A 134,119-nucleotide genomic window follows, 5' to 3' on the forward strand; every position below is an offset into this window, starting at 1 on the left:
TCCATGCTAGCAGCAAGTCAGTTGCTGAAATAAGATGAAAATGAAAAGTCATAAGTGTGCAAATATTGTTTCAGTTTCTAATATAAATGCATTTTTATTACTATATTATTACAGACAAATATTTTTTTCAGTACTGCATTTGGGACAAAAGAACCATCAGAGCTTCATTTAACTTTCCACGGTTTTGTGGCTGTAAACGATTGATTGCAAACTTTCCAGGAATCAGGTTCCTGACAATGACTGCTGACTTGAGCCACCAACTTGCCGAGTAACTCTTTTTAAAAGCTGATTGATTAGCATCACCTGCATTGTCAGAAATGATGTGCAGGGTCTGAAATGTCATGTGCAAAGAGCATTTTTTGGAGTATCTGAGAGTATGGTAGTTTTCTGGCTTCTATAGGATCATCTGACAAAAGTTTGAAGTGGATGCTCTCTGTATTTTTGCCGCTGTCCTGCACTTAACCATCAGATGTTCACAGCCCGATGGTGGATAGGTGAGAGCTGGATGAGCTGCATCATGAAGTTGCCAAACACCCTCTATAATGACCATGAGCTAGCACTGGAGATCATTCCAATTTGAGGGAAGATCTCCAACTACTAGGCCACATACAGTGGTGGCCAAAATGATTAGAACCCTAGTATTTTCAAGTATTTTAAGTCAGTTATTTCTATCGTTTGCTGTAGTTTGTCAGTCGGAAATATCAGTTTCCATTTTCAAACATTAATTTTGCTAGTAATTCTAATACCCCAGTGAGATTTTTGTTTGCACCAGCAGTCTGACAACAGACAGTGCTCCACACAGAGATCTGATCTCATCATCATCCAGTCTGTCTAAAAAGAAACAGAACAAACTGAGACAGACGAAATCCAGAAGAAATGTGGCATAAAACCTTCAAGAAACCTACCTGCAAATCTACCTGAAAAACTATGCGCAGGTGCACCTAGGGCAAAAGCAGCTTTAAACATGAGGATGGTCACAACAAATGTAGATTTAATTAAGTTAATACAGCTTAATTGATAAAGAAAATCTATTTAAAACATTATTGTTGACAACATCCTCATTTTACAGCAGTTTTACACAAGTGCCTAAAACTTTTAACACTACTGTAGCTTTGCAGGTAGGTTTCTTGAAGCCTCTTGGAGATGTTGCCACAGTTCTTCTGGATTTAGTCCATTTGTTTTGTTTCTTCATGTCATTCCAGACAGACTGGATGATAATGAGATCAGATCTCTGTGTGGAGCACTGGCTGTTGTCAGACTCCTTGTGCAAACAAAAATCTCACTGGATTATTATAATTAATGGGAAAATAAATGTGTGGAAATGTAAACTGATATTTCCTACTGACACACAACAGCAAAAGATAGAAATAACAGACTTAAAACCATTTTTAGAGTAGAGTCGAATGATGTCTTGGTATGAGGAAATTACTCAAATTGTTATAATTATAATACAATTTGTGATTACAATACATCAGCGTGATACCCTTTAATTTGACACTTTGAAGTGTGATTTTGGCCTACAAATAGATTTGTGTCTCACAAACACACAGTTTTTCACTTCACAAGCCATTAATGGATTATTGTGATGTTTTATCAGCTGTTCGGACTTTTATTCTGATGGCACCTATTGGTGAACAAGTGATGTAATCCTAATAAACTTTAATTTTTGGTTATAGTATTCTTTAATCTGCCACACTAATCCAACTGACTGAATCATAAACTCACTAGTAAATACTACAGTGGTATAACCTCACCCAGCCACGCTGGCAACTGTGTCATGATGCATATCGTTAGGAATTCATTCAAAAGAAGCGAGACTGTATGCATCATGCATACAGTGGAAACCCTTATCCAGTTAAATAATGGAACAGCGCTGCAACCTAAACCCGATCAGCCTGGCTGCACACACGTGGTTAAAAACAGATAGAACTCATCCAAATCTTCACAGGCTGCTGTTTCCCTGATACTCGGAGAGATGGACTATCTGGCCATCTAGTTCTAGACTTGACAAGAGATAAAAGTGGTGTGGATAGGTAAACTTTTTAAAGGTTAGATGAACAAAAGTGTAACAAAGGATGCTGTGTGAGGGTAAAACACCTACCATGGATGAGCATGCAAACATTTTGGAAAATCTAAATAAATATATACAAAACACATTTAAATAATTTCTGGTAAAAGAGCACAATGCATACAATAGACAGGAGAAATGTCAACATTGGTACCTAGTAACTTGGTTTAAAGCTTGGGCTTGGGTGTTATTTCTTCAGACAGACACATGTCTGACCCTTATTTTAACCTTCGCCATTTAACTGTGTGACTATATAAATTCCCCTGTGCGACATCTAACAGCAATAGCACTGGCCAGCATTATTTATAAATGCATCAACGATGGACACTTAAAATGTATTTACTACTGACATTTCGTTTCTGTTTAATTAAGGCCACTTGTAAACTAGTTATATATTATTATTATTATTCACAAATGTAGCCTATGCCATTTGGAAAGTGTAATGTCAAAATGGGACCAAAGGTTATCACAATAGAGGGTTTTCACAATCAATCGGCCATGTAGGCCGCACTGACTATAAACAATGCCACTGAACCAAATTAAACTTGCATATTTTGCTGATTATTGCTGCTGAAAATGGTCAACTATTCTCATGTTTTGAGCTGTACTAATCGGGGAAAACATTTGGAGTACTATAGACTGCCAAAAGTTATTATAAATCAAAGAGTGCAAAAACTGTATGAGGAACAAAAGGCTTTGTGGTTGGCCAAACTGAAACAAGATTTCCATAGCAAGAATCTTGCTAACAACACTGGTGTTTGTTCTTTCCAGTCAGGTAGGTGAAATATTAGGCTAATATCTTAATACTGCTTGTATGTGTCTTCATCACCTAACTTTAGTTTATTAAAATATTGCATCCTTTCCTGCTTACTTCTATATAAACTTAATATATGTAATCTTATCTAAATTTATTATAAAAGCTGAGGTTTGTTATTTACTGAAAATTAATATTTTTGCTGGTGTCAATGATCTAATGTTGCATCTGGTCAGACTTAGCCCACTGCTTTACTTAAATGTATTATATTTTCTTTTTACAGCTGCAGATTGAGGAAGATCATGAAACACCCCAGCAAACTCTAAAACAGACAACAGTACAGATGTTTTTAGAAGCAGCAGAAACAAACTTTTGGATGAAGCTTGTGTACATTTTTTGAATGCCTGTAATTTATTTAGTTGTTATTTAATTATTAAAATGTTTACAATCCTTGAAATACTTTTATTACTTGGAAAAACCTGAAACTAAATTTAGACAAGTATAACAAATGACAGTGGTTTTTGCACATTTTATTTTTCTTTTAACTTTATTAATAAAAAATAGTGTGTTGTTCAATTAATGTTATTGTGCTTTACTTTGGTACCGAAATTGGTACCGAGAACTGTGGATTTTCACTGGTATTGGTACCGAATACTGAAATTTTGGTACCGTCACAACACTATGCTGGTCCTTTGCTGGTTCATGCAGGCCCTTTGCTGGTTTATGCTGGTATTTATTCTGGTTTATACTGGTCCTTGACCAGCAACATGACCAGAATAAACCAGCAAAGGACCAGCATTAACCAGCTAAGGACCAGCATTAACCAGCTAAGGACCAGCATTAACCAGCTAAGGACCAGCATTAACCAGCAAAGGACCAGCATAAACCAGCTAAAACCAGCATCCCAGCACCAAAACATACCTAACCAGCATATGCTGTTTTTGTCAGCAGGGCTATTTGATTTAGCAGCTTCCACACGTTGTTTTCCGTGGTTTAGACAGCATAAATTAGCAGAACAACATATTTAGTAGTACATTGACCGTGCAATCCATGCCATTGTTTACATCTGAGTATCTCCAATATGGCTGCGCATCCAGGGTAACTGGCCAATTCATGACATAAGTGCAAACTCTCTATCAAACAGAGATCAATTTTGATGCAAAAATAAACAAAACATCTATTATAAAATATATTATGTAAAATATACCTTTTGTTTCTTATATTATATAGTAAGTATTTCATTCAAAAATGAAAATTCAGTCATTGTTTAATCCCCCTCAGTCATGTTGTATGACTTTCTTCTTTGGAACACGAAAGGAGATGTAAGGTAGAATTTTAGAGAATAAACTGCTTTCACTATTCACTTTCAAATCAGTAAATAATGACAGAATTCTCATTTTTATGTGAACTATCCCTTTAAGATTCTCAAGCTGACATCTAAACGCCCTTGACTAAAATATGATGTTGTAAGTAAAGGGTTTTTAGGCACGACATCCTACCAAAACATCACCAGAGGTTTGCACTGACACGCATGTCATGTACGCGCCGCTGCTTTGAAAGTAGGGCAATGAAAACACCACAACTGGGCATCTTTCAGACAGCAGCTTCGCTCGACAAATATGAAACTGACATTGCCATTTCTTTAACGTCTATATAACTGGACAATGATTTTACAAAACAAACTTCTACTAAAAGGAGCACAAATCACTAATTTTATCTCAGATTTAGAGCAGCGTATCGTGTCCGTCAGCTATTATGCGTGAGAAATGGCAACAATGTAGACAGTGGAAACGGAACCCCTGAAACATGTCATGTACTCTGTATAAGAAAGTGATGGAGTTACAATGTAAGCATTACCCGGTCTCACGGCCAAAGATCCATCCTTCCTGCTGCACCACAGCGCGTTATCTCCGCTCTGGAGAATATAGTGGTCTTTAGCTTGAAACAGCTCCATGTTCACCAACCAAAACACCAAATCATACGAGCTTCCCGACACCAAACCGCTGGATTTGTTCCCGATCCGAGAAACGAGGAAATGAAGCAGCTCGCTTTTCGTCCACTGGTAGTCCCAATAGACGCCAGCTAACCTGCTAGCTGTGTACTTGTGTAAACGTTTATAATAATCTGATAAAGCATCGTGTCTCTATATCAGCTACTGGCCGGTCATCGAAAATCAATCGTCGGCGGCGGCGCATTTAACGTCAGTTTAATAAGGGCGATACTGTGGTTCGGAAATGTGCCGGTCGGTCTAATATTTTCCACTGAGGGGAGCAGCAGCGACTGAAACAATTTCCTCCAGTTATACACACACGTGACCTCCTCCGTCACACCGAACATCACAGTTCATCTGTGACTGAGATGCCCCACCTGCAGAACTTGTTTTGATGTATTATGTGGGATGAGATCGTTACCTTGCAATTCTATTTCGGAGACAATTACATAACTGATAACCTGATTCAATAATAAAATATTAGACTACTTATTAAATGGTTGTAAATGTTATCATTATTCTAAATTAATCTGTAGTTCTTTGGGTCTAAATGTGACCCTGGACCACAAAACCAGTCATAATAGGGTCAGTTTTTCGAAATTGAGATTTATACATCATCTGAAAGCTATAAATAAATAAGTTTTCCATTGATATATGGTTTGTTAGGATATGACAATATTTGGCCGAGATACAACTATTCAAAAATCTGTAATCTGAGGGTGCAAAAAAATCAAAATATTAAGAAAAATTCCTTCAAAGTTGTCCAAATTAAGTTCTTAGCAATGCATATTACTAATCAAAAATGAAGTTTTGATTTATTTACGGTAGGAAATGTACAAAATGTCTTCATGGAACATGACCTTTACTTAATAGATTTTTGGCATAAAAGAAAAATAGATAATTTTCACCCATACAATTTGGCTATTGCTACAAATATAACCGTGTTACTTAAGATTGGTTTTGTGGTCCAGGGTCACAAATAAGTTAAATTAATGAATCAGTATGTTGAGCAGTGCAAAAAGAATTATATAGGTTCTTTAAAATTATGTTTGAATGAAGGAAATTTCCCATTTAAACAGTAAATCTTGAGGGCTTTGAAGCACAGTCTTTAATTGTTCTCTTTTTAAGACAATTGGAAGATTATTGCTTAAGTGGAATTTTTTTTAATTAAATTATAGTTTTAAATTATTTTAAGTTTAGTTTATTGTTAGTATACATAATTTTATAGAAAATTAAAATTAAAGCCATGCATCTGAAATTGTGTTCCAAACTTGAGGTTGATATCACAAGGAGCATCCAATTAGATTTTGTTTGAGTGCAATATCAAACATTTCCACTAGATGAAATTTCATTATACATATATGTATGTCATTTTTGTTATTTGTCATTTCGTTTTGATGATTTTCGTGATATTTTACATAGCAAGTGCCAAAACCTTTGTCAAGTTTTGTGGCATTCTGATGAAATTAAAAAAAGAGTAAAAAATAAAATACAATGAAAAAAAAAAAATAATAATACCGCCTCTTACATTTTTAAATCAAACAAGTTTTGTGTGTATGGTCCCTAAAAATACAGGCCCTAACTAACTTAGACTAAACATTGGGGGAAAACCTGCCAACACGCTCCAGTTCGGCAATTGTATAATCTCTTCCATATGTTTTTTTATACTTTCGTCTCACTCACTTCACATTAAAAACTATAATATAATAGGAAAATTTCATTTGAAACAAATAATTTGAAATAAAAATACACATTTAATGCATATAGGCATTAAAAGCATTAAAAGTTTAAATATATTTACACAGGAATTACAATCACAGGAAACAGTAAATGTTTTTTGTTTGTTTTTGCAGTTTATTCTTCATAAAATGTTTTCTTTAAATAACCTGAATGCTTTCGAAGTTTAAGAATGAAATTGTAGTGTTAAAGTGAGTTTATTTTAAGTTTTGTTTTGAAAAATGCACAAAAATACTATTTTCACATTTTATATGAAGTATTAAATATATGTATTTGTGTACATGTATATGTACACAGGAATTACAATCACAGGAAACAGTACATTTTTTTTGTTTATTCTACATGAAATATTTTCTTTGGGTAACCTGAATGCTTTATGTGAGTACATTAAAATGAAATGCTTTAATGCAAATCAAATATTCCAATTAATCTGACTATATAAACCTGACAAATGAGACAGTCAGAAGTCATGTTTATGAATTAGATCAAGTACAAATGCAGTTAAACTCAAATGTTTACATACACCTGGCGGCATCTACAAAATGTTAATTATTTTAGCAAAATAAGTGGGATCATACAAAATGCATGTTATTTTTTATTTGAGTACAGACCTGAAGAAGATATAAAATTTACATATAGCCCACAAGAGAAAATAATAGTTGAATTTATATATATATATGACCCTGTTCAAAAGTTTACATACGCTTAATACTGTGTTGTTATACCTGAATGATGATGATTTTTTTTTTGTGATAGTTGTTCATGTGTTCCTCATTTGTCCTGAACAGTTAAAATGCCAGCTGTTCTTCAAAAAAATCTTTCAGGTCCCACAAATTCTTTGGTTTTTCAGCATTTGTGTATTTGAACCCTTTACAACAATAACTATATAATTTTGAGATCCATTTTTTCACACTGAGGACAACTGAGGAATATGTTCATATCACTTGTTCATATGCAACTATTACAGAACTCGTAAATGCTCCAGAAGGAAAAACAATGCATTAACAGCTGGGACGTGAAATCTTTTTGAAAATTTGTAAATGTAACTTATTTTGTCTTCTGGGGAACATGTAAGTATCTTCTGTAGCTTCTGAAAGGCAGTACTAAATGAAAAAAAAATCGATATTTAGGCAAAATAAGAAAAATGTACACATCCTCATTCCATTCACTCCAAGTTTACACCCCTGGCTCTTAACATTTTGCAGATTCTGCAAGGTGGACTTCAACTGTGCTTAATATAACTACTGCGGGTTACAGGTTAACAATTGTTTTTTTAAAGTGTATGTTTTAATGTAAAAACCTTAGATTTTTTTGTGTGTGTCCCTCTGTCCACCCAATTAAAAAATTCCTGGAGGTGCCCTTGCCCCATTGACAGTTAGGTTTAGAGTAAGATGGACCTTAAAACATATTTTTACAAGACCACCAACCTTTTTGTTTGTACTTTATATTATTAGTAATATAACATAGACTATATTAATGTATAATTTGAATCAATCCTGACCACTGACTGCTGGAAAGACGGTGGTCAGTAAAGCATTGTTCGCTGTCTGGCTGGTAAAGCTGTAGCTGGCAGTAGGCGTCTCTCCGCAACGCCTTTGTACATTACAGCCTTTGAAGCCAATGCTAAAAGGAATTAAATGCGATCTTGATGTAATATTATCCCCAATTGGTTACATAATGCCATGGTCTCATTTCAGTTTTCTAGAAAGTTTTCTTTTGCAAATATGCCTAATAGGACTCAATTCTTTAAGGCTGACTCATTTCTTGACTTTTGTAAGATGAATAGCTCACCTTTTTAATCACTGTGATTCAGGCTGACCTACATGTATAGCTCTTTCCTAAAACTGGGAATTCATAAGGTTTATGATGTAATTCTTAAAAAAAAAACTATTATATTACATTATTCTTAGTAGGTAATCCTGGTTGTTACTGTAAATAGTATACATTTTAAAAAATGGTTGTAAATTAAACACCATGCAGCTTTTTGTAAGCAAAGTGCTTTATTATATTGTATTTGCAGTCATGCTTATGTCACCATATCATGTCGACATTTTAACAAACTGCAAATAACCAAGCTGTGAACACTGAACATTGCATACTATTTCACAAAACAGACTTTGAAACCAATTTTGTTCGCAGTATTAGTACTATACCAGAGTCAGTAACAGGTCACTGAGATAAAAAAAGGTCTCACAACAGTCATGTGAGACATACAGCATTTTGTTTTCAACTGAATTGAGCGGACACATTATACAAAGTCATTTTTGGTACACTGATTTCTAGTCCCTTAGAGCAAGTGTTCAAGTTGCCTTCCTCAAGGGCACAAGGTTGATAAAATGGGATCATTTCAGTGCCTTTCGAGTTCACAGATCAGCATAACTTTGGACTGACCCTGGCTGCTTTAACAAACCCGGCCCTTAATCATAAGACGTCCATATGTTCAGTGAGAATTTTATAATTTTTTCTAGAATCAACTTTTGAACATTCTTAATACTGGAAATGTTCATTTTGGCACAGAAAAATAGAATAAAAATATATCATCATTTGTATCACTGTCATTCAACAAATAATAATACTGACAAGTATTCAAACCATCATAGGGAATTCTGTCAGCAAAGCTCACTTTCAACAATTAATTATTCTCCTGCATGATGTTAAAATGATTAAAGGCATGAATTTATATTTATGTCAAAACCAAAATGAATGCCTTTATATATATTTTTTTTTTCGCAGCCCACACATAAAACTTTTTAAAAATCAAATAAACGTTTTCACTATGACAGTCCACTACTTCATTAACAACTTCTTAAGGAATATTCAAAACCATTTTATCATTCATTCACTCAACATGGTACAAAAGATACTTTTTGAACGTTAAAATACTTTCTTCTGGTTCAAGGCCTCGTTTTCATGTGTTTTTGAATATAACTTGTCACCACTATGTCTTTTGCTACAAGACACTGGCATGGTGAGATTCGACAACAGCAGCATCACATAACAGCACACATGATTGCACTCGGTAAACAAATCACGTTAGATCATTTCCAACAGAAAACTTCAATTATTCGTGCATGCAACTAATAATAATTGCGCAAGTAAAAACAAGAATGGAGATCCGATAAGTGTTCTTGTCAAATTTGTGCCACCTTTGTGCAATTATGAAATCTCCTTGAACTTCTCTGTGTTTGCGTGGTCAATCATACTCGGCTCTCCTTTCGCCTCAGGGTACATGTCACCAGCCAGCCCTTCCGTCGGCTCTCCGAACATCTCCAGTGCATCTAGAATGGTTTGAACTCTTCGGACGCCATCCCTCCGAGCCTGACGTACATCTGGGCGACCTTCGGGGTCTACCGAGTCCAGAGCCAGAAGTTCTTTGGTCAGCATCTCCTCCAGAATCAAGTATCTTTTATCATTCTTCTTCCCATCGAAACTTTTCACATTTTGTGCCAGTTTCTCCACACGTTCCAATATCTGCTGCACTTTGATCAGTCCTGGGTGACTCAGATCTGGTTCTGGAGTCTCCTCAGGCTGGAATTGTGGGGGTGGGATCTCTTGAGGTGTTTGAGGGGCGGCAGTTTCCTGGGGTTCTGGTGCTGGAGGAAATTGTATGGTAATATTGGATGTCTCTGATACCTGCGGTGACAGCGGTACGGGTTGTTGTGCTTTTGGCTGAGGTGCTTGTGTAGGTTGTTGATGTTGTGGTTGTACTGGCTGATGATGTATTTGCTGTGGAATTTCACTCACTCTTTGAATGGGAACCTCAAATGTAGGCGATCTGACAATTTCTTCAACTGGTTGTTCAGTTTTAGGTGATATTGCTGCGTGTCCAATGTGTTGCTGGACCTGGCAATGGTAACACATTCACTTTAGTTTCATTTCATACAATCATTCTGAACACTTTAGTAATGCTAACACTTAAATGTTAACATTAGGCTGCGTTCACACTTGGCGTCTTTTTTGACAAGAAAAAGTTGACTAGGGCGTTTTTTTAGTAAAAAAAAAAAGCTGGCAGCGTTCTGTTACAAAAAGCAGCCGAGTGCGTCTTTAGTTGCTATAACAACAGCTGCAACAGTAGCGTAGTGCTGTGTGGTGAAGGAATGTCGAGAAAGAGCCTCTTTGTGATGTATATTATGATAGAGTTGTTTACTCATATCATACAACTCCTTGTGCTCCGAAACTAGTACGATAAGTTTATTTACCGGCAACTTCTCCAGTTTTTTTTTCTTGTTGTTTTTGTTGTTATGGAAACGATAGGTCCCGCTACTCGCTTGTCATTGGTCAGCTGTCAAAAAAGATCTTGACGTAGGGCGTTTTCTTCAAAAAAGTTCAACTTTTTTCAACTTAAAAAGACGCTCTGAGCTGCAGAAAAAGACGCCGGCGGTGGCGTTTAAAAAAGCGCTCAGGGCTTTTTTGAAAAGACGGTTTACTCCATAGGATTAGAATGTAAAACAGACGCTGGCAGTTTGGAAAAGGACGCCAAGTGTGAACACGGCCTTAATGTGCTTAAAGGGTTAGTTCACCCAAAAATGAAAACTCACCCTCATGTTGTTTCAAACCCATATGACCTTTGTTCGTCTTTTCTTTGAGCACAAGAATTATCGTAGCTTCGTAAAATTAAGGTTAAACCACTGATGTCACATGGACTACTTTAACAATGTCCTTACTACCTTTCTGGTCCCTGAAAATGTCAGTTGCGTCAGACGCGCTTGAATTTCATCAAAAATATCTTCATTTGTGTTCCCAAGATGAATAAAGGTCTTACGGGTTTGGAATGACATGAGGGTGAGTAATTGATGACAGAATTGTCATTTTTGGGTGAACAAGCTCTTTAAGTAAATCAGTACCTATTAATAAATACTAATAAACAACGCACATACCTGAGGTCTCTCTCCCATGATCTGAGACATGACTGGTGACTGGGCCCTTAAAGGGACCAGGATGGGACTGGCAGCTCGATTCTGCTGAATCTGAATGGGCACTTGTTCACGGTAGATTGGAATTTTTTCTCGTGTTGGTTGAGAACTTTGGCTAGGCTGGGATTGCAAGTTGCTCCCTAAACCCTCATGGATCACCGGAATGGGGATGTAGCCCGCCCGGAGACCTGTATTGCTGGGTCGGGGGTGTTGATGAAGGCCACTCATTTGTTGGTGTGCGCCCTGTGGTTGATGAACCTGATGCAAATAAATATACAGTTTGATTTTGGAAATAGTCAGAAATGTACACACTATTATAGGTCGACCAATTATCGGCCTGGTTGATTATAGGGTATAGTTCAAACAAAAATGAAAATTCAGTCATTAATTACTCACCCTCATGTTCTTCCAAACCCTTAAGACCTTTGTTCATCTTTGGAACACAAATTAAGAGCTTTTTGATAAGATCCGAGAGCTCTCTGACCCTGCATAGACAGCACTGGGGTTCAACAGTAATTTTATGAAACTACAAGTATACTTTTTGTTATGCAAAAAAGCTAAAAAATAAAGCACAAAAGCTCCAAAATGGAGCTAGAGTGATGCAGAGGAGAAGAACTGTTGAATAAAGTTATTTAAATTTTTTGGGGGCACAAAAAGTATTCTCGTAGCTTCAGTTGAACCACTGATGTCACATGGACTATTCTGTTGATGTTCTTGATACCCGTCTGGACCTTGAATGTGGTAGGAACCTTGCTGCCTATGCAGGGTCAGAAAGCTCTTGGATTTCATCAAAAATAGCTTCAATTGTGTTCCGAAGATGAACAAAGGTCTTACAGGTTTGAAACGACATGCGGGTGAATGATTAATGACAGAATTTTTCATTTTTTAGTGAACTATCCCTTTAAGAATTTTTATAATTATTGGTATTGGTCATTTTCAAAACCAATTTGCTGATAAAATCATTTAAAAGCAATTTTAAGAAGTTTTTGTCAGAGCCCTTGTTACTTTTAATTTCGACATTCTTCTGGCAACTTTAATTTTTAAACCAGACATATATTGGTTTAAAATATCGGATATCAGTCTACTTGATATGTAATAATCTGTATCGGCCCTAAAAAACACATATCGGTCGACCCCTACACTCTAGCATTCAAAGTTTGGTAAGATTTTTTGAAGGAAACAAAAACTTTTATTCAGAATGGAAGCAATACATTTTCAGCAACCTATAAAACTCAATTTTTCCAATTATGAAAATACAGGGCACAAGGAAAAGTTCTAAATGAAACCTCCGAAAGCAAACTACTTGAATCAATGCAAATCTTTTCACAATGACAGAGACTGCCATGTCTAATAATATCTGATTCTTAACGGTCTTACCTCAGGTCCGTGTGAAGCAGGTGAGCAAGACAGACATGCTTCTGATGGGGCCTGCACTGGAGATCTAGGCCGACAGTGTGCTGTTGGGGTCGGGGAAGGCGTACGTCCATCCGATCTAAAATTTTGCTGCACTGCTGGATGGATGTAGGAGAAACTCGGGTACTGCTGCAGCCTGGGTTCAGTGTTTTCATGGGAGACTGGGATGGGGATGTAGCCCTGGCGTAGCATTGGTTGCCTCATCTCTTGAAGAAAGGATTTGTGCATGTCCTGAGGAGACTCGGGGGACATAGATGGGCCATTTGAAAAAATCTGGAAAAAGAAATAAAAAGGTTGGTTGAAAGGTCAAAATGATCTCATTATTTGCATAATAGTTGTATCCTCATGTAATGATGAGACAAAATATTCAGCATCATTATCCCAGTAGTGATTATATACCCTGGTCAACACAAATCAACGTCACTTCTGATGATGCTTTTCAGCCTGGCTCTGCTGAAGTATGTAGTAGCTATATGCCAAATTGTTTTGCAGAGAAGGCAAATATCTAAAGCATGTGGTTGACTGGGTTATTGAAAAAGCTCCAATTATCAACAACGGCATTACAGACAGCATGACAAAATATTTTGACTTGCACCAATGACTTGGCTATGGCCAAAAATATTAAAAACAAGCCAGAGATAATGGTATGCATGTTTTTTTTAATCAATCAGTAGCTAGATCATCATTCTTATGCTTTGAACTGTAAAAGGAAATAATGGTATTGGTAAACAGAATACGTCACATTGGGACAAACTTTCGAAAGTTAAACTTCAAAACAGAGGGTTACTAACAAGCACAACGTCTAATATTCAAACTCCTGTATTATCATAGTACTATCATTTATGATGATACACATTTTATGAACTAAGTCACTCTTGTATTAGACATAGATACTTCATATGACACATTATGTGATGATTAACTGTATTTTACACCTGCTACATTTTTCCTATTAGCGTCACATCACTGTCAAGTTGTAGGCATTTACGACTAGTCATACGCAGTCATATGCGAATTCCACCCGTTGTAAATCTGTCTAATGTAAAATAATATTATACGTTATTGCAAGGAACCAAACAACATGCTAGTAGGTTCAGTCACTGCTCCAATCCAGTACATAAATGTATAGCTCCACTTGAATGTTTCTCGCGTCTTCTCTCCTCATCTGTTTGACACGCAAAGGTCAGTCCGCCCTCTCTCAATGACGAGGCAGTCCAGGAACAAATATGAAACATGAGTGGGTAAAAACTCACTGTGCACAGCAACTGTTAAGCGACAGCATTGGCTTACAGGATATACCCTGTATGCTGTCGATTCTAATGCCATGACTCACTCTATGTAGCATTTTTCAATGGGTTCCTGTGCTGTTGACACGGTGTCTTAAAATACTCTTTGTGAGGGGGAGGGCCTCCCTTACTCATCAATGTAAATCAGAGTTGCACAGACACAACAAACATCAAACAAGATAAATTCCTTAACAAATCATCGCAAAACACCTATTCTGATGTTGAAACAGCAGAGCTGCTACATCATTTAAGATGGAGTTTTCAACAGGGAGGCAATTATTCCTGAATGAAGGTACAGTCACATCTAATGTTGGCTCCAAATCCAATCATTTCAACAAGCTCGTGTTCAATTTGATCACGATTCATTGTGTTGACCAACAGGTAGCTGCTTGGTTTGAAAGCAACTGCTTCATTCATTTCTACTATGGAGTGTTTTCTAGGGAACTTCATCAATCTGCCATATTGGCGGCACTGAATGTAAACAACGCCACTGACTGAACTGAATGAAACTCGCATAGTTTGCTAATTATTGCTGTTGAAAATGATTAGTTACTGTCTGTACTAATCGGTCAGACCGGGAAAAACATTTGGGGTAAAACATTTGGGGTACTATAGCCTGCCAAAAGTTATAACAAATCAAGAATAAGACTGCAAAAAACTGTCTGAGGAACAAAAGGCGTTTGTGGTTGGCCAAACTGAACCAGGATTTCCAGGGGAAAAAAACATTTGTGTTTGTTCTTATTTCCTGTCAGGTAGGTGAAATATTAGGCTAATATCTTAATTATGTATTTTTGTATGCATCTTTACCACCTATTAACTTTAGTTTGTCAAAATATTGTATTCAGTAGTGAATTAACAAAGCAGTCGATGCTGTTGTTTAAATCTGAGTATCACCAGTATGGTCGCGCATCCAGGTACCTGACCAAATCAATGTATTATGACAAAATGTAACCTAAACTTTAACTAAAAGCTAAAGTTAAGAAGCTTGTTCAGTTACGTTTCATCAAATATACAAACACATTAATATAGCAGTATATGCTATTATAAGCCAAGGTTAAAATGAGAAGTCCTGTGCCTGAAAATACAAAAGATGGATAATTTAAGGTTAATAATGTTATAAATTGATGACAGTTACTTGGTTTTACAAAACTGATTAAAACCAAGATGCTAAACAGAGAGAATAACGGCTGGTTAGCGTATATGACCTCATGCCCTCTGCTTTTTTTTTGACACAGACGCCAAGAGTAGCGCTCAGTTTATCTCCTGGCAGCTGTGTCTTTCCAGCAGATTCTTGGTGACACTAACTTCGGACAAGTGTTGATCTATCTAATGAAAGATGCCAACTGGCAAGCCCAGTGTTCCCCCAACATTTTTTTGACTCCCAGAACCTGATGTGTTTGACACTTCCAGTTTGTAACTTTCAAGCCCATTCATTGGGAATGACAGAATCGGTGAGTGGGTGGATCTTTCTGAAATCCCTTGTAAGGAAAACTTTGAGGGACGTGTTAGTGCTGTGCGGTTCCAGGGGATGTGGAGAACAAGCGCAGTGTGCGTAGTTCTCGAGGCTTTAAATAAACATTGTGGAGTCGTTCTAACACTCTCACATATGACTGCAGTGCGTCACACACTAATCACTTCAGCTGAGATCATCACACTAATATATTTCGCCCGTGAATATGCCGTCAGGCCGTTCAAAATACACGCGAACCGCTATTTCCACAGAGGTGACTGCGATTCACGGGCGAGCTAAAGCGAATATCAAGTGCGTGGCTCCTCTACCCTAGACAGTCAGTGTCTGATCAAGTATGGTTTGGATGTACTGAGTGGGATCGTAGCCTACGCATTCAACAAAACTGTCTTTTTCGATGAGACACCCTCTGAAATGCCATTATGCCCAAAGTAATCTCTAAAAGACGTCATGTGTTGATCTGCATTTTTAAAATCGGCTGAAAAACGCGCAGGTTTGACAGCGCAACTTCCAAAAGCAAAATCAAGATCTTACCTTTTTCGTGTCATGCCGCGGATCGTTCCACGTCGTTGTACGATTGTTGTGATCCACAAAAAACGGCCAACCTGTCTGCGGGTCAATTTTGATCTCCCACCCAGGTGGTAGAGGATCGTTCGTTGCCATCGTTTCGACTGGAGACAGTGTTTTCATACTCTGATATTGCTTCGCTCCCGTATATTGTGCCATTACAGCCGCTACAGACGCTTTAAAGGGTCCGTTTGATGACGTACTGTAAACGGGGATGGGTTTCTCGAAGCACCAAGGTCCCTCTGAAGACTACCGAGAAAGTTCTAGCTGAGGGCTCACTGTGAAGCCCACGTGTGTGACCAAAAATTACCCCTTGACCGTGCATACACAGATCCTCTCTGACACTTTAATCGCCTCCCCTCCGGTTTATTAGACCGAGCACACTTGTTGCTCTTTTAACGTAAAGACAAAGTATTGATAGATTTCAAAGAAAACCTGTCTGGTCTCTGTCATTCTACTCTTTTCTCCATTTTGCTTCTATAGTCAGTAGAAGTTGTAGTGTTAAGAGGAGACAGTCTAGTCTCTGGATTATTTCTAAAAATAAAATACAATAATCATTAGTCACATAGTCATTTTTCCAAACATTAAAATAATGTAAATATTAGAATAATACAAAAACAATTTCTGGGACTGAAACTAGCTAATCCTGGGAAGTCAACTTCCTGAATATTTACATATGTGAAAAATAATCATTTATAAAATGTAATATGAAAAATAAAACAATTTACGGACATACTTTTAAAGGATAAATTCACTTCTAGAATACAAAAAAATCCTGATAATTTACTCACTCCCATATTATCCAAGATGTTTATGTCTTTCTGTCTTCAGTCACAAAGAAATTAAGTTTTTTGATGAAAACATTCCAGGATTTTTGTCTACAGTCGTGGCCAAAAGTTTTGAGAATTACATAAATATTGGAAATTGGAAAAGTTGCTGCTTAAGTTTTTATAATAGCAATTTGCACATACTCCAGAATGTTACGAAGAGTGATCAGATGAATTGCATCCTTCTTTGCCATGAAAATTAACTTAATCCCGAAAAAAACTTTCCACTGCACTGTTAAGAAGGCTTCAGGGTGTCCAAGAAAGTCCAGCAAGCGCCAGGATCGTCTCCTAAAGAGGATTCAGCTGCGGGATCGGAGTGCCACCAGTGCAGAGCTTGCTCAGGAATGGCAGCAGGCAGGTGTGAGCGCATCTGCACGCACAGTGAGGCCAAGACTTTTGGAAGATGGCCTGGTGTCAAGAAGGGCAGCAAAGAAGCCACTTCTCTCCAAAAAAAAAAAAAAAGAAACATCAGGGACAGAATGATCTTCAGCAAAAAGTATGGCGAATGGACTGCTGAGGACTGGGGCAAAGTCATATTCTCCGATGATGCCTCTTTCCAATTGTTTGGGGCATCTGGAAAAAGGCTTGTCCGGAGAAGAAAAGGTGAGCGCTACCATCAGTCCTGTGTCATGCCAACAGTAAAGCATCCTGAGACCATTCATGTGTGGGGTTGCTTCTCATCCGGATGAGAAGCAACCCCACACATGAATGGTCTCAGGATGCTTTACTGTTTACTAATTTATATACTTTTTAAACACAAATGCTTGTGTTGCACCAGCCCGACTTCACATATGAGGTAGGCAGAATACTGACCCAGTGTTTACAAAGCGCATGTGCATAGAAAGTCAAATGCCCTTTACAAAAAAAAAAAAAAAAGGTAAAGCAACTATGTCGAACAATTTTGAAGTTAGGGGAGAAAATTAGATGAAGATTTTAGTCCTACACTATCTTTTTAAACCAAAGAACTAACCGTGTGTGACTTTTCCAACATGATTACGTAATGTGCAAAGATGGGCATTGCAGTGCTAGTGCAAGACGAGCATTTGTGGTTAAAAAGTATAACATTTTTATTTTTTTTAGAACATTATTGATCGTTATGCTAGATAAGACCTTTTTTCCTTGGCTGTGATCATGTACAGCCCTTATAGAGCTGCATTGGAACTGCAATTTGGACGTTCAACCCATTGGCTCCCATTCAAGCCCACCATATGGAGAAAAATCCTGGACTGCTTTCCACAAAAACCTAATTTCTTTGCGAATGAAGACAGAAATACATGAACATCTTGGATGACATGGGGGTGAGTAAATTATGAGGAAATTTTTATTCCCTTTGTTTTAAATATGAACAATACATTGCAACCGTTTTAATTTTCTATCACAATACACATGGAAAAAAAATATTCCTGAACATTTCTACAGTGTTACCTGGGTTCAGTGCGTCTCTGTATCTGCGTAACCTGATACATTGTTACTTTTTGCCAAAGACTTCAGGCATTCATTGTTGCCCTAACTAACAAGTGGTCACTGAAAACAAATAAAAAGCCCTAAAAGATTAGGCTGAATGAAAGCATAGTACAAATACATAACCTGCAAGGTCACAATTATCAAGTAAAATACATGAGATACATGATATATTCACACCTGCATTTACCCAAACACGGTGATTTTGTCACACTCCCCTTTCCTGTCAGATCCATCGCCCTCCAAAACCCGGCTGTTTCTGCGCATGCGCATTGACTGTCTTCCTGACTAGCCGGGTTCCGCCATTTTCTACTCAAGATTGAAAGTAACACCAGTCCAGTATTATTCATCCTAAAAATAAACCACATCTGAGATACTGAAAACAAGTTGTGTTAGCACTCCTTCCGGCATCCAAGAATGGAAGACGAGAGCCACCCAAAAACCCTGTAAGTAGCTGAAAACACAAACCCTGTCAGTGCTCAGTGAATAACCGCTCAATTTAACAGCACTACTGACACACTTCTAACAGCTAGCTGCAAAACGACGTCCTGCCAATGTTTTGACATCATATGCTGTTAGTAATCACTGTTTATACTATGTAGAGTTTCGGTCAGTCATTATCTCACCTTACGTACAGCAGAATCATCGAAACGCTTTCGTTTTTTCCCGGCGGTTGTGGGAAACATATGTGGCCGTAGCATGCTTAAGCTAAGCTAGCGGCTAATTAGTCAAACCGGCTATTCATCAAAACAATCAAATGCAAGGCAAACATAATTAGCTTAGCTAAATATGAATAGTATTTCTTCTAAGTTATGGTATACGGTTTTAATATGTACATCAATAAACATATTTAGTGTTTATGTATATGAACGAGTATGTCATTGTCTACTGTTTTAGTGAAGGCCTGTTATCTAATCTCAGGCCTGCTGTCTTTTCTAGAAGTATGAATTTTGTGTATGGACATACAATGTAGATTACAACTCCTATCTTGATCTTGACTCGATGTTTAACAGTCACACATAGTTTTATTTGTTTAGTATTGAGGGTAATGTGTATCCCTGTCCTGAGGTCATTTGGGCATAAAGGGGCTGTCAGATCTGTGCCTGGCTGATATACATGCACCTATTTTTAGGTAAACACCTAGAGTAGATGATCTGATTAAATGCAAAATAATCTTATGTAATATTATGTGCTTAATTTAAACCAACCTGTAATTATTGTTTACATCTTTTTAATATATGTTTTGTCTGCGTTTTCAGCTACGTGGGGAATCTTTCAAGAGATGTAACAGAGAACTTGATTCTTCAGTTATTTACTCAGATTGGGCCATGTAAAAGTTGTAAAATGATAACAGAGGTAAACATCCATCACAATTTACACTTTTTCAAATCTAACCTGAAATGTGACCCTCGACCACAAAACTAGTCTTAAGTAGCACAGGTATATTTGTAGCAATAGCCAAAAATACATTGTATCGGTCAAAATGATCAATTTTTACTTTATGCGAAAAGTCATTAGGATATTAAGTAAAAATCATATTCCGTGCAGATATTTTGTACATTTCCTACTGTAAATATATCAACTTAATTTTTGATTAGTAATATGCATTGCTAAGAACTTCATTTGGACAACTTTAAAGGCAATTTTTTCAATATTTAGATTTTTTTTGCACCCTCAGATTCGAGATTTTCTAATAGTTGTATCTCGGCTAATTATTGCCATATCATGACAAACCATACATCAATAGAAAGCTTATTTATTCAGCTTCAATTTAAAAAAAAAATCACCTGTATGACTGGTTTTGTGGTCCGGGGGTCACAAATGTTATTTAGTTTTTCAGTGTAAATGGGTTTGTGTGGAAATTCCTGCCAAACTCTGCATTAGCATTAATATTTGGAATGAATTTGCTTTTAAAATGATCCTAGAATATTAAATCATAATTTTATACATTTTCTGAAATTCACCAAAATGGCGACAGAAAATATTATTAAACAGTCTTCCACACAATACCCATGACTTTGCAATAATATATTTTCCTGGCTTTTCTTCTCAGCAATCCGATAGCACCAGGAAGGTGAACTCTATTGGATTTTCTGTTTTGCAGCATACGAGCAATGACCCGTATTGCTTTGTGGAGTTCTTTGAACACAGAGACGCCGCAGCTGCTTTGGCCGCCATGAACGGAAGGAAGATTTTGGGAAAGGTACATTTTGTGGCATTGTTTCATTAGACAAGTATAACAAGATTATGGTGGGTTAAAGAGATAGCGCTCCCAAAAATTAAAGTTCTGTCATTAATTACTCACTTTTGTGTCGTTTCAAATCTGTAAGATCTTCGGAACAAAAATTAAGATATTTTTGCTTTGTAAAATTATAGTTGAACCACTGATGTCCCATGGACCATTTTAACAAAGTCCTTAGTGCGTTTCCGTGCCTGACCGTGGTATGACCCTTGCTGTCTATGTAGGGTCAGAAAGCTCTCAGATTTCATCAAAAATATCTTAATTTGTGTTCTGAAGATCAAAGAACAAAGGTCTTACGGTTTTGGAACGACATGATGGTGAGTAATTAATGACAGAATTTTTATTTTGGGGTGAACTGTCCCTTTAATGTTTCATTGAGAAGTAAGGCACTATGAATGTTATATTACCAAAGACAATGCTTTCAAGAAGTGTATTTTATTAACAGGAAGTCAAGGTAAATTGGGCAACCACTCCTAGCAGTCAGAAGAAAGACACATCCAGTAAGTTTGTTTGTATTATGTCAATAGTGTTGTTGTTTTATAAGTTAGATTTTTTACAAATGTGTTAAATGTCATTCTTCTGCAGATCACTTTCATGTTTTTGTGGGAGATTTGAGCCCTGAGATCACAACCGATGACATCAGAGCTGCGTTTGCACCCTTTGGGAAAATCTCGTAAGTTCCCAGAAGTCACACCCTTTTGTGGAATATATTTTTCTTTTGTCTGAATAATGTCAAGTGCTGTCTGGTTCCTTTGAGCCGGAAGATCTCTAAGTATTATTTTTAAGCCCTAAAACCATGGTACTTAATATTTACTTATTTTGGTAATAAGTTGATGCAAAGATAAACATTTGCATTTGTCATTTGTGCTGGCATTATATAAAACACTTTTATGTCTACAGGTTTTAAACCTGTACACATGGGCGTAAATCCCGGGGGGGACGGAGGGGACATGCCCCCCCTAAAAAAATTATTTAGAAAAAAAAAATCACACTCTCTACTGTGAAAAATATATGTATGTACACCTAACATACTCGTGTAAGTAGAAAACCCCCCCGCAAAAAATGCATTTAGAAACAGTTGAGTTCCCCCTCCCCTTCCTCACAGTGGTTTGGCCCACTGCCTGCTCTACACACACGAGTCAGGTGTGTGGCTGCGGCTCAATTAATGCTGAACTCCAGTAAATAGGGTATTTTATTAACTTTAAATAAAGCGATTCTCTTTAACGTAGTTGATGGAGACTCATTCATAAATTAGTTGCGGCAAAAATGCTGATTACCGATGTAATTTTCCATGAACCTGCTATATTAGCGATTAAAATATTACTTATCTAGTTAACCTTAGCTTGTTTACCATAGCTTGTTGCATAATGCACTGCAAGATGCCAAAGCCGTTTCCCATGCATTGTTTTATTTGTGACGACTTGGCATAATGTTAACGTAACATTACATTAACAGCCGCGATTAGAATATTGTTTAACAGAGGCCAGCTAGTAGGTGCTGTGCAGGTAAACCTCACTCCCTGATCTCAAGAGATAAACTAGCGAGCGATATTAGTAGGTGCAGCCTTTAGTCTTTTTGTTAGTGCGTCCGCCTCCCGTGCCGGAGACCCGGATTCAAGACCCGCTCGTTGCGAGTGTGAGGAGTTTCATTTAGCTGCGCATTTACTAAATGAGCACTGTTACGTCCGAACAGACCTCACTTTAAATAAAATTTTAAACCTTTTTTTAATTACTTGTTTTTATTGTTGTGTATCTTTATAAGTACAATTTGACTGTATTATTTTGCGTCCCCTTCAAAAATTGCTCATGAGAAATTTTATATTTATTGTCCCCCCCTACTGTTAAATGAAATTTACGCCCATGCCTGTACAGTTGTTTGTCTTACCCCCGGTTTCACAGACAAGGCTTAAGCCTAGTCCTAGACTAAAATGTAAGCCTGAGCTGTTTCAACTGAAACAAAATTGCACTGATTGATCTTAAATTATATCAGTGCCTTTGTTTTGTCTCAAGATGCACGCCTTTAATGTTTTTTTTCCAAGCATGTTTATAAAAATGACTTAAATGTCCTAATTGAACTATGGCCTAATCCTGGTTTAGTCTAAGCCCTGTCTGTGAAACCGGGCCATAGTGTTTTAGATTAAATTTTAAGATTTAATTTCAGTGATGATTTTAATAGTCCTATAATCGGTATTATCAGCAAGCTCAGAGCAGTATAGTCAATATTGTGTCCCCGGATCGATCTGTTGTAAAGTGCACCTTAAATTTTTTCATCACTAATCTCCATCGCTTTTCCAAAATTGGTAAGTAGTTTTGATTTTACCTAAGAAGTAAAATTTTTAGTTGTCAAAACAAAGAACATGATACACTGCTACTCTGCCAAATTCTCAGAGTCTCCTTTAGCTCTGAGTGTCAGTTAATAGAGCTCTGGTTATTTTACAGAAATGCTCATAGGATTGGACAGGAGCTTGAAGGCTAACAGCAAGGAACTGTGCACTCTGGGAACTCAGATGTAGACTTTTTTTCTATTTACTCTTTGCTTTTCATATTTGTATACTGCAGTATTTTCCTATTAACGCTGACGTAGTGTAGACTTTTAACAAACCTCAGATTATTCATGAATATTTGCTTGTAAACATTGTTTTATGATGGTTTTCCTAGTTGTGTTGATAGTTTGATTCTCCTAAAATTCTGAAAATGTTAATCTCTCGAAATTTGCAGCTTCCCAAACTCCATATTGGTGGTAAAGAATTGACCAGGAAAAATAAAGAAATCTGTTAACAGGCCATGTATGCCGTTTAATTCCTTTTTCTCTTTTGATATTTCTATGTACTCTTGAGTAGAATTAGAGACAGCTGTTCAAATTAGGAATGCATGGTAATTGATGATATGAGAGATTTAAGTACTAGTGATTAAGATGAAGATTGGATCATTATGTTGTGTCACAGGAAAAGTTGAAATCTTTGCAGGAGCTTTTAAATATACATGCAGTAGTGTAGGTTGCATGACTCTGTACTTGTTTTTTTATTTCATATATTTTTTTTAAAGTACCAGTAATGAAGCGCATATGCTGTTAGTGTAAAGATTTGTTATAGTAATTTAGGATATTATAACAGTGTCTCACAGTACAGTACAGTGTGTGTGTGTGTGGTTCCTTTCTTTTTTAAGATTCAATAGCAAGCCGTCAGTGGACTGACTTTTCCGTTGTTACGTTTTTCTTGCAGGGATGCACGAGTGGTGAAGGATATGACAACAGGGAAATCAAAGGGGTATGGATTTGTGTCCTTCTATAACAAACTGGTAAGGCTCCAGTACAGGAACACAGAGTGAAGGTTATTCTATTTCTGTTTACTACGATTCATATTATAGCTGTAGTATTACAGATATTCAACCTACTGGAATGAGTCAGACTGTTAAAGTTGTTTTCTGTTTAAGTGATTTAGATTTTAGTCAGTTTAGTAATAGTAATTAAAAGCAAATTAGGACATTTATGTGGGTAGTTCCTAATTATACCGATGAACTAATGAAAGACTAGAAGTGTTGCTGAAAGATTATATTTTTGTTTTGCTTCGAGTTTGTTTGTTTGTTAAGTCTGTTGTTTCTTCTTTTCTAGGATGCCGAGAATGCCATAGTGCACATGGGGGGTCAGTGGCTTGGTGGACGGCAAATCCGGACTAACTGGGCAACTCGGAAACCTCCAGCCCCCAAGAGCGTGCAAGACAGTAAGCCAGATCTTGATCCTTGTTTGCATTTGTTTGCTGTCTTTAGAGTTGAACTGAATTAACATGACTTAATTGGGGCAACTTTCAGACAGCTCCAAGCAGCTAAGATTTGATGAGGTGGTGAACCAGTCGAGTCCTCAGAACTGCACAGTGTACTGCGGTGGCATTCAGTCAGGTCTCACAGGTATGTCTGTACTTGCTCTTTTACTCTCTCGTTCTGAGTATTAGCATGCATGCTTGATCTTAGTGCTTCGTCATGTGCCTTACATTGTTCTCTTCAAACAGAACACCTTATGCGACAGACGTTTTCTCCATTTGGACAAATAATGGAGATCAGAGTTTTTCCAGAGAAGGGTTATTCTTTTGTCAGGTATCATTCAACTATTCCTCTGTTTTAGTTTTGTTATATTTAAACAGTTTGTCCACAGTCTGTGTCATTTAAAATGGTGTAGAAGCACCTGTAATTCTATTGCAGCACATCAAAGGGATAGTTCACCCAAAAATGTTAATTCTGTCATTATTAACTCACCCTCATGTTGTTTCAAACCCGTAAGACCTTCGTTCATTTTTGGAACACAAATTAAGAGATTTTTGATGAGTCCAAGAGCTTTTTGACCCTGCAATGCAACTGACACGTTCAAGTCCCAGAAATGTAGTAAGGACATCATTGAAATAGTCCATGTGACATCAGTGGTTCAGCTCTAATGTTATGAAGCTACTGTTTTATGGCTATCTATGCAGGATCAGAAAGCTCTCGGATTTCATCAAAATATCTTTCATTTGTGTTCCAAATATGAACGAATGTCTAACGGGTTTGAAATGACATAAGAGTGAGTAATTAATGACAGAATTTTCTTTCTTTTTTTTTGTGTGTGTGAACTATCCCTTGTAGAGAGTAGAGTGGCTGGTGACTCATAACATTTGTACATAATAATTTAATGAAAAAGGCTAAATGTCAGCCTAATATTTCGCTGTCTTCCCTATAGGGGGCAGCATTATATTGTACAAAAAAAGAATTGGTCAACCTCTTGGTGCGTTCACACTGGATGCGAATGAAGCATGTTTAATGATTGAATGTTTAAGAATGATTTACATGTTTAAGTCAATGCAAAGACGCGAATAGCCATCCTGCGGCACGAATGAAGCGGCACGCATTGAGCGTTTCAAGCGATTGAAAAATCTGTTCAAATCGAGTTCAAAAATCTGAACTTTGGCGAAAATCCGCGCCGCGTTAACCAATCAGGAGCTTGCTCTAGTAGTGACGGAGGCAGAAATCCGAAACAACAATGGTGGACAATCACCGTTGCTGTCTGTGGTTACTCGGAGCTGTACAATACATCTTTGGACTTTTGTAGAAACAGGAATAAAAAGGATCTTGCTAGGAAGAAAGTGAGTGAATAGGTCGGACAATCTGGTAAGTTTTAAAAAACGCTCTTTACTCAATTTGACCTACATATACATACATATTGAGACTACAAGCAAGCTAAAGCTGGCAAATTGAGCTCATTCACCTATTTTACAACTACTTTCCCGCTGACGAGTGGCAGAAGCCCCTCCCATGACGCGAATTCGCGTCTGTTGTGAAGAAAATGTCACGCGCGAATGACGCGAGTAAACTCAAATGTTCAAGCGTTCAACTACGCGCGAATAGCGCGTTTTTTCTGCGCAAGTCGCGTCCGTTGTGAACGCAACTTTGTCTGGTTATACCTCTAAGGTTTAATAAAATAAAATGTTTAAATGTTTGTGGTCAGTGGTTTTTTTTTTTTTTTTTTTTTTTTTTTTTATAAAGAGGTGAATACTTTTATTCAGCAAAGATTTTTCATTAAATTGATCAGTAGTTACAATAAAGACATTTATAATGTTACACAACATTTAAGTTTTAAATAAATGCTGTTCTTTTAAACTTTTTCTATTCATCGGTTTCTGCAAAAATTTTAAGCTGCACAACTGTTTTTATATATACCAAGATGTTCATGTCTGTCTTTTTTTCTTCAGTCGCACAGAAATAATTTTTTTATTTGAGGAAAACATTACAGGATTTTTCTCTATATAGTAGACTGCAATGGGAGCCAACAGTTTGAGGGCCCAAACTGCAGTTTGAATGCAGATTTAAAGGGCTCTACACAATCCCAACTGAGGAATAAGGGTCTTGTCTAGGGATGGCTTGATACCATAATTTTGGCTTCTGTACGATACCGGAATGTAATACCTTGGTATCGATACCATAGGTGACAAATAACCAGCCTCAAAAGATACAGCAGCATATAAAATACCTAATTGATCAAAATGATAGTATCGAACTGTTTTAAATAAAATATATACCGGCATTTTTCCAGTACCGGTATACCGCGCATCCCTAGTCTTGTCTATTAAAACTGTTGTTTTCTTAAAAAAATACAATAAAATTAATGGAAATTAATTAAAAAAAATATATATATATACTTTGTAACCACAAAATGCGCGTCTTGCACTAGCTCTGTAACTGTGTCCTCGTCTTCACGCCATACGTAATCACATTGGAAAAATCTTGCATTAGTTCTTTGTGTACTCCGGTTCCCATTTTCTCCTCCAACTTCAAAATCATATGACATTGTTGACTTTCTTTGCACATTCACTTTGTAGACACTGAGTCGGTACTTCTATGTCACGTATGTCTGATTACATAATATGTGAGGTTGACTTGACACAAGTGCAAGATGAGCATTTGTGCTTAAAAAGCACATCAATTTGTATTTAGAAAATGACCTCCCTCTCCTGGGATCGTGTAGAGTCCTTTGAAGCTGCATTGAAACTGCAATTTGGACCTTCAACCCATTGCGTGCTATTGAAGTCCACTATATGGAGAAAAATCCTGGCATGTTTTCATCATAAACCTTAATTTCTTGTTGACTGAAGAAAGGAAAACATGAACAACTTGAATGACATTGAAGAGACTATTATCATAAATATTTAGTTAGCCCCATTGTGACAAAGACAGTCTTTCTGATTTTTTTTGTAAACAATAGGATTGCTGTGTTCTTCACATTCCTTAATACACCAGCATCATTTTCTCTCAGGTTCTCCTCTCATGAAAGTGCCGCTCATGCCATCGTCTCGGTGAATGGTACCTCCATCGAAGGTCATGTTGTGAAGTGCTACTGGGGCAAAGAGTCACCTGACATGACCAAAAATGTCCAGCCGGTAATTCTCACGAATTTGCTTTATTGTTATCATTTTAATGTTGTATTAAACCCTTCCCTTACTGACATCGTTTGAATCAGGGCAACATGTGGTTCACAGTTAAGCCTGAATTCCTGATTCTGCATTCACAGATGGAGTACGGTCAGTGGGGACACTGGAATCAAATGTACAGCAATCCTCAACAATACGGTCAGTACATGACAAATGGCTGGCAAGTGCCTACATCTTACGGCATGTACGGACAAACATGGAATCAGCAAGGATTTGGTGTAGAGTACGTTTTTTTTTTTTTCTATAGATTTTATGTGTGTTATGTGTGTTATGTATGATGATTTGTAAATGTTTACATCCGCTCTTTTTGTTGTTCTAGACAATCACAGTCCCCAGCCTGGGTGGGAGGTTTTGGGACGCAACCCTCTCAGGCTCAGCCTGGCCAAGTGATGAACCAGGCTAACTTTAGCATGGCTGGGTACCAGACACAGTGATCTAACCTTGGTTCTTCATAACACATGCCTCTCTCACTTCTTTAGATCCTGATCTCAGAGGGAGGGTTTGCTAAAGACTAATAGATGCACATCATCTTTTTCCCTACAAGGTTTGGATCTGAAGCAGGAATCGCTTTATTGTAAAAATTCAAATTAAGATTAAAGAGGCAATTGAGTTGAGCACCTTCAAAGGAATTCTGAAATCATACACAAGAATTGTTCCTGTTTTAGTGGAATTGAAGATGTATTGTATGTCTTGGCCCCCCATCCTTTTTTACTGCATATCTTGAGGAAAACTGATTTTCCCTTAAATCCCAGCTTCAGGAAATTCACAGGTACATTGCAGAAAGCCCATGGTGTAAATGGTTTTTTTGAACTAAGTATTTTCTTTTCTTGTTTTTTTTTTTGCTTAGTTTTTTTTTTCTCTTCCTAAATAGCCGATCATGCATTTGCTTGTTCATTACAGTATGGACTTTGAATTTTGTACAAAAACACAACAAACTGCAACAAAAAATACTTTCATTCTGCATTCTGACTTGGCAAACAAATGTAAGTAAAGGCACTTTTTGGGGGTTCGTTGGACCTGTGTCTTGTAAATGTTGACGTGTAAATGAATTTCTATGTGCAGTGGTGTATATTTAATCCACATTAGCTCCCTGTTCTCCTCCGATTCTAGAGCTCTTTGATACTGTGTGTAAAATGTATCTTTTTACTCCAATTTACAGACAGTTAAATCTCTCCCGTTCACTATGGAGAAAGGGTCATAATGGCCATACCTGTAAATATCTTTTGATATCTTGGCCTGGAATAAGGGTTTCAAAGCATGCGCTCTACTCGACAAGACTTTTGCAGAACTAAGCAGCGTATGTTAGACAAACGTTACATGTGGGACTGATATTTACAAGCAAGCCTTAATTTTTGCTCAATCATACACATATATTTCAGTTGAACACTTTGAGACCCTCGTAGAGAGCTGTATGATTTCTTTTAGAGCCTACTGTAAATTTGTCCCTTTGCTGTTTTAATAAATATGCGTGCCATTTTTTTTTTTGAGTAGCCAGAGAAAAGGTTTGGATTTTTTTTTTCCCCTGGGGATGTTAAGGAATTGCATGTTTCAAACCATAATATTGAGGTTGCTCAAAGCATTGAATGTAAAAGGTAGAAATGTTTGAATACAACTTAGCATTTCGAGTTTTCTTTTTAGTCTAAATGAGTCAATAAATGAACCATTGGACAAGAAACTGTTTTCTTCTTTTGTTTCTTAAAAAAAAAGACTAGTTTCAACATAGGAAATAATAACCATTTGTTTTGCAGTTTCATTTATTTATTTGCTTATAATGTCAATTAGGGAAGAAAGAAAGATAAATATTACATAAATATAAATATCTTTTTAAAATATACAAGCGATGTTCCAAGATTAATGAATAAACTAGTAGTTTGTGTGTACACCGATATGCTTCACACTATAAAATACATTTACAAGAGGTATATTTGAAATAAAGAGATTAAGAAAATATCTCTAAATAGATATTTACTTTCCAAAGAATGTAATACACATTGCACTGATCACTTTTAATAATATGTCAAATGTAACAGTGACTCTATTCTCACTAAATAGCTCTCTGTGACGTTTCCGTACTACCTGACTAAAAAGAATCTGATAGCCGTAGTCATAAGAACTAATAGTAGTCATGAAAATTTATTCTTCAATAGGAAGGAAGTGTTGAAGAATAGTTACCATTAGCCTGATATAGTTGAATAGAATGTATTTTACACACCACAATACATCAATTACACTGCTTAACATTAATCAAGTTTTGAAGTGGAAGATAATCAGACTGTCAATCATATGGCCTCTTATTCCCCACAGTTACTGCACATGTTAAACAGATACATTTCTGTGCCGCTGGTAACAGAGTACTATGTCTATTCTACAGAAATACCTTCCTCTCTACTGTCACATTCTGAGTCTATCCACAGACCAGGCTTAGATGAAGCCTATTGTTAGTCAGCTTTAAACTTTTTATCTTTAAACTTTAAAGGTTTTGATGAATCAGTGACGTGCAGAACTACTGTTCTCAGTGACGACTGGCCATCCGACATCTGGGTACAAACGATTCCTCAAATTGCCCATCGGAGCAGCTAATGACCAGGACGGTGGTCCCTGAGCCAAGGCTCTTTCCAGGTTTACCTGAATATTCCCTCCTGAAGCTGGTCTTGATTCCTGTCACAATATAGCATTACTTGCATATGTTCTATAATATATGCATGATTCATGAATTTAGTACTCTAAAAACACTTTTTTTTAATTGTACACTACCAGTCAAAAGTTTTTGAACGGTAAAAATGTAATGTTTTTAAAGAATTCTGTTCTGCTCACCAAGCCTGCATTTATTTGATCCAAAATAGATCAAAAGCAGTGATATTGTGAAATATTTTCACTATTTAAAAGAACTATTTTCTTTTTTAATATATTTTAAAATGTAATTTATTCTTGTGATCAAAGCTAAATTTTCAGCATCATTACTCCAGTCTTCAGTGTCACATGATCCAAAAGAAATTATAGAAATTAATACTTTTATTTAGCAAGGATGCTTTAAATTGAACAAAAGTGATGATAAAGACAATATAATGTTACAAAAGATTTCTATTTCAGATAAATGCTAAAAATTTTACTCAGCTGTTTTCAACATAATAATAATGATAATAATAAATGTTTTGAGCGCCAAATCAGAATTATTAGAAGGTTTCTTCAGGAGCATGTGATTTAAAAAATGAGCTTTTAAATCACAGGAATAAATTACATTTTAAAATGTATTCAAATACAAAACTGTTATTTTAAATAGTAAAAACATAAACGTTTTACTGTTTTTGCTGTCCTTTGGATCAAATAAATGCAGGCTTGGTGAGCAGAAGAGATGTCTTTAAAAACATTACAAATTTTACTGTTCAAAAACTTTTGACTGGTAGTGTATATAACTTCTACAGATCTAAAAACTCACATCATCTCTAGTCGTCTGTCTATCCATGTCTTTGTTGTCTGTGTTGAATGTGTGAAATTTCATTTTCTCCATGATAACATCCAGTTTGGACAATATCGTGGTCACAGCATTTTCAAGCTGAGCAACTTTGTGAACAAGCCTGGAATGAAAAGGCAAAAATAATAAGAATCCACTATGGAAATCCACTACAGCATTAGACTGAAATCTAAATCTTAAAACAATGCAAATTAAACATGAGCAGTGGTTACTGTTAACTTAAACTAAAAACTTTCAAATCTGGATTCTGAGGGTGCAATAAAACTAAATACTGAGAAAATCACATTTAAAGTTGTTCAAATGAAGTTTTTAGCAAGGCATATTACTAATCAAAAATTAAGTTTTGATATATTTATGGTAGTAAATTTACAAAATATCTTCATGGAACATGATCTTTACTTAATATCCTAATGATTTTTGGCATAAAAGAAAAATCAATAATTAAGACCCATACAATGTATTTTTGGCTATTGCTACAAATATGCCTGTGCTACTTAGGACTGGTTTTATGGTCCAGGGTCACAAATGATTGAAGCAAATGATTAAAATGTGTAAAACCTATTATCAATTAAAGCATGATAACTGAAAATATAAAAATAAAAGTTAATTTAAAATAATAATAACTATAATAGTATATAAGTAATACTAAAACAATCAGAACAATGACAAACCTCTGAAAGACCTCTGGAGGAACTGTCTTCTCTCTGTGGTCCTCTGCTGATTCAACACTGTTTTCAAGATTACGAAGCTCTTCGTTGAGTGCGTCCTAAATGAAGATTAGAAAAATTAATATTAAAAATTTTGACTCCATATTAGATTAATGTCACTATAAAAAATTAACTTGCCAAACCAGCTAATGTGAAAAATAAATCAAACATACCCTTTTTTCCTCCAGCTCTTGTTTCATTCTCTCCTGCTCCAGCTTGTCCAAAGTCTGGTTCCCATCTTGGTCAAATCTGGAGAAAGCGGCTGAGATCTCATGGTCAGCATGACCCATCCTGAAAAGTGGGACACACAACCAGAATACATGAGTTCTGCATCACTGCTGCCACACTCTTTAAAATAAAGGTGCTTCACGATGCCATAGAAGAAACTTTTTGTCTAAATGGTTCCATAAAGAACCTTTAACATCTGAAGAACCTTTCTGTTTCACAAAAGGTTCTTTGTGGCAAATAAGGTTCTTCAGATTATAAAAAGGTAAGCAAGAAATGGTTCTTTGACTGAATGGTTCTTTGTGAAACCAAAAATGGTTCTTCTACGGCATCGCTTGAAGCACCTTAATTTTTAAGAGTGTAAGGTGTGTGAATATGTTATTGTTTTAACAGAGACTTACTCTTTCAAAGCATCCCTGAAATCTTTAAACTGCAGCTCACTTGAACCTGAATCCAGGGCTTTCTGAACATCAGAGATCTTTTCCTTTTTAAGTTTCAGCTTCATGAAGGTTTTCTCATAACTCTGAAATTAAAGCACAGTTTTCCACATGCAAATTACAGCAGTTTTGGTTTTTGTGGTGGTTACACAGCTTTCCAAACAGAAATGTAATCGATTTATTGATGTATCTACCTGTTTGATGAGATCTGAAATCTGGAACTCATCTTTCTGAGAAGCGAGTTCTGACTTCACCTCAGAGTATGTGTCATTGATGATGGCCAGAAACATGTTCTGTTAAATTCAATTCATCAGGTTAATTGATAAACAGACACTTATGATTTAGAACAAATCATTATTTAGTCATATGCATCTGAAGAACTTACCAGTAACACAAAGAAGACAAAGAACACATAGGAGAAAAAGTATATTGGTCCGAGTACTCTGTTTGCCCTGTCAATGGCATCATAATTGAAATCTCCAAGGATGATTCGGAATTGTGTGAAACTGCAGAGAGGAGAAGATAAAGAATTAACATAAATTTTCTTAATGCTTCTGACTGACCCAATAAACACAAAAAATAATGCTAATAAAAACACCCTTACATGCACTTGTTAAATGTGCTGAATGTTTCAACTTCCATTCCAAAGAGCAGGTAACCCAGCTGAGCATATGCAAAGAACACAATGAAGAACATAATGGCAAATCCGAAGATGTCCAATGCGCAGCGAGCCAGTGTGGACGTAAGCTGGGTCATTGTTTTATTGAAACTGATGTACTTGAAGATCTGCAAAGTTTGAAGACATCATAATATCAGAATAGGTCACTCTATAAACGGTCAAGCCCGAAAGTATTAAAACCCTTGGCAAATTCTGACTAAAAGTTAATTTTATTCAACCAGCAAGTTTGAATAAAAGAAATGACACAGGCTACTCTCAAAAGATAAGACGATGTACAAGAGGCATCATTGTGGAAAGAAAATATTTCTCAGCTTTTATTTATATTTGAACAAAAAGTGGCACAACCAAAATTATTCATACCCTTTGCAAACTGTCACAGTCTATGGGAAAATCCAAAGTTCTATACCATTCCAAATAGTCCAAGCTGTTCTAAAGCATCCTAATTACCCTGATTCATTGGGAACAGCTGTTTTAATCAACTCAACAGGTGAAAAACAGAAGCTCTCTGCTGTTGGTTTGTGGACAGTCATGGCTAAGGCAAAGGAGCTCACTGAGGACCTGCGGCTGCACATTGTGGCTGCTCACAAGTCAGGAAAGGGCTATAAGACCATATCTAAATGTTTTGATGTTCCAGTGGCTACAGTGCAAAGTATTATTAAAAAATACAAGACGTTCCGCTCTGTGAAAAATCTCAGAGGACATGGTCGGAAGCCAAAAGTGGTCCAAGGATCACCACCAAGGCCATCCTGATGAATCTGGGCTCTGCTGGTGGCAACATCTCAAGGCAGACAGTCCAACGGACACTGCACACCGCTGGGTTCCATGGACGCAGACCAAGGAAGACACCACTTCTCCAGATAAGGCACACAAAAGCCCACTTGGCCTTTGCAAATGCTCATCTGGACAAAGAAGACTTCTGGTCTTCTGTTTTATGGTCAGATGAAACAAAAATTGAATTGTTTGACCACAATGATGTAGCCTTCATTTGGCATAAAAAAAGAAGAAAAAAGGAGCTTTCATCCCTAAGAACACCATCCCCACTGTCAAACATGGTGGAGGGAACCTAATGTTTTGGGGGTGTTTTTCAGCCGGTAGACCAGGGAACCTAATCACAGTAAACGGCACCATGAAAAAGGAGCAATACATCAAAATTCTCAGCAACAACATCAGGCAGTCTGCAGAGAAACTTGGCTTCGGGCACCAGTGGACATTTCAGCATGACAACAACCCAAAACACACAGCAAAAGTGGTTTAGAAATGGTTAGCAGACAAAAACATTAACATTTTGCAGTGGCCCAGCCACTTAAATCCAATTGAGAATCTGCGGAGGGAGCTAAAGATCAGGGTGATGGCAAGGAGACCTTCCAAACTGAAAGAGTTAGAGCTCATCGCTAAAGATGAATGGGCAAAAATACCAGTGGAGACATGCAAAAAGCTGGTCAGCAATTATAGGTTTGATTGCTATAATAGCCAATAAAGGCTTTTCTATTGATTATTGAGAAGGGTATGAATAATTTTGGACATACCACTTTTTGTTCAAATGTAAATAAAGGATGAGTAATAATTTTTTCCACAATGATGCCTCTTGTACATCGTCTTATTATCTTCTGGGAGACGTCTGTGTCATTTCTAGTAAAAAAAAAAAACTTGCTGGTTGAATAAAAGTAACTTTAAGTCTCCCTGCTGAAAAAACCAGCATATGCTGGTTAGGTATGTTTTGGTGCTGGGATGCTGGTTTTAGCTGGTATATGCTGGTCCTTTGCTGGTTTATGCTGGTCCCTTGCTGGTTTATGCTGGTCCTTAGCTGGTTAATGCTGGTCCTTTGCTGGTTTATGCTGGTCATGTTGCTGGTCAAGGACCAGCATAAACCAGCAAAGGACCAGCATTAACCAGCAACATGACCAGCATAAACCAGCAAAAACCAGCAAGGAACCAGCATAAACCAGCAAAGGACCAGCATATACCAGCTAAAACCAGCATCCCAGCACCAAAACATACCTAACCAGCATATGCTGGTTTTTTCAGCAGGGTTGTAATTTAAGTCTAATAATTTCAGGCTTGACTGTATGTAAAACTTCACCTTACTGTTTTCATTTTGTAAAAAATTACCTTAATCCAAGCAAAAAACAAATTGACTGCATTCATGTTGTTGTACTGAGTTTGCCAAAATGCAAGAAACTCAAAATCTGCATAGATGTCAGGTTGTTCTAGAAGGTTTCCGAGTATCTCATCCACTTTGATGGTCCGAAATGCACTGAAGACTATGGCCACCACAGCAAGCTGTTAAAAAGCACACAGTTACTTAGAGCCTGCACTTGTCAAGTAATGTTTATCAAATGATATTGGTTTTCCACTTACCAGTATCACCACTATATCCAGTATGTTCCAGATGCTGTTGAAATGGGAGAGTTTGTGGATTCGGAATTCCAGAATCTCCTCCACAATGTAATAGAGTATAAAGACACAGAAGAAGATCTCGCAGCCGATGATGAAGTAATCCCACGTGGTGACATAACGAATCAGCTTTACAGTACGGATCTGATAGGATGGAATTGCTCCACCGGTAGCTGGAAACTCAACCACTAATCTGAAGGAAGAAGAAAACAATTGTTTATTGTTTTATGAAAGAAAAAAAAACTATTTTATAATATTTTATATTTTATTTGATTCTATTGGATTATTTAAATTCTAATAAATATACATACACTACCAGTCAAAATATTTGTATTGTTTTTTTAAAGGAGTCTCTTCTGCTCAGCAAGCCTACATTTATTTAATTCAAAGTACAGCAAAAACAGTAAAATGTTGAACTATTTTTTACTATTTAAAATAACTGCTTTCGATTGGAATGTATTTTGAAAATGTAATTTATTCTTGTGATTTCAAAACTGAATTTTAAAATCTTACTGTTCATAAACTTTTGACTGGTAGTGTACAAGAACTAATTAAATTAAATTAAATAATCCTAGGTAATCAGAAATAAAGTATTTTGGTCTGCCTTGTAAACTGAAAGGACGTTTATGATAGATAACTTACTTTAGTATACATTTTAATATTAATATTAATTTAGGACTGGGTAAAAAATATTCTCGATTTTTATATTTCTCGATTTTAATCGAATCTTAAATCCCAAGGATCGATTAGTCCAGCCTGTTTTCGCAACATTGTAGGGCGTCTCCAGTTCAGTAAATCGCAATAAATTTTTGTTGCTTTTGAAATGTGAAATCAAATTCTGTCAGTTTTATTATTATATTCAAACAATAAATACAGTTTTGGCGCTGTTTATTGTGGAGTAACAGATTGCTGTAGCGACTCACTTCAACTCAAAGACTGCTGCAAGTTCAGGTGAACTGATCATCTCCTCTGCTTTTTCAGCACGAAAAAAATGAATGAACATACGAAGGTATGTTAAAAGAAAGTACAATTTACCGAAATCCGTATCTTGTCTCATGTAATCGTTCTATCAGCGTTTCAGCGCGCAACAATAACGTCAATATAACAGCTTGTAAACAATGTCACGTAACCTACATTTACCTCAGGAAAGCGCATTTAGTGACCAAATACTTGTTAATTAGCTAGAAAAATTAACTCTAATGAACTAAATATATGCACCATATAACATACTGATACTGTTCTCCAATGTTTAATTTATGTTTGAATAAATCCATTTAAATGTTTTTGTTTTTCAAAAAAACGTAGGCTAATATGATTTTGTAATTGTAACTTTATTGTTATAAAAACTTCACTGAGTGTAATTTAAGCGTTTGTTTACAAATCAGTTAATTTGAACCCTAGTATGTATATTTTACAGCATTAGTTGAGAGATTTTTTTCCTTGAGAAAATTTGGCATGTAGGCCTATATCCCAAATAATCCATATTGGATCGAATCGCAATTTTGTGAATCAGAATCAAATCAAATTGTAAAATTTGTGTCAAAACCCAGCCCTAATTAATATTATTGATTAACCCATCCAAAAATACCAAAGCAAATATATCATTTTAGAAATAAATAAATGCTTTTGTGATGTTGATTCAGGTCAAGAACCTTATAACGCAGAAGAGGTTGATGTTGGCGTTGTATGCAGTGAAGTCAATGAAAAGAGCCCGAGTTCCACGATCGAGCCACAGGTTGTCTTTTAGGTCCGCCAGGATAGCAGCGCTCTCTTCTTTGGTTTTTGCCAGGTCTTGATAATATCCTGCTCCGCTGTATGTGGTCAGTAACCCCCAGTGACTCGACCCTTTGATCTCTTTCTCTGAGTGGTACTGCCAGCTGAGAAATAATGAGATTATACTTAATAAATAAATACATTTAACCCCTGAAGAGAGAAATATAACTGTTGCTAATCATAAATGTCACTCACGCTGTTCCGTTGATCAGTCCAAACATGCTGTCCTCCTCCTTCTTGTCACTGTATACATCGAAACACTCCATGATCTCCTGCTGGAAGTCTTTGTGCACCTTGCAGGAGTTGTCCTTTACTTTGAGCTGTCGAACGCGAGGGACTCCTAACAACATGTTCTCGTAGTAAATGAAGGATTGATTTCCATTTGGAAGAGGCTCGTCGTTGTACCACTTTGTCCAGTATAGGCTGTCAAGTAATGGCCCTTCCATGTACTGCAAAGATTAGAGACAAAAATGATAGTTAGAGGGAAGGTGATACTGTTTTGGATCTGTCCCATTAATAGGAAAACATTTATAATTATGTGTTATGTTTTTTAATACCAAAGAAGACTACAGAAAACAATATAAAACAGCTAATTTAAAACATCAGAACAATATAAATATTACATGCATTACACAAAATACATGTACTACTAAAATCGGCTACAAAATACAATAAGAAATGCAACTAGCTAAATTTAAAAGTTTATTTCATGCAACAAATAAGGGATTTGTAAAAAATAGTTTTAATTTCTGTTTTAGTTTTAGTTAACTATAATAACCATAACTATTAGCCAATATGTCTAGGTAATGACAAACATTTATTATAAAATTTATTTCATTTTATGTTTTTAATACTAAATAAACATACTTAAAACTACATAAATATTATATAAAGAATATAAAACAAATTTAAAACATTAAAACACTTATATAAATATTACATTAATTACATAAAATTATTAATATTAAACATACTGCTACATAATAATATATATAAATATATATACAAATATATAACATTAAACTACTAAATTTCAATCAGAAATGCAACTAGCTGAATTAAATTAACGAATAATTAATGAATTTATAACCATTAATATTAGCCAATATGTCCAGGCAAAGGCAAACATTTGTTATTAAATTTATTTGATATTTAAAGTAAGTATATTAATATGTTTTATGTTTTTTTAATACTAAATAAAAACACATATGTGACCCTGGACCACAAAACCAGTCATAAGGTTAAATTTGACAAAACTGAGATTTATACATCACATGAAAGCTCAATAAATAAGCTTTCTATTGATGTATGGTTTGTTAGGATAGGACAATATTTGGCTGAGATACATCTATTTGAAATTGGAAATCTGAGGATGCAAAAAAATCAAAAAGACTGAGAAAATCACCTTTAAAGTTGTCCAAATTAGGTTCTTAACAATGCATATTACAAATCAAAAATTACATTTTGATATGTTTACAGTAGGAATTTTACAAAAAATCTTCATGGAACATGAACTTTACTTAATTTCTTAATGATTTTTGGCATAAATGAAAAATCAAAAATTTTGACCCATGCAATGTATTTTTGGCTATTGCTACAAATATACCCCAGCGACTTAAGACTGGTTTTGTGGTCCAGGGTCACATATATAAAACAACAAATTAAAAAATTAAAACGCTAATATAAATGTTACATGATTTACATAAAATGACTAATATACACACTACTATACATTATTATATATTATATATACAAATATAGAATAAAATTAGACTATTATATTACATTCAGAAATGCAACTAGCTGGATTTAAAAATATATATTTTAAGTTTTTTATGGTTTTAATTTCTATTTTAGTGTTAGTTAACTATAATAACTATAACTATTGGCCAATATGTCCAGGCAAACATTTATTATTAAATGTATTTGATATTTAAAGTAAGTATTTTGAATATGTTTTATGTTTTTAACACTAAATAAACATACTTAAAACTATAGAAATATTATGCAAACAATATCCACAACAATTGTAAAGCATTAATACAATCATAAATATTACACAAAATGCATAAAATTGATTTAAAAAGTTTATTTATATATTATTTCACATAACAAAGGGATTTTTTTATGGTTATGTTATGTTTCTAATACTAAATAAACATACTTAAAACTACATAACTATTATGTAAACAATATAAAAAACTTTTTAATACATTAAAACACTAATATAAATATTACATGAATTATATAAAAATACAAATATTATATGTACTACTATATAATTTTGTTGTGCATTTTTGTCCTTTTTATTAATTTTTTAAAGCGTATACATATATGTTATATCTACAGTCAGAAATACAACTACATATATATATATATATATATATATATATATATATATATATATATATATATATATATATATTTGACTTCTAAATTACAATCAGAAATGCAACTAGCTGATTTAAAAAGTTTATTTATATATTATTTCACATAACAAAGGGATTTTTTTAATGGTTTAATTTAATTTCTGTTTTAGTTAACTATAATGACCACAAACATAGCCAATATGTCCAGGCAATGACAAACATTTCATATTTTATATGTTATGATTATGTTTCTAATACTAAATAAACATACTTAAAACTACATAACTATTATGTAAACAATATAAAAAAAAAACCTTTTAATACATTAAAACACTAATATAAATATTACATGAATTATATAAAAATACAAATATTAAATGTACTACTATATGATTTTGTTGTGCATTTTTGTCCTTTTTATTAGTTTTTAGAGCATATACATATATGTTATATCTACATATCTATAACTAGCTGAATATATTTATTTTACATAAAAAATGTTGTATTTTGATACTTAAAATAAGTATATGTAAAACATTAAAACTATCTTTTTGGACTTCTGTATGTACGCATTGTATATATATATATATATGTCTGGCGACTGGGGAGTTGGGATGTTTGACTTTAGTTTGGTAACTTTGTATTTTTGTGTTTGTTTCTGTACTTTTATGCTTGGATTTCTATGTATGTGTTATACACTGCGGAAACTAATAAAAAAAAAACTTTGATCAAAAAAAACATTAAAACTATGAATTATTAATGAATTATATAAAAATATCATCAACAACATTAACAACATCCAAAATGTGGAATTTGTGTTGGCAGAAATTGTACTTAAAAAAATGACCAGGAAAAGACAAACATTCATTATTAAAATGATTTAATACATATAATATACTATACTTTATATATATATATATATATATATATATATATATATATATATATATATATATATAATATATACTTTAAAATTCACATCTGAATAAGGAAAGCAGTTAAACTCACTGTCCAGACATCATTCATGGAGCCAATGGATGAAAAGCTGACTCCGCTGTCGCCCGGTAAATTCACAAAGAGATCTGTCATAGCTTTTGTGTAATAGTAGGTGGCGCTGCTGGTCATGCCATAGGTCACTGCATGAGAACAGGATTACAATCAGTCAACAATCACATCACTTATTGAACTTTGCACAGACGTGCTACACCATTCACCGTCGCACAGATAAAGGACATCAATTCATTCAAGTTTCATCCATTAGCGGTGCTCACGTCATGAAAGCAGCAGAGGGTTATTTGTTTGAGCACACAAATAGCCCCCTTGAACAATGTGAGTCCAGCACAGACAAAGCCGCAATTGCCTGACCTGAGCTCTTATCAGCAGGGCCCCGCTTGTGTTCCTTTCAGGCCTAATTTTCCCCTAAACAAAGCCGTGTTTTAACACAGGGGAGCAGAGGACATTTTATAACATACATCTCAGATCATAATAGAGCACGATGTAATGGAAAGCCATGGGATTACATGCAGTACAATAAAAAAGACAAAAGAGCAAGGTAAAGACACTATATTTTTACATTTATACATGCTAATGTTTTTAATGGATATAATGGATATAATGGATTCATCTGATCTTAATATTCACAGTCCTATATTTATCCATTATCAGTGCAGTTTTAAACTCCAAACAGGTGTTGTGCAACAGGTAAACATTCATTTACATCATTCAGACAGGGGGATTAGGTCTATATATAGCATGCAAGCAACATAATACTTACACAGGCACAAATCCAATAGGAAAACAATGTAGATGAGCAGTTCTTTGAGATTTGCTTTGACATTAAGCTCGGGATTCTCCTTTGTGTCCTTTCTTAGCGCAGTCCCCCACAGTCCTACCAAAACAAAACACAAAACAAAAACACTTTTATAATATATTTATTTACTTATATTAATTTAATTGTCATTAACCTTAGAAAATAATAGAGAAATGCATTTAAATGTTAAAATATTACAACTTAACATACAAAATAGTTCACTCGCAAAATTAATATAATATTAGGAAACACTCAGACGCTTATTTGTGTTGGAAAAAATGTAATAACATTGAAATAATAATAATAAAATATCAAAACATAAATTTTAAAGCGTAAATCTAGAAACATCATATCGTGGAAAACCCTTCCCTTACCTTTGACGGCTTTCAAAAGAAAGGAGCAGCCTCCAGACTTCTTCTCCTCTGTAGGGTTGGTACGCACTTTATCCCCAGTCAGATAGGGGTTAGGTAGATTCATGTGGTTCATGTTCTCCAGAGAGCTGTGGAACATGGGCTGAGGGTTGTAGACAGTGCTGATTGGGTGTCTGATGGGTGCAGGAGAGCCACTGTAGGCCTGATTCACCCAGCCTCCTTTCCCAAAGTTTTCCATCTCGCATGCCACTGTGCTGCTCTGCTGATTCTCTGCACGGTTATTGAGGTGATGCATTGGTCAGTTTGACAGGAATTGCTCCAGTGCAGCTTTTGGCTTGGGGATAGTCTCCACCTGTATTTATACCTTTCTCGCTGAATCCTCTAGAATAGAGCAGAGCAGTGCTTCTGTGGAAGGAGGGGCTCGTCTTTTGTTTACGCATCCATTAAAAACACAATCCTGCCATTAAGGAAACTGAGACACAAGCTAGAGATTCTAGAATATCATTATAGACAATACAAAGCTAATCTCGTTTTGCGTCACATTGATATAGATGTGCTGAAACAGAGTTGAATACTTTCGTGATAAAGATGGGAATTATTACCAGAATTAAATTATTCGCTTTTTTTGTCATCTTGCTAGATCGAAATCAAATGATTGAAGGTTTACTTTGCATTTAGAAAACAGTGGCTGTTTATTAATGGTAGACTGTTTCCACCACTAAATAAACTCTCACAATTCGGACTTTTTTTTTTCTCAATTGCGAGTGTACATCTCACAATTCAGTAGTTTGCAGTTGTGAGTTAATAAAGTCAGAACTGTAAGATATAAACTGTCAATTCTGATAAATGAAGCCAGAATTGCGTGATATAAACTCGCTATTGCAGGTTATAAAGTCATTCTAAAAAAATAGTCACAATTCTGAAAAATAGTCAGATTTGCATCAGAATTGCATGTCAGTTGTGACTTTTTTTCTCGGAATTGCGCACAGTTGTGAGTTATTACATTTGTGAGATACGTACAATTTAGCAATTCTGAAAACATATCAGTCTTTTTCTCCCTCAAAATTGGTCTTTATACCTTGCAATTGCAATATCACAATTCTGATCAATTGCAAGATACAAACTTGAATTTGTGAGAAAAAATTAAAAATTGTGAGTTTTAATCTTTTAATTCTGACTTTTTCACAATTGTGAGTTTGTCACGCAATTCTGAAAAAAGTCAGAATTGTGAGTGTATATCTCGCAGTTCTGACTTTATAACTCGCAGTTGCGCGTTTATATCTCACAATTTGAGAAAAAAAGTCAGAATTGCGAGACATAAACTAGCATTTGTGAGAAAAAAAGCCAGAATTGCGAGAAAAAAGCCAGAATTGTGAGATAAGTACAAATGAGCAATTCTAAGAACATCAGTCTTTTTCCTCCCTCAAAATTTTCTTTATACCTCACAGTTGCGAGATTATATCTCCCAATTCTGAGAATAAAACTCAGAAAAGTCAGAATTGCGAGATATAAACTTGCATTTGCGAGAAAAAAAGCCAGAATTGTGAGAAAAAGTCAGAACTGCGAGATACAACCTTGCATTTGCCAGAAAAAAAAGTCTGAATTGCGTGATACAAACTCGCATTTGCTGGGAAAAAGTCTGAATTGTAAGTTTATATCTTGCAATTCTGAATTTGTTTCTCGCTATTGTGAGTTTAAGTCACTCAATTCTGAAAAACTCAAGAATTGTGAGTGTATAACTCGCAGTTTGAGGAAAAATGTCGAAGTTGTGAGAAAAAAGAGTTGCAAGATACAAACCGAAAAAAAAATTCAAAATCGCGAGTTTTAATCTCTCAATTTTGACATTATTTCTCACAGTTGTGAGTTTAAGTCATGCAATTCTGAAAAAAAGTCAGAACTCGCAGTTCTGAGGACAAAAAGTCAAAACTGTGAGAAAAAAAGAGTTGCAAGATACAAAAGAGTTGCAACATACAAACTCGCACAATTCTGACTTTTTTTTCTTGCAATTCTGGCTCTTTTTCTCACAAATGCAACTTTATCTCGCATTTCTGACTTTCACAATTTCTACTTTTTTTCTCAGATATAAACTCGCAGTTGCGAGTAATAAAGTCAGAACTGCGAGATATAAACTCACAATTCTAACTTATTTTCAGTATTGTGACTTAAACTTACAATTGCAAGAAAAAAGTCAAAATCACGAGTTTTAATCTCTCAATTCTGACTTGATTTCTCGCAACTGTGAGTTTAAGTCACGCAATTCTGAAAAAAAAGTCAGAATTGTGAGTTTGTATCTTGCAGTTCTGACTTTATTACTCGCAATTGAGAGTTTATATCTGAGACAAAAAAAGAAGAAATTGTGAGGGAAAAAAGTTGCATTTGCGAGACAAAAAGAATTGCAAGTTTGTATCTCACAGTTCTGACTTTGTAAGTTACAATTGTGAGTTTACATCTCACAGTTCTGAGAAAAAAATGTCAAAATAAGTGAGAAAAAAAAGTCTGAATTGTGAGATAAAAAGTTGCAATGACCATTTTTATTTTTTATTCAGTGGCGGAAACGGGCCATATAATAAGATAAATTTTACATTGTAATTAAAGTATAATTTATGTGTAAAGCATTTTCCATTAAAAATATCTGCATATAAATGTCAAGAACTACTATTTAAAATGCATTCAATGCAAGTATAAATTATATCATATTTTCACCACAAAACTGCATATTTGCTAAAGTACATATAAAAATAACTGTGCATTGGTAAAGAGAAAAAGAGAGGGTTTTTGTTGTTATTGTTGTTTTCATTTGAGACTCTAACATATTCCAAGATCCCCTAGCACCCCTCTGTAAGCAACCATGAGACCTGTAGCCTATTCAATCACCATGGGCTTGTTTCATCATTCAGGTGTTAATATTCACAACATTTAATATGATTGCATGATGAAGGATTTTTCTAGAAAGTAAAATAAACAATGTCTTGACCTTAAGCGGAGTATATTAGAAACAAACTACAAGGAAGTGTTTTTGACTGAGATTAGTTCATAGTGATCATGACATGATGATTGGTCGTAATGACAGTTGAAGCTAAACGGATTAAGACGGGTGTATCTAGCTTCATGTACACGCTTTCGGCCGAGCTCTGGCTGTTCACGCCTCATTAGCACTGAAAAGGCACGTTATACACAGTCATTGAACAGCAAAGACTTTAATCTCCTCTCTAAATTAGGAGCGGCTATGAGGATGGCCCTAGTCAAGATTGAGCCATTCTGCCTGAAAATTATTGTCATTGTCTTCTCTACATCTCAAAGCCTAAATACAGGACCTTTTTAGTTTATAATATGAGCCAAGTGAAAATAAAATGATTTTATTTAATTATTTAAAGCTCATTGGACACACAATTCAACCGTGACGTCATTCAGTCTTTTAAACATTATTTATAGGCTACCTTCACTGAACTGACAGCAGAGTCATTTGTTTGGTGTTGTCTTATCTGAGGATACAGAAGCCTCACTGAAATGTGTTTATCTGTCCAGTGTGCGAACCAGAGAGATTTGGGCCTTTAAACATTTTTTAATAGCAAATCTGCTTCAAATAAAATTTCATTTCTGGATGTGTACAAAAGTAATTTTTTTAGGGTATAGGACAGATATATAAATACACTACCAGTCAAAAGTTTTTGAACAGTAAGATTTTTAATGTTATTTAAAGAAGTCTCTTCTGTTCACCAAACCTGCATTTATTTGATCCAAAGTACAGCAAAAACTAAATATGTTTACTATTTAAAATAACTGTTTTCTATTTGATTATATTTTAAAATGTAATTTATTTCTGTGATTTCAAAGCTGATTTTTAGCATCATTACTCCAGTTATTATTATGCTGAAAACAGCTGAGTAGAATTTTTTGAGGTTTCTTTGATGAATAGAAAGTTCAGAAGAAATCTTTTATCTGAAATAGATAATTTTTGTAACATTACAAATGTTTTTATCATAACTTTTGGTCAGCAAGGAATAAATAAAATTATTAATTTCTATAATTTCTTCCCCATCCCAATATATATATATATATATATATATATATATATATATATATATATATATATATATATATATATATATATACTGACTCCACACATTTTCATAATTAAATTAATATTTTATGATTTAACAAAAAGAATGAATAAAATTAATATTGTAGTTTTTTGTTTTTTATTAAATGAAAAATGTTTAAAATTAAGTAAAAAAAAACTGACACAAAAGTTTGATTTCAGTGTTTTTAACATTTAAAAAACCTTGTTTAATCAGAGGATAAACTATAACTCAAAGCACTTCAACTACTATACAAAACAGTGTATAGTTATAAGATAGATATTCATTATTATTATGGTACTATTATAAGCCTTCCATATTCTTTCTTACTCACTGAGTTCAGTACCAAAAAACAATGAAAAAACTAAATAAATAAACAGCAATTTAGGATGCCATTTTGGCAAATGTTTTTGAGCATTGGCTTAGCTGAGCACACACTACACACAAAGATTTGATACAAAGCGATGAAAAATTCAAAGATTCATTGACAAATGTGATTTTATCGAGTCATTTACAGTTGCTCAGAAAAACAACAATTTTTCGCAACAATTAAAGCTACTCCTAGAATGAGTCAGACTCTATTAAAGCTAATCATTTGATTTCCAGAACCAAAAACATCAAATATTACACAGTAATACAAACATATTTACTGACTCCTGTATCTATATTAAGAAAGATACAAGTGAACGCACCATTGCTTATCAGTCAGTGAGAGTTAGAGGCTTTCGTAGTGGTAGGAGAAGGAAGAGTGCATACAGTCATTTTCCACAGGGGAGTTATAGCGCATAAAGCAAGAATAGGTCTCTGGCTGTAGGCTGTCAAACTGTAGATTCAGCCAGTCTTTCTGAGGAGCCGCGTGTCTGCTGGCATCAGTCAGGATTCGGTTGAGGGCCATGATGTAGCTCAGGGCCATCTGCAGCGTCTCATATTTGGAGAGTTTCTTGTCCTGACCCCACTGAGGAACCACTTTGCGGAGGCGGTCGAATGCGGTGTTTAGGCCCTGCATCCTCTTCCTCTCTCGAGCGTTGGCCGCCATCCTCCGCCGCATGGCGCTCTCAAACTTCTCTGGGTCCCTGGAGTCCGACTCCGACCCTGACCCTGAATCCGCACAGCTCGGTCTGCGGGGCTTCATGACTCCTGGGCCAATGGTGGTCTTGAAAACAGATCAGAATCTCCTCAGACGCAATGTTCCTCTTGTTGTCCGTGAAGTAAAGTAAATCCAGATAGCGGTGCAGTCCTTGAGGCTTCTGCTCTGCCATAAGGATGGCTGATGCTTATATAGAGTATTAACAGGTGGCAGCAGGTGGAGCCCCACCCTTATTGCTCCATCCAAACATCCATTATTATTAATGAAACACACATATCCAACAGCAGGACTAGTGCACTCGAACTAGCTCCCCAAGCCCAACCCCCATTAACTCAAACTTTAATGACATTCCAATTAACTTTGGCTGGTCTATCACTGAAACCATGCGTTACAAACATAGATAACTTACCATCTGGCCAGGGCCACTGCATCCACCAGGGGTGGATGGCAAGGACCATTACCTAATTAAAAGTGCATGCATCTTTAAGCAAACATGACATCTTTGCATATCTTCGACAAGAACATTGTTTGCAAGTACTTGCCTGTATGAAATCAATTTGATTTTGCTGTTGGATTCTACCTTTTTAATATACATTATGGAAACTTTTACCTTTTAACATAATCGTTAATATGAATTGATAATGTAATATATATATTTTTTCTGTACATGTATAATGTACTGTGTTAGTTGCATTAAATAGCAATATTAAAATATGATAGATAGATAGATCATATAATAATAATAAATTACAACAAATAATATATTTAAATTAATATATTTAAAAAGTATTATATATAATAGTGCTGTTAAATTGATTAATCGCGATTAATCGCATCCAAAATAAAAATTAGAATTATATGTAATATATACTTATATTCATATATAATATAAATCATATATAAATATGAATATATTTATACATGTAAATATTTCTTAAATATAGCCTACATGTATGTGTGTATATTTATACATATTATGCAAACACAAACTTTTATTTTGGACATGATTAATCACGATTTATCAATTTGACAGCACTAATATATAAACTTTCATATACGTTATAAAACATACACATGTATATATTTAAGAAATATATGTAATATATATTTACATTTATATATAACTCATATATAAATGTGAATATATATAAATATAAATATACACACACACATACATGTAAATATTTCTTTACTATATACATGTATGTGTGTATATTTTTATACACACACACACACACACACACACAGTACATACACATATATTATGTAAACAAAAACTTTTAATTTGGATGTGATTAATCACGATTAATTGATAATATATAAACGTTTATATATAAACTTGTAAAAATTAAGTTTCTATGTTTAGTAGACCGGATTATAAATATTTAGATTATTATAATAAAAAAGTATTATATATAATAGTGCTGTCAAATTAATTAATTGTGATTAATCGCAACCAAAATAAAAGTTTGTTTATATAATATATTTATATGTATATATAAATATATAAATACACATATACATGTATATATTTAAGAAATATATGTATATGTATATATATATATATATTATGTAAACACAAACTTTTATTTTGGATGTGATTAATCACGATTAATCGATTTGAGACTAATATATAAACGTTTATATATACACTTGTAAAAATGATGTTTAGTAGACTGGATTATAAACTACTGAAGTAAACTGATGACAACACCATATGAAAAGCATTTCTAGGACAATAAATAATTGATTTAAGTGTCTCAGTGGGACTGAGACAGACAGAAGTCTTCGACAAGCTGTCTATCTCAATCTGTTCAAGGCAAATCAAATAAAATGGGTAGATTCAGTCACAGTTTCACTCAAAAGCCTGTTGAACAATAAACTAATCTTCATTGCTACCTTCAATGGTTCGGTGAGAAGATTTTCTCTTTATTTGATGTTAAAGATGTATTTTCTTTATCAAGTATAAATAAAAATAAAATTCACCATAGAATATTCAATATAACACAATATTAGTTAAATATGTTAAATAAAATATTTTTTATAAAAAAAGAGTATTTCTTTTTTCTATTTTATGCAAAACACATGCTCTAAATACATATATCAGTACATCAGTTTTGTGTACAAAAGATGTTGTACATAATTCATGTCCCAGCTGACTGTGATTCAAGCAATATAAGCTCATGCTGTCAGGTCATTTTGCATTGGACAAGTAACCTTGCTGTTCAATTGGGCATATAAGCCCTATCCACCGGTTTGATTTCATTGATTGCAGATTGGTATGGCTGGCCAGCTGCTGCTTGTCTTGTTTAAAGGGCTTGGTCCAGACATGTAGAACAGCCTTGTTTTTCACTCATTCACATGATGGGCTTGTCTGGAGTCGGAGGCTGCCCTATGCAAAAAGGCCATATGTTACAAGCTAGTCCAGTAACTTTAAAACAGCGTTGAACAGATTAAAGATTTACTCAGTCCTGATGAGGGGAAAGTGAGAAGGTCTATTATCAGTTTAACAGCTTAAGCCAGGATTTAGTAAATCTGATTTTCATTTAAAGCGTGAAGCAGTTACCATTGATTCTGGAGGAGAAAATGTTCTTAAAAATCGAATGTGTAATCCTTTAAACACAAGGAAAAGTGACAATTAAACTGCTACTTAACATGTCACCCTGACAGCCAAACCATAGGCCTCATAAAACAGAGAATAAGTGTGCATCAATACTGCTGATGAAAACTACTATTATTAATTTTATCAGTATTTGCTTTCAAAAATCATCTGTATGACATTATGACCTCTGAGCTATGAGTATAAACTGTTATGTTCATTAGAAGACGACAATTCTAAGCTGAGGTTTACTTCTTTCTGGAGAACAGTTTGAGATTTGCAGACTTTAAACACAAGCATTTAAATATATTTTTGATCAAATTTCTAGAAAAATCATATTGACCAATGAGGTCATTCAGAAAAGTGAGGCATATTGTGTAAACACTGACCCCCACAGATGAGAATTTAACCCCCCACCCCACTAACACCATCAAAACAGGGCATCTGGTGAGATGAGGCTAGTCACTAATTAGGTCAAGCAAGGTGCTTGGAATTTCATGCTTATTTGAACCTTTTTTCCCTTCTGGTTATGTTTAATCTTAACTGGTCAATGAAGCAACGTCTTCATTGTAGCTAGTCAGTTAGACAAAAGAATCAATTTATATGAAATTATTATTATTTATGCAAACATATGTACATGTTTTCTTTTTTTTTATAGCAAGTTTTATAGCCAGTCAGAATTTTTGAACAGTAAGACTTGTAATTTTTTAAAGAAGTCTCTTTTGCTCATCAAGCCTGCATTTATTTGATCCAAAGTACAGTAAAAACAGCAGAATTCTGAAATATTTTTACTATTTAAAAATACAGTATTCTATTTGAATATATTTTAAATCGTAATTTATTCCTGTGATTTCAAAGCTGAATTTTAGCATAATATATCTAGTCACATGAACCTTCAGAAATCATTTTAATATTCTGATTTGCTGCTCAATAGAAATCTTTTGTAACATTCTAATAGTCTTTATCATCACTTCTAATCAATTTAAAGCATCCTTGCTTAAAAAAACAACAACAAAAAAACCCAAAATATTAGTTTCTATTATTTATAATATAGTATAGTGTATAATGTTACAAAAGCTTTTTGTTTCAGATAAATGCTGATCTTTGATTCTCACTATTCATCAAAGAATCCTGAAAGAATTTACTTAACTGTTTTAGATATTGATGATGATAATAATAATAATAAATAAAAAATGTAGCTTTGATTACAGGAATAAATTACATTTTAAAATATATTTTAATAGAAAACAGAAACAGTAAAAATATTTTTAAATTGTACTGTGCTTGTTGTACTTTGGATCAAATAAATGAAGGCTTGGTGAGCAGAAAAAAACATTAAAAAGCTTTTGACTGGTAGTATACAAATTACACATTCTTGGCAAACCAGTATATAAAAAGGCAAAAACAGTTGCTTTAGCAGCACTGTTTAATTATAACAGTTTTACAGACTTCTGGTTGTTGCTGCTTTTACTTTGTTTAACATTTAGACATTAAGGCCCGGTTTCACAGACAGGGCTTAGACTAAGCCAGGATTAGCAGATAGTTCAATTAGGATATTTAAGTAATTTTTATAAACATGCTTAGAAAAAAACATTACTGGTGTGCATCTTGAGACAAAACAAAGACACCGATATATTTTAAGATCAGTCAGTGCAAGTTTCTTTCAGTTCAAACAGCTCAGACTTACATTTTAGTCTAGGACTAGGCTTAAGCCTTGTCTGTGAAACCAGGCCTAAATCATTTTTTTTTTTTTTTACTTGGACAATTAAAGATATGAACTGCCTAATAACAGCAGAGAACCTGCAGAGAAACAAGCAAAAAATAAGTTAGTGTCACTTTTGTCATTAAACAAAAAAGTCACAATTAATTAAAAATGTATCATTATCATCATAAATAATCAAAAAAGCAAGCTGTAGTTGTGCTTAGTTACAAAAATGTGAATATATATGTATGTATATATAATTTATAATTGTGTGTGTGCATGTGTACATTCTGTACCATATTTGGGGGGAAAATATTTATCCAAAAGTGAGCAAAACCTGACAAAATATCTAAAAACCTCCCTTTGGGGACATCCTCGTTTGTGAAACTGGTATAAAAATAAAGTAAAAAAGTTTTTTAAACAAAGGGGTAGGGGTAGGTTTAGGTTACAAAATGTATAAATGCACTTTAAAAAATAAAGGTTCTTTATTGGCATCGATGGTTCCATATAGAACCTTGAACACCCATGGAACCTTTCAAATGCAGAAATGGTTCTTTATTGTCAAAAAAGGTTCTTTAGATTTGTAAAATGTTCTTCAAAATGGTTCTTTTAAGAACTGTTCACTGAAATGTTCTTTGGGGAACCAAAAATGGTTCTTTTATGGTGGAACCTTTATTTTTAAAAGTGTACCCGTATAGAAAAATAATAGAATAAAAATAATAGACCCGTATAGAAAAATAATAGAAGTCTATGTAATGTCCCCATTTAGAAAGTGATAGCTAGTGTGTGTGTGTGTGTGTGTGTGTGTGTGTGTGTGTGTGTGTGTGTGTGTGTGTGTGTGTGTGTGCCTACTGCCTTCTTTTTCTTCGGTTTCAGTTTGAAGTACAGAAAAATGACAGCAATCCCAGCATAAGTGGCCAGAACGCATTGGAACCAAAATATATTTTAAGTATGCTAGCAGTGATATACAAAGAAACCACCACTACATACAGTAGTTTACAGATCTGTATAAGGAAACTTATTAGTTTTAAAATAATTTCCAGGCCAGAGAAGATTTAGACTGTATGAGGGATAATGTTATAGAACATACAGCTGTATGAATAAACTGCAATGCACTAATTGATAAATACTCACATTCCTTCTGCCTGTAATGGTGTAGGAATTAAAATATTTGGCAATCCCTGTAAACTGGTGTTGGCTCATGGCCCCCCATGGTCCTGCTGTAAGATATAAAACACAATGCATAGGCTATTCTTACATATTAATAATCTTTTAAAGTACATTTAAAAGATTTTATACTGTCGACTAATTATACAATCCCAGTAAGTTTAGATTTTATATAAAAATTTGGATGCAGCAGTCCAGCTGAGAGAGGTTTGTGATTACTGCATCTCATTGGCTCAAGACACTCATCTTAATTCAGCTCATGTTACGACACATCTAAAAATAGCTACAATTTATTTAGATTTAATACATATTCAGTGAAAATACTCGATTAGCAATTAGGTCTCACCTAAAATGTGGATAAGCGATAGTCCTTCTTATTCGTGTTATGCTGCAGTCTTTGTTTATATTACTTTATGATAAATATCGCCATCTATCGTCCATTTAAAAACACCTCAAAGTACCAAAGTCACTACATAAAACATTAGAAATTTAGAATCTTCTTCAAACAGTGGTTGCTTTGTTTTGTTTTGTTTTGTTTTGTTTTGTTTGTTTTGGATGATAGTAAGTAATACAAATTTAACTTATAAGTTTTAACCAAAAACAATAACTCTTCTTTTTTGGAGTACAGTAACTGTTTTCATGTTAAATGTTTGTCACAAGAAAGAGTGAAAGTAGATCTTTTTGTGGTTTTGTAGATTCGGAAAATCGTTTTTGTGGTTATTTTAAAAGCTATTTTTAGAACATTTTTTTTATTCTCATTTATTTTTGTTCGGAAGATAATCCTTCTGAAAACGAACATACAGTTCTAAAACTGAACAAATACTTCATTTTCTGTCTGCTGTTTTCATTTCTACATGTCTTTCTAATAAATGATTTAAAACTGAATGAATGTTCGCTAACTGACCTCCAGGTGGTGCTCAGTTTACTCTTTTCAGCGTTTGTGAAATGTGAATGCATTTCGCTGCTTTTAATTGTAAAACGTCGTAAGCAAGTGAAAACGAATAATGTAAAGAGTAATGTACGCCTAAGAATACACCGTCATACTAAAGGTAATTTGTTTATATTTGGTTTTTAATTCATTTTACTACACAAACAAGATCTAATTTAATTATTTAGTGAAGTACATTCCTTCATTTCCTCCTAGATGAGATAAAAATTTATGCAGAGATAATACGTTTTTTTTTTATTGAATATTTACAGGCATTCAGAGGGCCTTACAGAAGTGTTCAGTTTGAGCACCAGAAAGTAAAGCCTCTGTGTTTTATAGCTGTGTAACTGCGGTAAGCTAACGTTAGTGTAAATCATAGCATTGTAAGTACATGCTAACGTGTGTTGACAGTCCATAAAGCGTCCCTGTGTTCCTCAGCTGCTTTTAGCAAGTTCATAGTGGGTCACAGAGATTATGGACACTCACCAGCCTAGCTTTTAGAATAACAAGAGTTTCATCACTGTTTTGTTGACTTTTATACTAGGATTAATCACAACAAATATGAAATTCAGAGCAAGTCTAACAAGTTAATTAAGTTATCACACAGGTCATGAGTTCCTATTTGTTGCTTTGCACTGAGTCATGGAGAATGTTCTAGGAAGGAAAACGTATACAGTAAAAATGCAGAATCAACCTGACTACATTAGGCTACAATCAACTGGGTTAGAAAAGAAGAAATCTAGTACTGTTCCCTCTGAATTTGACCAGTTGTCATATATGGACCATTTTACATTGGTGCAAATTGCTGTCCTACAACCAAAAACACATTTAAAAAGCATTTCAATATTTAAATCTTAGATGCTTACTACGATCCTTCTATTATTTATTGTAACCTACATTAATATTTTAAATATCAGTAAGCTTTATATATATATATATATATATATATATATATATATATATATATATATATATATATAATCATCATTTATTGGGTACTTTCAGTTGGGAGGTGGCTGTCCTGAACCCTAAACTCTAAACTTCAATTGATGAAATATATTTGGAAATCATTTTTGATTTTTTTCCCATTGTTGTTTTAAAAAAGCATATTTTTGATTATTTTAAAAATTAAAGTTAATTTATATATTTAACTTTACTCAAAAATATACTTTTTATAATTTGTGTAACCTAAAGGATTTTTCTGAAGAACAGCAGACAGTTTAACTGTTCAGGACAAACAAGGGACTCATGAACATCTATCACAAAAACAAAACAAAAAAAACAAAACTATTATTTTCTCTTGTGGACTATATGTAAACGTCTTTTATGTGAAATATCTTATTCAGGTCAGTAGTAAATGATTCCTCTTTTTTTAGTAAAAATAACATTTTACAGATTCTGCAAGGTGCATGTAAACTTTTGACCTCAACTGTATATGGAAATTTGACATTATTTTGCATAGCGAATAAACACAAAAACTGGTTCCATCACAGAAACTTTACATTTTATTGAGAGCAATATATAGTACAAAACATCCACCTTAAATAACTTAAATTAGGCCAAATTTCATCCAGTTTGACTCTGAAGGTTCTGAATTACAGCGTGGGTTCTCTTCAAGACCATAAGCTCCCTTTAGCACTCAGAACACCTTCATAACTCGAACAAACACATTTATGAGTGTCAAATGTCAAAATATTGGCAAGAGTAAAATCCGATAAGCTCACAGATCCTTAAAGGTCAGCACTCTGAGCTGTTCCTCACTTTGGATTCTGTAACTGAGCCTTCCTAAACATGACTCTTAATGGTAAAGTCTCTCTTAGATGGGGACTTCTGTAAATTCACAAATATTGCACAGTGTCAACTCAGACCTCATGTTTTGTGCAACTCTTCTGGTCTGAATATTTGTCTGTTTGGAGTCCACAAGGCATCAATTTATCTTGCTGCAAGCTACATTATGACCAAGAATACGGCACATCAGTTCAGTTCCACTGGGAAAATCCCGCCCCCCCTCCCTCCCCCCATCTATGCAGGAGAAATCTGGTAATTGGTAGACAGGGGCAGTTGTTGTGTATTTGGGACTAGTCCGCTCTCCCCAGAATGTGTTTTTTTTTTAACGCTGTTCTTAGGTGTGTGAGAGCCTGCCTATCTTTGAGCAGTGACGTCCCTTTTCTGTCACACCTCTAGGGGATTCTGGGGTCCCTCGGCCCCCTGCGGAGGGTCTGGCTGGAGCCTGCAGATGGGCTTGTTGCACATAGGACAGACGCTGCGAATTTCCAGCCACTTCACCAGACACCTGAACAGGAGACAAGGTGAAAAGAGGAGAGATGGATTTGTTATGCGTCAGCTATCTATAGACTTAAGCGCTTTTATGCATTATGGCCACGTCACAAGATGACAGGCTGAAACTGCAGGATTGACTGTAACGAAAAGTCTTGACAGGTGTTACTCAAGGCTAATACTCATATTTAAGTTGCGATGCCTTGACAGCTTAATTTGTGGTTCTTGTTTTAGTGCCCCTAACAACATTCTGTGTGTCAGGAATCTACACGCTTAGATGTTTTTGAAGGAATGTGTGCTTTTAGGATGTTTACAGCATTCTCAGAATACAGAAACATAATGAGAAAGGTGTGACAAGATGGTAAAAGATCTTACTTTTTGTGAAAAGCATGAGAACAGGGGCAAACTCCTAGTTCATCCCTGTTCCGAAACTCCTCCAGGCAAACTGCACAGGTCTGCTGCAGAGTGAAAGATGATGGATGAAAAAAACAGAGACAGCCAGAGGCTTTCGATTCATTTATTTATATTTTCAAATCAATTTATATTTTATTCAAGTAATTATTCAATAACATAGATAGTTGGATACAATTACAGTTCATACTCTCTCTGTCATCCCAAACAATTCCCAAACACAAAATAATATAAAAAAAAAATGATGTAGCTTTTTTAGACAAGGAATATGAGAGTTGATGGATATTCCTGTTTTACTTAAAAATCAGCTTGGATATTCAGCCTGAAATATTGTTTTGTGTTATACAGAAGAAAGTAAGTCATATGGGTTTGCAATGACACGAGGGTGAGTAAGTTATAGAAATGTTAGAATGTTATGTTTGGGTAAACTAAAGGTATTGTTTTTGCAGTTACTTACTCCAAGAAGACTTAATTTCTTCCCTGGACCTTTCAGAATGACCTGTAAGAAAAAATTGTTTATTTCTTAATAATATTATTTATAATTAGTATATGCATCTGTGTTTATGTATATACTGCCTGTCAAAAGTTTTACTTCTTTGAAGATTTGTATTATATTTTTCTTAAATCTATTCTGCTCACCAAGCCTGCATTTTTTAATCCAAAGTATAGTAAAAACTGTAACACTTTGAAATATTTTTACTATTTAAAATAACTGTTTTCTATTTGAATACATTTTAAAATGTAATTTATTCCTGTGATCAAATCAAATTTTTCAGCATCATTTCTCCAGTCTTCAGTGTCACATGATCCTTCAGAAATCTTTCTAATATGCTGATTTGCTGTTCAAGTTTTTATTATTATAGAAATCAATGCTTTTTTTGGCAAGGGTGCTTTAAATTGATGATAAAGAGATTTATAATGTTACAAAAGATTTCTATTTCAGATAAATGCTGTTCCTCTGAACTTTCTATTCATCAAAGAAACATGAATATCAGAGCAGAAAATCAGAATATTACAATGATTTTTGAAGGATTGTGTGACTGGAGTAATGATGCTAAAAATTCAGCTTTGAAACCACAGGAATAAATTACATTGTAAAATATATTCAAATAGAAAACAGTTATTTTAAATAGTAAAAATATCAGACCATTTTACTGTTTTTGCTGTACTTTGGATCAAATAAATGCAGACTTGGTGAGCAGAAGATACTTCTATAAAAAACATTGAAAATCTTACAGTTGACTGGTAGTGAATTTATATATAAATTACCTCATTGTATCCATATTGTTCTTGTGTGCCCTGTCGCCTCAATCTGTGAAATATAAAAATGTAGGATTACATACATTCTTACATACAAAAATGATCTATTTGCCTGCACATTCTTTCATTACAGCAGTTAGACTTACTTTACTTTACTGATTGCACAGTGATGCATTTATCTTATTAAATTTTTTCCTTCATTCAAAATTTAATTTTTATCTCTTTGTTTTTTCCCCTTTTTCATAATTTGAAATTTACTTTTATGATATTTTGACTTTCTTTATATGCCTGTAGAAAGGATTATGTTTATCAAATAAAATAAAGGGTGCGGCGATGAATCGATTCGTGAATCGATTTAGCGATTTATGCGAATGCATCTCGATTCTCTCTTGAATCGACTCTGCACTAAGTTTTAACCGCAGATTTTTAGAAATAGCTATATCCAGTTCCTTACACACACTTGAACTTAAAATAATCATTAGAAAGTTTGAAAAAGTCGATGCGAATTACAAAAGTGTTCTCAGTGGGTTGTGTTTACAATCTCGCATCACAGAAGCCAAGGTGCTAGTACATTAACCACTTTACATTACAACCAAACGCACAATCACTGTTCTGCGTAAGTATTTAAGTGTGAGGTTAAAAACTAGCCTAGAGCACCTAGAAAATCGAATCGAAGCATTTTCGCTATAGTAATGGGCCTACCAACTGCTATATAGTTTAATATACCTGAACAGGTAGCAACAGAAGATCATGCTCAACATGAAGATGAAGAGGCCTATCCCAAGAATGATTACGTAGACATTGAGTGGAAGACGACCGGTGATGTCTGTGGTCATTTTGCAGAACTTGTCTGTAATCTGTTAGTCTGCGTCACACAGGCATGCTGCAAAAGAACAAACAAAACCACGATTTTGGTCAAAAATACTTGTTAGTGTTTATGGTGGGAGTCATGGGAGCTCAAGACGGCCTAGGATTTATTTTTGCTCATCCTTTTTTTTATCAGTAAAATAAATACACAATTGAAGTGTAACATTGATTATCACTCATACATCATGAATCTGTTGTCAGACCCTTGAAAGACAACACACATCACTGTGATTCTCATGTGTACGCTTCTCAGTGGCCCCTGCATGCATATTGCATACTGTGAGCCTGCGGACTGTCCTCGTGTTTCTCAACTCGCCGTAACACTGCTCTCATTGTTAGACCTCGCTGAGCAGCATGAACTTTTCACTGTAATACATCTTTTAAAACTGAAAAACAAGAGATGTCACAGTGGTGTCGGGTGATGTGTTCAACAGACAAATCCAACAGCTTTTGCTGTAAAGTTCAGTTTTATAGTTTATTACAGATCGCACATGGGTTCTGTCTCTCATAAAAGTTCATAGGATAAAATTAAACTTAAAATGTCCAAAAACATTAAATACTAAAATACTATGGCTGTTAATGTGCACATACAAAGAAAAGAATTTGATCTCTTTGTCTTTGTTGGAAAAAAATTACGTTTTTATTTATTTCAATAGCTAGTTGATTATTTATTTCATCAAGTGTTGTAGAAGTCCTCCAAAAGTTCTTGTTAAGTGTATAATGTTGACTTTCAGGTTTCATCACACGTAGGAGAATTTCCAGAACAGTTAACATTTATTCAGACAACAATGGTTTAACCTATATCCTAAGGCGATACATGTATATAGCAACACAAACCCAGTCATGATGTTACAAGGCTTTATTAGTACAGTATTTGGGAGTGAAACGGTCACCTTTGAGTCCAAAATGAATCAGCTGCCTATGTAATTTGGTAGAATGAATATAACTCTCTGACAAAATACGAGTGTTTTCTGTAGCATAACAGTCGGTATTTTCAAACTGCCATAGACCTAAACACTGTTTAAAGAATAGACATCCACAGTTCATTGCACTGTGCTTGCAGACGAAACAAAGCAGACAAGAAACGCTCCATTGTGCTGAAGCGCGACGACAGTGAAAAACAGTTCTGTTGTTGTGCTTGGCTACAAAAAAAATGACGTATAAATTCTATCTATCTATTTTTTCTATCTATATACACTACGAGTCAAAAGTTTTTGAACAGTAAGATTTTTAATGTTTTTTTAAGGAAGTATCTTCTGCTCACCAAGCCTGCATTTATTTGATTCAAAGTAGCAAAAACTGTGAAATTGTGAAATATTTTTACTATTTAAAATAACTGTTTTCTATTTGAATATATTTTTGAAATATAATTTATTCCTGTGATTTCAATCTCATGACCCTTCAGTAATCATACTAATATTCTGATTTGCTGCTCAAAAAACATTTATTGTTATTATTATGTTGAAAACAGCCAAGTAGAATTGTTTAAGGTGTCTTTGATGAGTTGGATGTTTAAAAGAACTTATATATATATATATATATATATATATATATATATATATATAAATATATATATAAATTGTATTTTTAGTGCAGTCTGCAGTTACTCATAAAGATATCAGTGTAAAAAGTAGAGTTAAAAAAAGTAAAAAGACCCTGAAATGCTTTCAAATGCTTCAGAAAACTTAAATAACTGCTGCTTGAGGGCCAGTCGTTCCTATATAAACAGGTTAACATTGATTTAAACAGTATTTAGTGTTATAAACACAGAATGTCTTTTAGATGCAAGTAATGGATTTAGTATCTTATTATTCTACCATCAAACTATTCGTTTTCTTACTGTACACAGATTTGCATTTTCAAAAGAGAACATTTGGAAACGAGAGTGAAGCCTGGCCAATTGTCTGTAGAAAGACAAACACTAGTGGTGCACCCTTTCTGCCATAAAGCCACCATCTGGTCTATCTGTGAGGGGTTGAGGGGGAGGCAAGAGATGTGAAGGCCTCACCAACCCAGGCAGGAAGCACCATTTGGGGGAGAAAACAATAATAACTGACCTCAGGGTCGAATGCTGCCAAACAAGCGCACAATAGACACAGACACAAAGTGTGTCTCTCCAGGCAGCGCACAAGTTCAGGTCTCGGAAAAGAGCGTGCCAATTGGGAGAAAGGTAAAAAGGCTTGGGTTTTCAGGTGGTAGTAATATAAGGAGGATTTTAGTTAAACATTGATAGAAAGCCAGTGGGATGGTCGGGGGCTCTGTGAATAACACATGGTTAGGGAGCTGAGGAGGAGGAGGGGGTTATGATTCATACTCACCGTTACACCACTGGATAGGTGGTAGATTGCTCTGCTTTACCGAACGAGTCGGTAACTTGTGTCCAAGGAGACGGTGTTGAAACCGGGCCAAAGGAGTGGGCCGATCCCCTTACTCAAAACCAGATGAATAATACAAGTTTTACACTGCAAAAACTCCTACCACAAAAACACATTACGATCACCCACTGGCGAATGGAGGAAGGCAGAGCAATTTTGTTTTCTTTGTGTTGAAACATTTACAAAGACAAGTCAGTCATTGTTGAAACCTGTGTCAACACGGGAACAAATATCAACAGCTACTTCTTGGTATCTAAAACATTTTGTTCAAGTTAAAAGAACACAAAGCGCTCTTTTTTTTTTCCAGCAACTGAGCGGCGGCACAGATTGTGAAAGATTTGCAGTGTGTCTTCGACATCAACAATGGATCTACCTGCGCTTGACCTGAAGTTGTTGTCACTGGCTGTTTTCATTTTTTGTAACCTCTCTGTAGAGTCACGACAACAAAACACTAAGAGAGAAAAAGCACAGAGAGTCACAGATTTCTGTCACAAGGCTCACCCCTTCTCGCCGTCAGCCACTTTCTTCTAGTCTTCTCGCCTTCACAATCAAGCGTTTTCCCCGGTAACAAAGGAAGAGGAAGAGCGGTGGCATACAGCCGTCAGAGCGTGAGCTGGTGAATGCAGCCCATTCAGAGCTGTGTCTTCCTCACACCATCTGGTCTGCTTTCTCCGCTGCAAAGACACAAAGGATAAAATGCATTTTCCAGACAAAGCGATCAGATTCCTGTGCGTTTCCTGTCGCCGTTTCCAGCAGCCCTGCCTCCACGTAATGGTGCCGATGACTTCTCTCCTGCTCAGTTTGTAAACAGATCTCTGCTCATGTGATTCGCTGTCTGGATAACAGCTCTCCTTTCACCCGCCCCCTCCTCGCTCTCCCCCTCTCCCTTTCTATCCAGTGCTCTCTCTCTATTTTCCTCCTACTTCTCTCCAGCTGAAGGCTATTAGGAGGTGACAGTGGCCAGGCGAGCAGACAGGCAGGCAGAGTCAGACTCTCCCTGATGAGTCTGTGTAAGACAAGGCTGGGAGGGGAATGAGAGTTGATTCACTTTGCTTGACTGGCAGTCACGAAAACAACAAGAGACTACAGAGGGGAAATGGTGAGAGCTTCAAGCAAGAGGAGAAACCAAATTGAATAGAATCGAATCTGAGGGTATTCTGAGAGCAACACCAGCGTAAGGCAAAAAGAGCATGTGACATAAGCAGTGACGCCAGTAATTTCGTCACTGCCAAAATTAATAAATAAATAATTCAACACAAACAAAACAGATAATTACACCGTTTTAGTTAATAGATTTAGTGAGTGTTTTAAACTCATGTACAGACAGGAAATTTTTCAACTGGTGATTCATGTTGCACAGTATCAGTGTTATGTAAAAGCTGCTTTTGCTAAATCTCCCTGCCTAATGTTGACTGACAAAAATGTTTGTCTTTGTTGTCTTTAATTAAAGTGTAAACAAAGAGGGAAAAAAGACACTGAGGCACTTTTAACCATTTTTCCCAGCTTTACTAAATATTTAAATTATTTAAAGAATGAACTTCCTCTTAGAAATTCTTTGAGTATTATTTGTGCTTGAATGTGCTTAAATTATTATAATTGGTTGGGGCCTAAAAAAAGACAAAAGGCATTTTTTCCTTTTTTCACAATTAAAGGATTAGTTTAGTTCCAGAACAAAAATTTACAGATTACTCATCCTCCTTTCATCCAAAATGTTTGTGTCTTTCTTTTTTTAGTTGTAAATAAATGTTTTTTGAAAAAAAAAAAAAAAAAAAACATCTTAGGAATTTTTCCATATAGTGGACTTCTATGGTGCCCACAAGTTTCAACTTCCAAAATGCAGTTTAAATGCAGCTTTAAAGCGCTCTAAACAATCTCAGCATAGGAAGAAGGGTCTTATGTAGCAAAACAATTTGTCATTTTCTTAAATAAATTAATATTTATATACTTTTTAACCACAAATGCTTGTCTTGTCTAGCTCTGTGCTGCCCATGCGTACTCTGTGCGCTCCGGTTCAAGATATGGGATATGCTGAAAAACTCACATCTTATTTCTCCTCCAACATTAAAAACATCCTACATCGCTGGTGAAGTACTTCGACATACCCTAACTGTCTTGAACTGAAGTGCACAGAAGTTATGCTGGAGTACGCAGAGCTCCATGTATGTATATTTTTATTTTTATTTATTTATTTATTTATTTATTTATTTATTTTTATAGAAAAGAACTAATTGTTTCACTAGATAAGTCCCTTTTTTGGCTGGGATCATTTAGAGCCCCATTGAAGCTGCATTTAAACTGCATTTTGGAAGCTTGCAATTTTATGAAACTACTTAAAGGAGTAGTTTACTTCCAGAACAAAAATTTACAGATAATGTACTGACCCCCCTGTCATCCAAGAGGTTCATGTCTTTCTTTTGTCAGTTGAAAAGAAATTTTGTTTTTTGAAGAAAACATTTCTGGATTTCTCCCCCTATAATGGACTTCTATGGTGCCCCCGAGTTTGAACTTCCAAAAGGCAGTGTAAATACAGCTTCAAAGGGCTCTAAAGCCAAGCCAAGGAAGATGGGTCTTATTTAGCGAAACGATCAGTTATTTTCTAAAAAAAAAAAAATTACTATTTGTATACTCTTTAACCTCAAATGCTTGTCTTGTCTAGCTCTGTATGAACTCTGTGTATTCCGGTTCAAGGGAGTTAGAGTATGTCGAAAAACTCCCATCTCATTTTCTCCTCCAACTTCAAAATCATCCAACATCGCTGTTTACAAAGTGAACATGCAAAGGTCAAATGCCCTTTAAAAATAAAGGTAAAACAGCAGTGTACACCGATTTTGAAGTTGGAGGAGAAAATGAGATGGGAGTTTTTCGACATACTCTAACTGTCTTGAACCGGAATACACAGAGTTCACACGGAGCTAGACAAGACATTTTTTTTTAGAAAATAACCAATCATTTTGTTAGATAAGACCATTCTTCCACAGCTGGCATTGTTTAGAGCTCTTCAAAGACAATCTTGATTGAGAAGGGGGTGAGTACCTTATCTGTAAATTTTTGTCCTGGAAGGGAACTAATCCTTTAAATCAATTTTTCTTAGAAATTCTTTGGTTTTGAGTATTGTTTGTTCTTAAATGTGCTTAAATTATTATAATTGTTTAGGGCCTCTGGGTTTATGGCATTGCATTGTCATGCCAACAAAGTTCCAGAAACTGATAGAACACACACAAAAGCAATAAGCAATTTTCCAAAATAAAACAACTCAACTGAGCCTGGAATAAATATAAAGGGAGCCCTGGGTATTAAGACTGTATGGCTGTCTCTTACTGAAATATGTAGAAAACCCATGAAAGATTTACATTATTTAAAAAATCCCCATCATTTTTTACGTTTTGGACTATGGGGGCGACATTATTTCGATGAAGTGAAATGGTTGCACTCTGTGAAATACTGGCGCTACCTGTTGCTATTTTTACTGCATCACAACTTGGAATACACAACTTGAAAAATAAACTACTGATACAATGAGCACAGCTACTGAAAGAGTGGTGATGGAAATTAAGCGTAGGCTTAAACCAAATGCCGTACCATCGATTACATTTTTTGTCTCTGAGCAAATACTGTAGTAAGTAAGCTTTTTAATGCACATTTAAGAATTTAATTGGTAAATTAGCTTCCAATGCACTGGATGTAAACCTGGCAACTGCGACCCACTAAATATTTCTCTCAGCTTCAGTTAACTGGGTCCATGATCAGATATCATGAAAGGATTCACTTCACCTCATCAACAACCCCACTGAGCAAGGATCAGTATTTTCCCTGTACACAAAATCAATTACCATGTGATTACCTCTCATGGCTCCTGTTGTACTGACAATTTTATTTAAACAATACTCTATTGACTCTTTTTTTTCTACCCTTTGACAACCAGGTACCCCTACAAATCACTGCATGCTTGGCAATCATCTCTGCCTGGATGAGCGCCCATCATCTGAAGCTGAAATGATCAAAAACCAAGCTGTTGTTCCTTCAAGCCAAGAAACACCCTTGCCAAGACCTTGTCATTTCAATAGATAACTCCAACCATCTTACCCACACAGAAAGCCAAGGACTTTGGTGTCACACTGGACAATGAGTTGTCAACTGCAACCTACATACTAACAACAGTCATATCATGCAGATTCCTGCTTCAAAACATTTGCCACACTGCGGTATAGGCCTCAGTCTGCTATCGTCTCAGCTACTACAACTGACTCCTGGCCAACCTCCCAGTGTGTGCAATCAAACCTCTGCAGCTCATGCAGAATGCTGCAGGCCGGCTGATATTCAACCTTCCTAAGTACTCCCATGTCACATCTCTGATGCACTCTTCCATGGCTTCCTATCCCTGCTTAAATTCAGAACACTTTCCTAGCATGAAAGGCAGTCAATGTTTATATTCCCACCCACAATTTCAGTGAACAGTTTTTAAAGGGAGCCCCAGTTATTAGAACTTGCATGGCTTAATATAACTTAAATGAGGTCTCTTACTGAAATATGTAGTAGAAAATCCATTAAAGATTTAAGTTATTTAAAAATCCACATTATTTTCTACATATTTTGGACTATGTGGGTTGCCATGACATGAAATGGTTGCATTCGGTGAGCTACACTGGCACTACCTGTTGCTATTTTTGCTATAACACAATTGGGAATACGATGACCACAGCTACTGATAAAGCTTACAGGTGGCGATAGATAAAAACATGAACTTTAAGGATTAGTTGACTTCCAGAACAAAAATTTACAGTGCCCGCAGCGTCATAACAAGCATCGACATGTTTACATCCTGCCAGAATGACATGTAGCGTTTCTTGTTTCTGCCATTTGTAAGCTCTTTTTAGTGGTCTTTAGGGAGTTTTATTCGTCCACAGGCATCTTCCCATTATTTTCTCCTCTTCTTATCGCTAGGAAAAGCAGTGAAGACTTACATCGCATCTCTTGTTGCCCTTCGACTGAAAAATAAAACCAAAACCCGCACAATGTGGCATCATATCAGTATTTTACTTTCCAAGTTGTGTTGCGGTAAAAATAGCAACAGGTAGCGCCAGTTTACCGAGTGGAGACCACTTCACATCGTCAAAATAATAGCGACCCCCACAGTCCAAAATACTCTTTCATGGGTTCTCTTACGAGAGGTCTCTCGTACTGCGTAAGATATGTTACGCTAGGGGAAAATCCTTTTCCGCGAGATATTGAAGCCAAAAATTATCCTTAATTTTGTAATAATGTAAAACGGGTTGCAGCAGCATACAGACATAGGCGAAACAGCTCGCGCGCCTATTGGCTGCTCTGGCCAGATCCAATGAGGGCATTTCGCGCCCACTGCATCACGTCCCGCCAAAAAGGGCGTGGTCTAGGCCTATAAATACCGCTCGCAGGCAGCTATTATCTGATTTTTCATCCTTCAAGCGAAGCACACGCATCGCTGGAGCTGGAGAAGAAGCCGCCGTCGACTGCAAGCATCTCAGCGAGACGAGTCACTGAAGCTGCTGGCCACGCCGCCTTCCTTGCCTTCCTGCTGCGCTTTCCGGCGCCTATATCCTTTACACTCTAAAGTGTTTGTCGCCGCTGCGATACACACTTATCAATAAAAGAGCAAGCGTCTTTATAAAGATGCCTTCTTGCGGCTCGTGCAGAGCCACACTTAGTGACGGGGACCGCCATGTCGTCTGCATTTCCTGCCTGGGTGAGGAGCACGCGGTGATCGCGCTCGCTGAGGGCGGCTGCCCTCATTGCGATCCGTTGCCAAAAGCGACTCTGAGGACTCGCCTGGCCTTGTTCACCGAAACTGCTCCCCCACCCGCCGCGGTGTCGCGCCATAAGAAGCGCCGTGCCCAGCGGGCCCCGGAACCCCCCCCCCCAGCCGACAAAGCGCCACCGAGCGCAAGGCGCGAGAAAACGACGGTGCGCGAGTCCCGCTGTCGCCGGACCCCCACCAAAGTTATTCGCTCGTCCAGTTCCAGAAAATGTGACTGTTCCAGTGTCCTATGCAGCCAACAAACCGGCTCTGTCACCCGTTTGCCTGTACTCAAAAGCCGTTCTCAAAAGCTGGTGTCTCGTGTAGTAAGCATGCCCACTCCCCAGTGCCCATCACTACACACAAGCACAGCCTGTCACACAGGTCCCGCGCACATAAAATCGACTCAGATCGATTGCGCTTCACATGTGGTAAACGTGCCCACTTCAGAGTGCCCACAGACATCACATTATGCACGTCCCAAGGTTTCTGTAAAAACGAAACCAAAGTGCATTCCCTCTATGGAGGCGAACATTGTTTGGAGTGTGTTAAATGTGCCTGTTGCCACACAACCACATCCACACACAGACATAATAGTTCCCGCTATCAGATCTAAGGCAACTGAACAAAGCGCTGGTGAAGCAACAGTTCAGGATGCTCACGACCAGAAAAATCCTCGCGCAAGTTCGCCAAGGACACTGGTTCGTGTCAGTGGATCTGAAAAGACGCGTATTTTCAAATACAGATAGCGTCACGTCACAGGCGGTTTTTGAGATTCGCCTTCGAGGGCCAGGCATATCAGTACACAGTCCTGCAGTTCGGTTTGTCCCTGGCACCCCGTACATTTACGAAGTGCATGGACGCAGCGCTCGTTCCCCTCAGACTGAAAGGCGTGCGAATACTGAACTATTTGGACGATTGGCTGATTCTAGCGTTCCGGCAGGCGAATGGTCTCTACAACCACAGACAGTACAACTACTGTGGAAGAAATTCGGCAGAGCGGAAGTAGACCTGTTCGCGTCTCAGGACAACGCTCACTGTCTGGAATTTTTCTCCAAAAGCAGGGACGCGCTGGCCCACGTATGGCCCCGCCGTCATCTCTATGCTTTTCCCCCCCTCTCTCCTACCTCAGGTGATAGAGAGGGTCAAGGAAAAAGGATGTTCAATACTGCTGGTAGCGCCGTTTTGGGAAAACCAGCCCTGGTTCCCAGCGCTGATGCAGCTGACGAGCACTGCCCTGTGGCCGATACCAGTGAGGAGAGACCTTCTCTCTCAGGCCGGCGGCTCGATTTGGCATCCTCACCCAGAGCTGTGGTCCCTTCATGTCTGGGCCACCAGCGAATATATGATGAACTCCCTAAAGGAGTAATAAACACGATCACGCAGGCTAGAGCCCCGTCTACGAGACGGCTCTATTCCTCAAAATGGTCTGTGTTTTCGGGTTGGTGCACAGCCCGCGGCTCGTCACCCACTGACTGTGGTGTGACGGAGGTGCTTTCCTTTTTACAAGAGCTGCTGGACAAGGGCAGAACCCCGTCCATGCTCAAAGTCTATGTGGCGACCATAGCAGCGTTCTCGAGGACAACGCTAGGTCAGTCAATAGGAAGGAACGATTTAGTCATCCGCTTCCTTAGGGGAGCTAGGAGACTGAATCCCCCCAGACCTCCCTCAGTCCCCGTATGGGACCTTTCTGTGGTACTAGAGGCCATGAAAGGTGGACCATTCGAGCCTCTGCAGACGATTGATCTGAAATACCTGTCTCTTAAGACTGTGTTTCTGCTGGCTCTCGCTTCGGTGAAGCGCATAGGGGACTTGCACACGCTCTCCGTGTGCGCGACGTGCATGGAGTTTGGACCTAATGACTCTAAAGTCATACTCAAACCCAAGCATGGTTAAGTTCCGAAATCCCTCAACACACCGTTTAGGGCACAGGTCCTCGTTCTTTCAGCCCTACCGGTCGCTGACGAGGAAATGGACGCGAGCCTCCTATGCCCAGTCAGGGCATTACGAGCTTACGTGTCTCGCTCGTCTGCTTTTAGGCAGACAGAACAGCTTTTTGTTTCGTTCTATGGGCGTCCCAAGGGACTGGCCGCGTCAAAACAGAGCCTATCCAGATGGATAGTTGATGCTATTGCGCTGGCATATGCTTCCAAGGGCATGCAGTGCCCGCTGGGTGTCAGAGCACATTCCACGAGGGGCGTGGCCTCATCGTGGGCCTGGTCGAGTGGGATTGCCTTGCAAGATATTTGTACAGGCGGCGAGCTGGGCCTCTCCATCTACATTTATAAGGTTTTACAACCTGGAGGTTCCCGCCTTACAGGCCAGGCTGCTGTCAGTCTAGATAATCAGTGTTGTCTGACCTGATGCTATCACCTCGGAATGCTGCGTCTACTGAGCACAGCTCGAGGGTCGACAGTGAAAGTAGTAGCACAAGATGTGCCTGGGCAAACTGTGTAAGACCCACATTTCCACGTCAGTTCAGGCCGTAACCCCGCTCTGTATGTATGATGAACTTAGCGTCTGAGCGTCGCTGCACTATGTGGAAGAGTGCGGCTATGCCCCTCCCTCTTCCACCGGACTACCTGTGAGTTCCCTGGGTGATTGTGAACTATATGAACCCCGGGTTTTCGCCCTTGGGTCTTTGGTGTCAGATCTCAGCATGCACGGCATTTTACACTGGGTCCCCTAGCGTAAGATATCTTACGCAGTACGGGAGACCTCTCGTAAGAGAACGTACTCGGTTACTAACGTAACCTCGGTTCTCTCTAGAGAGGGAACGAGTACTGCGTATCTTGCCGTGCACGCGCACGCTCTGGTTGCTTCGATGATGAAAAACCAGATAATAGCTGCCTGTGAGCGGTATTTATAGGCCTAGACCACGCCCTTTTTGGTGGGACACGACGCAGTGGGCGCGAAATGCCCTCATTGGATCTGGCGTCACGCCAGGCCTCGCTCGATAGGCTGCTGCAGTTGCCGCAGAGCAGCCAATAGGCACGCGAGCTGTTTCGCCTATGTCTGTATGCTGCTGCAACGCGTTTTACATTATTACAAAATTAAGGATAATTTTTGGCTTCAATATCTCGCGGAAAAGGATTTTCCCCTAGCGTAAGATATCTTACGCAGTACTCGTTCCCTCTCTAGAGAGAACCGAGATTACGTTAGTAACCGAGTACGTTTTCTAGTGCATATTTCGGTAAGAGACATCATTTACGTGGTATTAAAGGGATAGTTCAACCAAAAATGAAAATGTTATGTTTATCTGCTTACCCCCAGGGCATCCAAGATGTACACTGTTTCTAAAGTAGAACACAAACAAAGATTTTTAACTCAAACCGTTGCAGTCTGTCAGTAATATTTAGGCAGTCAATGGTTACCAAATATTTAAGAGTAAAAACAACATACACAGACAAAACCAAATTAAACCCTGCGGCTCGTGGCGATACATTGAGGTCTTAAGACACAAATTGGTCTGTGCAAGAAACTGAACAGTATTTATATTATTATTTACCTCTCCACCAGAACGTTCATCAGTATGGAGCGCATTCACGTGACGAGTCAACATGCTCCAGCAAATGAGTTCGCACAAGGAAACGTAATCTTTTAGTTTTTATCGGTTGCCAGAATCAGGAGAGTAGAACGTTACGATGGATCAGAGGTAAATAACAGTATAAATACTGTTAGTTTTTTTTGCAGACCGATCGTTTTGTTTGAAGACCTCAATGTATCATCATGAGCCGCAGGGTTTAATTTGGTTTTGTCTGTGTATGTTTTTTTTTTACTCTTAAAGATTTGGTAACCATTGACTGCCATTATATGACTGACAGACTGCAATGGTTTGAGTTAAAAATCTTAGTTTTTGTTCTAATTTTAATTTTTGGGTGAACTATCCCTTTAAGTCACACAAGTCTTAATACTCGAGGTTTAAAAGAACCACTACAGAATGACAATGAGAATGAGCTTTATTTGCCAAGTGTGCACAACACACAAGGAATATGTGGAGGTTTGCAGGAGCTCTGGGTACATTACATACACTTATAACATGAGAGAAAGAAGAACATAGGACATTTAAATGAGTAAAAATGAATAGAAATAAAAGATAATACATAACAGAGGACCTAATATGCAATTAAAAGTTAATGGTTCTTCATGGAACCATAGATGACAATAAAGAAACTTTATTTTTAAAGGAAAAGTTTTCCCAAAAATTATAATTCTGTCATCAATTACTCACCTTCATGTCGTTTCAAATTTGTAAGTCCTTTGTTCATTTTCGGAACACAAATTAAGATATTTTTTATTAAATCCGAGAGCTATCTGACCCTGGATAGACAGCAATGCAACTGACAAGTTCAAGGCCCAGAAAGGTGATAAGGACTTCCTTAAAATAGTCCATGTGACATCAGTAGTTTAAAACTAATGTTATGAGAATAACTTTTGTGCGCAAAGAAAACAAAAATAACTTTGAAACATTTCTTCTCCTTGGTGTCAGTCTCGGGTCAAAAAAGTTCTCTCCAAAGATGAACGAAGGTCTTATGCGTTTGGAACAACATGAGGGTGAGAAATGATATCCCTTTAAGAGTGTAGGCTGTATCTGCTTTGAGTTGAACAGTTTACTAGTAGCACTTGTTTGTATTTGTGCAGCATTTCTTTTATTCTACATAGCATTACAGTTTGTGTGCCCGCAATCTGTTGATCACAACGGTTTCCTATGTATTGCTAATGCACTTTTGTAGGTCATTCTGCATAATAAAAGCATCTGCTAACTCTCCCAAATGACATAAATTTCATGTCAGTGTTAGTTAATAACGTCATTTGAACAATTCTTTCCATCTTTATAGAAAAGAGCATACTTTTCATTGTTTTGTAAACACCATTATTATTAATTCATTAGACACTAATTTGTCAGATGCACTTTATTGCTTAGCAAAGTATAACAAAATGTCATCTGAACCTGAGAGTACATCATGTCTTATAAAACAGATGCTAAATAGTTCATTGTGTGTTTGTTACAATACAACAATTTAAGCTGCCAATCGCCTCTCTAAAAAGCGATTTTTATCCTTGAAAAAAAAACTGGAAAATCTGAATTACAGCCTTCAGTGACATTATACTCAAGCAATGATTACCATGAAGGAGCAAAAAAAACAATAAAAAAAAAAACAATTAACTGGTATTGAAATAAGAACCCACAAAATGTTTTTCATTCGCCTAACAGTCGTTCTCCTTTGTATACATGTCCCATTTGTTTAAGCGGCTGTAAACTGGAGTTTCATCAATTTCTCTGTACATGTAAACCCCAGTGATGCGGTTCCATTCCAGTCTGGGAATGATGCTCTTGATTTCCTTGCAGTCTTCTAGATCCTGCTTCTCCTGATTTTCCAAGGCCACAAATCCAAAGAAGTTCCTGACGCATTCAGCAGCATGGTATTTAGCATGCACTTCAGCTGTACGCTGGAAAAGAGCTTGCTCGTTGGAACGATACTGGGTCCAGTACGCCTCCTGCTGATAGCCAAGTGTAGAGCAGCAGTGTTTCATACAGAGGAGCAGAAAGGCAGCAAGGGAAACTGTTCCCACCACCAACCAGCCCAACAGCTAGATGAAAAAAAAAGAAAAAAAGAAAAGAAAAAAAAGGGGGGGGGGGTTATACATTTCATAAACGTGAGTGAATGCCCAATTAGAAATTGGATTAAAGGATTAAAACGAGACTTATTAAAGTGATAATTACCTGTGATTCATACTTTAACTGGCGTTCAATCACTTTGGAGTAGTTCATAAATGGAGCAGGTACATCCTTACACGGAAACTTGGCCATGACCTCCGGAATATTTGTAGTTGGAGGGAAATGATCCAAAGAAGAGGGGTCTACAAACTCACTTACAGCACAGACATACGCCTCCCCTCTCAGAAGGGAAATAACTGACCAAGTAATGGGGGCAACAATTGCTCTCCCCAAAATTGAGCCCAACAGAGCAAAAGCAGCAGACAGCGATAATTTCCGACATTTTCTGGTGCGGCATTCCGACACAACGTCCCAGGTATTTCGATTCAACATCACCCCAATGACAAAGAAAGCCAGTGCTGGTACACCAATGGCTGCCAGGCCGTACAGGTAATTCTTCTGTGGTGCACACGGACAGTTGAATGCAAAAATATTGTATGCTGTCTGACTGGCTACTGTCCCTAAACCTATCAGGCCATTGAAGATCATGACATCTTTACTCTTGAAGAAGAGTGCAACAAATTTAAAGTTTTCTGAGATGAGTGCAGCCATCTTGTCCTTATTTTCTTAACGTTAATTATTGCACATTAAACAGTCTTTCGGAAAGTCTATGTAATCTTAAAACGACAAAAACAGAGTAAAGAGTCCGTTTTTGTTATCCAACACCATCATACAGAAAAGCAGAAACAGAGTCTAAAATCTAGAGAAACACACACACACGGAAAAGTAAATATGCATGTGTATGAATCAGAATATTATGAGATACACATTCATTCCAAAGACTGTTTTCATGCAGAAAAGCTCTTTGTTGAACAAAGACCCCTTGGGCAAGTCTCAGCACGACACTAACCCGAACTGGCAACTAAAAACCATTAGAAATGGAAAGACTTACATTCCTTTGCAATGAGGTACAAATGGTCTCGCTGAACAGCCATAAAGTTTTACAAATATGTACAGCCAAGTGCAGACAGCAAAAGAAGTTTTTAAAACAAATCAGTTTTCTGTGGGTAGATCATGTTGTGTTGAAGCTGTGAGATCTTTCCCTCGCTCTGTCCATTACGTGTATGCAGCTCTGAATCATCAGCAGGAACAGCATCTGGGTACAGCCCCAGTGGAAAGTATGAGCATTTAACTAAAACAGGCTGGGCAACATCAAACCACCTCCCCACAGCAAGCAAAAAAATCTTGTAAATCAGACTTGAAAAGATTAAACAAAGATTAAAAGAGAATATCATTACTGGTAGTATACTGGCAACAAACATTTGTTACACAAAAAGGTTATTTAAAATGAAGACTTTTTTCTCATCCTTAAATGTTAAATAGACATTTAAAAAATATTAAATACAATTTACTCTAACTGTGGGGTCACCTCTACCTCTAATGACAGAAGTGTTATGTTGACATACTTAGCCTTTTTGTATTATTTTGTTTTTGCTACAGTATGGTGTATATCTCGGAGATAGATATTGGCCAAATTTGTTCATACTTCCCAACAAATATTTTCCTTCTAAGTCATAAAAACAATATCTGACTTGCACATGACATCATGCCAGCATTGCTGTGGCGCGAAATCTATGGAGGGCAGGAAGTGATTTTCTACATATCAAACTCAAAATGCATATGTTTTGCGTCTTTATACATTTTATACATCTTTATACATCAAACCAAGAAACCACAAGGAGCTTTTATCGTCCAAATGTTTTTGTTCATAAGGGGGGGAAAGCAAGTAACTGACTGAAAAATGCAGGAAGTAGTGGCTTGTAAACCTGTCTGCGGTTGGAAGGAGCAGAGTTAGATAACGTAGGCTGACCATATTTTAGTTTTCAAGAAAGAGGACGGGGCAGGCAGGGGTGGGGGATAACCATATCCCATATCAAAACTGAAAATATGTCATTTCCATACCTAAACTACATATTTTACAGTCACCGTTATGCAGATTGATCATAAACACAGCTAAAAGTCCTCTATATGGAGAGAAATCCTGAAATGTTCTCTACAAAAAAACTATTTCTTTACGACTGAAGAAAGAAAGAATTGAACATCTTGGACGACAAGGGAGTAAATTATCTATAATTTTTGTTATACAAGTGAACTTTAATACCCAGGGTTCTCTTTAAATTTGATTTAAAAAATCCTGTAAATATGGTCTAGACCAGGGGTGCCCAAGGTGTTCTGCAAGGTTTAGCTCCAACTTGCCTCAACACACCTGCCGAGAAGTTCTTGGTATGCCTAGTAAGACCTTGATTAGCTGGCTCAGGTGTGTCTAATTGGGGTGGGGTTGGAGCTTAACCAGGACCGAGTTTAGGCACCCCTGGTCTAGACGATGTAGTGGTTTTGAGCACCACTAATGGGAATTTTTCAATAAGCCCTTCTGCTATTTTTGTTCAGAAACATATTTTCATGCAGAAAACATAAATTCACTTCTTGCACAGCTTCCTTGTTTCTCATTAGAGCAACAACTTAGTTTAGCACATAGCAACACTGTAGCAAACTGGCTTATTTATTTGTCTTAGAGAGAACCTTTTTTCCTGAAAAGTAAGGATTTGAAAATTGGGTGCCTTTCAGATCCAGCGTTTTGATTAGTTGATACCGCCAGAGGTGTCAGACAGTGTTTTCGCTGCACACCGTTAGCTCTAGTCAGATGCTGTCAGTTGTTTTTCAACCAACTCTGCATGCCAAATCGGCAGTGGAGCTCATTGGTGGGAAAAAGAACACAGATAGGCTTTTCAGCTTAGCAAATAAGCAAGAGAAACCAATGACGAATTATCCATTATCCATTACTTTCTTTCTTTACCCACAAGAACAAGACCAAGGGCTGACAATGCCACAATGAGGGGGGTATAAGGTAAGTGAAGGTGTCTTTATTTAACAGGTAAACTGAAAGCAGAGAAACAACAGGTGAGCAGGAAAATCTCAGGTAAGATCAGCCTTTCTTTCCACGGGGATGAGCTTGACAGAATAGGCGTTGGGTGAGTCCGGTAAGTCCTTGGTTGCAACTTTAAGACCTGACAAAGGTAGTGTGGAGTGAAGGTGGCTTTATACTGGTCTTTATTGCGGAGTGAGAGATTCTGGGAATTAGAACACAGGTAACTGTAATTGTGCAGGTGTGAGCCAGGGAGAATTCTGGGAAATGTAGTGCGTAGAGGTGATTGGTCTTGTGACAGGCTTGATGACAGAAGCTGGTGGACTTGTGACAGCAGTGTACATGCTAGTTGGCCATCAGCTGTAGTCTATCCGGTGTGTTCTAGTGCAGTTTTTTTTTTTTTTGCCCTGATGCAGGTGATTTAAACCAACACAAGGTGAAGCCACGGTCAGCTTTCCTCAGCGCTACTTGTTTGGAATTGGTTTTGCCAAAGAACCAATGAAAATGGGGGTTGCCATCTAGACTGCTGTCCATTAACACTAAAAGGGTCACAAATGGACAAAATTGACAGCTGAATGTTGTTAATTTGACCAACCAATACATTTATGCTTTATATTTTAAAGGAGAAGTTCGCTTCAAAATCATCCTACATTGCTGCAGAAGTACAGTGTTTACAAAGTGAACGTGCAAAGAAGATCAAACGCAATGTACAACATGTATATATCTGTAAGCAACTCCAAAAATGTGTTTTAGGGTTTTGTGACCCTTTAACAATAAAAGATAAAACAGCAATATAAGGTGATTTTGAAGTTGGAAGTTTTTTGACATACCCTAAATGTCATGAACAGGAATACACAGAGTACATGCAGAGCTAGACAAGATGAGCATTTGAGGTTCAAAAGTATATAAATTGTACAAAAGGTTTAGAAAATAACCAAGCGTTTGGCTAAATAAGACCCTTCTTCCTCGGCTGGGATCGTTTAGAGCCCTTTGGAAGTTCAAACTCGTGGGCACCATAGAAGTCCACAATATAGAGAGAAATCCTGAAATGTTTTTCTCAAAGAACATAATTTCTTTACGACTGAAGAAATAAAGACATCTCGCATGAAAAAGGGGGGGGGGGGGTAAATTATCTGGAAGTTAACTTCTCCTTTAATACCCAAGGTTCTCTTTAAATTTGATTTTGTAGATATGGTCTTGACCAGGGTTGCCCAAACTCTGTCCTTTGGGTTACAAGTCCGTCTCTCTAACCATTAGGCCACAACTTTAAGACCAGACAAAGGTGGTGTGGAGTGACTTTGGTGGAGTGGACTTTGGCTTTATACTGGTCTTGACTAGTCTTGAGTGACAGATGCGGGGAATTAGAACACAGGTAACTGTGATTGTGCAGGCTGAGCAGGTGTGAGCCAGTGAGGATTCTGGGAAATGTAGTGCGCTGAGGTGGCTGGTCTTGTGACAGGCTTGATGACAGAAACTGGTGGACTTGTGACAGCAGTGTACATGCTAGCTGGCCATCAGGGGTAGTCTATCCCGTGTGTTCTAGTGCCAATTTTTTTTTTCATTTGCCCTGATGCAAGTGATTTAAAGCAACACAAGGCAATGCCACAGTTGGCTTTCCTCAGCGCCAATTCTTTGGCATCGGTTTGGTGTGTCCCTAACCTAACAAAAGTGGGTTGTGTGAAAACCCTACGAAAAAGGGGGTTGCCATCTTGACTGCTGTCCACTAAAACTAAAAGGGTCGCAAATTGACAAATTTGACAGCTGAACATTGTTAATTTAACTACCAATAAGTTTATACTTTATATTTTAAATAAGTTCATTTCCAGAGCACAAAAATACAGATAATTGACTCACCCCCTTGTCCTCCAAGATGTTCATGTCTTTTTTTCTTCAGTCGTAAAGACATTGTGTTTTCTGAGAAAAACATTTAAGGATTGCTCTCCATATATGGAGACTTCTATGGTGCCCCTGAGTTTGAACTTCCAAAATGCAGTTTAAATGCAGCTTCAAAGGGCCTTTAATGATCCCAGCCTAAGAAGAAGGGTCTTATCTAACGAAAGGATTGGTTATTTTCCAAAAAAAAGGCGTCATTGTGTGCAAAACTAACTTTTACATGTTGTTTGAACATTAATGTGTGTTGTACTGGCTATCACAAAGTTTTCTGAGTTTACATGTGTTTCCACTAGATGGCGCTTGTGCGCTTAGAAACTCACTTATTTCGGTAACTTTTATTAGCTTAATTTGTATAATTTTATATTTTGGTTATTTTTATAATGTTTATTGTGATTTCTATATTCAATTTTTTGTTTGCTCAACTAAGTCTGATTCTTTCTAAGAGTTTTTGGTTATGTGTTATTTTATTCCCATTCTGCCTTTGTTTGGCACTTCCTGTTTGTGTCATCTGCATGGAGAGATGGAAGGATGCTATCCTCGAAAGGTTTAAAGTGCTTTTCTTTACAATCATAAGTCATCCAATCAAGAATCCCAAAGATATATCCCCTCTCTTAGTTTACAAGCAGGCAAAAGTGGTATGTGGATGTATTTTTGTTCATTTATGAGTTTAAAATCATATGCATGTTTTATGTCTAATTGAATGTGTGACTGATGTTTGTTATATAATCGTCCTGTTTATTTAGTTCTACGGTGTTGGTGTTGATGTCCGTGTCGATGAGTGCATTAAACATCTGTAAAGGAACCTCAGCCTTCGCGTTGTGACTAAGGGCGGCATAGTAGAACACTTCACTGCGTCGGTGAAGGCTAAGATCATCAGATGGTAAAGCTGCAGGCAGAAGTCGGCCAGCAAGAGGCAACAGATGTTGGATAAGGGAAGTACAACGTTTAAAACGACCGCTATTGAATGACTGAAGCAGCAGTGGGCAAGTAAAGGCTGAACAAAGCAAGCACTTTTAAGTTAGTGACTTGGAAGCAGCGCAAGGGTTTGTGAACTGTTGCTTAAGTCTCAATTGCGCTGGTATTTCCATCCTCCTCATTCCTCAAGATAAAAATGGACATTGTCTAATAATTGTTGGCTTATTAAGAAACTACAAGGACTAAATAGACAAACAAATGTGTTGTATTATTGAGAAAGACTTAAGTTGAAATTTTCTGTTGAAGTTTTGTATACTTTATAATTCTGAGTATTAACATTTCACAAGTTGAATTTATGCTTCTGCTACTTCAAAGATCTATAGTTTAGAATTTACATGGTTGAATCACACAAGTCTAAATGAGAGAGTTCCTGCACTAAAACCTTTAACTGTTTTTTAAATATCACATTATAGTGCAATACAAAATTGACATGTCCGATTCAAGTGAAAAAACAAAACTTTCAACTAAAGAAGCTATCTGTGCAGATTCTACAGACCAAGATGCAGAGCAGGTTATCCCACCACAGCAGGCTGATATAGCTGAGCATGTTGAAGTGGCTGCACAGGTACAACAACCTCAGGTGGGCGCAGATAACACACGATTCCCAGATGTTAGAAGAAGTCAGCGTGTACGCATGCTCACTGAAAAGGGTAAAACATTGCAAGATGCTAGACTGAACAACCTGAAAGGAAGCTTTGAACAGAAGTATAGAAGGTGGAAGTTTCACATCAATGGTTTGAAAAGAGCCATGAAGAACAAAGATGATGCAGATTTGATTACTGAAGTTGTGAGCACCATTAATGCCATTCAGTCTGAGATCGACCATATTTATGGTGACATAAGAAGTCTCGCGAGCCCTGAACCAGAAATTCGGAGAAAAAATGACACTTGTCTTGCCATTTCAAGCACTGCAAATAAAAAGGCTCAACTCTTTCTCAATGGAGATCCTGAGAATATACCCTGGCCTGATTCAGATTCTGTGTTTGAAGCCACTGTGTCCAGCATTATCTCAGCAACCTCCAGTAAGTCGAAGTCTGTTTCTAAGATGTCCAGTCAAACTTCCCATGATTCTTTACAGAAAAGACAAGAAGCAGCGGCCGAAGTAGCAGCTACACAGGAGGTGATTAAAATAATGAAGACACAACATCAATATGAAGAAGAAATCAGGAAACTTGAGGCAGAGGATAAAAGGTTAACGGCTGAGAGAGAAGCTCAAGAAAGGGAAATTGACGCAGAGAATGCAAGAAAAAGAGCCCAATTTATCTCAGAAAGTAATGTCAGGAAAATAAGGTTGGAAGAGAAGAAAAAGGAAGTAGAACGATTGGAAGAACTAAAAAGATATAATGCAGCTCAAGCAAGGCTACAAGTGTATGCTGAAAACATAGATGATGATGAGGGAAAAACGCATTCTGCTCCAACTCTACAACTAAAACAAGAAGACTACCTCCCTCAACCAAGCATTCCTATTTCTCTCTCGCAGCCAGTCATGCTTACTCAAGTCACTGCTCCTTTAAATCAACCTTCTTATTGTCATCAAAGGGTACCACTAACTCAAGCTTACGTATCTCAGTCAGATGCATTAACTTCTTCCAATGATGCCTCTAATGATCTTGTGAGGGCACTCGCTGAAGCCATTACAGCCAATAGGATTCCAATTCCAGAACCTGTTGTTTTCTCAGGAGAACCTCTAAAGTATAATGATTGGAAACTCTCCTTTCAGACTTTAATTGATCGCAAGAACTTGCCAGCCCAAGAAAAGCTCTTCTTTCTACGCAAGTATGTGAGTGGCCCAGCCAAGAAAGCTATTGAAGGGCACTTTCTTGTTGGAACTGAAGCGGCTTACATGGCTGCCTGGAACATACTTGAAGACCGGTTTGGTAATCCATTTGTAGTTGGCAAGTCGTACCGCGACAAAATACAATCATGGCACAAGATTGCTACCAAAGATACCAAGGATCTCCGGGAATTTGTAGATTTCCTGAGCAGCGTTGAATCAGCCATGCCTTATGTTCAAGGTTTACAAGCTCTGAATGACTGTGTTGAAAATCAAAGGATATCAGCCAAATTGCCAGAGTGGTTGAGTTCACGTTGGAATAGAGCAGTCACTAAGTTCCAAGATGAATACAAAAGATTTCCTGATTTCAAATACTTTGTCGAATTTCTCAATAAGGAAGCCAGAATTGCATGCAATCCTATCACCTCACTGCAAGCAATAAAACCAGTTGAACAAGAGAGATTCAAGCAAACTGATCAGGATCATTCTAAGTTTCAACGGAATCGCAACTCAAGTGCTAAGACATTTACCACTAGTTCCAGTGAAAGGACTAGCTTCATGTGCGTCTTTTGTAAGAGACATGGCCACACTCTTCATAAGTGTCGCAAGATTATTGAAAGACCAGTTGAAGAAAGATTGAAGTTTGTACAGTCTGAGAAATTGTGCTTTGGCTGTCTTAAGGCTGGTCATAACTCTAAAGGCTGCACCTCTAGGAGTGTGTGTGAAAAATGCGACAAGTATCATCCAACGTGCTTACACCAGGATAGAGTAAATAAAGGTCCAAGACAAAGAGATAGAGTCAATCAAGATCAGTCAAGGACTAATCAAGACTCTGCAGACAGAACAACTGAATCACAGAGGATACAAGAGCCTATGCCTGCGACTTCAAACAGAGTGATTCGAGAGAGGAATGGCACTTACACTTCATCTATCGTTCCAGTATATGTTTCAACCATAGCGGAACCAGGGAAGGAGATTTTAGTGTACGCCTTACTCGATACCCAAAGTGACACAACTTTCATTTTGAAGGACACAGCTGAGACACTGGATGCTGAAAAGGAGCCAGTCAAACTCAAGATTTCTACAATAACTTCCAAGACGAAGGTCGTGTCCAGTCACAAATTGAATGGTCTACAAGTAAGAGGCATTAAGTCCAAAGTGAAAATTCAACTTCCAACGACCTATACTAGAGACTATATACCTGCAAATAGATCTCATATACCCACCTGTGAAACTGCTAAGAACTGGCCTCACTTAGAACATCTGGTAGATGAAATGGCTCCTGCACTTGATTGTGAAATAGGATTGTTAATAGGCTATAACTGTCCTCAAGCCTTACTCCCCAGAGATGTAATCAGAGGTAGCGAAGATCAGCCTTTCGCACAAAGATCTCTATTAGGCTGGAGTATCATTGGATGTAACCACTCTGGTGGTGACTATGAAGATGAAATAGGCGTGAGTCATAGGATTATTATGAAGCAAGTTTTACCAGCTGGCGAACCTTCTCACAAGTTCAAGTCTAAAGTCTGCTTCATACACAGGAACAGGGTTAAGGAGATGATCACTCCAGCAGAGATATTGAAGGTTTTTGAGTCAGACTTTGCAGAGAGGAATAATGAAGAAGTTTCTACATCACAAGAAGACCTACGGTTTCTGGCAAAGTTAAATAAGGGCATTACGCAACTGCAAGATGGGCACTATGAGATGCCATTGCCTTTTAAGGGTGAAAGACCGGACTTGCCGAACAATAAAGTGTGTGCAGAGCGTCGACTCAAGTCCTTGGAGAAGCGTTTGAAGAGAGATGAACAATACTTCAAGGATTACCTAGCTTTCATGAAGGACGTAATATCAAGAGGTGATGCTGAAAAGGTCCCCGAGATAGAGTTAAGCAATCAACCAGCATGGTATATCCCTCACCATGGGGTTTATAACCCACAAAAGCCAGGCAAAATCCGCATTGTCTTTGATTGTTCTGCAAGGTTTCAGAATACTTCTTTGAATGAGAATCTGTTGACTGGGCCCGATCTCACAAATAACCTTGTTGGAGTCTTGTGTCGCTTCCGGAAAGGGAAGGTGGCCATCATGTGTGATGTGGAGCGTATGTTCCATCAGTTTTCTGTTGCCCCAAAGGATCGTGACTACCTCAGGTTCTTGTGGTGGGAAGAGGGCAACATGGAAGCTCCACCATCAGTTTTTCGCATGAAGGTCCACTTGTTTGGAGCTGCCTCCTCGCCTGGATGTGCAAACTTTGGGCTTAAGTACCTTGCCGCAAAAGGTGAAGGCAAATTTAATCAAGACACAGTGAGGTTTATTCAGCGTAATTTTTATGTTGATGATGGTTTGGCCAGTGTGGACACGGAAGCAGAAGCCATCCAGCTGGTGAAGGAAGCCAGGGATCTCTGCAATACTGGGAAGCTCCGCTTGCACAAATTCATCACCAACAGCAAGAGGGTAATTACCACAATCCCAAAGGAGGAATGCACTGAAGGTGCAACTGACTTTGATTTGGCCCTAGGAGAACCTAAAATAGAAAGGGCATTAGGAGTCCATTGGTGCGTAGCTTCCGACGAGTTCCATTTCAGAGTGCTAGTAAAGGAAAACCCTTTCACTAGAAGAGGAGTGCTGTCTACAGTTGCTTCCATTTTTGATCCTCTTGGATTCGTTGCTCCCTTCATTTTGGTTGGGAAGAGGATCTTACAAAGTATGTGTACTGACAAAATAGGCTGGGACGAACCACTTCCTGATGACCTCAAACCGCATTGGGAAGCCTGGCTACAAGACCTCCATAACTTGGCCTTGGTAAAGATACCTCGTTGTTATGTGCCATCAACATTTAAAGATGTCCAGCAATATGAGTTACACCATTTTGCTGATGCCAGCATGTCAGGATATGGGGCATGTTCATACCTCAGAACTGTGACCAAGTCTGATGAAGTCCACTGCACTCTCGTTATGGCTAAATCAAGAGTTGCCCCAACGAAGGTAACGACAATTCCAAGATTGGAGCTCTCAGCTGCAGTTGTAGCCACAAGAATTGGTGATCTGCTCAAAAGAGAGCTAGAATTACATGGTGTCTGTGAATACTACTGGACCGATTCCAAGGTTGTTCTTGGTTATATTAATAACGATGCAAGACGGTTCCACGTGTTTGTAGCCAACCGAATTCAGCAGATCAGGACGAGTACCGAGTCTAGTCAGTGGAGACATGTTGTTTCAGACAAAAACCCAGCGGACCATGCTTCTCGTGGGCTCACTGTAAAGGAACTCATGGAATCTAACTGGTTTACTGGTCCAAGTTTCCTATGGCAAAGAGAACTCCCTAAGGAAGACATTAAGGTGGGAGAGGTTGATGAAGGAGACCCAGAACTCAAAAGGGCACAGGTTCTTACAACCAAGGCAAAGGAAGAGACTCCTCTGTTGGATCGCCTGCAAAGGTTTTCGGATTGGAAGAGGGCAGTAAAAGCCATAGCCAGACTCAAACGTTGTGCAAGGAGAGTGAAGGGTTTAGTGGAAAATTCCAACAAAGCCACAACACTTGAAGAAAGAAAGGATGCTGAGCAATTTATAATTCGTATAGTTCAAGAAGAAGTGTTCAGTGAGGAAATGAAAACTCTAAGACAAGGGAAGGAAGTTAATTCAAGTCAGACCAATAAGTTGTACAAGTTAAGTCCGTTTATTGATCGTCATGACATCTTACGGGTAGGAGGAAGACTGACACAGGCTGAGCTTCACCCTCATGTCAAACATCCAGCCATTCTTCCTAAATGTCATCATGTATCTCATCTACTCATAAAACACTTCCATGAGAAAGTGCAACATCAAGGTCGAGGTATGACCTTAAATGAAATTCGCTCCAATGGTATTTGGATTTTGGGATGCAGTAGTGAAGTGTCATCTCTTATCTACAAATGCGTAAAGTGTAGGAAGTTACGGAAATGTAATCAGGAGCAAAAGATGGCTGATTTGCCACCGGAAAGGATGGAAACTACCCCTCCTTTTACCTATAGTGGCATGGACTGCTTCGGACCATTTTATGTAAAAGAGGGAAGGAGAGATTTGAAGAGATACGGACTCCTGTTTACCTGCATGTGTTCACGAGCCGTTCACCTTGAGGTACTAGATGATCTTAGCACTGATGCTTTTCTTAACGCACTGCGTTGTTTCATTGCAATACGTGGCAATGTAAGTCAGCTGTATAGTGATCAAGGTACTAATTTTATCGGTGCAAGGGGAGAGTTCCTGGATTTGATGAAGGGAATGGATCAAGAACGTGTGAAGGAGTTAGGCTGTACCTTCGTCATGAACCCGCCTGCTTCCAGTCACATGGGTGGTGTCTGGGAGAGGCAGATCCGGACTGTAAGGTCTGTACTGACATCCATCCTAGACCAAGCTGCAGCGAGACTGGACACTTCTTCCTTAAGAACATTCATGTATGAAGTGATGGCGATTATCAATAGTCGACCTTTGTCCTCAGAACACATCAATGATCCTGTGGGACCAGAACCATTAACGCCGAATCATATACTAACAATGAAGTCAACTATCATTGCACCACCTCCAGGAGAGTTTGTAAAGGAGGATCTCTATCTTCAGAAGAGATGGAAGAGAGTTCAGTTTCTGGCGAATGAGTTTTGGACCAGGTGGAGAAAAGAATATCTGTTGAGTTTGCAGCAGAGAAAAAAGTGGAATAAGAGCAGGAGAAATGCTAAGATAAATGATATTGTTCTGCTCCAAGATGACATGGCACCACGGAATCAGTGGAAGCTAGCCAAAGTAGTAGAAGTCTTCCCAGGCACTGATGGAAGGGTTAGAAGACTTAAACTTCTTGTTAGTGATGCAACACTGGATAGCAAGGGTACACGCATTAGCAAGTCAGTCTATCTAGAAAGACCCATACACAAAACAGTGTTATTACTTGAAGCTGAGTAAAGGGTTACGTCTTATGAGAGTGATCCAACCGAGTACGCTTAATGTGTACTAAATTTCTTATGAATGTTAAGTTCATGATGAGTTACTTGAATATTCATAATTTCTATTAAGAATCACACAATGTGATGGTGGGAGTGTACTGGCTATCACAAAGTTTTCTGAGTTTACATGTGTTTCCACTAGATGGCGCTTGTGCGCTTAGAAACTCACTTATTTCGGTAACTTTTATTAGCTTAATTTGTATAATTTTATATTTTGGTTATTTTTTATAATGTTTATTGTGATTTCTATATTCAATTTTTTGTTTGCTCAACTAAGTCTGATTCTTTCTAAGAGTTTTTGGTTATGTGTTATTTTATTCCCATTCTGCCTTTGTTTGGCACTTCCTGTTTGTGTCATCTGCATGGAGAGATGGAAGGATGCTATCCTCGAAAGGTTTAAAGTGCTTTTCTTTACAATCATAAGTCATCCAATCAAGAATCCCAAAGATATATCCCCTCTCTTAGTTTACAAGCAGGCAAAAGTGGTATGTGGATGTATTTTTGTTCATTTATGAGTTTAAAATCATATGCATGTTTTATGTCTAATTGAATGTGTGACTGATGTTTGTTATATAATCGTCCTGTTTATTTAGTTCTACGGTGTTGGTGTTGATGTCCGTGTCGATGAGTGCATTAAACATCTGTAAAGGAACCTCAGCCTTCGCGTTGTGACTAAGGGCGGCATATGTGTTGGTAGTTTGTGTACACAACCACCCTACAATAATAAAAATCCATCAGTGGTATTTTTTTTTAATCTTTAAAAGTAATATCTCCTTTTAAAAAATCAGGTCATTCTCAGCTTCTTGTCGTTGTGACGAAACACATTTGATTGACATTAGCATCTTACCTTAGCCCTGCCCTCACCGAGCTGAAACAGTCGGAATACAATTGCCATTGTGTCGACTCAGGTGCAGTGGAAGACTCTAATTGAGCGACTGAGGTTTCCTGTTGTTGGATGTAATAATGAACATAGCAGTAGTCATTTACTACTGATATCTGAGGCGCTGAAGATGCAGAGCTGTAACGTTTTGTTTTGAAATGGAAAGCGCCACCCCTGATCTACATATGCATCTATCTTTGTGCGAATCGTTCCTGATGCAGCTTCACCCACAGCAGAAGTGAGTATAAGGGTTTTTATGCGTCTTTGCAAATGGCCTTTCTTAATAATGTGCTTGTTGGCAAGTTTCACCAATAAACGTGGTTAAATGCAGCTAAACGTGGCTAAATGCGGCTAAAGTAAACATAATCCCAGAGAGGGGCGGGGTGAGCAGAGTTCGGTGGCATTTAAAGGGGCCATGTCTTAAAATAAGCTGAAATTTTGCAGAGCTGTTTTTGACATGGTAAAAGAGTGTTTTTTTACACTACTATTGAGAATTTTTAACCAAAGTATATTAGAGACTTTTCATTAAGACCCTAAAGCAGCGGTTGTCATTTCCAGTCCTCGCGCCCCACCGCTCTGCACAGGGGCGGACTGGCATCGGGAGAACCGCGACAATTCCCGGTGGCCTGACAGCCAATTTGGCCCGCTGCCATTTTTTTAATTTATATTTTATTTTCATATATATTGTTGTTGTTGTTTCTGTTGCCTGCCGAATGTACTAAAGTGATTATTTCCAAATTCGCCATTCAATAATAATAATAATAAATCGTAATACGGTTCGTCTTGACTGACAAGGCAATTCGCCACGCGCACGCTCCGCCCATCCGCGCGTCCGCTAAAAGAATGCAAGACTCGAGAATGGAGCGCTCAGGTGGAGCAGAGAGTCGAAACTGTCCTGTTCAGTACTTCATTTACAGGTCAGATACATCTGTAAATAGACTATTGTAGTTTTGTTTTCTTGGTTAAGCATTAAACTGCTTGCAAATATTATCAATAGCAGCCAGTTTGCTGCAAAATTAACAAAATGGCATAATTTGTAAAGAGTAGGAACTTAGCAGACAAATATTCACATTGTTTTATAACACGTTTAGAGGGAGCTAAGGCTAACAACAACACAACCCTTACAAAAATTAACCATGTTTTCACTAAAAACCAAAAAACATTGTTACTATAGTTAAACTATGGTAACCACAAATTAACAAAGGTTTTGCTACACTTGGTATTTGTAGTAAATGTAGTAGACTTCCCCTCGTGGAAGTCCCGCCCTCTTCTTCCTTCTAAGCCTTGAAGGACCACTTCCGCTTTAATTGGTAAGTCCTACATGGCAGCGGGACAGGCAGGTGCAGCTCTTCACACCATGGCCATTCTTCAGGCCTACCAGGCGGAGGTTTTGAAGGAAATGGACGAAGGAGATGGTGTGACCCCCGAAGCAGTCAAGGAGCTTCGCAGAGCTACCGACCTAGCCCTTCGTGCTACTAAGCACTCAGCTTGTGCGGTTGGACGCAATATGGCAGGCTTAGTGGCGGCTGAGCGCCACCTATGGCTAAATCTCACGGAGATTAGGGAGAAAGAGAAGGTTTTCCTTCTCGATGCCCCTATTTCTAGCTCTGGCTTATTTGGCGACGCAGTTTCCAACGTCGTGGATTAGTTCAGCGCTGCTAAGACGCAGTCAGCTGCGTTTAAGCAGTTTATGGCACGGCGTGCGCGCGAGTCTGTTAGCGCTTCATCCTCCAGGGAACATCCTGCCCCTAGGAAGGAGCCAGTCGGTAGAGTTAGTGACACGGCGCATCCCCCCTCCGTACACAGTCTGGGGAGCCCGTGGTCGCTCTGCTACTCGCCAGCGCCACCGTAAATGGGCAGATTTAAGGAAGGGGACTGGTTTATCACTGTAGACTTGAAGGATGCCTACTTCCACATTCAGGTTGTTCAGAGGCACAGGAAGTTCCTAAGGTTTGCTTTTGGGGGAAAGGCTTACCAATACAAAGTTCTTCCTTTCGGTCTAGCTCTAGCCCCGAGGACATTCACCAAGTGTTTGGATGCCGCTCTGGCCCCGCTGAGGCTCCGGGGGATTCGAATTCTCAATTATTTGGATGACTGGCTCATTCTAGCCAACTCCAGAGAGCAGGTAATTTGTCACAGGGACTATCTTCTTCTCCACCTTCGCCGCCACGTGTCAGTGGGCCTATGTCGCAGGGTCCTAGGCCTATTAGCAGCGGCCTCCCCAGTTCTTCCCTTGGGGCTGCTCCACATGAAGCCATTTCTATGGTGGATGAAGTCAGTGGGAGTGCACCCATCAAGGCCGTCTCTCCGCCCACTGCCAGTTTCAGGTGTTTGTCTCCATGCCCTCTCAGTGTGGCGAGACCCCGTCTTTCTCCAGACAGGGGTGAGAAAGGGAGTAGTCTGCCGTCGCCAGATGATCTCGACGGATGCCTCCCTTTCGGGTTGGGGCGCGGTCTTCGAGGGCAGACCGGCTTGTGGTCTGTGGACGGGCAAGTTCCTCACTTGGCACATAAACAGTCTGGAACTGAGAGCAGTCTTTCTGGCTCTTGTTCACTTTCTTCCGTTCCTGTCGCACTCTCATGTAATCGTCAGGACGGACAATATGTGACCCTGGACCACAAAACCAGTCTTAAGTCGCTGGGGTATATTTGTAGCAATAGCCAAAAATACATTGCATGGGTCAAAATTTTTGATTTTTCTTTTATGCCAAAAATCATTAAGAAATTAAGTAAAGTTCATGTTCCATGAAGATTTTTTTGTAAAATTCCTACTGTAAACATATCAAAATGTAATTTTTGATTTGTAATATGCATTGTTAAGAACCTAATTTGGAGAACTTTAAAGGTGATTTTCTCAGTCTTTTAGATTTTTTTGCATTCTCAGATTTCTGATTTCAAATAGATGTATCTCAGCCAAATATTGTCCTATCCTAACAAACCATATATCAATAGAAAGCTTATTTATTGAGCTTTCATATGATGTATAAATCTCAGTTTTGTCAAATTTAACCTTATGACTGGTTTTGTGATCCAGGGTCACATATGGCAGTGGTGTCACACATCAACCGCCAGGTGGGTTCTTGGTCGCGCACCCTGGACAGGCATGCACATCATCTCCTCCTTTGGGCTCAGGACAAATTCCTGTCCCTGAGAGCAGTTCATGTTCCAGGGGTCTTGAACCTTGCGGCGGATTTTCTGTCGAGACAGAAACTCAGGTCAGGGGAATGGATGCTGAACCGCCAGACAGTGGCTCAGATTTGGGAACGCTTCGGCGCGGCAGAGGTAGACCTCTTTGCATCTCAGGAGTCGTCCCAGTGCTCCCTTTGGTTCTCCCTTTCTCATCCTGCCCCCCTGGGGATCGATGCGCTGGCGCATCCCTGGCCGGACAGGCAGCTTTATGTCTTCCCTCCGGTCAAGCTCATTCCAGCGGTCTTAGGCAGGGTGAGGTCGGCTCAGTGCTGGAGTTTCTACAAGATAAGTTTTCAGCTGGAGCGGCCGCTACCACCCTGAGAGTTTATGTTGCAGCTATTGCTGCCCTGAGGGGTTCCGACGGTGTCCCTTTAGGTAGACACCGTTTGGTCTCCTATTTTATGCGTGGGGTTAAGCGCTTGAGGCCAGTTCGTCCTCCTAGTTTCCCCTCTTGGGACTTTCTGTTGTCCTGAAGGGGTTAGTTGAGCCCCCATTTGAACCTTTAGAGTCAGGGGGATTCTGAGAGGATTCTGACGTTAAAAGTCACTTTGCTATTGGCGTTGTCCTCTTTGAAGCGCGTCGGGGATTTACAGGCCCTTTGCGTAGACGGGTCCTGCATCGAGTTTGCACCTGGCCTGGTCAAAGCATTTTTGAGGCCGCTCTAGTCAGTGGCGTAAGTCTCAGTAGCTGCTGCGGTGTTTTGGTGCAGGCCGCAGAGGGCTAGCCACCTCAAAGCACACAATATCCCATTGGGTTAGGGATGCTATTTCTATGGCCTATGAGGTGCGCGGGTTGCCTTCACCTTTGGACATTAGAGCTCATTCTACCAGGGGAGTGGGCTCCTCCCTGGCTTTGTTTAGAGGGGTTCCCCTGGAGGATATTTGTATGGCGGCAGGCTGGTCCTCTCCCCATACTTTCGTTAGGTTTTATAATCTGGATGCAAACACAGCTCCTGGCTCCCGGGTTCTTTCCGCTTGAGCCGGCTGTGTTGATGTTCTGGTCTTATTGGGCCAGTCCTGGCAGCGCGTTAGCTTGGCGTGTTTGGTATACCGTGAAAGGGGCTTTACTAAAGCAACAGTTATGTAGCTTACTGCATTCGATGTTTGAAAAAGAAAAAAACATTAATGATCATTCTGAAATATGTTGTTGAGTATCAGCAGGCTAGGCTCTCTCTATGGCTCTGGGTTCGGCTACAACGATACATGACCGTAGTTACCTGTGATTGGCCTGGCTGTGCGTCACTCAAAAAACAACAGGCCAATCAGAAGAGAGGCTCATGAATATTAATTAGATGGGCCAAAATCGACCTGTTTTTGACAGAGCTCCTTAAAAATGAGCTGTAAAAATATATTGGGATGGATTTTGGCACTTATACCGCATATATATATTCTTAAGGACATCAACAACTAAAATAAACCTCCAGAAATGTGTACAATATGGGACCTTTAAACTCTTAACATTTTTCCTTTTTGCTTTTGGAGTTTATTTATGTATTTTTATTTGCTATTTTGCATGGTTTGTCATGGTCAATATTTCTCACTTTTTATGACAACAAACTTTTAGCTACACCACTCTTTAGATATGACTTCGGCTTTGACCAAAAAAGGTTACATAGTGTAGCTATGAATAATCTCAGCTCTAGTTTACTTCTACCATGGTCAGTTCAAGGCAAAAAAAAAAACATTTTGTAAGCTTTAGTTTTAATTATAAGTGACATATTTAGTGCCACCCAAATTGACCCTTCGCAAAGACCCCCCCCCCCCCTTTGTTTCTGTTGCCATGTCTGACAAGCCAAGGCGCTCTCACGTCACACATCATGTTCTCATGCAGTGAACAATACATTGCGGAGCAAAGAGGAAACTGACAATATGCTGACAGAGCAGGTTACTAAGTATGAAACAAAGAAATTCCAACAATAAATACCATTTTGTGGCCCTTTAATGTGTTTTTACAGATCAGTAGCACCTCAGTTAAAGTGGCACATCAATCAATCAATCTATCATTTCTTTCCTCTTTAGACATTAGTACACACCATTTGTCACCGGTGTTACTCTTCTATCTGGTTTGTTTTTCAGACAAAAATGGCAGATTAGGCATTATGATAGAGCAGATCACCTGTCAATCATACTCCTTGCGAAGGGTCAGTTGCATGGGTTTTGAAATCAACTAAAGGCTGAAAAATATAAATATGTAAAGGCTGAAAAATATAAATACATAAAGGTTAATTATTTGATAGTATTGAGACAGTGGGTCTCAAGGCACAGTAAGCAAAACAGATTGTACACTATACTGTAAAACTGATACATAGAATTTCAATAATAATCCTCCTGCAAATATTTGAAGGAGTCATCGGATGCCCATTTTCCACAAGTCTTAATGAAAAGTCTATAACATGCTTTGGTTAAAATTTCTTAATGGTAGTTTAAAAAACACCCTTTTACCTTGCCAAAAAAAAAAAAAAAAAAAAAAAAAATCAGCCTATTCTGGTGGATGTAGCTTTAAATGCTAATGAGCTCTGCTCGCCCCACCCCTCTCCTCTCTCTGTGGAGTGACCAGCCTTTTTTTTACTTTAGATTCTGATAATGGCTTGATTTGAAAAAGGGTAAAATATTTTTACAGATTAAATTAAAACCGCTGGGTGGATTTTTATCTTTAAAGTTCACACACTTCAAACACATTTATGTTCACCCTACATGTAAAAGTAAACATCTGATGAACCCTTTAACAAAAATGTAAATATGCCTCACTAAAATGTAAAATGTAAAATAGCTTGCATTTAACAGCAACAGTAGCCATTTTAGGAATGCACAGACTATGTTTTGACATTCAGCTTTCAAGAAAAGATTTTGAAAGACTACGGTATAGCATTGAAATAAAAATAATCACAAGCTTTTTCTATTTAATTAACACAACAATTATTTGTTATGCAAGATTTCTTTCATTATTATTTTATTGTCTGTGTGGCACACATTTCTTGGGTGTTTCTGCAAACCAAAGCTATTAGTTTTTGGGTGTGTAGTATTATTCATTAATTAGGCACTAATTTGTCACACTGAAAAGATAGAAAGTCCACTTCTTTGTCAGTTACTTAACAGTCGTGTTCGTTTGTGTACATGGCCCATTTGTTCAAGCGGCTGTAGATGGGAGTATCAACAGTCTCTCTGTACATGTAAACCCCAGTGACGCGGTTCCATTCCAATCTGGGAATGTTGCTCTTGATTTCCTTGCAGCCTTCTAGAAGCTGCTTCTCCTGATTTTCCAAAGCCACAAAGCCAAAGAAACTCTTGACATTTTCAGCAGCATGGTATTTAGCATGCACTTCAGCTGTACGCTGAAAAAGAGCTTGCTCACTTAAGCAGTACTGGGACCAGTACGCCTCCTGCTGATAGCCAAGAGGAGAGACGCAATTTTTCAGACAGAGGAGCACAAAGACAGCGAGGGAGATGATTCCCACCAGCAACCAGCCCAACAGCTAGATGATGAAAAAAAAAAAAAGAGGATAGAGTTGTACATCAGAAGTGTTCATGCAATTAGGAAGTTTAAAGGGTTAGTTTACCCAAAAATGAAAATTACCCCATGATTTACTCACCCTCAAGCCATCCTTGGTGTATAAGACTTTCTTCTTTCAGACAAATACAGTTGGAGTTATATTTAAAAATGTCCTGGCTCTTCCAAGCTTTATAATAGCAGTGAATGGCTGTTGAAATTTTGAAGTTCAATAAAGTGCATCCATCAAAAAAAAAAAAGTGCTCCACACCTCGGGTGGTTAAAAAAAGGCCTTCGGAACTGAATTACACAGTTGTGTAAGAAAATGAACCCTAATTAAAATGCTATAAACCATAATCCTAGCTTCCGCTGTCACACGCACATTCACAAGAGTGGCATTCCAGCAAATGATGAAGGCGAATGCAGTGACAAACGTGGAAGCAAAGTGGAGAAAGCAAAACAAAACACCAGCCATGAATTAGAAGTACAAAATAAAGATTTGTAAAAAAAATGTTGATATAAGCAAAGAGGAGACTGGTTTTGTACTTTAAACAGCATATTCTGACCGGAGCTTACACTACACCTACATCCTACGTCATTCACTGGAACAGCACTCTCTCGAACATGGGTACGACAGTTAGCAAAAGCTAGTGATTACGGTTTATGAAGTTTAAAAAGTTTCTGTTTTTCTTAGGCCTTTATTAACCCCCTGGAGCTGTGTGGAGTACATTTTATGTTGAATGGATGCACTTTTATTGAACTTCAAAATCTGAAACCCCATTCACTGCCATTATAAAGATTGGAAGAGTCAGGACTCTTTTTTAAGTATAACTCTGATTGTATTTTTCTGAAAGAAAGAAGTCATATACACCTAGGATGCCTTGAGGGTGAGTAAATAATGGGGTAATTTTCATTTTTGTTTGAACGATCCCTTCAACAACACTATAAAAAGTGATAAGTACCTGGGATTCGTACTTTAACTGGCGTTCAACCACTTGTGTGTAGTTTATAAATTGATCAGGTACATCTTTACACGGAAACCTGGCCATGATATCTGGACCGGGTGTAGTTGAAAAGAAGACATTCAAAGATGAGGGGTTTGTGAACTCGCTGAAAGCACAGACATACGCCTCCCCTCTCAGGAGGGAAATTACAGCCCAGGTGACAGGGGCAACGACCGCTCTGCCCACAATGGAGCCCAGCAGAGCAAAAGCAGCAGTCAGTGATAATTTCCTGCATCGTCTGCTTCGGCACTCTGACACAATGTCCCAGGTATTTTGATTCAGCATCACACCTATGATAAATAAAGCCAGGGCTGGTACACCAATGGCAGTCAGGCCATACAGGTAATTCTTCTTTGGTAAACATGGACAGTTGAAAGCTAAGATGTTGTATGCGGTCTGACCAACCATTGTTCCCAAACCGACGAGGCTATTGAAGAGCACGACATCCTTACTCTTGAAGTAAAGTGCAATGAATTTGATGTATTCTGAGATGAAAACAGACATCTTTTTTTGATACAGGTATGTTTCTCTTTCTGTTTCTTTTCACTGTTGATGATTATTGTCTCTTAAACCTTACAAAGACGGATGTGTAAGTAAATCCTTTAAATGAAAAGAGGGGCAAAACAGAAACAGCTTCATTACACCATTTCTAAATCAATAAATGTAATCATACATTCAATTTATAAAAAAGCAATTTGTTGGGCAAATGTGCCGCTCAAAACCAAAAATCAGCTGAAAACTCAAATTATTTCTGAAATGAAGACTTACATTTCTTTGCCAGAGAGTACAAATGGTCTTGCTGAACATCCAAAACGTTTTAAAATTATGTACAACCAGACGCAGATTGTAAAAACAAAACAAAAACTGCGTGTATGTAGCTGTATTTGTTGTGGTCAAGAAGTGATTTCATTCCATCGCTCTGTCTGATATGTACATGCAGCAGTGAATCACCAACAGCAATTACAATCTGGTTTCAACCCCAGTGGAACTAATAAGCATTTAACTAAAACAGGTTGGGTTTATGTAATTAAGAAAGATGAGACAAAAAAAACTTTCATTCTTTCTCTATCTTTCTCTGTCTTTTTCTCTCTCTACATATATATGTCATCCAACATATTGTTCAAAATTAATTACCTCCTGAGACCCAGTAAAAAGGGTAATACAGTGGTTTCTATGTTCCAGGTATTTTTTGTTGGTTTGTTTGTTTGTTTGTTTGTTTGTTTGTTTGTTTGTTTGTTTGTGTTTTTTAATTATCTGACACTCCTTTTGCAGGTCTTGGAATTAAACTAGGTGTATTTAATTAGGGAGGCATACAAAATGGGAGCATTGAAGATCACAGAACATTTCGTAATGAAGAGATCATCTCAAAAACTACGTCATAAAACGGATCCCCCGTGATTAGTAAGTGAGTTCTGAAGTAAGTTTCTAACGTTTTTTTTTTTTTTTTTTTATTAGGATAGCATCCATACATTAAAATAAGTAACTAACTATACTTATAAATTAATATAATTGCATTTTATAATTCCCCAAATTTAAGGGTGAATAAAATATGAAATGTCTTCATTTTTTGTTTGTTTACCTTTTCTAGTTATTTCTGTCTTTATTTAATTCATTTTGAGGCCCCCTTGTAAGTTTGCTGAGGCTCACACTCTTAAAAATAAAGGTGCTTTAAAGGATTCTTCGAGTGTTGCCATAGAAGAACCATTTTTGGTTCCACAAATGGTTCCATAAAGAACATTAAACATCTGAAGAGCCTTTCTGTTTCACAAAAGGGTCTTTGTGGTGAAAAAAGGTTCTTCAGATTACAAAAAGGTAAGAAAGAGATGGTTCATTAAAGAACCTTTGACTGATGGTAAATTAACCATCTCTTTCTTACCTTTTTATAATCTGAAGAACCTTCTTTCGCCACAAAGACCCTTTTGTGAAACAGAAAGGCTCTTCAGATGTTTAAGGTTCTTTATGGAACCATTTAGACAAAAAAAACGTTCTTCTATGGCATCGTGAAGCACCTTTGATTTTAAGAGTGTATGGAGCCCTGGACCCCTAAAACCATATTCACCTTATTCTTCAATGCGGAAGTAAGACTACACTGTAAAAAGTTTTCACCAGTTTCAACTTAAAAACTTAAGTTTAGCAGCTGCCTAAAAATTTTAGGTTAAATCAACTTTAAAAGTTAATATGTGAGTCATTTCAACTCACAAGTTAAATCAACTATTTTTTATTGTAATAAGTTCAAATGACTTTTGAGTTTTAAGCTGATTTAACTTAAAATTTTAAGGCAGCTGCTGAACTTAGGTTTTTAAGTTGAAACTGGTAAAAACTTTTTACAGTGTATGGATGAAGCTTCTGGTCAATTAGCCTTTATAAAATAATATGAAAAATGATGTGCAGTATAATGTAAAACTGTTTGCACTGCAAACCAGCGTGTTCATAATTAAAATAATACATTAAAGAATATGGTAAGACACATCAATTTCTAATATCAAGCAGCAAAACGAGCTGTTTTTACAGCTAAAAATAGCTGGACGCAGATGAGAGCGGAAGTCAGACCCATAAAAATTACAAAAGTGACCCTGGACCACAAAATCATAAGTGACCAAAAGTCATAAGGGTCAATTTTATTAAATTGAGATTTTTTTACATCATCTGAAAGCTGAATAAATAAGCTTTTTATTGATGTATGGTTTGTTAGAATATTTGAAAATCTGGAATCTGAGGGTGTAAAAAAATTAAAACATTGAGAAAATCGCCTTTAAAGTTGTCCAAATTAAGTTCTGTTATATTTACGGTAGGAAATGGACAAAATATCTTCACGGAACATGATCTTTACTTATCCTAATGATTTTTGGCATACAAGAAAAATCAATAATTTTCACCCGTACAATGTTTTGTTGGCTATTTCTACGAGTATATCCGTGCTACTTATGACTCGTTTCGTGTTCCAAGGTCACAAATTGTCGCGCTTACTCTTACGGGAAAAATAAGGTGGGTACATTATCATTTATGTAACTGACTTAATAAACACTGCTGCTTTAAACTGGAGAGCATAACTAAATATTTTTTGAGAGTGAAACGTTACTTAAGACCACCAGGTGGTGTAAACTCAACAGTTGGGCTACTAAGCAAGTCTTACAATCACAAACTCTTGCGGCAGGTTTTGTTGGAAAATAACATTGTTGTGACTGTGAGAAACATCATTTCGGATGTGGTAAACTAGCAACTTGCCATAGGTGAGGCTAAATTACCGTAAGAATTATCCCCGGAGTGACGCCAGCAGCTGCTGACATGTCATTGATATGAATTAAAATGTACCTATCATTTAATTTTAGTGAAACTTATTTGTTGCATAAGAAGAAGAGAAAAGAGTGACATTCATTCTTAACATCGTCATCATCATTTGTCATGTCACACCTGTGTTGCTTGACGTTATCACAGAAAAGCGCATGATATCCTATTATTGAAGGTAACAAACAACATATGTGACCCTGGACCACAAAACTAGTCATAAGGGTAAACGTTTGGCCGAGATACACCTATTTGAAAATCTGGAATCTGATTTAAAAAAAATCAAAATATTGAGAAAATCGCCTATGACGTTTTAATATATTTATGGTAGGAAATTTACAAAATATCTTCATGCAACATGATCTTTTCTTAATATCCCAATAATTTTTGGCATAAAAGAAAAATCGATCATTTTGACCAAAACAATGTATTTTTGGGCTATTGCTACAAATACCCGTGTTACTTAATACTGGTTTTGTGGTCCAGGGTCACATATGTTTACAATAGTGGATCCATTGATTGACTGAGTCTCAGGAGGATATAGGCTAGCCTAAAATGGAAATGAGATCTTGACAGTGCTATACCACCTTCATTCAATTCATAAAAAGATTAAACGTTAAATCAAACTTTGGAGTAGTATGCCGCCGCTGTTGTTTTCATAGGAATGTAGCGCTCATCTGAGAGGCTGAGTGTATCCAAGTGCGCATGTCCATTCATATCTTCAGCGCGTTTATGCAGCTTCAGTGCGGGTTTACATGTATGCCAGTTCCACAGCACTTTATTCATGTCGTCTTCTTTTCGGACCCCAAGAAGCTTCTCCTCGTCACTCTTCTGTTTTTCCCCATCCTCATCTTTATTGCCTTTCCCTTTCTTCGTGGGTAGCTCGAGTTGTGGAACAATTTCACCACTGATGCTCTCGAAGTACTGCTGTATACAGACCTTAGCGAAGCTCTTGGCGTGCTCTTTGCACGTTTCGTCGAATAGTTTGCGCTCTGTATCAATGTAGTGCGACCAATATTTGGTTTTAAGAAAAGCGGCTTGGGTAAAACAAGGTCTTATCGCTCTTATCAAAAAGGCTGCTACAGTTATTACCATTAAAAAGCTCCATCCACAAGCCTAAAAAAGAGAAGTAAAACATTAGAAAAGATTAATTTAAAATAAAACAATAGGCATATGTGGTTTTATATAGCTATATTTGTGATCCAGGACCACAAAACCAGTTTTTGAAAGTGAGATTTATACATCATCTGAAAGCTGAATAAATGTAAAAAAATAAAAGCTTTCCATCGATGTATGGTTTGTTAAGATAGGACAATATTTGGCCGAGATACAACTATTTGAACATCTGCTCAAAATATTGAGCAAATCGCCTTAAAAGTTGTCCAAATGAAGCTATTAGCAATGCAAACTACTAATCAAAAATTAAGTTTTGACATAAAATATCAAATAACGAAACAAAATATCTTAATGGAACATGATCTTTAGCTAGTAGCCTAATATGATTTTTGGCATAAAAGAAAAATCTATAATTTTTACCCATACAATGTATTGTTGGCTATTGTAATATACCCGTGCTACTTATGACTGGTTTTGTGGTACAGGGTCACATTTTTATATTACGCATAGTTTTATATAGACAATATAGTTTCCACATTATCTTACTGAATCATACATAATTTCTCTTATAATACTTTAAATAAATTCATTGTGATCAGATATACCCTCTTGTATAAGTTTGTATTTAATTCGTATGAAATATACAAAAACAACAATAGGTTCTAGTAATCTCATCTCTCCACGTAGTACGTTTAAAGTTTCTACAAGCCTATGAATATTTAATGAGGCAAGCACTGAAACAGCTTATGATTGGTTGTTTGCAAACGTAAGTTCATCTGCAATAAGATAGCCTATCAGTTTTACATACATTCTAAATTATAAACATCCTAAATGCGTTTTCTAAACGTCTATTTGACATCTAATAGGAAACGTCCTATAGACTTGCAGATAAGCAAATACCAAAAAGTATGTCTTGCAGATGTAAATACAGACATCAAATAGACATCTCTGTGATGCGCTACCAGGGAGGCTAAATGTTACAAAATTACAAATATTAGGCTTCTTTAACCAGCGTTATTAGTAGGCTAGCAAACCTATTTTCATTTTGAAGCTGTGAAATAATATCATTACCTGTGACAAACAGCGAATATACCTAGTGGCTGCTTCTCTGGAAATAATCTCATGTCCATCAAATACGTCTTTGCACGGAATCCTTGCTTGTAATTTTAGAAGCTCCTTTTTGGGCATGCTTTGATAGCTCTCGTTGAGGAACTCGGATAAATCCGTTGTGGCGCTGAAAGCACACAAAAAGCTCTTGCCATCCATTAAAGTCACAGCTACCCATACAGCCGGAGCGATTAAAGCGCGCTGCGTCATGGAGCTAAACATGTAACGCAAAACGGCCGGATCTTTCCTGCGTTTTCCAACCGGCCTCTTCCATTCTTCGGTTAATATTGATATGTTGTTGTTCAGTACGTATCCAAGTAAAAAGAACCATATTGGCGGAACGATTAGAATGCCAATTCCATACGCGTAATTGTAGTCTGGAAGACAAGGACAAGTGAACTCAAAAGAGGAATACATCTGAGCACTTGCCAGAGCCATGATCCCACAGATGCCATTCATGAAGGACTCTTGGTTGGCTTGCAAAAACTGGACCATAATCCGAAACTTATCCATTTTCAAAAAGTCAGTTCACCTTTTAGAGCAAAACAGCAGATTGAATTAGTACAGTTAAGCAAAAATAAATGATTCATCTTGTTATAATAATCAAAGACTTACTCTATCTTGTCAGAGAGAAAAAAGAGCAAGACTGCTGGACTCCAAAGTGAGGAAAGGTTCACCAGGTCGCCTCAATGCACGGATACACATGAGTGACAGGCCCCTCCTTTGGAGGCTCCAACACATCCTCAACTAAAGAGTTGGGTGTGATTTTTGTCCTGGCATTGTCCAGTGCTTAAATTGTTTACTTTCAAACATAATACATTACTACAAGACAAACTATCTTTTACACAAAAGGTGTGGCAGAAGTACATTTCAAAACATGGACAACATAACAAACACAAAACACAGTGGCCGAACCGCCATGCGACTAAAATGATAAACATATTTTTATTAGTTAGTATTATTAATAAATACAGAATATACAGACAAATACATACACAATACATGCATATTTGTTCAGGTGTTGCCAAGGTTTGTAGTAATTTGCATTGAAGCTCTATCCATGAGGTCTTTGTGTAATGCGTGTGGAAAGAGACATGCAAAAATACACAAACTAAATCCCAGCATATTCAAATGTGCCAGAATGCAAGCGTTTGAGGAAGGTTAAAACAAGGCTTTCTGAATTGACAATAATCTGATAGTTTTGATTCATACTAAATATGCAGGCATATTTGCATTAGAATCCTAAGGGGGCCTGAAGGCCCATTGCAACTTTGATGAAAACAGAAATTATATATAATTATTATAAACCTAATGCACCAGCATGAAAGCTTTTTAAGCTTTCTGAATTAACATTAGTTAGTCATATAGTTCTCAAATTATTACAATTCTAGCATCAACATTTTTCATTATCTTTATGAATATTTCATGAACATGTCACTTATTGACATTCATTCTTATTTAAGAGATTTTACACTTCAGAGAACAATGCTTTTCCATTGTGATCTTCCCAGGTGATACATACTTTGGGCTTATAGGCCATCTTGGTCACATCCAGCTCTGGTTTGCACTCATACCAGGTTTGCAGCAAATGATCCACTTGATCATGTCTGGTTATGCCATGTAGACGCTCCTCTTCTTCCTCTTCATATTCATTAGGGATTGTGCTACGTCTGAGTGCACTTGAGAGGGGCATTCTCAGAGTTGCATCTTCTCGCATACTCTCAAAAAACTGCACCACGCATTTTCTGGCAAAATCTCTGGCATGAAGGACACAGGTCTCGTCGAAGAGCTTCTGCTCAATGTCCAGATAATTGCTCCAGTAGCGAGTCTGCAGAAAAGTGGCGTGATTGAAGCAAGGCTTGAGGACACGACCCACAGCGCCCAGAAAAATGAAGAAGAGGAGGATTGACCAGCCTATTGCCTTAGAGAAGATAAATTGTACAAGAAGAATAGATGAATCATCTGGTTATGCAAAGCATGAAAGGATTTTAACCACCTACAGATTTGCTAAAGGTCTGCTCCTTTCAACTTTGTACAGCTCAATCTTACTTAGAAGCTATCAAGTCAAGATGACATTGACATCAGGGTTCTTTGACTAAAGACAATGTAAGCTTTGAAAAAATGTGCAAAAATGTGTGGAAACCCATTCACCTGAGAGTAACAACGCACGTAGCGCGAGACGGCTTTCCGAAAACTGGTGTTTTTGAAGATGACATCTTCTTTGCAAGGCACCTTAGCCATGATCTTAATCAGTTCTAGCCCAGTGCTGTTTGGTATTCCTGTAAAATATTTAGGGTCTACATTCATACTAAATGCACAGATGAAACATTTTCCATCCAAGAGTGTCATCAGAATCCAGACCATGGGGGCTAGAAGTGCTCGTTGCAACATTGAAGACAGCAAAAATCTGGAAGAAGCATAATATAAGAACTTTTATATAATTAATAGGCTAATAATAATAAATGAGTAGTATTAAGCTTCAAGCTTACTTTACCACTGCTGGATTTTTTGTTCTCTTGCCCAGGGGTCTGACCCACTCTTCCATCAGCACCCCTGTATGACGATTAACTAACACTCCCAAACAGAACAATATAATCGGAGGGACGAACATGACTCCCAGTGCATACATCTTGTTGTATTGCGGTAAACAGGGGCAGTTGAAATCAAAACTTGTATACAGCTTGACGCTTATCAGTGACAATATTATACAGATACCATTGGAGATAGACTCAGAATTTGACTGGAAATATTGCAGAACTAACTTTAAACGATCCATTAATTAGTTTACGTTATAGCTATCAGAGGCTGCGGATGTGTCAAACGTAGGCTACTTATCTGATAGGTTGTTGTGCAATCTGCGCCGTTCAAGTCTGCGAAAAAGACAAACGAAAAAAAACCTTGATAAATGGTTAATTTAATTTGAAAGTAATTATACTGATCGTGGAAACGAATGTTTCACAAATATTAACGCATCTTAAGCTCTGCGTGCTGAAGTGTGATGGGTTCACTTGGAGGACGCGCGCACCTGCTTCCTCTGGCCACACCCAAATGTGTGTGCAAATACCTGAGTTTAAAAGTTCTTAAAACGAGTTTGCTTTTTTCCCTTTCAATCAGATGGTGTAAAATATTTAATATTTTCGTTTTTAATGTTTTTAAAAACGAACTATTCATTGCGTTACGCTTTGGACTCTGGAGATCGGTTTCTATTTTAACGTGTTGTAACGGGTGAAAAATGTTGTGGCTCCTTTAAGAGCAGAGTTCCGTTCTGGGCACAGTCTGCAGATATATGCCAAGAGTACCGCATGTGTGCGGGTGCGATGGTTTTTACTTTTAATTTCTGTTGCTCATATAAGTTGTCTTCTTTTAATAAGTAACGCTGTTGCCAGGAGAATAAAGCTCAAGTTGTGGAATGCGACCCATGTGCGGTTTGTTTAATTCTTCTGCTGCAACGTGAGTTAGGCGAGCTATCCCTAACCCTGACTCAGCGCATTACAGTGTGTTGAGCAATGTAGCCAATCACAGACATATCTGCTGATTTCTTGAACCTAACAGCCAATCAGAGGCGTTTAGGTTAACATCCACTCACCGCTCAAATTGCTGCTACAAAGTATAGACGCGATGTAAATAAGATATTCAGCTTATATTATAAGTAACTTTGTGAGCTCGCGATGAACTAAGATGAGTGACAGCTTTATTAGTGATTATAAGCGAAGAGCTCTTTGGCACAAAAACCTTTGTATATGGGCCATTCTACAGAATTGGTTAAAAGTCAGCGTTGAAAGCGTCTTTTCCCGAAAATTTTGAATGTATGCAAATTGTATAATATCCAAGGTAGCCTACAGATTTCTAATTGTGCAGTTAATTCTCATATTGTATTTTCAGAAAGTATTGGAAAATTTGTCCTCTCCCCAGATTTGTCACTACCGAAACACAGAAACATATAGCCTAACTTAATAAGATGGGTTATATTTACCTAATAAGATTTTGCTTACATCTTCCAATAGTTAAATCAATAACAATTATAATTTGAACAATATTTCAAGTGTGATTTATGAGATTTATTGTATTTTGAATACAAATTTTATTTGTAAAAGGCAAAAAAAAAAAAAAAGATCATACTTATATTAAACTTAAAGATTCATTAGTTTGAATATACATTGAACCAAACACTATCATAACATCTTAGTTGATAATTCAGTATACTTTATTTTTGACAAAACATCACATGTTTTGGTGCACATTTTCAATAGTGACTGTAATGTTTTGGTAGCGACCAGAATTTTAACTTACATGCTAAAAACTACTAAAACATACTAAATACAAACATTTTTCAAAACTGTACTAAAATTTTGTTTATTTCCCCCAAATAAAGAATTATGTGTTCCCTTTTGTCACTACCGAAACAATGATGACGAAAATGTTATGGGATAACACCCAAAAAACAAAGATGTCACTATCGAAACTTCACCAAATGTTTTGTCAGTGACTGTTTTGGTATTGACAATTTAAGACACTTTTGAAGCAAGCTCAAAGATGCTAATCAGCACATGGTTAGCTAGCATAGTTCTGAACAGTTTTACACATATAACAACTAAATATTATGGAATAACTTGCAAAAAAGTGTTTAATTATAGAAAATGGTGATCAGTAGTGACATTCTTTACACATAGATTTTGATACTTTTGAACACATTTACAAATATGAGAGAGTAATACATAAACATACATTGTTTCAGTAGTGATATGAAAATGCGGGAACCATTTCATACTTGAAGTTTCATAATTTACCAAAAAATATTTTAAATATATATATATATATATTTTAAGTTCATGTAAAAAACAACAACAACATATTTTTCAAAACAATGGAATAAAGTGCAAAAAAATATTTCAATATCATTTTCATAAGTACCCACTAGATGATGATTTTATATTAAGCTTACTGATACTGAAATATCATTGATCCACATCTAAGATTTGAATAATTTTTAAATGTTTTTTTTTTTTTTTTTTGTGGTTGTGGGACAGCATGGTTCAATGCTGTAGAATGGCCCATATATTAAGATGAGCCCCCTCAGGGATTTGATTCTGGAGCCTTCCCACACCCCGAAGAGGATAATCGGTTTGGGGAATGCATATTTTTCTTAATAATTAGCCTCAGGCACATAACGTAAAAAAGATCAAAATAATCCCACAAACGAGTGATTGCAATGGGGGTTATTTGACAAACTCTCTAATATCAAAAATAAACTTTGATGCGGTAGCGACCTCGTGTGGGTAGTCTAGTCATCCGCTTTTAGTAGTCACTGCGCAGCTGCACAAAGAGCAGAATAATAATAAAAATAATTTGTGGGAAAATCCCATTTGAATGCCGCCGTTTGTAGATCCTCTCATTGTAATAGATCGTGTAACAACATTTTGATTCTTCAACAGTTAAGTCTTTTATTTTTGTAACACATTCACAATTAACACTATAATGTTCACTGAAAGTATAATTGTAACTTTTTTCCTCACGTCGAGATAAAGAGTTAAGTTTCCACTACCCCGGAGTGTAGGTGTGCGCGCGCGCGCGTGACCTATGATGTTGACTCAAGAGCGGGACTGACCCACGTGCTTTTTATAGAAGAGCGAAAACGGCCCCATTGGTCACTTCCTGGATGTGAGAGCAGCTTCATGTCGAGTATCGAGCAGATGAGGAAACAGAGGAGTAACGGTACTGAAGCGCTTTCTCTTTTGTCGCTTCAGTATCGTTCTGAAACAATGAACGGCGCTGGACTTTAACTCTTGGATTACAGTGTAAGTTACTATTCTGTTCTTCTTCGTCTAAGAAAACAAAGACTCTGCGAGTAGTGGTCGTCTGCTGTTTCATGTATTATTCAAGACACCGTAACAGCTGTGATTAAAATGGTAAAAATTTGAGTTTTGAAAATCACAAGAGTTTTGTAAAACACCTCAAAACGTCAAAAAAGAAAATACGCAGTGGTTTTAAAAAAGAGAAGTTGTTAGATGCTCTGCCTCGTTAGTTTATTGCGTCACCGCCCTCTGCACCACACGTTTCAGTCGCCCTGTTGCTGAACTTGCCACTGACTTCAATCATTTCATTTACGCGTTAACAAGTATTTCCTCTGTAATAGTGTTCAACTATTTGTAGATTTCTCTCTGTTTAATGGGTAAATTGTTGTTGTTGTTGTTGTTGTTTTAGAAACTCCGCCTTTTAGTGTTTGTAGATTGGGAATCTTTGCAGCGCCACACAAATTTACCAATTACAGTCTTTACTGGAACTCAAGCATTATTAGTCAACTACTTATCATTATGTAACGTAGACCCTATTTTAAAACATTTTTTTTCTAATGTTGTGCTCTTTAATGATATGACGCAGTTTCACATACACAACCAGTCACAGTAATATTTTTAATGTTTTTAAAAGTCTCTTCTAATCACCAGGCCTTTATTTATTTGATCCAAAGTAAAGCAAAGAACAGTACAATTCTGAAATGTTTTTACTATTTAAAATAACTGCTTTCTATTTGAATATATTTTAAAATGTAATTTATTCTTGTGATTTCAAAGCTAATTTTTTAGCATCATTACTCCAGTCACACCATCCTTCAAGAATCATTCTAATATTCTAATGTGCTGCTCAAAAACATTTATTATTATTGTTATATTGAAAACTGCTGAGTAGAATTGTTTCAGCATTCTTTGATGAATCTGAAAAAGCTCAGAAGAACAGCATTTATTTGAAATATAAATCTTTTTTGACATTATAAATCACTTTTGATCAATTTAAAGCATCCTTGCTAAATTAAAGTAAATTTCTATAATTTCTTATTTTAAAACAAATATTTTGACTCCATCTTTCTATTCATCAAAGAATCCTTAACAAATGTACTCAACTGTTTTAAATATTGATAATAGTAATAGTGTTTCTTGAACAGCAAATCAGCCGAAGACTGGAGTAATGATGCTGAAAATTAAAGTTTGATCACAGGAATAAATTACACTTTAATATATATTGAAATAGAAAGCAGTTATTTTAAATAGTAAAACTATTTCACAATATTACAGCTTTTGTTGCATTTTTGATCAAATAAATGCAGGCTTGGTGAGCAGATGAGACTTCTTTAAGAAACATCAAAAACTTTTGACTGATAGTGTATATGTTTATTTGTTTTTATGCACACTAACAAAATACGGCCTAAACTGGGGAAAAAGCAGCAGAAACATTAAAACACCTCCTTTCAGATGCAAAAGGGAGAGGTGCTTAACCTTCAGAAAACTTTGTGAGATTGAAGTAGAATTGAACCATTTAATTATTTTCTATTGATTCTCTATGTGGTTTGCATTACAAAAAATGTGTAACTGAAATGTGTTAAAACTACCACAAAGGCCACACATGTCAAATGTATTGAAGATCTGTTTTTGTTCAGATTTTTTTTTATAATAACTTGAGTAATATGGTTAAGCTTGACGAATTCTGTCAATCAATTCAACAGACCGACAAAATTTGTGTCTCTAATGCTTTAAAAAATCATGGAACACCAGAGTGTACCATATTGATGGAATGTGCCAGTAGCTTGCAGATTGTATAAATATGGAAATTTATCTGCCTCATTCCAAGAATCACTCAGACTTCAAGTACCACACTATAAATAAACCAATTACATAACGTCCTCCTCAGTGTATATATATGAAGTTCCTTCCTAAGCTTCGGTCAAGTTTTTTTTTTTTTTTTTTTCCAAATCTCAAGTTAAGAGAGCCATTAAACAGATTTTTACCCAGATATTGATTGAAAAACCCACACTACTGTTTTCAGTTTATTCTTTTATATTGATACTATCTTGCTGCTTTAATTTAGGACATTTAACAGGGGTTATCTGACTTCCTTCCCCAGTGCAGGGCAGACCTTTGTATTACAGTTCACAAACAACTGCTCTAAAGAATGACATGTTTTCCCAAAAGTTAAAAGATGTGTTTCCTTTCAAGAGCCTCACATTAATCCAGAAATGTGTGTTTTCCCAGACGCACAGAGAAGGATGCAAGGTGCTATAGCACGGGTTTGCATGGTGGTAGTAGCCGCTATCCTCAACCACCCGTCGCTCTTCCCTAATGAGAACACCACCATCCCAGAGCAAGATAATGAACTCCTGTCCCGTATGAAGGAGCACCAGGAGAAGCTGGAGGCTGAACAGAAGCGCCTGGAACAGGAGATCTCACAAACCGAAACAGCTCTGATCAGTGATCAAGACAGTTACAGCTGGTACTTTTGGAGCACCCTCTGCCTAGTCATATTCTTCACAATTGAGGTGTGCAGGCAGGATATCATCCCTACTGAAGTTCCAGATTCTGTAGAAGATGAAGATGGAGATTTCAATGCCGACTATATCAGTGCTAAAACTGTTGCCCTAGATAAAGGTGTCTTAAGTAATTTCTGCAAGACTCGCTTCCATCCTTTCATCCATGAAAGCGTAAGAGTGCGAGAGTTTATCGAGGGCTTTGCGGATGATTTGCTCGAGGCTTTGAGAAGTGTTTGCAATCGAGAATCTGATCTGGAAGTCGAGGACTTTGTTGGCATAGGCAGTATGTTTGAGTCGTGGAGGGTGTCTAAACCTCCTACATGTGATCTCATCGTGCCTTTCGCTCCTCCACGGCCATTCAGGTTTCAGTTTCAGCTCTGGTGCGACCCCTCTACTGAAATCCCGCTGGACTTGCAAGGATGTGGAAGGATTAAACTGCTAAAGCCAGGTGAGAACGGCACAGACTGTCTTTGTGGCTCAGCCAATCTTGGTGATGATATGCTTTGTCTGCTTCACAATAGAAATGAGCATGAAAAGCTTGAGGAACAACCTTTAATGGAGCACCTCTGTGAGAAGAACACCTCGTATTTGTCAAAAGATCAGATCATGAGATGGTTCCAGATCTCAGTGAGCAAAGCATGGGGCCAGATCTCTCATAAATATGATTTTGAGCTGGCGATTCGGAACCTGGACTTCCCTGGAGCTCTTAAAATCAGATTTAGGTCTGGAAAGAGTGTCGTTCTCAACATTACCCCTGCCGTTCAGTTTGAGGACACGGATGCTTTCCTCGTTTCTCATTTCCCATCTGACACTAGCGACTCCTCAGACACTCACTGGCAACTCTCTCTAACCGTTTATGAAAAGAATCTGCTGAAACATCTAGGAAAAAAACTTCCTACAAATTCGTGCCATGTTCACTGTCTTCAGATAGTGTCATTCTTGCACAAAAAGCAGACGGCTTTGACTGGGAGAAGTGCCTTTTGTAATTACCATATAAAGACGGCGCTTTTGCATCTGCTGTTGAGTAAACGTCCCACGATGTGGCAGGCGCAGAATCTCGATGACAGATTACGAGATCTGCTCAGCTTCCTTCAGCAAAGCCTGGAGGAAAAGAGACTCTATCATGTTGTAGTGGGGAACCCTCGCATCCCGGTTGAAGTTCTGGTTCCTAAAATAATCCGTACTGCAGAACCGATAAACCTGTTTAGGCCTCTTGTGTTGCAGAGGCATGTCTATGCTAAAATGGAGGAGCATTTTCAAGAGATGGTCAGAAATACCTCTGTGCTTGTTCAAGAATATACCCCACATCTTTCTAACGGTTACATGAGACATGAATTTAGCTCAACAGACCAGACATAGACTTACTCACCGATCTGGCTTTGAGTGCAGGGGATTTCTACAGACTAATTACATGATGATGTTTTGCATCTCAAATGTACAAAATGTTAAGCACTGACTGTTACTGATGCTATTTCGATATTTGGGTGTTTTTTCAACTATGGGCACTTTTTTTGTTGCAGGGGCCAAATTTTAACTTTTACATTTTTGTCAAATGAAGGTCACTTTAAAGCGGTCTTGGAAACTTGGAAATTTTTTTAAATGCTTTTTTGTTTTTGCTACATTTTAAATGCATATTATTGTCCTCTTGTCCTTACGATGGCGTTTTAGTGCCACATTAAAAAAAAATATTTTTTTTAATAATTTTTAATAATAATTTAACTTTATTCTCAATATTTCGACTTTATTCTCGAAACTTTTAGACTTTATTCACAAAATATTTCAACATTGTTCTTGTAATTTCGACTTCATTCTTGAAACATTTAGACTTCATTCTTGTAATTTTGACTTTATTCTTGAAACATTTCAACTTTAAAAAACATTTTGACTTTACTCTCAAAACATTTTGACTTTATTCTCAGAATATTTCGACTTTATTCTCAAAACATTTTGACTTTATTCTCAGAATATTTTGACTTTACTCTCAAAACATTTTGACTTTATTCTCGTAATTTCGACTTTATTCTCAAAACATTTTGACTTTACTCTCAAAATATTTCAACTTTATTCTCAAAACATTTCGACTTTATTGTTGAAACATTTCAACTTTATTCTCAAAACATTTTGACTTTACTCTCAAAATATTTAAAATTTATTCTCAAAACATTTTGACTTTACTCTCAAAACATTTCAACTTTATTCTCAAAACATTTTGACTTTATTCTTGAAACATTTCAACTTCATTTTCAAACATTTAGACTTTAATCTCATAATTTTAGATTTTTTTATTATTTAATGTGGTACTAAAACCCTGTTGTATTTCAAGACTTTCAATCTTAAAATATAAAAACTATCAAAACATTTTAATCTTTACATTTTTAATTATAACAAAGAGTGAATGTTATAAAAACCATTGGAATATTCATTTTAACACAAATGACAACTGCTCGTTTTTTTGGCGTACTTATCGCAACAAACTTTGCCTTTAATAATAATAATAATAATAAGTTTAATAATAATATAAAGGGACAACAGTGTCAGTGAACAGCAAGTTTAGGCTGAAATAATAATGTAATGTCTAAAGAAAACCAAGTAAAATCGAGCAAAATATCACCTGTTAACAGTTACTTTCATCATGCATCATTTCAACCTGTAATTTTGTTAAATTATGGAAAAAGTACAAACGTGTGTTTAGAATATCTGAAACGCTGGCCGTGAAATCCTTAGCGAGACAAAGTAAAGGTTTAAATGTAATTTCCAACACAGAATGTAATCAAACACAAACATAATTTGTGATGTGACTGAAATTTTCTGTTATAAAATAATAGAATTTTAAGGAAGTTTATTTTCCTAAAGTCCACAGGGCCAAAAGTGTCCATGATTAAAGAAACACCCACTCGCTATTCATCATCATTTTGGCAGCTTGTTCAGGATGTTTGAACCAACCATGAGTTTTTGCAAAGGATGTATTATTATGTTCAGAATGTAAATTCTTTAACATTATCAGAGCATTTAGCAGTATTATCAGTTTTGATCTCGTCTGCCAACACATAAAAGATTGTTGAAATTGTTGACAAAAAATAGAGAGCAGCTAGCACATTTAAAGAAATGACGCACAGTGACATGTACAGGCCATAGAAGGAAGTTGGAAAAAGCTTTATCTAACCTGTACAATGCACTGATTTTACTCTTTGTAGTCTTTGTTTTTTTTTAACAAAAATGCACTAAAACGTTTATGCAATATGCAGTCGTGCAGCTTTCTTTCCTAGAAAGTGATGTTGTGCAACCCCACAACATGCACTGAGTGGTTCACTTTCAACTGAAGAGAAAGCTTTGAGGATTTACATTTATGCATTTGGCAGATGCTCATATCCAACTGCATTCAAGGTACAAATATATATTTTATCAGTTCTTGCTTTCCCTGGGAATTAAAACCTATGACCTTGGCATTGCTAGCACCGAGCTATACTGTTTGAGCTACAGGAAAGATAAATAAAGACAAGTCCATAATGTTTATGGTTTGTACATTTGGTTTATTTATATTCATGTATAAATGACAAACATGTTAATATACCCATTGCAGCCTTTTTTACATGGACTTCTAGTCTGAGGTCTAAGGCTTAAAATCTTAATTTGCTGTAAATTCAGTATAAAAATTCTTATACTAAAACACACACAGATGGACGGATATCATCCTGTTTTACTTTATAAACCATGATCATAATTAGGGGTTCCGTCCATGTAGCTGTCGAAAAACACTTTGTGAACCTCTGTGCTGAACATGGTGGCTTTGACCACTGGATCCTCAAACATGCGTTCAATCCACTTGCTCAACTCAGGAGTCTTGGCCAAACAACTGTAATTTAAAAAGAGATACACACCTATTAGATTTACAAGCAAGCATTGGAGAAACACGCATGGTTGACATGGTTGCATTCACAAAAGTATACATGTAAAGACAAGTATGTTTTTCTAGTGTGCACAAAGTTCACTGAAACAAAGTGCTTTTCAATTCAGCTGGAACCAGAGCCCTGCCTTTACTAATCTCATCAGTCATTCATCACTGTTTGCTTATCCTTTTGACGTCACCTTTATAACTCAGCACGCAATTCTTCCTTGCTGTCTAATAAATGTGAGCTTTTTTTCATACATTCATTTTATATTTAATATATGTACTAATAAGAAACAAATAAAACATACTGCTTTATGCCCATAATCTCTGCCCTCTCAAACCAGGGCCAGATCAAGTAGTCAATCATTGTGATGGAATCGCCTCCAAAATATTTGGTCTTCTTTTTTGCCAGAGTCTGAAAAATAAGAAAATCAGTTAGAAATGAATACATCATTACAGCATACTGTACTGTACTGTACTGTACAAGAAGAGGTATTTTAGCCCACCTCATTTAATTTGGAGACTTTTTCCGTAAATTCAGCTTCAGCTGCTGAGACGTCTTCTCCTCTTTTTTTGCCCATAGAGATTGTATAGAAGTATGGAATCACCTGAAATTAGCAAACATTTCCATAAATATTAAATTCAAACCAATACTTTACACCAATGCTTCTAAGGGTTTTGATACTGATAATATAAAGATAATAGCAAAACTTTCAGATTTTTAGAAGATGTATGGATAGAGAGTACAGTTTTCTGATGGAGAAGCTTAATTAAAATCAGCAGATCTACTGGCAGATGCTTTATAAGGTACATGTTTCAAACTGACAAATTGACTACCTTTGAATAATGCTCCAGCAGCATTTTCTGTTGGGCCCTCTCAAATGGGTCGGATGGGAGCAGTTTCTTCTGAGGGTAGGCCTCTTCCAGGTACTCACAGGTGATTGGTGACTCATATATCACCTGACCATTTGAGGTTTCCAATACTGGCACTGTTCCTGAAGGATTCTTCTCCAGAAACCAATCAGGCTTATCCTTCAAATTGATGTTGATAATTTCATGTCTGTGTAAAAAGATCAATATTGGTTGATGGATAGATATTTAACAGTGATTTCCCTCACAACCAAAACAGAACTTACTTAACGCCCTTGGCAGTGAGCACCAGTCTTGCTCTTTCAGCAAATGGACAAAATCTCATGCTGTAGAGCCGAATAACACCATTCGGCACTGGTCCAGGAGCAGGACATGCTGTTACACCAATGAAACACATGGGATGCAAGAATGTAAATATTTACATGAATAGAAAAGTTATTTACATTTACATAATATGCATGGAATTTCATCAGTAAAATAATATGGACCTCTAAACCCAGGTGCTCTTTACAAATTACATTTGAATAGCTTATTTATCTTTTTCATCAGAAAGAAATTCTTGATGATTACGCAAGGTCATGGTCACATCTGGGAGAGTTTTCTCCAACCAGGTTGTTTGTAATAAAACTCTTGTTGATAATGAAAAATTAGCTTAACAGATGTTTTTAAGAACGATTTTCCATTTAAAAGATACAGATCAAACATGAGTCCAATTTCCTTGCTTTTTCTTACCTTTTCCTTGGCATTTTGCAGATGGAGACATTATTGTGATCAGTGTGTTCACTTAAAGAAGACCCTAAAGGTGGAAATAAAAGAATACATGGTGACTATACAAACAAGAGAAAAACATTAGCGTTCTATGGATAAGCATCTAAAGCTGTTACATAACGCGCATGGAAAGACGAAAGAAAAACGATTTTCGATGCTATCATAGATGCTTAACATGTTTTACTAAAAGCAAAGTAAAATTCATTGAAGGTTTGCTTACCTGTTGAACCGGCTGACCTGACTGAAGTACGTTAACGCTAGAATGTTGAGTTTTTATAGAAGAATAGGTGTGGCTGAAGACTATATGACTCCTCCTTTCACATACTTACTACTACATCCATGTTACTTTCAAAATAAAGCTCTTGGTCCAAAAATTTGTTTTTATAAGTTACTTTTCATCGTTTGATAAGTAGGCTATCCCAAATTGATTTTACAGCTATTACACGACTATAAATGATAAAAGCCTAATACTATATGCTTTTCTGTACATTTCTCCGATTTTGCCTTGTCATGTTTCTTGTACAATCAACTATGTACATAGAACCACCCTAGTCAGCGGAGCAATTATTTTCTACACCATTTGTATCCCTGCGCGGCTACTATAACCGGTCATTTTTCGATTGCTTAGACTGCTAGGGACTTTATCTTTTAGCGGAAGGATACAACTAAACGAATCTGCTTAATTAAATAACGATGTAAATAACGACGAAAAATAGCGTGTGTTTTTTTTTTATAATTTTTTTGATATAGGGTGACCAGATGTCACCGTTTTCCGGGAAAAGTCTTCATTTTTGGTGTCTTGTACCTGGAAACGTCCCTGTTTAGCACGTTAAAAACACCAGGCAAATACAAGCCTCCAAAAGCACAAACATTAAATAACATTTGAAAAGTGAATTAAAGTTGTAATTTCTGTTTGTGAAATGAAAATGTTAAATACATTTTGAAACTAAATGTTAATAATGTCATGTAGTTTCATTTTCGTTGTAGCCTATTTTGTAAAATCATTTTGTATATTGTTTTTATCTGTTTGCATGCGTTACTATTTTGAATTGTAACAAAACCAGTTGGGGGCTGTTTGACCTGCAAATATCATAATAATTATTAATTATAATAGTAGTGTATGCATCCGCACAGTCATAAAATGTATTTTCCCCATTTTTCATTAATAACAAGTAATATTCAATATGTAGACTACAGAACTAGAAAATGTCCCCAGTTACAAATTTCTCAAATCTGGTCACTTTATTTTATTAATAATTTATTAATCCTTGTCTAACAGCAATAATATCTATGATGTATTTATATTATAGCTACTTATAGCAGAGGTAAGAGTTGAGATGATAGATCTAGACTGTTTAATGACTTTTTATCTTATCCGTATCTCAAGTATACAACATCTTACTAAATAAAGACAATCTATTTGTTTGTTTCCACATAATACTCACTGTTTATGATACTGTTGTTGTGTGGGAGTCTTGCAAAGTCATGCAAAGGCTTCTTTTGCAGTTCAACAGGTGCAAAATGAAATGAGTCAGCATGTCAATTTGTCGGTGTAGGCCTATAGACTTTTCTAAAAAAAATCCTGACCTTTATCTTTGAATTTGCCCTAACATAAAGATCTTAAAGACTTGACAGGGACATCTCAAAGCTTCTGTTGTGCAAAGTCACGCTTAGCAAGGCATTACATATTTAAGAGGCATTGTTAGTTTTTAGCGTTATTGTTCTGGAAAGGGTGGAGCACTTGAGCAAACACTTGAAGAATTGAAAAATCACCTAACCCCTTTACATTTTAGAAGTTTTGACTAACGAAACCCTCAGATGTTTAGATTCTTTCTTCTTAAACACAAAAGAAAATAATTTGAAGAATGCTACAGTTACCAAACAGTTGACAGTAGCCATTGACTATAAGAGGATATTAATGTTTACCAACATTCTTCAAAATATATCACATCAATATCACAACATAAATGCAGTTGAAGTCAAAAGTTTACATACACCTTGCAGAATCTGCAAAATGTTAATTATTTTACCAAAATAAGAGGGATCATACAAATGCATATTTTTTATTACTGATCTGAATAAGATATTTCACATAAAACATAAATAACGAAAATAAGTTGAATTTATAAAAATGACCCTGTTCAAAAGTTTACATACACTTGATTCTTAATACTGTGTTGTTACCTGAATTAGCCACAGCCGTAGATGTTGTTTTTTTTAGTGATAGGTGTTCATGAGTCTCTTGTTTGTCCTAAACAGTTCAACTTTAGGTCACACATATTCTTTAGTTTTTCAGCATTTTTGTGTATATGAACCAACAATGACTGTATGATTATAAGATCCATATTTTCACGCTGAGGACAACTGAGGGACTCATATGCAATTATTACAGAAGGATCAAACACTCACTGATGCTTCAGAAGGAAACACAAAGTATTAAGAGCCAGGGGTGTAAACTTTTGAACGGAATGAGGACATGTAAATTTTTCTTATTTTGCCTAAATATTATATATATTTTTTATTTAGTACTGGCCTTCAGACACTACAGAAGATATATGTTCAACAATAACATGCATTTTGTATGATCCCTCTTATTTTGGTAAAATAATATCTTTTCTGCAAGGTTTTTGTAAACTTTTGACTTCAGCTGTAGGTTTAGAACAGCTTAAGGGTCAGTTCTATGTGCTTATCATGGTATGTTGGGAATGACAGATTTAGGTGGTTATCTTTCTTGCATGTCTGTTAAATCTCAGTAGCACCTGCTGCTTCTGATAAATTTATGGATTATATAAATTCTGAGAACTTGGTATAAGATGGTGACTCATTAGACAAGTGGTGGACACCTAGTGAATAGAGCTATTAGGGCCAACAATGCAGGTTAAACTCCAGAGAGGTGTGACCCATGAACTAAGATAATGACAACCCTGCAGTTAGCATACTCTACTTTTATTCCTGTATAATAACTACTGCAGTTACACTGGAAAATCTAATATTGGATTAGTCAAAATATTAGCTAATATTAAAGTTTAGAGGATACTTTATCAATTAAAGAATGAATGAACTTCAGAGATGTTTTTGTGTCATTATTATATATTTTATTTCATTGTATTTGCATAAGTTACATAACTCATTGCATGTCATTCATTCTGATCTCTCAGTCATTATAACCTTACCAGTTAAAGAAGATTTTAAGATTAAAGTTTTAGATTTACATTTTTAATATCCACACCACAAGTCAAAAAGAAACCAAGATTGATATACCAGGCATGAAATTCTCTTTTGATATTAATCGGGATCACAGTATAAAAGATGGACGGATATAAACGTACCTTCTACAACAATATCTGTTAAAACAGATAGGCAACAGAGGTGTGTTTTACCAGAGAACAATGATTCATCTTATAAACCATAATCATAATCGGGCTTTCCTTCCATGTAGGACTTGTAAAAAACCTTGTAGGTGTCTGTGCTGAACATTGCAGCTTTTACAGCAGGATCCTCCAACATGTGTTCTGTCCACTTCTTCAGCTGAGGAGTGCCGTCCAAGCAGCTGAAAATGGTAATATGCAAAGAAATCTAATTAAATATGAATTGTAAAATATTTGGATTTGTTTAATTTGCTGTCATGACCATCTTCTATTATCTGCCTTTCTCTATTGCTGGTGCAATTAAAAGAGAAGTACACTTACTGAGAATTTACCCCCATGTCATCCAAGATCTTCATGTCATTCTTTCTTCAGTCTAAAAGAAATTAAGGTTTTTGAGGAAAACATTCCAGGATTTTTCTCCATTTAAAATTTTCTATATGGAGAAATTGGCCATCACAGAATGTTTTTAAATCAAAAAAACTATTTCTTAGTGACTGAAGAAAGAAAAGACACGAACATCTTGGATGACATGTGGGTGAGTAAATAATCAGGAAATTCTGTACGTAAACTTCTCCTTTAATAAATGTGATAAAAACAAGATCAAAACATACTGCTTCAGACCCATCATCTCCAGTCTCTCAAACCACGGCCACATCATGTAGTCAATCATTGTTATTGAATCTCCTCCAAAAAACTTGGTCTTCTTGTTGAGAAGGATCTGACAAACATAGAGAAAGCAGGAGTTTACACAGTCAGTGAAAATGAGATGTACTGAAAATACCTTCTGACATTAGAAATCCAATACTGGATCTTTATTCCAGTTATCAGTATATAATATGATTAGTATTGCAGCAAACCTCATTAAACTGGGTGAACTTCTCTTTAAGTTCTGCTTCAAGTGCAGACACATCTTCTCCTTTTGCCTTGGCGACAGGGATCTTATAGAAGTAGGGTGTTACCTAAAAAGAGCATCCATTTATATAGGTGAAAACATTTGATTCATTCAATCTATGATATCCTTTGGAAGCGAGTTGGGAAACACCTTTGAATAATGCTCCAGCAGCATTCTCTGTTGGGCTCTCTCAAATGGGTCGGATGGTAGTAGTTTCTTCTTCGGATAGACCTCATCCAGGTACTCGCAGGTGATTGGTGACTCGTATATCACCTGACCAGTTGGGGTCTCCAGCGTTGGTACCAAACCAAGAGGATTCTTCTTTAAAAACCAATCAGGCTTATCTTTCAAATTGACATTGATGATTTCATGTCTAGAACAAAATGCAATTATTCATATGGGCTGTTCTTTTCACTCATACTTGAGTGAAAATACTTGACTTCTCTCCAACTAACTCACTAAGGTCTATTAAAGTTTGCACTCACTCAATTCCCTTGGCAATGAGCACCAATCTGGTCCGTTGGGCAAAAGGGCAGAATCTCATGCTGTAAAGCCGTATATGGTCCTTGGGCACAGGGCCAGGAGCCGGACTTCCTGTAGCACAATTTAAACAAAAAACATTAGACCAACGGGAAGTTGCATAAACTTAGCTTCTGTGTTAAGACAATGTCTTAAGAACCAGTCTGACCAACTAGCAATTACCCAAGCGGTAATCAGTGTTTTTTTTTTTTTGGTATAAACAATTACTAATATACGTTTTAATATAAACAAATTTTAAAAATGATACCCAACCTTAAAAAAAATAGATGTCTAACTTGTAAGACTAGTCTAAACCTTTTATGCAACCAGCCACTGATCTACCCGTTTCTGCCATGACATTGATGTATAGTAATGGGAGTCACTTGTATATGTTTATAATGATCCATAATGTCTTTTCAATGTTTTTTTCAAGTATAAGCGGGTTTTTAGTGTTGACAAGAGCGTGGCACATAATATATATAAATATACATATACAGTTAAAGTTACAAGTTTACATACACCTTGCAGTATCTGCAAAATTGTAATTATTATTACCAAAATAAGAGGGATCTTTCAAAATGCACGTTTTTGCTTATTTAGTACTGACCTGAATAAGTTATTTCATTTACCTATAGTCCAAAAGAGAAAATAATAGCTGAATTTATGAAAATGACCCTGTTCAAAAGTTTACATACAACTGATTCTTAATCCTATTTTGTTTAGTTATAGTTGTTAATGAGTCCCTTGTTTTTTTCCTGAAGAGTTAAACTGCCTGCTGTTCTTCAGAAAAGCAGGTCCTACAGATTCTTTGGTTTTTCACCATTTTTGAGTATTTGAACCCTTTCCAACAATGACTGTTTCCACACTGCAACTATTACAGAAGGTTCAAAGGCTCACTGATGCTCCAAAAAGACACATGATGCATTAAGAGTTGGGGGTGAAAACTTGAATTTTGGAAGATCAGGGTAAATTTAACTTATTTTGTCTTCTGGGAAACATGTAAGTATCTTTTGTAGCTTCTGAAGGGCAGTACTAAATGAGAAATTAGGCAAAATAAGAAAAATGTAGGCCTACACATCTTCATTCTGTTCAAAAGTTTACACCCCCAGCTCTTAATGGATTGTGTTTCCTTCTGAAGCATCAGTGAGTGTTTGAACCTTCTGTAAAACTTGCATATGAGTCCCTCAGTTGTCCTCAGTGTGAAAAGATGGATCTCAAAATCATACAGTCATTGAAAAAGGTTTAAACACAAAGATGCTGGAAAACCAAAGAATTTGTGTGACCTGAAGGATTTTTCTGAAAAACAGCAGGCAGTTTAACCGTTAAGGACAAAGGGACCAATTTCACTAAATAAACAAAAAAAGAAAAAGAAAAAAAAAAACAGCTGTGGATGATTCAGGTAACAGCACAGTACTTAAGAGTCAAGGGGATGTGAAATATCTTATTCAGGCCAGTACACTAAATAAAGATAACATGCATTTTGTATAATCCCTCTTATTTTGGTAAAATAATTAACATATTGCAGATTCTGCAAGGTGTATGTAAACTTTTGATTTCAACTATATATATATCAACATATATAACTGAAAGTAAACAGTTTCTTGTAAGCCAACTCTTGTCTACTAAATCTCTTCATAAAAACACTTAATCAAAATCCCAACACAGGCATATTTTAAAAGTTTCCCTTGTTTAAAATCTACAGGATAACTGGAATGACTTCTTTAAGCAATGAGATCTATGACAGAGCTGATTCCATGAGCGTATGGCGCAGCAAATGTACGGAATCCGCTCAGTCATAAATCATCGGCAATAAGCAGTAGTGATTTCATAAAAGTGCAATGTCATGCTGTCGTCAGTAGTAACCAGGGGCCATAACTGTTATATCACTTGTCAAGTTTCCGTGTACAAATGAAATACCTGTGTACAATTCTTAAAATAACTTGTGTACAATGAAATAATCGAAACTTCTCGTTTCCTAACATAACGAAGACACATCTGGACACGTTTAAAGAAGTCACACTACATTTAAGACAATCGAGATGATGTTACATAAATACATTGTAAACAAAGCACAGTCCTGCTTAGTCATGAAATCGAAAATAAACTACTTAAGGAAAGAAAGAAAAATGTACTGCTCTAAAATGCATTTTCTTTTATGTCTAATAATTATTTCTTACCTTTTCCAAGACTTTTCTGTGATGATGCCATTATTTTAATTAGCAATCGAGAAGCGGTGGTGGAAGAATAGACCTGCAAAGGCTGAATTAAAATTTAGAAGTCAAGTCAGCTTCAGTTTAAATACTACTGTTGTATTTGATTAACTAGACGCAACCTAGCAGTTAAGTAGGAAGTTAGGTAACCACTGTCTTTCATAAATTCAATAATTTCATATTAAACAGAATCGAACCTAAAGAAATAAAATAAAGAATACAGAAAGAATAATAACTGAATGGTGCACACATAATGTGAAACCTACCTGTCTGATCGTATGACTTGCCACACAATTTCGATGATACATGGGAAGTTGATTTTATTTATTGGAGAGGAGGCGGAATGTCTAGTGTTCCAATGATTAAACTGCAACCATTTCGTTATTTCAAAATAAAAGTCCCAAAAACGTGCAACCACTACACTTAGTGAAATTAAAAGCTCGGCGAGCACTGTAATAAAATACCTCACACCTCATTTTACCTCGTCTCTCGACTAAACTGTAAACTGTAAACTTTATGATGATCATTTTGGTGTGCAAAGCATTTTAGGTTTTCTTTTGTAATTACAAATTGTATAAATGTTTGCATTTCCCTTTTACAGAGGTGCTAAAAGCATTCGTCAATTGTAACACATCTGTGTGGTGACTTGTCATTCCTATCTGCATGATAAATGGCTTTTTTTTTTATACATGTATTTGCATACCGAGTTGTGGTTGGTCTAATCATAACACTATTTGAGTCTAGCACTTATATTTGCATCAGGATATTAAAATGATGTCACATGCACTACCAGTCAAAAGTTTCTGAACAGTAAGATTTTAATGTTTTTTTTTTAATAAATCTCTTCTGCTCACCAAAATTGCATTTATTTGATTCAAAATACAGCAAAATCAGTAATATTGTGAAATATTTTTACTATTTAAAATACCTGCTTTATTTTTGAATATAGACCATTTCAAGCGCTATTCGGCGGCTTAAGGAAGTGACGTCGTTGGTCCCAGGACGTTTCCGGTTAGTGGTCCAGCGCATTCAAAACAATGGCGAGAAGCGCTTTATGAACAGTGGGATTGCGGTCATATATATACAAACATCCTGCTTAAATGTCTAAATTAAAATTAGATCCTTGTCGTTCGGTGGTTGTGTGCTCCCTCTGGGGCGGTACTAACATTCTGAGACGTGTTTAACGGTAGATTTCCGCGAAACGTACCCGTGTTGCGGCAGTGAAGGAGAAGGCTGGATAACAACAAGCAACTCTAGGATATACAGCGCACATTTCGATTCAGGCAAGTAAATATCGTTTTTAATTAATCAGTTTATTTGTATATCTTTACGTTAACTCTTCAAGTATGATGCCGTATAATTTAAAGTAGCATTTTGTCATTGTTTACATATGCATCTAGCTTTCGTGTGTAACGTTAATGAAAAAAGGCAAGTTTTTTTATTTCTGTTTTATTGCTAAGTGTTATGTGGGTTAAATTCATATTAGTCGTCTAGTTATTTTGCCAGTTGACAAATGCAGTGAGTAACATGAAAGTACGTGAATGTCGTATTGTGTAACAGTTAACGGCAGTAGTTTACAAAACGTAATGTTTATGGTAAATATTATTTTCCATCACATAAGCTTTGGTAATGTTAATTCCAAGATGTACTGACGTATTAAGCAATAATAGCATTATTTTTTTTTATATTGTGCATTATATTAAATAATTGTTTTTCTACTTTTATCCTTATATAATGTAAACAAAATTCATACAGGTGATTTCTAATATCATTTGTTTCTTAGTCAAGGAAGCATTTTGATGTAAGCAGTTGTAAATATGCAGCAGGGTCACTAAATCTGACAATACAGTGTAATACTGAAATTTGTTAGCTCCCTGTAATTCCCATAGAATTGGTTAAATGTTATATACATTTTCATAATGATGGCTAATATCCTTTGTTTTGTTTTCTAGAAAGTATTCTAAACTGATGTAAACCGTTGCAGAAATACAGAAGGGTCACCAAATCTGAGAAGGCAGTGTAAGGAGAGCCATCATCTGTAGACACCCAAGGACAGCTGATCATCCTGCAGTGACAAACCACATCTGACCATATCAACACCCAGATGTGATTGAGAACTTGAGTGTAGTATTCAGTAATTTAGTGTAGTACTTAAAGCGACTGATGACCAGGCCGGATACAGACTGCTGCTTTTGACATTTGTTCCCCCTTTGTACTCCATTTCAGTTCAAATGTTGTTTCAGTTGTTGTTCTTTCATTTGTTGAAGCATTTTATGTTCATACAAATATTTACATATCAATACATGTGCTGGAAATAAAAACAGTTGAAAGTGAGAGAATGCTTTTTGTTTATATACAGTACTGGTCAAAAGTTTGGACAAAGTATTTTTTTTTTATGTTTTTGAAATAAGTATTTTATGTTTATTAACATGATTAATTATTTAAATGATTTCTATTATAAAAAATGTTGTGCAAAGCTGAATTAGCATCAGCCTTTACATTACACCAGTATTCATTTTCACATGAATATATATATATATAAAATTTGTGTGGGTGTGAACAGTAAATACGTGCATAAAAACATATATGAATGCTTTATGTGTGTTTGTGTGTGCATTTATTAATCTGCAGATCTACAGGTTTATGTAAAACACGTTAGCCATCATTGAATTGCGACGATCTTGTTTATTTGTGATCACATGATGACTCGGAGCATTCATACCCTCCACTTGCACTGTTCCACAGCAACAAACTTGACCAAACTAACGTTGAACACATGTTGAAATGAATTCAACACGTAATAATAGCATCGAGCGCTTAGTTTTAATAGCATACATTTAGCGTTGTTTGGAACGATATGTATTGTGAAAAGTAATGTACTAATGAAAACAAATATTTAAACAGAAATACAGACTGACCACGCAATGCAAGTAAATTAATCACGAACAACCTCCGGATATCTTGGGAACAAAACATGAAGTAAGTTGCACTGCTTGCTTCAGACTGATGACATCCATTGTACGAATAAATGTTCACAATATTTCCGTTCATGTGATATGCTTTTAGCAATCTCCCGTGTACACGCACGCAGCATCGATTAGTTAATGAGCAGCTTTTTTTTACCTTAACTAGCTTTTTCGCTAGATTTTAAAAGAATGTGTTCGTATTGACAGATCGGAGAAATAGCGCTACCGGAAATGTTTCAGGACCGGACATGCGCAGTAACGTTCCAACGCGCTTGTTATTGTTTACATCCTTGAAATGGTCTATATTTTACAATGTAATTTATTTCTGTGATCAAAGCTAAATTTTCAGTATCATTACTCCAGTCTTCAGTATCACATGATCCTTCAGAAATCATTCTAATATTCTAATTTGCTGTTCAAGAAACATTATTAATAATGATTATAAATATTTAAAACAGTTGAGTATTTTTTTTTTCAGGATTCTTTGATGAATAGAAAAATCCAAAGATCTGCATTTATCTAAAATCAAAAGCTTTTGTAACTTTTTACACTGTACCATTCAAAAGCTTATTTTTTTGGAGGCAAGAAATTATAGAAATACTTTTATTTAGCAAGGGTGCTCTAAATTGATTAAAAATGATAAAACATTTACAGTGCTACAAAAATATATATATTTCAGATAAATGCTGTTCTTCTGAACTTTCTAGTCATCAAAGAAACCTGAAAAAAATATATACTCAGTTGTTTTTAAAGGATCATGTGACTGGAGTAATGACACTAAACATTTACAGGAACAAATGACATTTTAAATAGTAAAAATATTTAAAAAATGTAGTTTTTGCTGTATTTTGGATCAAATAAATCCAGGCTTGGTGAGCAGTAGAGACTTCTTTAAAATACATGAAAAATCTTACTGTTCAAAAACTTTTGACTGGTAGTGTATTCTGTGCTCTGTAAGATCTTGTGAGAAAATATTATGGTTATAAGAAAGTCTTTTCACACAACAGATAACATAATGGATATCACTTTACTTTATTTGTCATGTATACAGTAAACACGTTTAAACCTAAGTGTTCTTTCATAAGATGTGTTTAAGAACCCATGTCTGAAATATCCTCAAATAATAATAATACAACAAATCAAACAAAATATAATAATATGCGAAATACAACAGTTTGTGATGAAGTCTCCTGTGTGACGCTGATCATCTTTGGACAAAACCATGGTTGAAAATGTGACTTAAAAAGGGAATAACATGACTGTACTGATGAAACTTATAAATTTGCCCACTGATGAATGATCGCATTCATTGCTGCTTATACCTGATTTGAAGCTGTCTTAACACATTTTCACAGGACCTGTGACTGAAGAGTTAGCTTTGATCATCCTTAACATTGTTCTGCCTTTCAATCTGTCTGTTGTAAACCTTTACTACGGACCTCACGGAATTCTTAATTTTTCAAAAAGTGAAGTTGAAGTGCATTAGCTGAACCAATTTCATTGCCGGACCGCACACCTTCCCGAACATTCACAGTGAGCCTTTAAAGTGCAGATGCTGAACTACCATATTCAAAAAAAAAAAAAAAAACACTTGACCACCAAAAATGAAAGTACAATCAGCCCATACAGAGAACTATGAATTACGTAAATAAATACATTTCTGAAGATACATTGCCTGAATTTAGTTTGCATGTTCTTGGTTCTGTGTCAATTAAAAATGCATCCTCAAAATATATAGTTGAGTTGCTACAAGACTGCAAAATGTGATTTTAAATCAATTCAGATACTTACAAAGAAGTTACATTATGATTAACAAATCATACAAGTCAACACAACCCCGATCCAGTGATGATGAGTAAATGTATTTAAAAGAATGACTTGTTACTTCCTGTCACAGAGTTCAGTTTCAGCATGACTCTACAAACGCTGTGATTTAGCAACCAGGGATTCATACTTAGTCCAGCTCCAGTCTTGAGTCTGTTTGAAAGAAAAAGAAAAAGAAAAAAAAAAAAGAAAAAAAACAGTGAGTGTATTGAAATGTAAGTGCAATGAATTTCATCATAAACCTACGAAAAGCCCCTACCATGATGCTCTCTGATTTCTCCTCAGTGGTTTCTTGCAGTAAACTGGTAAGCTGACTCAAATAGCGCTGGTTCTCCTCCAGTAAATGATTGACTGAATCTCTGAAAACAAATAGCAGCATGAAAAACAAACACTCGTGTTCACATATGCTGATCAACTCAGCCACAGAGGTTTGAAACCTAAATGGTGGTGATAGAATCACTAATAGTAGGCCGCTCACTAAGGCTTGAAAGAGAAATTTACCCCTCTTGTGGCACTTGCAAGGACATGGGCAGGCGAGAAGAGCACTGGGCTTGAGTCTGGTTCCATGTTGAGAGTGAGGAGGGCATCTCTCCACTCTGACCCACAGAGCTTCGTGTGGTGTTTTGTGCCTAAACAAACACATTCTATTACAATTGATGATTTAAGTAATTTAAAAAAGCCTCACACACAGAGGGATTTTAGAAATGCTTTGTATTTAGAAATGCTTTGCTTTTTGGGTTTTTCTTTAAGGGAAAGTTCACCTAAAAATGAAAATTCTGTCAATAGTTACTCACCTTCATGTCGCTCCAAACCTGTAAGACCTTTGTTCATTTTTAGGAAAACAAATTAAGATATTTTTTATGAAATCTAAGAGCTTTTTGACCCTCCATAGACCACAAGGATACTACCACGGTCAAAGAACAGAAACGTAGTTAGGACATCGTTAAAATAGTCCATGTGACATCAGTGGTTCAACCGTAATTTTATGAAGCTACGAGGAATACTTTTTGTGCGCAAAGAAAACTAAAATAATGGCTTTATTCAGTGATTTCTTCTCTTCTAGGACAGTTTTCCGCTATTATCAAGAGCACCACGACACATGGACTATTTAACCGATGTCCTTACTACGTTTCTGTGCCTTGATCGTGGTAGTACCCTTGCTGTCTATGAAGAATCAGAAAACTCGGATTTCATAAAAAATATCTTAATTTGTGTCCTGAAGATGAATGGAAGTCTCACGGGTTTGGAAGGACAAGAATTTTTATTTCTGCGTGAACTATTTCTTTACCTGTTACTTAATTTCCAACAGTTTTTGCAGTAATGCCATCAATTTTGCAGTAATTTATTATTTATTTGTTATGAATAATTTTACACTACTGTTCAAAAACTTTTATTATAGCATTTATATGATCAAAAATACAATTAAACAGTAATATTGTGAAATATGTTTACAGTTTAAAATAGCTGTTAAATATTTTATTATAAAATGTAATTTATTCCTGTAATGGCAGAGCTGACCTTTCAGCAACCATTACTCCAGTTTTCAAAATTGTGCTGCATCATATTTTTTTTGAAAACCATGTATTTATTCAGGATTCTGTGATGAATAGACAGGTAAAAGAACAGCATTTATTTTGAGAAAAATCTTTTGTAACAATGTAAAAGTTTTTAATGTCACTTTTGATCAAACTAATGCACCCTTACTGAATAAAAGTATTAATTTTTTTAGGGGGGAAAAAAAATACTGACTTCTTTGAACAGCAGTGCATGTATCTTTGGTTATCTTTGGGTTCATGTCTATCAAGTTCAAAATAGACTTAATGATCATGTAAAGTATCATTTTTGCATTTTATTTAGAGCCAAAATGTTGCTTTACTACTGTTGATATGTAACGGTTAATTAACACAAAAATTATAATTAACCCATGTTTTACTCACCCTGAAGGCACCCCTAGGTGTATATGACTTTCGTCTTTCAGACCAAATCCAATCTGAGTTACATTAAAAATTGTCCTGGCACTTCCAAGCTTTATAATGGCAGTGGGCGGGTGTTTCTGTTCAACAGTCCAATAAAGTGCATCCATAATAAAAAGTGATTCACATGGCTCCAGGGGGTGAATAAAGGCCTTCTGTAGCGAATCAATGCATTTTTGTAAGAAAAATATCTATATTTAAAATGTAGTAATCACTTTTCTCTAGCAAAACAAAACAACGGTCACAAATTAGATGTACAAAAGGAGTATTTGTAAAGAAAAACGTAAATTCGATATAAGCCAAGAGGAGACTGGTTTTCCTTTGCTAAAGTAAGGAAACTTTGCTTCCTTTGCTCCTGTAAACAAAAGTTTGCGTCCTACCTCATCCGGAATGGCTTACATGTATGATAGTTAGCGCAGGCTAGAAAAAAAGTGATTACTACATTTTAAATATGGATATTTTTCTCACAAAAATGCATCGATTCGCTACAGGAAGGCTTTATTCACCCCCTGGAGCAGTGTGGAGCACTTTTTATTATGGATGGATGCACTTTATTGAACTTGATTTGGACTGTCATTATAAAGCTTGGAAGAGACAGGATCATTTTTAATGTAACTCTGATTGGATTCATCTGAAAAAAAAAAAAAAGTCATATAGACCTAGGATGCCTTGAGGGTAAGTAATGGGCTAATTTTCATTTTTGGGTGAACTAACCCTTTAAAAGTACTCATTCCTTGAAACAAGACTGCTCATATCACCTAACCTCTAATACACACTGAACTTTAACGATGGAAAGTCCATGATTATGTGCATATAATGAGCATATCTGGCCTTGAGACATCAGAAGCATGTGACTCACACAGGCAATCTTCAGTAAGTGCCAGAACTCTCTCTGTCTTTTGACCTGCATCTGCATGACAGTGCTGTCTGCCTCCTTAATGCTCTCCAGTGTCCTCTCGATTTTAGGGAAGAGGTCGATAATCTTCTGCTTACTCAGAAGGATTTTACTGCAAATAAGACAACAGCAATGCTAGATTAGATGCATGAAATCCAATGGTAGTATTCATTCAGATTGAACAGTTAAACCTGAATCATTACAATTCTCTTTTGTTGTGAACTGAATGGTTTCAAAAGCTTTTTACCTGAGGTGTGCATATAGATCCCTCAGTACCCGGTCCTGATTCTGGACGGTCTGTACAATGACTTTCACCATCTCAGAGCTATCACTGTAGCCATGCTGTGGGTCTGGCACTAGGGGAAATGAACACTATATCTTGACCCCCATAACTCACATGTATGAATATATAAGGGCATTTTGCCTACACAGTACTTGGAATGGAACATGGGGTGAATTTCATTGACTTATGAGCATCCAAGATGGGATTGTACTTACTTTTACATTTTGCCTTCAATTGTCTGTAGAGTTCAATTGCTCTGTCTTGCCTGTGAAGAGACATGATTTCAATGCAATAGGTTTAGGATGGTATATGCATTTAAGTTGAGAAAGTTCACACAGCACACTAGAATAATGAACTTACAGTTGCTCCATGACATCTCCTTGTCGACGTGCATAAGGGCTTCTCTGAAGTTCAACAATTTCTGAGTGCAAAGCCATTATTTCCTCATCCAGATGGCCGATCTCTGCCACCTTCAAAATCAAACAAAAACTATAAAATGTTGCTAAAACAAATTGTGTCAAAATTGGTGTAAAAACTTTTAATCAGAAAGGACGCGCTTGATTGATCAAAAATGACAAGACATTTTTAGTGTTACAAAAGAATATTCTTTTACATTTATTAAAGAACTTAAATAATAAAGATTATTAAAGAATCCTGAGCATTAAAATCAGCATATTAGAATTATTTCTAAAAAAAATCATGTGATCATGAAGACGTAGTAATGACTGCTGAAAATTTAAATCTGCCATCACAGGAATAAATTACATTTTAAATTATATCAAAAATAGAAAACATTTATTTTTAATTGTAATAATATTTCAAAATATTGCTGTTTGTTTGCTGTATTTTCTTTAAATGAATGCAGCCTTGGTGAGCATAAGAGAGTTTCTTAAAAAACAAAACAAATCATTTATCATTTATGCACAGCACCTGTACAAATGCGGCAGCCTTCTCTTCATTGTCCTGCCAAGCTTTCAGCATCTTTTCAGAGGCTTCAGAAAGAAAAGAGTCATTTTAGATAATCATCACTAAGGCAATAATGAGTATTTGACAATTCAAGGAATTTAATCTCATTAAAACTTACATATGCCGTACTGCATCTGATCACTGTACTTCTCCAAGTCATACTGTATGCTGCTCTTAAAAAAGTCAAGCTTTGCTTTGAGCTGCTGCGAAAAGGAGAACATCATGTTCTTATATCTCGTAAGGTTGGTGTTGTAGCGGAGAAGGCTCAACCTACAGAAACACAGACCAAAAATAAACATTGAAATTTACGCAGGAAAAGTCCCAAAACACAAGATAAATACATTACTAATCATGGTAATATAACACCCGTACATGGCTGCACGTTGACCCTGAAAGAGGCGGCTGTAGTCTTCTCTGAGGCCACAAATGTAGCTTACCGCCTCACCCCAAACTTTTTTGAGGGCACTCAGAGGAAGCTGAGTTTTGGTTTCCCGCACTAAAACAGAAAAATGAAATGGGTGAAGAATATGAAGTTCTCTAGGAAACTGCTTAAAAAACCGGAATACATTTTAAAGGGATAGTTCACGCAAAAATTAAAACTCTGTCATTAATTACTCACCTTCACGTTGTTACAAACCCGTAAGTCCTTCCTTCATCTTCGGGATACAAATGAAAATATTTTTAATTAAGTCTGAGAGCTCTCTGACCTTCTATAGATGGCAAGGGTCCTACCGCGTTCAAGGCCCAGAAAGATACCAGGAACATCAACAAAATAGTCCATGTGACATCAGTGGTTCAAACTTAAGTTTATGAAGCTACTAGAATACTTTTTGTTGCAACGCATACACATACCATGACACATGTGCATGCTTATATCTGAACGTAAACAACATATGCGCGTGGTGCTGCTGATGTAGAAAACACAAGCACTATGCCTGGTTTACGTTCAGACTGAAAGCACGCACATGCACCATGGTAATCTCCAAAATGGCGCTAGGGTGACGTGGAGGAGAAGAATTGTTGAATAAAGTTGTTATTTTAGTATTCTTGAAGTTTCGTAAAATTACAGTTGAACCACTGATGCCACATGGAGTATGGAGGTCCAGAGAGCTCAAAAGTATCTTAATTTGTGTTTTGAAGATGTATAAATGCCTTATTGGTTTGGAGCGACATGAAGGTGAGTAATAAATTACAGAATTTTAATTTATTGGGTAAACTAACCCTTTAAAGGAGAAGTTTACTTCCAGAACAAAAATTTACAGATTATGTACTCACCCCCTTGTCATCCAAGATGTTTTTTTGCAGAAAACATTTCAGGATTTTTCTCCACATAGTGGACTTCTATGGTGCCTCAAATTTGAACGTTCAAAATGCAGCTTCAAACGATCCGAAATGCGGATTACACAACTTACATACTTTTAAAGCTCAAACGCTCGTCTTGTCTAGCTCTGCCTGAACTCTGTTTTTCTGGTTTAAGACAGTTAGGTTATGTCGCATATATAGTTGCATTTTGGGATCGCTTGAAGCTGCATTTAAACTGCATTCGGGGCACCATAGAAGTCCACTATATTGTGAAAATGTTTTCCTCAAAAAAAAACTATTTCTTTACAACCGAAGAAAGAACGATATGAACATCTTGGATGACAAGGGGGTGAGTTTATTATCTGTAAATTTCGAAAGTAAACTTCTTTAAAATCCAACCCTAAGTTTACAAAGTACAACCTCCCACAAGCATATTTAAATTAACAAACTACCCATCGAATTGGCACATAAACCAATGAATTCTTACCAATAAAGTTCACGCTCTCAGGAAGTTTTCTAGCCGTTAGAGGTCCTGAGTACTTGGTCAAACTCTTGTCAAACAGATAAACAATGTAGCTGTCCCATCCTCTCTGATGATTAAAAAAAAAACCAAAGAAGTCATTTAGCAAATAATTTACCAAAATTTGGAGAATGAGAACACATTCAAAAGGCCAAAAATACTTACTACTCCATCTAACACACACTGTGCAGCAGGTTTCCTGGGATCTAACATGACTCCTGTTTCCTGCAGAAGCTCTTGATTCAAAAGTTCAATTCTGGTCTCGGTCTCAATTCTCTGTTGCAGAGAGTGAAGCCCTTCATCCGGGTTAAGCAGAAATGAGTGAACCTGGGTCGTAGTCATGTTTAAAATGTGCACAACCTACAAAACAACTCATGTTTTAGCTCATTCTTCTGCATATTTTGCATCATTACAGAAGCAAACCTAAACTGATTACCTAAAAATGTAACAATGATACAATAATGCCAACATCAAACCTTCATATTCAGTATTTGATCTAGAAGAGCAAAGCATTGGGGCTGTTTTGTTTCTGTATTTAATCCTCCTCCCCTTTGTACTGGGTCCCACTTAAGCATCAGCTGTAGCAGGCCCTCCAAGGGTTCCCGTAGTGTACTGCAATACCAAAAACCACCAGTCAACTCAAACAGCCAGAAAAAAATGTAACAAAAATTATGGTCTGTTTGTCTGTACAAAGGCTACCTGCTCAGATTGTTGGGGTATGGAAGGTGGGTGGAAAAGCGGACCTCGCCATTCATGTCTTCTACAGCCATTATGTCCTTAGGACCTTTGTTTCGCACTTTGCTTGTCCTAGAAAAAGCAAACATGTTGTTATTTGACAATGTATTCCATGAAGCACTGTGGCATTATTAATACAGGTAAAGTCAAAAGTTTACATATATGTTGTAGAATCTGCAAAATGTTAATTACTTACCAAAATAAGAGGGATCATACAAAATGCATGTTGCTTTTTAATTTAGTACTGACCTGAATAAGATATTTTACATTTACATATAGTCCACACGAGAAAACAATAGCTGAATTTATAAAAATGACCCTGTTCAAGTTTACATACACGTGATTCTTAATACTGTGTTGTTACCTGAATGGTCCACAGCTGTGTTTGTTTTGTTTTGTTTTGTTTTGTTTAGTAATAGTTGAACAGTTGAATTGCATGCTGTTCTTCAGAGAAATCCTTGAGGTCCCGCAAATTCTTTGGTGTTTCAACATTTTTGTGTATTTGAACCCTTTCCAACAATGATTGTATAATATGATGATCCATATTTTCATACTGAGGACAACTGAGGGAACTTTTGAACGGAATGAGGATGTGTACATTTTCTTATTTTGCCTAAATATCTTTTTAATTTTTTTCCATTTAGTACTGCCTTTCAGAAGCTTCAGAGGATACTTACATGTTCCCTAGAAGACAAAAAAGTTAAATTTACTCTAATCTTCAAATTCAAAAAGTTTTCACCCCCCAGCTTTTAATGCATCGTTTTTCAGTGAGCGTTTGAACGTTCTGTAATACTTGCAAACGAGTTCCTCAGTTGTCTTCCAGTGTGAAAAGATCTCAAAATCATAGTCATTGAATGAAAGGGTTCAAATACATAAAAATGCTGAAAAACCAAAGGATTTGTGGGACCTGAAGATTTTTCTGAAGAACAACAGGCAGTTTAACTTTTCAGGACAAACAAGGAACTCATGAACAACTATAACTAAACAAACAAACAAACAAACAAACAAAAAAACACAGCTGTGGATCATTCAGGTAACAACACAGCATTAAGAATCAAGTGTATGTAAACTTTTGAACAGGGTCATTTTTATAAGTTATTTTCTCTTGTGGACTATATGTAAATGTCTTCAATGTGAAATATCTTATTCAGGTCAGTACTAAATAAAAAATAACATGCATAGTATGATCCCTCTTATTTTGGTCAAATTAACATTTCGCAGATTCTGCAAGGTGTATGTAAACTTTTGACTTCAACTGTTTGTGGGTTACCAAGACACGTACCACTGCACAGGCTGGAGATTGTGAAGAAAAGGTCGAAATCCACAGCAGCACTCAAAGATCATGGTGCCAAAGCTCCAATAGTCCACAGTAACTGTGTACGACTTGCCTTCAAACAGCTCAGGAGCCTGAAACAATCAAGATGACCTATCAAATATCATTCTAATATGTTGATATGGTGCTTTAGAAACATTTCGTTTCATTATCAATAGTGAAAACAGCTGTGCTGCTTAATGTTTTTGTAGAAACCATAATACATGTTTTCAGGATTCTTTAATGAATAGTAAGTTCAATAGAACAACATGTCTTTACGGTCACTTTCGTTTAATTTAAAGGGATAGTTCACCCAAAAATGAAAATTCTGTCATTATTTACACCCCTCACAGTGTTGACGGTAGCCTCTGACTTCCATAGTACGTCAAAAAAAAAAACATTATGGAAATCAGAGGCTACCGTCAACTAACGTTACTAACATTCAACAGAACAAAGAAACTGATACAGGTTTAGAACAAGTAGAATGTGAGTAAATTATTACAGCATTTTCATTTTTGCATGGACAATCAATAATATTGCATCATTACTAAACTATTAATTTATTACAACAACAGCAAAAAAAACTTCTTACTGACCCCAAACTTTTGAATGCTACTGTATGTCGACTTCTTTTTCTTATCAACTTGCTTTTTCTTGTTGGTGATGAATACAAAGACATACCAGATATTGTAAAGTCCCCACAAATGAAGTACATAGGCTCCCCTGGTCCAGATCTTTGGCGTAGCCAAGGTCGATTATTTTGTGGACGAGCTGCTTAAACATAAAAAAAGTTTGGTTGGAAAAAGTGCCTATATAACTAGACTCAAGACTCAAAATACTGAATAAAAATACCTTTCCATTGATATCCTGTAGCACAATATTCTCTGGTTTGAGATCTCTGTGAATGATCTTATTCTCATGGAGGTACTGGATTCCAGAACCTGTTGAATATAAAACACACGTTTTATTTACCACCCTTAGCGATAAGAAACGACAATGAACGTACTAATAACAGTTTTGAAAAGATACATTACCAACATCATTGAGTAGAGCCAACACCTCACTCTCTTTTAACCCACAACAGTTTTCTGGTTTGCTGAGTAACTACAAGATGCAATACAAAGAACAGACATGAGTTAGTAAAAATGTCAGCAGAGGGCACATGAGATATGATGCCAAGAAAAGGCACCTTTCGAAGGTCTCCCTTGGAACAGTATTCCATGGCTAAAAGCGGTAAATCGTTCAAGGCAATGTGCATCATCTCCTCAGGCACATCCTTTGCGGTCACCACATTAAGGTGCTTCAGCCTGAAAAAAAAGAAAAGAATCAATATTGTTAATAATATACACTACCAGTCAAAAGTTTTTGAACAGTAAGATTTTTTAAGTTTTTTAAAGAAGTCTCTTCTGCTTACCGAGCCTGCATTTATTTGCTTCAATACAGCAAAAGCGGTACTATTGTGAAATATTTTTACTATTTAAAATAACTGCTTTCTATTTGAATATATTTTAAAATGTAATTTATTCCTGTGATCAAAGCATATTTTTCAGCATCCTTACTCCAGTCTTTAGTGTCATATGATCCTTCAGAAATTTGCTGTTCAAAAAACATCTTTATTATTATTAATATTATCAATATTTAAAACAATTGAGTACATTTTTTCAAGATTCTTTGATAAATAAAAAGATCCAAAGATCAGCATTTATCTGAAATAAAAAGCTTTTGTAATATTACACTTTTTATACTATTCAAAAGTTTGGAGTCAGTATAATTTTTTTAGAGACTTTTATTTAGTAAGGATGCTTTAAATTAATCAAAAGTGATGATAAAGACATTT

The 134,119-nt window shown here is 36.6% G+C and overlaps 14 protein-coding genes across 20 annotated transcripts in view; 2 read left to right on the forward strand and 12 right to left on the reverse strand.

Annotated features, from left to right (window-relative positions):
- The window catches only part of inpp5f (inositol polyphosphate-5-phosphatase F), a 26,902-nt gene extending 21,828 nt beyond the window's left edge, over positions 1-5,074 (reverse strand). The window contains exons 1-2 of the mRNA XM_073833934.1: positions 4,680-5,074; positions 1-24 (exon numbers count right to left, since the gene is read on the reverse strand). The exon at positions 1-24 is cut by the window's left edge and continues 57 nt beyond it. Of these exons, the coding sequence (XP_073690035.1) occupies positions 1-24; positions 4,680-4,776 (121 nt within the window). The 5' untranslated portion in view covers positions 4,777-5,074. The remainder of the gene's footprint in view (positions 25-4,679) is intronic.
- A 3,456-nt stretch (positions 5,075-8,530) lies between these two features.
- Positions 8,531-16,415, reverse strand: bag3 (BCL2 associated athanogene 3). The gene is made up of 4 exons (XM_073835022.1): positions 16,164-16,415; positions 12,840-13,148; positions 11,427-11,720; positions 8,531-10,392 (listed from the first exon to the last, which is right to left on the reverse strand). Exons 1-4 carry the CDS (start codon positions 16,353-16,355, stop codon positions 9,706-9,708), a joined length of 1,482 nt encoding a protein of 493 aa, XP_073691123.1. The 5' UTR covers positions 16,356-16,415; the 3' UTR covers positions 8,531-9,705.
- Positions 16,416-18,781: 2,366 nt separating this feature from the next.
- tial1 (TIA1 cytotoxic granule-associated RNA binding protein-like 1) lies at positions 18,782-29,350 on the forward strand. 5 transcript variants are annotated; one of them, XM_073833935.1, is made up of 12 exons: positions 18,782-18,930; positions 19,744-19,840; positions 20,538-20,687; positions 21,172-21,226; positions 21,312-21,399; positions 23,947-24,022; positions 24,336-24,444; positions 24,533-24,628; positions 24,730-24,814; positions 27,501-27,624; positions 27,756-27,898; positions 27,995-29,350. In XM_073833935.1, exons 1-12 carry the CDS (start codon positions 18,902-18,904, stop codon positions 28,107-28,109), a joined length of 1,167 nt encoding a protein of 388 aa, XP_073690036.1. In that variant the 5' UTR covers positions 18,782-18,901; the 3' UTR covers positions 28,110-29,350. The 5 variants fall into 5 exon arrangements, with proteins under 5 accessions (XP_073690036.1, XP_073690037.1, XP_073690041.1 ...); XM_073833936.1 differs by having other exon boundaries at positions 20,589-20,687; XM_073833940.1 differs by lacking the exons at positions 18,782-18,930; positions 19,744-19,840; positions 20,538-20,687; positions 21,172-21,226 and adding an exon at positions 23,444-23,511 and having other exon boundaries at positions 21,358-21,399.
- Positions 29,351-30,162: 812 nt separating this feature from the next.
- On the reverse strand, positions 30,163-42,207 carry pkd2l1 (polycystic kidney disease 2-like 1). Its single transcript, XM_073834629.1, has 15 exons — positions 41,916-42,207; positions 41,506-41,619; positions 40,740-40,867; positions 37,558-37,811; positions 37,242-37,466; positions 35,554-35,782; positions 35,305-35,475; positions 33,121-33,302; positions 32,902-33,022; positions 32,711-32,809; positions 32,481-32,602; positions 32,028-32,145; positions 31,819-31,913; positions 31,112-31,250; positions 30,163-30,333 (listed from the first exon to the last, which is right to left on the reverse strand). Exons 1-15 carry the CDS (start codon positions 42,205-42,207, stop codon positions 30,163-30,165), a joined length of 2,460 nt encoding a protein of 819 aa, XP_073690730.1.
- A 3,963-nt stretch (positions 42,208-46,170) lies between these two features.
- Positions 46,171-47,807, reverse strand: atoh7 (atonal bHLH transcription factor 7). The gene has a single exon (XM_073835154.1). It carries the CDS (start codon positions 47,121-47,123, stop codon positions 46,707-46,709), a length of 417 nt encoding a protein of 138 aa, XP_073691255.1. The 5' UTR covers positions 47,124-47,807; the 3' UTR covers positions 46,171-46,706.
- A 7,149-nt stretch (positions 47,808-54,956) lies between these two features.
- On the reverse strand, positions 54,957-61,552 carry LOC141326290 (RING finger protein 122). 2 transcript variants are annotated; one of them, XM_073835024.1, is made up of 7 exons: positions 61,166-61,552; positions 60,608-60,719; positions 58,149-58,305; positions 57,432-57,474; positions 56,620-56,661; positions 56,127-56,209; positions 54,957-55,767 (listed from the first exon to the last, which is right to left on the reverse strand). In XM_073835024.1, the coding sequence occupies exons 3-7, from the start codon at positions 58,256-58,258 to the stop codon at positions 55,647-55,649; spliced, it is 399 nt and encodes a 132-aa protein (XP_073691125.1). In that variant the 5' UTR covers positions 58,259-58,305; positions 60,608-60,719; positions 61,166-61,552; the 3' UTR covers positions 54,957-55,646. The 2 variants fall into 2 exon arrangements, with proteins under 2 accessions (XP_073691125.1, XP_073691124.1); XM_073835023.1 differs by lacking the exon at positions 60,608-60,719 and having other exon boundaries at positions 61,166-61,549.
- Positions 61,553-70,375: 8,823 nt separating this feature from the next.
- On the reverse strand, positions 70,376-73,202 carry calhm2.1 (calcium homeostasis modulator family member 2, tandem duplicate 1). The gene is made up of 2 exons (XM_073835025.1): positions 72,160-73,202; positions 70,376-72,026 (listed from the first exon to the last, which is right to left on the reverse strand). Exons 1-2 carry the CDS (start codon positions 72,703-72,705, stop codon positions 71,643-71,645), a joined length of 930 nt encoding a protein of 309 aa, XP_073691126.1. The 5' UTR covers positions 72,706-73,202; the 3' UTR covers positions 70,376-71,642.
- An 18,582-nt stretch (positions 73,203-91,784) lies between these two features.
- Positions 91,785-93,690, reverse strand: LOC141325083 (calcium homeostasis modulator protein 2-like). Its single transcript, XM_073833591.1, has 2 exons — positions 93,145-93,690; positions 91,785-92,168 (listed from the first exon to the last, which is right to left on the reverse strand). Exons 1-2 carry the CDS (start codon positions 93,688-93,690, stop codon positions 91,785-91,787), a joined length of 930 nt encoding a protein of 309 aa, XP_073689692.1.
- A 3,402-nt stretch (positions 93,691-97,092) lies between these two features.
- Positions 97,093-99,207, reverse strand: calhm1a (calcium homeostasis modulator 1a). The gene is made up of 2 exons (XM_073834631.1): positions 98,659-99,207; positions 97,093-97,587 (listed from the first exon to the last, which is right to left on the reverse strand). The coding sequence occupies exons 1-2, from the start codon at positions 99,205-99,207 to the stop codon at positions 97,093-97,095; spliced, it is 1,044 nt and encodes a 347-aa protein (XP_073690732.1).
- Positions 99,208-100,162: 955 nt separating this feature from the next.
- Positions 100,163-101,470, reverse strand: calhm3 (calcium homeostasis modulator 3). Its single transcript, XM_073833609.1, has 3 exons — positions 101,184-101,470; positions 100,846-101,101; positions 100,163-100,615 (listed from the first exon to the last, which is right to left on the reverse strand). Exons 1-3 carry the CDS (start codon positions 101,468-101,470, stop codon positions 100,163-100,165), a joined length of 996 nt encoding a protein of 331 aa, XP_073689710.1.
- Positions 101,471-104,352: 2,882 nt separating this feature from the next.
- itprip (inositol 1,4,5-trisphosphate receptor interacting protein) lies at positions 104,353-108,786 on the forward strand. The gene is made up of 2 exons (XM_073835026.1): positions 104,353-104,489; positions 106,716-108,786. The coding sequence occupies exon 2, from the start codon at positions 106,730-106,732 to the stop codon at positions 108,347-108,349; it is 1,620 nt and encodes a 539-aa protein (XP_073691127.1). The 5' UTR covers positions 104,353-104,489; positions 106,716-106,729; the 3' UTR covers positions 108,350-108,786.
- Positions 108,787-110,499: 1,713 nt separating this feature from the next.
- Positions 110,500-112,934, reverse strand: gsto2 (glutathione S-transferase omega 2). The gene is made up of 7 exons (XM_073835027.1): positions 112,738-112,934; positions 112,482-112,545; positions 112,016-112,124; positions 111,717-111,939; positions 111,386-111,487; positions 111,188-111,294; positions 110,500-110,843 (listed from the first exon to the last, which is right to left on the reverse strand). Exons 2-7 carry the CDS (start codon positions 112,510-112,512, stop codon positions 110,693-110,695), a joined length of 723 nt encoding a protein of 240 aa, XP_073691128.1. The 5' UTR covers positions 112,513-112,545; positions 112,738-112,934; the 3' UTR covers positions 110,500-110,692.
- A 2,653-nt stretch (positions 112,935-115,587) lies between these two features.
- On the reverse strand, positions 115,588-119,874 carry LOC141326295 (glutathione S-transferase omega-1-like). Its single transcript, XM_073835028.1, has 7 exons — positions 119,773-119,874; positions 119,474-119,555; positions 117,263-117,371; positions 116,928-117,150; positions 116,743-116,844; positions 116,497-116,603; positions 115,588-116,067 (listed from the first exon to the last, which is right to left on the reverse strand). Exons 1-7 carry the CDS (start codon positions 119,812-119,814, stop codon positions 115,917-115,919), a joined length of 816 nt encoding a protein of 271 aa, XP_073691129.1. The 5' UTR covers positions 119,815-119,874; the 3' UTR covers positions 115,588-115,916.
- A 3,606-nt stretch (positions 119,875-123,480) lies between these two features.
- Positions 123,481-134,119, reverse strand: part of chuk (component of inhibitor of nuclear factor kappa B kinase complex) — a 12,173-nt gene continuing 1,534 nt past the window's right edge. The window contains exons 4-22 of one of the 2 annotated variants that reach the window (XM_073835031.1): positions 133,472-133,589; positions 133,317-133,386; positions 133,135-133,223; positions 132,964-133,053; positions 132,253-132,377; positions 130,935-131,042; positions 130,712-130,847; positions 130,401-130,595; positions 130,203-130,305; positions 128,786-128,909; positions 128,532-128,683; positions 128,378-128,439; positions 127,808-127,917; positions 127,663-127,712; positions 127,412-127,520; positions 127,129-127,276; positions 124,798-124,925; positions 124,556-124,655; positions 123,481-124,449 (exon numbers count right to left, since the gene is read on the reverse strand). In XM_073835031.1, the coding sequence (XP_073691132.1) occupies positions 124,390-124,449; positions 124,556-124,655; positions 124,798-124,925; positions 127,129-127,276; positions 127,412-127,520; positions 127,663-127,712; positions 127,808-127,917; positions 128,378-128,439; positions 128,532-128,683; positions 128,786-128,909; positions 130,203-130,305; positions 130,401-130,595; positions 130,712-130,847; positions 130,935-131,042; positions 132,253-132,377; positions 132,964-133,053; positions 133,135-133,223; positions 133,317-133,386; positions 133,472-133,589 (2,077 nt within the window). In that variant the 3' untranslated portion in view covers positions 123,481-124,389. Of the gene's footprint in view, positions 124,450-124,555; positions 124,656-124,797; positions 124,926-127,128; positions 127,277-127,411; positions 127,521-127,662; positions 127,713-127,807; positions 127,918-128,377; positions 128,440-128,531; positions 128,684-128,785; positions 128,910-130,202; positions 130,306-130,400; positions 130,596-130,711; positions 130,848-130,934; positions 131,043-132,252; positions 132,378-132,963; positions 133,057-133,134; positions 133,224-133,316; positions 133,387-133,471; positions 133,590-134,119 lie in introns of both variants that reach the window. The other variant, XM_073835030.1, reaches the window with a different exon arrangement.

The sequence above is a fragment of the Garra rufa genome, chromosome 2 (genome assembly GCF_049309525.1).
Source record: "Garra rufa chromosome 2, GarRuf1.0, whole genome shotgun sequence".
Taxonomy (NCBI): Eukaryota; Metazoa; Chordata; class Actinopteri; order Cypriniformes; family Cyprinidae; genus Garra; species Garra rufa.

Bases quoted from the DNA above. Each gene is read 5' to 3' on its own strand.
- calhm2.1 (XM_073835025.1), bottom strand. From the start codon at position 72,705: ATGGCTGCACTCATCTCAGAAAACTTTAAATTTGTTGCACTCTTCTTC. The intron at 72,027-72,159 runs GTAATTATCACT...TTTTTCATCTAG, and splicing joins AGTTAAAGTATGAATCACAG to CTGTTGGGCTGGTTGGTGGT.
- calhm1a (XM_073834631.1), bottom strand. From the start codon at position 99,207: ATGGATAAGTTTCGGATTATGGTCCAGTTTTTGCAAGCCAACCAAGAG. The intron at 97,588-98,658 runs GTAATGATATTA...TCTCTTTTTTAG, and splicing joins ATATTCGCTGTTTGTCACAG to GCTTGTGGATGGAGCTTTTT.
- LOC141326290 (XM_073835024.1), bottom strand. From the start codon at position 58,258: ATGACCACAGACATCACCGGTCGTCTTCCACTCAATGTCTACGTAATC. The intron at 56,662-57,431 runs GTAATTTATATA...TTTTTCTTACAG, and splicing joins AACAATATGGATACAATGAG to GTCATTCTGAAAGGTCCAGG. The intron at 55,768-56,126 runs GTAAGATCTTTT...TCTCCTGTTCAG, and splicing joins TCTCATGCTTTTCACAAAAA to GTGTCTGGTGAAGTGGCTGG.
- LOC141325083 (XM_073833591.1), bottom strand. From the start codon at position 93,690: ATGTCTGTTTTCATCTCAGAATACATCAAATTCATTGCACTTTACTTC. The intron at 92,169-93,144 runs GTACTTATCACT...TTCATCATCTAG, and splicing joins AGTTAAAGTACGAATCCCAG to CTGTTGGGCTGGTTGCTGGT.
- LOC141326295 (XM_073835028.1), bottom strand. From the start codon at position 119,814: ATGTATCATCGAAATTGTGTGGCAAGTCATACGATCAGACAG. The intron at 116,604-116,742 runs GTTTGCTGCAAT...TATGTTTGTCAG, and splicing joins AGTTCACCCAGTTTAATGAG to ATCCTTCTCAACAAGAAGAC. The intron at 116,068-116,496 runs GTATGTTTTGAT...TACCATTTTCAG, and splicing joins GAGATGATGGGTCTGAAGCA to CTGCTTGGACGGCACTCCTC.
- tial1 (XM_073833935.1), top strand. From the start codon at position 18,902: ATGGAAGACGAGAGCCACCCAAAAACCCT. The intron at 21,400-23,946 runs GTAAGTTCCCAG...TTTTTCTTGCAG, and splicing joins GCACCCTTTGGGAAAATCTC to GGATGCACGAGTGGTGAAGG. The intron at 27,899-27,994 runs GTACGTTTTTTT...TTGTTGTTCTAG, and splicing joins CAGCAAGGATTTGGTGTAGA to ACAATCACAGTCCCCAGCCT.
- gsto2 (XM_073835027.1), bottom strand. From the start codon at position 112,512: ATGTCTCCATCTGCAAAATGCCAAGGAAAAG. The intron at 112,125-112,481 runs GTAAGAAAAAGC...TTGGTGTAACAG, and splicing joins TGCAAAATGCCAAGGAAAAG to CATGTCCTGCTCCTGGACCA. The intron at 111,295-111,385 runs GTGGGCTAAAAT...CTTATTTTTCAG, and splicing joins AAGTCTCCAAATTAAATGAG to ACTCTGGCAAAAAAGAAGAC.
- pkd2l1 (XM_073834629.1), bottom strand. From the start codon at position 42,207: ATGCATCACCTCAATAACCGTGCAGAGAATCAGCAGAGCAGCACAGTG. The intron at 37,812-40,739 runs GTGAGTTTAACT...TAATCTTTGCAG, and splicing joins CCATGAATGATGTCTGGACA to TACATGGAAGGGCCATTACT. The intron at 35,476-35,553 runs GTAAGTGGAAAA...GCTTTTTAACAG, and splicing joins TGGATATAGTGGTGATACTG to CTTGCTGTGGTGGCCATAGT.
- bag3 (XM_073835022.1), bottom strand. From the start codon at position 16,355: ATGGCACAATATACGGGAGCGAAGCAATATCAGAGTATGAAAACACTG. The intron at 13,149-16,163 runs GTAAGATCTTGA...TTCTTTTTCCAG, and splicing joins CGCGGCATGACACGAAAAAG to ATTTTTTCAAATGGCCCATC. The intron at 10,393-11,426 runs GTATGTGCGTTG...TACCATTGCCAG, and splicing joins TCATGGGAGAGAGACCTCAG to GTCCAGCAACACATTGGACA.
- calhm3 (XM_073833609.1), bottom strand. From the start codon at position 101,470: ATGGATCGTTTAAAGTTAGTTCTGCAATATTTCCAGTCAAATTCTGAG. The intron at 101,102-101,183 runs GTAAGCTTGAAG...TGCTTCTTCCAG, and splicing joins AAAAATCCAGCAGTGGTAAA to ATTTTTGCTGTCTTCAATGT. The intron at 100,616-100,845 runs GTGAATGGGTTT...ATCTTCTCTAAG, and splicing joins ACGTGCGTTGTTACTCTCAG to GCAATAGGCTGGTCAATCCT.
- itprip (XM_073835026.1), top strand. From the start codon at position 106,730: ATGCAAGGTGCTATAGCACGGGTTTGCATGGTGGTAGTAGCCGCTATC.
- atoh7 (XM_073835154.1), bottom strand. From the start codon at position 47,123: ATGAAGCCCCGCAGACCGAGCTGTGCGGATTCAGGGTCAGGGTCGGAG.